This window comes from Jaculus jaculus, chromosome 1, assembly GCF_020740685.1.
Source record: "Jaculus jaculus isolate mJacJac1 chromosome 1, mJacJac1.mat.Y.cur, whole genome shotgun sequence".
NCBI lineage: Eukaryota > Metazoa > Chordata > Mammalia > Rodentia > Dipodidae > Jaculus > Jaculus jaculus.
This window is the reverse complement of record NC_059102.1, coordinates 331,072,340-331,199,396: the sequence shown is the minus strand read 5'-3', so window position 1 is coordinate 331,199,396 and position 127,057 is coordinate 331,072,340. Positions and strand designations below refer to the sequence as shown.

The 127,057-nt window shown below is 49.2% G+C and overlaps 3 protein-coding genes, 1 long non-coding RNA gene and 1 other non-coding gene across 12 annotated transcripts; 4 read left to right on the top strand and 1 right to left on the bottom strand.

Moving 5' to 3' along the window:
• Positions 1-14,153: 14,153 nt before the first annotated feature.
• On the top strand, positions 14,154-14,288 carry LOC123457968. Its single transcript, XR_006635311.1, has one exon. It is a non-coding gene; the product is annotated as a small nucleolar RNA U89 (small nucleolar RNA).
• Positions 14,289-25,554: 11,266 nt separating this feature from the next.
• Positions 25,555-67,929, top strand: Irf6 (interferon regulatory factor 6). Of its 2 annotated transcripts, none has more exons than XM_045142147.1 (8): positions 25,555-25,663; positions 32,308-32,484; positions 54,901-55,105; positions 56,262-56,390; positions 61,355-61,516; positions 63,249-63,641; positions 64,473-64,591; positions 65,393-67,929. In XM_045142147.1, the coding sequence occupies exons 2-8, from the start codon at positions 32,311-32,313 to the stop codon at positions 65,615-65,617; spliced, it is 1,407 nt and encodes a 468-aa protein (XP_044998082.1). In that variant the 5' UTR covers positions 25,555-25,663; positions 32,308-32,310; the 3' UTR covers positions 65,618-67,929. The 2 variants fall into 2 exon arrangements, with proteins under 2 accessions (XP_044998082.1, XP_044998083.1); XM_045142148.1 differs by lacking the exon at positions 25,555-25,663 and adding an exon at positions 25,980-26,032.
• Positions 67,930-70,086: 2,157 nt separating this feature from the next.
• On the top strand, positions 70,087-72,724 carry C1H1orf74 (chromosome 1 C1orf74 homolog). 4 transcript variants are annotated; one of them, XM_045138378.1, is made up of 2 exons: positions 70,087-70,106; positions 71,179-72,724. In XM_045138378.1, exon 2 carries the CDS (start codon positions 71,246-71,248, stop codon positions 72,053-72,055), a length of 810 nt encoding a protein of 269 aa, XP_044994313.1. In that variant the 5' UTR covers positions 70,087-70,106; positions 71,179-71,245; the 3' UTR covers positions 72,056-72,724. The 4 variants fall into 4 exon arrangements, with proteins under 4 accessions (XP_044994313.1, XP_044994300.1, XP_004653459.1 ...); XM_045138365.1 differs by lacking the exon at positions 70,087-70,106 and adding an exon at positions 70,263-70,349; XM_004653402.2 differs by lacking the exon at positions 70,087-70,106 and adding an exon at positions 70,282-70,555.
• Positions 72,725-72,899: 175 nt separating this feature from the next.
• Positions 72,900-98,066, bottom strand: Traf3ip3 (TRAF3 interacting protein 3). Of its 4 annotated transcripts, XR_006634278.1 has the most exons (16): positions 97,842-98,048; positions 92,425-92,843; positions 90,018-90,165; positions 89,835-89,898; positions 89,589-89,613; positions 89,345-89,374; positions 89,151-89,246; positions 82,921-82,992; positions 79,142-79,282; positions 78,876-79,013; positions 77,888-78,023; positions 77,353-77,415; positions 76,409-76,462; positions 74,768-74,904; positions 73,039-73,190; positions 72,900-72,949 (listed from the first exon to the last, which is right to left on the bottom strand). XR_006634278.1 is itself a non-coding variant. In XM_045138348.1 (15 exons), exons 2-15 carry the CDS (start codon positions 92,779-92,781, stop codon positions 73,098-73,100), a joined length of 1,554 nt encoding a protein of 517 aa, XP_044994283.1. In that variant the 5' UTR covers positions 92,782-92,840; positions 97,972-98,066; the 3' UTR covers positions 72,982-73,097. The 4 variants fall into 4 exon arrangements, 3 of the variants coding, with proteins under 3 accessions (XP_044994283.1, XP_044994264.1, XP_044994273.1); XM_045138348.1 differs by lacking the exon at positions 72,900-72,949 and having other exon boundaries at positions 72,982-73,190; positions 92,425-92,840; positions 97,972-98,066; XM_045138329.1 differs by lacking the exon at positions 72,900-72,949 and having other exon boundaries at positions 72,982-73,190.
• On the top strand, positions 83,081-98,456 carry LOC123456019. Its single transcript, XR_006634280.1, has 4 exons — positions 83,081-83,207; positions 83,286-83,452; positions 89,059-89,273; positions 98,006-98,456. It is a non-coding gene; the product is annotated as an uncharacterized LOC123456019 (long non-coding RNA).
• The last annotated feature ends 28,601 nt before the right edge of the window (positions 98,457-127,057 follow it).

The window sequence follows — 127,057 nt, the reverse complement described above, 5'->3', positions numbered from 1 at the left end:
TCAGCGCGCGCGCAAGTATCGTGCAGCAGCAGACGTGGCCGAAAGCTGCTCGGAACTACCTACCAGCGTGTCCGGATGCCATCCTCACAACTCTATGCAGACGGGTCGAGTGAGCCAGCCCTACGGAAAATGGGGAAACCTGCTTGGCAGGAAAGAGGGGAGCCTGGTGTGTGAGGCAGCTGCAGCACCCTGGGCTCTTCCCCCCGTGGTCTTGTTCAGGAGCAGAGTCCTGAACACTTCCTCCCGACCTTCCTCATTTGACAAGCACTCCCCCCACCCCAGGAGGGAGAGGTGTCTCTTGTACACGTTATCAAAATCAGCAGCAGCCGTGAAAAGCCAGACACACAAAGTGGCACATGTGTCTGAAGCATGTTTGCAGTGGCAAAAGGCCCTGGAGCTAGAGATGGAACCCCGTGGTAAAGTGTGTGTGTGTGCGCGTGCATGGAGGCCAGAGAACAACGTTGGGTGGTAGTAGAATGCCATTTATATTTGAGACAGGGTCTCTCGGTGACTTGGAGCTAACCCATTAGGCTAGACTGGCTGGCCAGTAAATCCCAGGAATCCTTCTGTCTCCATTCTCCATCACGGGTGCCCCCATGGCTGGCATCTTATGTGGGTTCTGGGAATTGAACTCAGGTTCTCATGTTTGCAGGATAAGCACTTTACCTACTGAGCTATCTCCCTGGTCCACATTTCCCTTCTAAAACTGACATCAGTACAGACAACCAAGGCTTCAAAAGCTGAGCACCCCCATCCCCCCAAACTGTTCTAACTACTTTGTGCCAATTTCCAAAAGTTAAAGGCCATCATAATTCTCCAAACCTCTCCTTTTCTTACCTTGGAACAGCTGACTTGGAAATACAGAGTGTAGCTATGAATAAGTAAGCAGAGCCTGATGGTCACGAAATTAAAACTATGATCTCTTACTTCACAGACAATATTACTTTATATGAAACTTCATTTTTAAAGCTATCATGATTTCCTAAGTCATCAAAATGTTCCGACCAAGATATGCCAAAATAGCGGATTATCTTCAGATAAAAACCTGTCTTCATCACCTATAATAAAGTTAAATTATAAACCCCCCAAAAAAATAAAATAAAATAAAAGTGACATCATGCCCATTAAAACAAAGCACTATGGGCTGGAGAGATGGCTCAGCATTTAAGGCACTTGCCTACAATGCCTAATGACCTGGGTTCAATTCCCCAGTACCCATGTAAAGCCAGATGCAAAGTGGTACATGCGTCTGGAGCTCATTTGCCTTGGCTGGAGGCCCTGGGGCACCCATCCTCTCACCCTCCCTCCTTCCCTCCATCTCCCTTTCTCCTTGCAAATAAATAAATAAGATTTTTTTAAAAGAAAAACATAACATTAAATCACCAACAATGAATTCACCCAAATGCTCAAGCACAGCCATCGCAGAGTGTCCACGTCTGTAGAAAACTCGACTTTTACCCAGTACCATGTCACCCATAGATATGACAATAGAATTACTAGGATGCTATCATGAGTTGCAAAAGCTGTCTTGCTCCTGGATAGACTCGGGGAGGCTCATATAGGGAATAAGGACAGAGCTTGAGAATAGTAAAAGCCATGCATACATGAGGTAGCGCCATGGGTGCCAAGGGACCCATAAATAGACATCTGTCTTCTGTCTAGTTTGAGATAAAAAGGTACAGTCACTTAGATCAACAAAAGGCTTTTTGCAAAATGTCCTCATATTTTATGGCATTGGCCACAGTATGACCTGGCTATGACAAAAAGAGCATACTTTTTTCCTTTTCACCATATCCCATGTGGCCTCAGCTTCCCTACCCAGAGACAACCAGTTTCTTGGTGTTCTTAAAGAGATCTCCATTACCATAGGATATTTTTTATAATCATGGAAAATGTTAATAAAAATTGTGAAAAGATAAAAAAATAAACTAAATTAAATTTTTTAAAATTGTGAAAAGAAAGAAAGAAACAAACAAAAGTTTAAAAAAAAAAGAATTCTTTATCCAGCTAAACTTTTCTTGGGAATGACAGTGAAATTAAGGCATACTCAGAAGAGATCATTTATCATCAATAGTATACAAACTTTGAAAGAAATTTTATAAATAAGAACAATGCAAGGTTACCTTAGAAGAGGCTTATGGTGTCTTATAAAATGTATGTAAAATAAGATTTTTAAAATCGTGAGTTTGAATTTAAATATAATATGATGTGTCCAAAAATACTAATCAGATAAAAAAAAATTTAATGGGCAAAAAAATTGAGAAAAAATAAAAAATAAAAAAAAATATCTCCGTGGAAAGTGACAGGTTCAAAACTTGAAGTAAACCTTACTGTCTTCCATATCCCACATCCTTATCATCCAGTGTACAAGGCTAAGCAGAAATTCACCCAAGTCCCACCCAAACAGTCCCCTTTCTTCTAAAAAATATTTATATTCGCCATCAACAGCACTGAAGGGGGTCCTATTTGAAAGCTTCACCTGATAGCCAAGAACTTAACCACTTCCTTTATGCAGCTAGTGAAAGCTGTCTTAATAAACCACAAATAAAAGCTCCTAAGTCACAGTCAACACAGATTTGCCTTCCTCCTTCCTCTCTACTTTTAGCCTCCCTTTTCTCTAGCTCATGGATTCTTTTTGTCTTACTCAAAGGCACTCAGGATCTAAAGGTAGTCCAAGCAATGATCTATATTGTTTACAAAAGATGTCAGTGGATTAATAAGTGATTTTTCAAGTGGGGGGGAGGGAGGGAATTAACACGAGATTTTTTTATAATCATGGAAAATGCTAATAAAAACTTTTTAAAAAAGTGATTTTTCCTGGACATTTTCAGTTTCTAGAAGACTCTCCAGGATAATAATATCAAGGAGTGGGGGAAAGACAAGAACATTACTTAGGACAAGAGCATCAGAATGTTGAGGAAACTATTAATAAGTTAAACGGGGGAAAAACCTGTGGGGAAGTCCATATACAGTATACACGAAACAAGATGACACATGAACTTCACATACCTGTCACTCCACAGTTACCCACACCAGGTTATCTTGCTCTATGTCTAGTATTAGCCACTGCCAACCTGACTCTGCATATTTTTTTATTGTTTAATTTTAAATTTTTACTTGAGAGAGAGAGAGAGAGAGAGAGAGAGAGAGAGAGAGAGAGAGAGAAGGAGAGAAAGAATTGGCATGCTAGGGCCTCAGCCTCTGAAATCAAACTCCAGACACCTAGTGAGCATGGGTAACCTTGCGCTTGCCTCACTTTTGTGGGTCTGGCTTACATGGGATCTGGAGAGTTGAACATGGGTCCTTAGGCTTTGCAGGCAAGCACCTAAGCCACTAAACTATCTCTTCAGCCCTCTGCATACTTTTGAAGCAAATTTCAGGACTCATACTTTTTAATTTGTAAATATTTTCCTGTGCATTTAGAAGCAATAGCAGTCATAACAGTGTTCTTTTGCCTGAAAATAACAGTAATGGTTTAATATCATCACATACCCACCCAACATTCAAATTCTTGATGTTCTCAGGCTGGAGAGATGGCTTAGTGGTTTAGGCGCTTGCCTGCAAAGCCTTAGGACCCATGTTCAACTCCCCAGATTCCACATAAGCCAGATGCACAAGGTGACATATGCACAAGGTTGCACATGCGTGCAAGGTGGCACACATGTCTGGAGTTCAATTACAGTGGGTGGAGGCCCTGGTGTGCCAATCTTTCTCTCCCACTTGCTCTTACTCTTTCTCTTGCTCTCACTCTCTCTCATAAAAAGGCTGGTCTGTTGGCTTGCCTCAAAAAATTCTTTATCTCATAAATATCATATCTTTATTTCTATATGTTGTTGGTTTAGCATGGCCCCAATTCTCTATGCATCTCATGAATTGGTTGGTTCAGATTAGCAAGGCTTGGCATGTTACACTTCTGTTGTAAGCCAGTCTGATTTCTATTTTTTTCCTGATGATACCAGACATAATAAATAATGTCTATATAGTTTTTACCTAATTATTTTTATTTTATTGTTGTGAAACAGGGCCTCAGTATCCCAGGCTGGTCTGTGACTCATGATGTGCAGGTGGCCTTGAACTCTTACTGCCATGCAAGGCTCGCAATGTCTACATTCATTAATACATTCTAACTGTATCTTAGGGGCCAGTATTCTCATGTGTGTTTTCCAGTGTTCAACGTACAGAGTTGTACACGAACCCTTGTGATGATGACTAGCCGGGCTGGGCTTTGGTTTGAAGCACCATTACGAGCTCAGTGGACTAAACAGAATGATGTGTTTGAATCCCTTTGAAACATGGTGTACGTGCTTTCAGTGAGCCTACTGCGTGGGTAGCCATAGGTTTAAAAATGCAGACCACTTTTGGGCCACCTTGTGCATCTGGCTTATGTGGGTACTGGGGAATCAAACCTGAGTCCTCAGGCTTTGCAGACAAGTGCCTTAACCACTAAGCCATCTCTCCAGCCCCACATATTTATTTTTTTTTAAGATTAGGTTTCATGTACTTCAGGCTGACCTTAAACTCACTATGTAGCTGAGTATGACCTTGAACTTCCTGATCCTCCTGTTTCTACCTCTCAAGTGCTGAGATTACAGGCACATACCACAGGCCTGGTTTATACAGTGCTGGGGACTGAATTCGGGGCTTCATGCATAAGAGGCAAGCACTCTCCTAACTGAGCCACATCCCCAGCCTACAAACCTCTTGTGATGCAAACTACTATAAGCAAGCAGGAGACCCTCTGTGGTTCTCAGCAGGGCCAGGGAAAGCACTGTCTGAGGGTACATGCCAAACACGGGGAATGTTTGAGATTTAAAATGCGATGACATGTGACAAGGACACATCAGAGAACAGGCTACAAGAATTAAAAGGTCTGACTCAAGTGATGAGAATTCAGACATCCCAGCCTCTGGGAGGCTTATCGGGAAAAGTGTGTGTGTGCATGCACATGTGCAGACATATGTTTATGTGTCCTCAGTGTGTGTGTGCATGCACACGTACATACATATGTTTATGTGTCCTCAGTGTGTGTGTGCATGCACATGTGCCGATGTATGTTTATGTGCCCTCCTAGTGGTCTTAGTTTCCTGCATCCGAGATAAGCTCTTCACACACGTCTCTCTCCACACCCAAACCAGTGGTCTGTCACCAAGAGTGCTGGCAGAGGTTCTTCTCACCCACTCTCGAAGTTATGAATGTCACTTAGTTACTCATTCAGAAATATTTACTGAACACTTGCCATACGCCAGGTGCTGTGTAGGCAACTCAGGCTGGGGGAGGCCAAGATCCCCGGCGACTCCCCCAGGCAGTGCACTGCGGCATCTCTGGGTCTAGGGAAGAGCACGGCAGTTCCTACGCCCTGCAGATACATGGAGCTGGTGGAGGAAGGGGCCAAGGAAGCAGTCAGAGCAGAGTCTGCCCTGACCTGAAGGAGAGCGCTCCCTTCCCATCAGGCATACCCACCAAGCACAGACTTGACCGAGGGCATGGGCTGTGGGATTCTGCCAGCAGCATGGTACAACAGGGAATTAGAAGGCACTGTCATCAGATTTCACTACAATTGTGCTTCAAAATAAGTGTGGGTTTCAGGGGTGTCTCTGAGTGTGTTTTGAAGGAGAGTGGGCCATGTACTCAGGTCCCAACAGTACACGCCTCAGAGCTCCAGGACATTCTTACGATTTCTTAAGAGAATCTAGGGCAGATATTAAAAATCTATTCTGGATGAAAGGGAGTTTTATAATCAATGGCTAATTTGTCATCATTAGTCTACAGTCTAAAATCCACTGTTGGAGCAAATGGGCCTAGGAAACAAGCAGGGGTCATTACACAGGATAGACTTCAAACCAATATTAGTGAGGAAAGATAAAGAAAGTCACTTTATACTGATTAAAGGCACACTCCAAGCCGGGCGTGGTGGCGCACGCCTTTAATCCCAGCACTTGGGAGGCACAGGTAGGAGGATCACCTTGAGTTCAAGGCCACCCTGAGGCTACATAGTGAATTCCAGGTCAATCTGGGCTAGAGTGAGACCCTACCTCGAAACAACAACAACAACAAAAAAAAAGGCACACTCCAACAGGAAGAAATTAAAATCTTTTTTTTTAAAAATTTTTATTAACATTTTCCATGATTATAAAATATATCCCATGGTAATTCCCTCCCTCCCCACCCCCACACTTTCCCATTTGAAATTCCATTCCCCATCATATTACCTCCCCATTACAATCATTGTAATTACATATATACAATATCAACCTATTAAGTATCCTCCTCCTTTCCTTTCTCTACTCTTTATGTCTCCTTTTTACCTTACTGGCCTCTGCTACAAAGTATTTTCATTCTCATGCAGAAGCCCAGTCATCTGTAGCTAGGATCCACATAAGAGAGAGAACATGTGGCGCTTGGCTTTCTGGGCCTGGGTTACCTCACTTAGTATAATACTTTCCAGGTCCCTCCATTTTTATGCAAATTTCATAACTTCATTTTTATTTACCGCTGAGTAGAACTCCATTGTATAAATGTGCCACATTTTCATTATCCACTCATCTGTCGAGGGACATCTAGGCTGGTTCCATTTCCCAGCTATTATAAATTGAGCAGCAATAAACATGGTTGAGCATGTACTTCTAATGAGATGAGTCCTTTGGATATATGCCTAGGAGTGCTATAGCTGGATCATATGGTAGATCAATCTTTAGCTGTTTTAGGAACCTCCACACTGTTTTCCACAATGGCTGGACCAGATTGCATTCCCACCAGCAGTGTAGAAGGGTTCCTTTTTTTCCACATCCTCGCCAACATTTATGATCATTTGTTTTCATGATGGTGGCCAATCTGACAGGAATGAGATGGAATCTCAATGTAGTTTTAATCTGCATTTCCCTGATGACTAGTGACATAGAACATTTTTTTAGATGCTTGTATACCATTAGTAAGAAATTAAAATCTTAAACATATATGTACCATGAGGGCTCCCAATTTCATCAAACAAATACTATTAGACTTAAGGGCACAGATAACACCAAACACAATTGTAGTTGGTGACTTCAATACCCCACTCTAATTAGTTGACAGGTCATCCTGGCAAAAAATAAACAGAGGCATCTGGATTAAATGATGTCATGGAACAAATGGACCTGACAGATATGTACAGAACATTCTATCCAAATGCTTCAGAATATACATTTTTTTCTCAGCAGCACATGGAACATGCTCTAAAATAGACCATATATGAGGACACCAAGCAAATCTTAACAAATACAAGAAAATTGAAATAATCCCTTGTATTCTATCTGACCACAATGGAATTAAACTACAAATCAGCAACAAGAAAAACTACAGAGCATACACAAATACATGAACGTGTCATTGAAGAAATCAAAAAGGAAATCAATAAATTCATAGAATCAAATGATGATGAGAATATAACATATCAAAACCTCTGGAACACAACGAAGGCAGTCCTAAGAGGGAAACTTATAGCTCTAAGTGCCTATATTAAAAAATTTGAGAGCTCACAAGGAAACAATTTAGTGCTTCACCTTAAGGCCTTGGAAAAAGAAGAACAAGTAAGACCAAAAATCAGTAGACAGGAAGAAATAATAAAGATTAGGGCAGAAATTAATGAAATAGAAACCAAAAGAAAAACAAAACCCAAAGAATCAGCAAAACAAAGAATTGTTTTTTTAAAAAAATTTTATTGTTTATTTATTTATTTATTTAACAGAGAAAGAGGGGAGAGAGAGAGAATGGGCATGCCAGGGCCTTCAGCCACTGCAAACGAACTCCAGACACATGCGCCCCCTTGTGCATCTGGCTAACGTGGGTCCTGGGGAATTGAACCTGGGTCCTTTGGCTTTGCAGGCAAATGCCTTAAAAACTAAGCCATCCCTCCAGCCCCCAGGAGTTGGTTCTTTGAAAGGATAAACAAGATTGATAAACCCTTAGCAAATTTGACTACAAGAGAGAAGAGACAAAAATTAATAAAGTTAGAGATAAAAGGCACCATGGCAACAGATACCAAAGAAATTCAGAACATCATAAAGACATACTTTAAGAATATATATGACTCATGGTTCTGGAAAGAAATGACAGGAGTGCTCAGCACTGCAATGTCTCCATCACACCTCAGGGTCTATTGCAGAAGAGGTGGCGGAAAGAATGTAAGAGCCAAAGGTAGGGTAGGACTCCTTACAATGTGCTCTCCAGACACAAAATGGCCAGATATCTATGACCTCACAGTGCCTGACACTACCTACTCAAGACCATCATAGTAGGAAGAAAAGATCATGACATCAAAACAAAAGAGACACTGATTGAGAAGGGGAGGGGATATGATGGAGAATGGAGTTTCAAAGGGGAAAGTTGGGGGAGGGAGGGCATTACCATGGGATATTGTTTATAGTCATGGAAGTTGTTAATAAGAGAAATTGGATAAAAAAGAATATATATGCCTCTAAGTTTGAAAATTTGAAAGAAATGGGTGATTTACTTGATTCATATGACCTACCAAAATTAAATCAAGATGTGATAAAGTATTTAAATAGACCTATAACAAGTATGGAGATCCAAGCAATTATAAAAAGTCTCCCAACTAAAAAAAGTCCAGACCTAGATGGATTCACTAGTGAATTTTACCAGACCTTCATGGAAGAACGAACTAACACCACTGCCTCTCAAACTTTTCTATAAATAGAAAAGGAAGGAATTCTACCGAACTCCTTCTATGAAGCCAGCATCACCCTGATAGCAAAACCAGGCAAAGACAGAACAAAAAAAGAAAATTACAGACCAATATCCCTCATGAACATAGATGCAAAAATTCTCAATAAACTATTGGCAAACAGAATAAAAGAATATATCAGAAAGATTATTCACCCCGACCAAGTAGTCTTTATCCCAGAGATGCAGGGATGGTTCAACATATGTAAATCGATAAATGTAATACACTATATAAATGGACTGAAGGACAAAAATCACATGATCATCTCAACAGATACAGAAGAGGCATTTGACAAAATCCAACATCCCTTCATGATAAAAGTCCTACAGAAATTGGGAATAGAAGGAACATATCTCAACATAATAAAGGCTATTTATGACAAACCCACAGCCAACATAATGCTAAACAGGAAAAACCTTGAAGCTTTTCCACTACAATCAGGAACAAGACAAAGGCATTCACTGTCCCCTTTTATTTAATATAGTACTGGAAGTCTTAGCTATAGCAATAAGGCAAAAGAAACTCATAAAAGGGATACAAATTGGAAAGGAAGAAATCAAATTATCACTATTTGCAGATGATATAATTCTATACATAAAGGACCCTAAAGATTCTACCAGCAAACTGTTAGAGCTGATAAACACTGATAGCCATATAACAGGATACAAAACACACACACACACACACACACACACACACACACACACACATAGAAATCAGTAGCCTTTCTATACACTAACAACAAACCTGCAGAGGATGAAATCAGGGAATCTCTCCCCTTCACAATTGCCTCAAAAAAAAAAAAAAAGTACCTTGGAATAAACCTAACCAAGAAAGTAAAGGATCTCTACAATGAGAAATTTAAAACACTCAAGCGAAAAATTGCAGAAGACACTAGGAAATGGAAAGACGTCTCATGTTCTTAGACTGGAAGAATCAATATTGTGAAAATATAAACCTTACCAAAAGCAATCTACATATTTAATGCAATCCCCCTTATAATTCCAATGGCATTCTTCACAGAAATAGACAAAACAATACTAAAATTCATTTGGAAGCACAAAAACCTTGAGTAGCCAAAACAATTTTGAGCAACAAAATGAAGGCTGATGGTATCACCATACCTAGTTTTAAGCTATATTACAAAGCCATAGTAACAAAAACAACATGGTACTAGCACAAAGACAAACACATAGATCAATGGAACAGAATAGAGGACCCAGCTGTTGATCCAGGCAGCCTACAGCCTTCTGATTTTTGACAAAAATGCCAAAAATATTAATTGGAGAAAAGACAGTCTCTTCAACAAGTGGTGCTGGGAAAACTGGATATCTATATATAGAAAGACGAAAATAGATCTTTGTCTTTTTCCATGCACAAGAATTAAGTCCAAATGGATCAGGGACCTGAATATCAGACCTGAAACTTTGAAATTGCTAGAGGAAAAGGTAGGGGAAACCCTTCAACAGATTGGCATAGGTAATGACTTTCTGAATATAAACCCAATTGCTTAGGAAATAAAACCACTAATCAACTACTGGGATCTCATGAAATTCCAAAGCTTTTGTACAGCAAAGGACACTGTGAATAGAGCAAAGAGACAACCTACAGAATGGGAGAAAATCTTTGCCAGCTATACATCTGACAGAAGATTAATATCCAGAATATACAAAGAACTCAAAAAACAAGACGATAAAACAACACAATTAAAAAATGGGCTATGGAACTAAATAGCAAGTTCTTATCAGAAAAAATACAGATGGCATATAAACATCTAAAAAAAAGTGTTCTAGCCAGTTGTGGTGGCACACGCCTTTAATCCCAGCACTCGAGAGGCAGAGGTAGGAGGATCACCATGAGTTCAAGGCCACCCTGAGACTCCATAGTGAATTCCAGGACAGCCTGAGCTACAGTGAAACCCTACCTCGAAACCACCACTCCCCCCCGCCAAAAAAAAAACTACTTTTCGATTCCATCTCACTCCTGTCAGAAAGGCTGCCATCAAGAAAACAAATGGCAATAAATGTGAGGTGCAGAAAAAGGGGAACCCTTCTACACTGTTAGTGGGAATGTAATCTGGTACAGCCATTGTGAAAATCAGTGTGGAGGTTCTTGAGACAGCTAAAAATAGATTTACCATACGATCCAGCTATAGCATTCCTAGGCATAAACCCTAATGACTCATCTCACTACCTTAGAGATACTTGCACAACCATGTTTATCACTGCTCTAGACCAGCCTAGATGTCTCTTAACAGGTAAATGGATAATAAAGATGTGGTACATTTGCACAATGGAGTTCTATTCATCAGTAAAGAAAAATGAAATTATGAAATTTGCTGGGAAATGGATGGATCTGGAAAGGATTATACTAAGTGAGGTAACCCAGGCCCAGAAAGCCAAATGTCACATGTTCTGTCTCATATGTGTATCCTACCTACAAATGTTTAGACTTGTATGTGAGCTGGAACCAAAAAATCGATAACACTTGGGAGGCAGAAGTAGGAGGAATGCCATGAGTTCTAGACCACCCTAGGACTACACAGTGAATTCCAGGTCAGCCTAAGCTAGAGAGAGACCCGACCTCGTCGAAAAACAAACAAACAAACCAAAAATCCACTATTGGCAGTACAGGCTTTGCAGTGCCAATAATGGCTACATAGAAACATGTCTTGAGTTTTCACACTCACATAACAGGCTGGGTACTGATCTCCCTCTAGAGATGCCAAGAAGCCACAGAGCTGTCTGCTGAGAGCCTTGGGAAGCCAGAGACAGACTACAAGTACATTAACCTGACATAACCTGGTCAGTAGCCTTGAGCCTTTCCACCATACTACACCATTGGGAATGAGACGCTTTTCTTGTGGATGGGTTGCTTCCCTGGAGACAGCAGAAGGATGCACATGCTAGAAACAATTAAGACATCACTCAGGGCTGAAGAGATGGCTCAACGGTTAAGGCACTTGCCTGCAAACCCCCTAAGGACTCAAGTTCAATTCCCTAGGACCCACGTAAAGCCAGATGCACAAGGTGGTGCATGTGTCTGGAATTCGTTTGCAGTGGCTGGAGGCCCTGGCATGCCCATTCCCTCTCTTTCTCTCTAACTCTTTCTCTCTATCACTCTCTCTCTCAAATAAATAAATAATATTTAGAAAACGATATGAGACCTCTCAGTCCAGAGCCACTGGGCTCATCCCTAGCTGCCTTGTCACCACTTGTGACCACCTCTGTAGGAGAGAAGTGCTTATGGTTTCTCCCACATGGACAGTACATTACAATAAATAGTAAGGAAGCTTGAGTACCAGGGCTGTCAGGCTGAGAGAGCCAGAGTCTCAGTCACTGGCATTCCAGCAAGGACTGGAATTGAAGGCAGCACCAGGATTTCCTGTTTACCAGGTGTTTCCAACAGGGGAAACAGACATAAACATGTCCCAGGAGAGGGTGGGTACCATGCCCAGAGGGCTAGATGCCGTCTGCCAAAGAATCACCTGAAAACAGTCTAACCAAACAACCGGGAGTGAGCAGTACAGGGTGGGAACGGGGATAGGAGCTGGGGTAGCCAGGTCCTGGGAAAGTCTAAGAAGTGAGGCTTCTTTGCAACTATGAGAAAAATCGCCCTTAATTATGTTAATTACAGAACAGCACTGTCTTCTTGGGAGAACTTTTCATCTTCAAAGGCCCCTGGAGGGAGCCTTAACAGTTGACGTAAAGGCCTTCAGTCTCTTGGAGCTGGTGTGGAGGGGCTGCTCCTGGCAGTGGCCAGCAAAGCCAGTGTCCAAGGAGTCGAGGAGCTGGCCACGCAGGGATCTGTGTCTGGCAGCTGGACAGCCAGAGGAGCAAGTGTCGGCCCCAGCTGTGCTCCTTCGGCCTCATGCCCTGTGTTGTGCAGGAGATTAGAGAGTGTTGGCAGTGTGAGGAGACCCTGCTCCTCTGGGGGCAGCAGCTGCAGGGTTGGCTGCAGGACTTTCCTTCCTTTGGACTTTGGGGATGAAGGAGCTTCTGGGATGACCCCAGGCAGCTTGCCTCCCCTCTCCTCCTCCCACATCCCCTCCAACCCTCCCCACCCCCCACTGCAGCTTAGAAGAGAAACCCATGGCCACCCACCCTCATCACCCCGAACTGCTGAGAGGAAAATTCCTCTGTGACAAAAGCCAGAGAGAAACGGTCACTGGGCTGAGATCAGCTTCCTGCCTAGGCCTGGAACTGGCTGCCAGGCGGGTCTGGGCCTGAACTAAAACTGCCGCAAGCCTTCCCTGGCCAGGCAGGGAGGGAGGACAAGCTGCTACTTGCTATCCACCAGTGATTGGGAGGCTGTGTGTCTGTTCTGAGCCAGAGCGAAACTTGGGGCCTCCAGACACTGAGGCTCTCAGGGAAGTTCCCAGGCTCCAAAAGCTCCAGGTGAGCCCCTGGGCCCAGTCAGGGTCAAGGACAGAGCCATGGCCTTCTTCACAGCCCCGCGGCCCCCCAGACGATGGCCAAACGTTCACATCCTGGGACATGACTTCAGGCCTCTGGGCTAGGTTAACATTCCAGTGTGGCAAGCCTCAGTTCCCTCATGACCTAATGGAAAGTCCAGAGTCACACAGAGCAGGTGGGGCGGCTTCCTACACACTACATGCCAGCTCTGGGCCTCAGATAAAGCTCTTTTCAAAGTTAAAGTTAACAAAAAAACCAACCCCTGTGTGCTCATAAACCAAAGCCATTTTAGGAAAATAAAAGTGTCCTAGATGAACATGGCCGGGCAGCAACACAATGAGGGACTCCTGTACAGAGACAAATGGCTCTCCCCTCAAAGGGTGGGATTTTGGAAGATTCTGGAAGAAGTACATGTTGGCAATTAATCTGTAGGGAACTGCGTTACATAGCTGGATGTGGAGATGCTGGCCTGTAATTCTAACTACTCCAGAGGCTGAGGCAGGGGGATTGAGAGTTCAAGGCCTGCCTGCCCTTCAAGTTCAGAGCCAGACTAGGCAGTTTTGTGAGCGCAAAATGCAAGCGAGAAATCAAGCAAGGAGGGTGCGGCATGGCTCAGTAATGGAGTGCCTCCCAGCCTATACATGAGCCTGGGTCAGTCCCTGGTATCGAGAGACAGAGAGCCAAGGACAGACAGTGAGAGAACATTGGAAAACACTGTGGCAACTTCCTCCCTGTAGGCATATATGACAATATTACAATAAAAACCACTGTTTTACACAATACGTTAGTAAAAAAAAAAAAAAAAGTCATGGCTCGGCAGTTGAGTGTGCTTCCTGAGCAAGCATGAGGGCCTGAGACTGCTGCCAAGCTTAAATCTCCAGATCCCACCAAAAGGGCTGGTCATGGCTGTGTGTGCCTGTAACTCCAGTCCTGCAGCGGAGCAGAGACCCCAGAATCTTCAGAGCCTGGCAAGCTCTGGAATCAGCAAAACCAGACTCCTGCTCAGAACAAGGTAAGAGGATGTGCAGTCTTGTTGGGGCTACCTGAGGCCTGGCTCCCCACTGCAAGGCTGGATCGAAGGCATGGCTGACCTGGCCTTCGGGTCTGCTGTCATCCCAGTTCCTGGCGGCGGCCTGTAGGGAGGTCCACATGGGCAGCCTAAACGGGGGGGGGGGGGGGAGGGCACAGGTCCCGGGAGCCCAACCTTGGATCTGACAGGAAAGCAGAACTGCACAAACAAGGCAGAATAGCGATGGAGTGGGACCCCCACTGCAGGCGAGCATAGGAGGCAGTCAAGGGCACATTACGTGCACATATACACATAGGCAAAAATGAAAATAAATAAGTCTCTGGAGACAGAGGTAGGAGGATTGCCCTGAGTTCTAGGGCACCCTAAGTCTACATAGTGAGTCCCAGGTCAGCCTGGCCTAGAGCGAGACCTGACCTCAAAAAACCACACACACACACACACACACACACACACACACGTCAATAGAATTGAAACAAAAACTATAATTGACTGAGTAAAAAAATGAAAAAAAAACCTGAAACATTCTCCTCTGAACTAGAGTGGTGGTCAAAGCCAGTGTTGCTACCTCCTGACCCTTTCTCGAGCACACGACATGTGAACACAAAAGACACACGCAGCGCTGGCCAGCTGCAAAGCAGGGCCACATGGTTGGTCTTCATGAATGCATACTGAGGAGAGGAGAGAAAGAACGGAAGGGGAAAGGAAGGAAGCGCTGCTGTGGTGGTGCAAACCTCGAATCCCAGCACTCAGGAGACAGAGGCAGGAGGATCACTGTGAGTTCAAGGCCAACCTGGGGCTACAGAGTGAGTTCCAGGTCAGCCTGGGCCTGAGTGAGACCCCACTCTGAAGAAACAACAAAAAATTAACAAAGAAAAAGAAAAAGAAGGAAGCATGGATTTACTTCCACCAGACCTGACTGGGAATCCTGACTCAGTTTTGAGGCCTGCAGCGGTGCCATTATGCCCTTCAGTAACACTCTGCTGCCCTCCTGCCACCTCCGGTCCCGGGTGTCCCGCCCAGATCTGCTATGGGTATTTAGTAAACAGTGATGAGGAGCAGACAGAGCTTTAAGGTTTCCGGACCCCCCCCCCCCCACCAGGGATTTAGCAGGGAAGGCACCTGGCCAGCGCAGGCCTGGTGGGCCCTTCTCTGGATGGGACAGGCCAGAAGCTGTGGGCAGGGCAGCTGGACGCTATGCAGATGCTCCTGTCTGAGGGACAGGCGGTGTGTGGGCTGCCTCATCTCTCATTCCTAAGTCTGAACAAAATAAGAGGGGTTAACAGGCTCAGACAGGGGGATCAGAAGTGTCCCTGGGGGTTGAGAAGTGGGTGGAGCCATGCACAAGACATTGGTCAGTGTGGAGAGGCTGGGATAGCTGTTCCAACTGACCCTCCACTGCACACCGGTTTCTCTATGTTGAAGTTCTAAACTCGTACTTGAGCCTGGCCATGGCCAGTTTCCTTGCCTTCACAGGGAGTGTTTCCTACAAGCCTGTTTGCTCAACCACAGCATGGGAATGCTGCTCACTGACCCAAACATGTGCAGTTAGCAAGCATGTGTCCCATACCTACTATGTGCCAGGCCCTGAGCACACAGTGGCAAGTGATGAACGTAGCTCCTGTTCTTGGGGAGTTCATCTGCATCCTGCCCAGGTGCTCCCGAAGAGCAGCTCCTAAGGGCATTTCATAGGCCTCACGCCATTAAAGATTTGCTGCAGGTGTATAAAAAATCAGTAGATTTTACATAAAAACCTGATTTCCCGGCAGCAAACTGGATCTGTATCCTGCACAATAGCCATCATCTCTCTTAAATTTTTTTTATTTATTTAATTTTATTTATTTAAGAAAGAGTCAGAGAGAGAATGAGAATGGGTACACTAGGGCCTTCAGCCACAGCAAACGAACTCCAGATGCATGTGACATCTTGTGCATCTGGTTTATGTGGGTCCTGGGTCCTTTGCCTTTTCAGGCAAGTGCCTTAACTGCTAAGCTATCTCTCCACCCCCATCCTCCTCTCTCTCTCTTTTAATATTTTACTGATTTACTTACTTAGAGAGAGGGAGAGAGAAGGAGGCAGAGAGAGAGATTGAGTGTGCCAGGACTTCCAGTCACTGCAAATGAACTTCAGTTGCATGTGCCACCTTGCGCATCTGGTTTATGTGCCTAAACTGCTAAGCCATCTCTCCAGCCCCCATCTCATTTATTAAAAAGTTTAATTATTTGACCCATGCTTTTAATCCCAGCACTAGGGAAGCAGTGGTAGGAGGATCGCCATGAGTTTGGGGCCACCCTGAGACTGCATAGTGAATTTCAAGTCAACCTGGGCTAGACGAAGACCCTACCTCAAAAAAATTAAAAAAATAAAAGAGAGAGAGAGAGAGAGAGAGAGAGAGAATGGGCATGCCAGGGTCTCTGGCCACTGCAAACAACTCCAGCTGCATGCGCAGCTTTGTGCATACAGGTTGACATGGGTACTGGGGAATCAAACCCAGATCATTAGGCTTTGTGGGCAAGTGGCTTAATTGTCCCCTGAAAAAAACAAAAACAGGGCTGGAGAGATGGCTTAGTGATTAAGGGACTTGCTCACAAAGCCAAAGGACCCAGGTGCAATTCCTCAGGACACACGTAAACCAGATGCACAAGGTGGCTCATGCATCTGGAGTTCGTTTGCAGTGGCTGGATGCTCTGGTGTGCCCATTCTCTCTCTCTCTCTCCCTCTCAGATGAATAAACAAAATATTTTTTAATTTCTTGCAAGCTGGAGGGATGGCTCAGCAGAGAGTGTGCTGGATAAGAGTGCAAACCTGAGCTCAGGTCACCAGAACCCTGGGAAAAGGCGGATACCATACTGCTAGTGTCAATAACCCTGTAATCCCAGTTTGCCTACAAGATGGGAGGCGGAAACAGGAGGGTCCTCTGGAAGTGTGCAGGCCAGCTAGCCTGGTGGATGCGGCAGTGGGCAAGAAGCCCTTCCCTGAGCACGATGGAAGTCCTCTAGCCTCCACCTAGGCACTGTGCCACATGCACAAAACTGTTATGAATGTTATGCATATCTGCTTTGCAAGTGTTGACCCTCCTCGCTTTATATTTTTGCTGGAATATTTTGCCTCCTAATATTTTTGTTGAAATATTTCCTCTATATTTATCTCCCTTCTAAGGCTTTTGCTTTGTGAATTAATCTATGCCCCTTTTCTCCTGTGTAACCCAGGCTGGCTCTGACCTCCCTCTGTAGCTGGGGACAGCACTGAACTCCTCTGGTCCTCCTCCTTCAGCCTCCTGGGTGCGGGGATGGTCACAGGTGTCTAACACTGTGCCGGTTTACACATGCTGGGGTCTAAACCCAGGGCTTCGTGGATGCTAGGCAGGCGTGCTACCAACGGAGTCACACCCCCAGCTCTGATAAATCTGTATTTATTTCTCATTGTCCTTGTACTGGGAAGGTCTGGGAGGGAGAGAAGATAAACAGGTTTGGCCCATTGGTCAGATTGAAGTCCTGCTTGTAGCAGCACTGTCACTTTAAGAGTTGGCGCCAGCCGGGCGTAGTGGCACATGCCTTTAATCCCAGCCCTCAGGAGGCAGAGGTAGGAGGACTGCAGTGAGTTCGAGGCCACCCTGAAACTGCATACATTCCAGGTCAGCCTGAGCTAGAGTGAGACCCTACCTCGAAAAGCCAAAGAGTTGGCACCCACACGTAGCTCATTTTTCTGAAGTCAAGGGACTCTTGGGAGTCATTCAGCCCATACCAGGCACAGCCTGTACCAGGAGCTCCTGGCAGCCAAGAGTTCACATACAGTGCCCTTAGAATGGAGCCTGGAGATAGTGGTTCACCCAGCTGAAACAAAGAGCAGCTGACAGCAGTGACCATTGCTCTCATCCACACCACCCACTGCTTCAGAGAGCTTTCGCAAGCCCCAGCTGATGACAGGGCAGCGGCCGATGACAGGGCTGGCCATGAACCCCAGGTCAAGCCGCTGCCCGTCCACACAGAACGCGGGTTGGAGTGAGAAGTGTGAGCGCTCACTTTCATGGTGGCAGTTTTCTGGTTCAGCTGTTTTGTCTGAGGAGCCAGTGGAAACTCCCCAAGCCAGATGGAAACCGGCTCACATCTGAAGAGAAGGGAGGAGGCACGGATGGAGGGCCCCAGCCCCAGGGTGAGTGCGGACTTGCAAGGGACACACACAGACTCCGTTTTCCTCCTGCTACTCCTGCATAGATCCAACTTTGGAATAAAGCAAGCTGCCTCTCTGAGGTCACTTATCTGTGCTCAGCTTGGCTCCCAGATAAGAAGAGGCAGACATGAGTAGCTGTGCCCTTCAGAGAGGAACTCTCCTACAGTACCAAGCCACAGTCTGCTTATAGTCTGGGTTAGAAAGTGAGATTTCTCCTTGTATTTATTTCTGCTGCCGACCTGCTGCAAGTCCCTGCCATCTGGGGGGTCCCAGGACTCCAGGATGCAGTGCACAGGGTCTGAGGGTTAGAGGAGGGCACGAGAGCAACAAACAACAGGCATCATGGTCAGGCTGTGGTGTAGGCTCATTTGTCGCCTTGGCACCTGAAATCCTTGGATGGAGGCAGAAGTAACCAGGACCAAGAAAAGATTGGGAGGGGACCTCATGAGCTGCAGAGCTCTGACTGGGTCGGAAAGCTGATTGAGGCCTGGTTCCTCTGTGAGAGAGCAGAACTGATTGCTTCGCTTCAGCAGCCACCCAGCGCAGTCCAGCCTGGGTGATGGGATAGCTGCTGCCGCCGAGCCCAGCAAGGCTCAGCGCTCCTCTGCATGGAGCCTTTGGATGGTTCCCAGTTACGAGTAGAATTGGATCTCACAGAGCTGATAATCTAGAGCCTGAAGTCTGACACTGAGAGAGCCCCTCCCAACAAAATAAGAGGTGATGGCGGCAGGAGAGGGGATTCCCCAGGCCTCTCACTGAGTCAGGGCCCTGGAGCTGCTGAGTACTTTCAGTGCCTGAAACCGGGACTCACAAGTGAGTCAGCACCACCGCACCTGAGCAGCAGTGGAGGGGAAGCGACGGGAACATTGCAGGTTTCACCCTGCTGGAGATATCTGAAGCTTGAAGGAAAGCTTTGGAGAGTCAAGAAGTAGTGACCCCTCCAGGGTCCTTAGAGGCCCTCACAGAAGACTTTCCTCTGGACCAAGCAGATGTAGTGTGTCTCAAGCACCAAAGACCCAGGGCAGCCCACTGCCAGAGTTCAGCATTGAAGGGCTGGGAAGCTCCTGTGGATGTCGAGCTTTCTTGCTCCTCCTTCCTCCCCTTTTATCAACTTTTCAGCAAAGTGACCCAAGAAAGGAGCTGAGTTTTGTTCACTGTGGTATCAAAACTGACTGGATCCAGGGCAAGCCATAGTCAGCCAGCATAGCACCAATTAGAAAAGGCTCCGGCTGCTGCTGATCAGGGTCTAACTGAAAGGAGCCTGGAGTCTAAATCCAGTCCTGGCTTTGCGGAGGTTTTGCTATGTGACTGTGAGCAAATCACCTGAGCTTTTGGGGATTTCAGTTTCTCATCTTTCGGACTCAGATGTAGATGTCTATAGCATCAGGCAACTAAACGAATGAGCCCAATAGAATAGGCCTGTCCTAAGTATATTGTCCAAACATCCACGAAAGCGGCTGCTGTGCTCAGGTGTCCAGAGCACATGGCTCTTCAAGAGATGCTGTGGAGCTGGGGAGATGGTTCATTGGGGAAGGCACTTTCCAAGCAAGCATGAGGACCTACATTCAGATCCCCAGAACCCACTTAAAGGCAGACATGGTAGTGAGTCAGTAATACCAGTGTTCTTACTGCAAGATGGGAGGCTGAGACAGGAGACTCCACCACAATTTTTGGTCCAGTTGCAGGAGAATCCTCAGAAGCTCAAAGTGAACAAGAGACTCCATCTCAAATAAGGTAGAAGATTAAGACTGACACCCAAGCTTGTCCTCTGACTTGCACATGCATGGCATGGCATGTGCACGTCTGCACTACATACACAAACCCAAAGCTGTAAAAAAGAGAGAATTTCCTGGGCAGGGTGGCGCACTCCTTTTAATCCCAACACTTGGGAGGAAGAGGCAGAAGGATTGCTGTAAGTTCGAGGCCACCCTGAGACTATTAGTGAATTCCAGGTCAGCCTGGACTACAGCGAGATCCTACCTCAAATAAATAAATAAATAGAGAGAAGAATTCAACTGATGAATTGATAATGAAGATGTAGTATATTTATACAATGGATTTTTAAAAAACTTTTAAATCTGTATTTCTTTTTATATTTATTTATTTGAGAGAGAGAGAGAGAGAGGGAGAGAAAGAGAAAGAAAGAGGCCGAGAGCTAGACAGAGAGAGAGAATAGGGCGCCAGGGCCTCTAGCTACTGTAAACGAACTACAGTTGCATGTGCCATCTTGTGCATCTGGCTTATGTGGGTCCTGGGGAATCTAGCCTGGGTCCTTTGCCTTTGCAGGCAAGTGCCTTAACCACTAAGAAATCTATCCACCCCTGCAATAGAGTTTTATTTGGCTGTAAAGAAAAATGAAATTTGCAGGGAAATGAGTGGATCTGGAAAAAAATTACACTAAGTGAGGTAACCCAGGCTCAGCCAAACACTGCATGTTCTCTCTCATATGGGGATCCTAGTTCAAATGCTTAGATTTGTATGTGAGTTGGAGTAAAATTCAGTAGTGAGGGCCAGGAAGCAAGAAAAGGCTATGATGGAGGAAGGAGAAATGAGGGATTAAGGGGAGAGTTTGGTAGGTATTTAAGTAGAGGGGCAGAATACTGGAGGTAAAACAGTCTTAAGTGGAGTCAGGGGAGGGGATGGAAAAGATGAGGGGTTGTGAAGAGGGTTAATCAAAATTTAAGATGTCATATATAAGTCATGTGGAAACCTACTTTACTAACTAATAGTGTATATGTTATAAAAGAGACAATTTGGACAGAAGTACGCTTTGGGGGTGGATAATGCTGTGCTCAAAAGCCATAGATTGTTATAAGAAAAAAATTCAGTGTCACAGATGGGATTACCTTCAGGTGAGTTATGGTCAGGGAGGTCCCTGATGCCCCCCAAACATTACAGACTATTGCCAAGGATCCTGGTTTCCCAAAAGAACGAGATGGTAAGTCCCTGTTGTAGAAGAGCCCAGTACTCGGACTGCCCTAGGTCACTATGAAACCAAGCTAAGTGAAAAGCCTCCCTGTTGGCCTGCTGTCCTGACGGTGGAAAGAGCTATGCAACCTGTTGGGGAAGAAAAGTCATCAATGGGCTTGTGGTGGTTTGATTCAGGTGTCTCCATAAACTTAGGTGTTCTGAATGTGGTCCCCTGCTGATGGCAATTTGGGAATAAAGCCTCCTGGAGGCAGAGTATTGTTGGGGGCGGGAGCATGATGTTACAGTTAGCTTCCTCTTGCCAGTGTTTGCCACTCTCCTTCTGCTGTTCATCTGCTGTTGCTCAGGAGGTGATGTACTCCCTCTTCTCATGTCATCGATTTCCCCTGACATCATGGAGCTTCTCCTCGAGTCTGTAAGCCAAAAGAAGTCTTCTTCCCACCCCCCACAAGTTGCTCTTGGACAGGTGTTTTCTGCCAACAGTGGACCCTGCAATCTTAATGGCTGGCCAGCCAGACAATATGTACCAACTGGTCCAGTGGTGGTATATCTGTTTTAGAGGAAACCAATTGCTCTCTGATTAGACTTGAAGTCCACTCCATGGGAGGGAATTCCTGTCTGGAACTGAAAACCTAATTAGAAGCTTACAGCAGGGAAAGTCATAAGCCCTAGGGGGAAACTAATACCGTTGTCTGGTTAAATGGATATATTATGCCCACCAAACTGTCCTCTAAATGCTTATGTTTATATCCATATATTAATGCTACTGTCACTTTCAGTTAGAGAGCTTTTTTTTTTTTCTTTTTTCGGATAGCAGTGACCAGTGGAGTGACTCAAAAGTCACCAAAGTGCTGAGAAAAAGTGACGGGGGAATGTTCAGCACTAAGTGAGACATCTCTATCACACACTTCAAGGCTCAGGGCCCATTGCAGAGAAAGAATATAAGAGCCAAAGGAAGCTTTGCAATATTATCTTCCAGACACAAAGTGGCATTCATAATCTCACAGTAGATGATACTACCTCCACAATGGGAGAGAAAAAAGTGATGACATCCAAACAGAAGAGAACTATTTGAAAGTAGAAGAGATTCAGTGGAGGGGGAATTCAGGAAAGAGAAAAGGGAGGGCGGTAGGAGGTATATTGTCTCTATTTATGGAAGTTGTCAACAAAACGTTTAAAAAATTTGGAGTGGAGCAGAGGGGGCAGGGGAGAGAAGCAGAGGGGAGAAAAAAAACAAAATGTTAAAAAATTTTTTTTGAGGCAGTGTCTTTCTATAGCCCAGGTTGATATGGAACTCACTCTGTAGTCCCAGGCTGGCCTTGAACTCACAGTGAGTGATTCTTCCACCTCTGCCTCCAGTGCTGGGATTAAAGGTGTGTACCACCCCATCTTGCTTTTTTGTTTTTGTCAAGGCAGGGTCTCACTCCAGCCTAGGCTGACCTGGAACTCACTTTGTAGTTCCAGGCTGGCCTCATTCCGACATCGATCCTCCTACCTCTGCCTCTGGTGCTAAGGTGTGTGCCACCACACCTGGCTAGTCACTGGTTTTATCCAGGGCAACAGTGCCTATGTGGGAGCTTATGGGTCATAGGAGTCCTGGCTCCCATCAGTTGACACTCTGTGGCTGGCCTTTCCCTGTCCCTGCCCGCACTCCCGAGGGTCTGTTCACTTGGTCTCAGGAAGCTACCCTTCCTCCAACCCTCCTTCCAGAGCTCATAAGCAGCAGAGAGCAGATGAGGGTGGTGAGCCAGCCCCCCACTCTTTGGGAGGAGCATGACCATAGGCAGTGGTTGGAAGGACTACTGGCCAAGTCAGGCCTCGGGGCCCTTGCTGCCTCTCCAGGCCTGTGCTGGGTTGGCAACCTTGGAAGCTAGAAGCAAGTCTTCCTGATCTCCAACCCGGGACTCCAACCCACTCGTATCAATTTACTAGGGTCGTCAGGACAGATACCACAGACAAGTACCTGTATTGGAGACTCATCTCATCATCCTGGAGGCTCTAATCCAATGTGGAGGTGTCATTTGGGTGAAGGATTGTATGGAGGTCCTGTCCAGGCCTCTGTCTTTGGCTTTATTTTTATTTGTTTTTTGAGGCAGGGTCTCACTCTAACCGAGGCTTACCTATAACTTATTTCATAGCCTAGGCTGGCTTTGAACTCCCAGACCTTCTACCTCAGCCTCCTGAGTGCCGTGATGATAGGCGTTGAGCCACTATGTCCTGCTGTCTTTGACTTTAGAAGACCAATCTTCCCCCGTGATGCTTATCATATTTGTTCTCTGCTCACCTGCCTGTTTCAGATCTCTTTTTATAATGACGGCAGTCATATCGGATTAGGACCCACCTAGATGACTCATTTCAGCTCCATCACTCTGTAAACACTATCACCCAATCGTCACAGACTCAGATCCTAGGGGCTAGGCTTCAACATATGGCTGTAGGCTGCCCCATCCTGCTTCTCACATCCCTCCTCCACAATTTCTCCCTTGGTAAACTTTTAAGATATTTTATTTATTGAGGGAGAAAAAGGGAGGGAAATCCAGGTCCTTAGGCCTAAGTGCCTTAATTGCTGAGGATCTCTCCAGCTCTTCCTCCTTAAATTTTTATCAGTTAAATTTTATTTTTTGAGACAGGAACTTCATATTTAGCCCAGGCTAGCCTCAAACTAATTATATCCTTTTTTGTTGTTATTGTTTTTCAAGGTAGGGTCTCACTCTAGCCCGGGCAGACCTGGAATTCGCTCTGTATTCCTCAGGGTGGCCTTGAACTCAGGGCGACCCTCCTACCTCTACCTTCTGAGTGCTGGGATTAAAGGCATGCGCCACCACGTCTGGTTAACTCATTCTTGAACCTCCTCCCTCAGCCTCTCAAGTGCTGGGGTATCTGTTTTTCTTCTTCTTTTTTATTTTTTTAAATTTTTAAATATTTATTAACATTTTCCAAGATTATAAAAAAATATCCTATGGTGATTCCCTCCCTCCCCCCTGACACTTTCCCCTTTGAAATTCCATTCTGTTTTTCTTCTTTTTTAAAAAATATTTTATTTATTTGAGAGAGAGAAAGAGAATGAACACATCAGGACTCCAGCCACTGCAAATGAACTCCAGACACATGCGCCACCTTTCCATCTGGTCTTGCATGAGTCAGTCCTGGGGAATCAAACCTGGGTCCTTAGGCTTTGCAGGCAAGTGCCTTAACCACTGGGTCATCTTTCCAGCCCTAGAATATCTTTTCTTTTGGCAGTGCTGAGGATAGAGTCCAGAGCCCTGCCCATGCTAGGCAAACACTATCCCAGCCCTCCATTCCTCATCTTCCTCATTTCTTTGACACCCAAACTCAAGTGCCCCACCCAGGTTCCATCTTACTGGAATTCGCCTCACTTGTGAGTACAGAGTCCACACCATGTGCTGTATGGATTAGGAAGGTGGAGGACACTCCTCAGGTATACAAGACTTGGATTTCAGAAATGCTGTTTATCCATATACCAATAACAGATTGAATCACGCTGGTTCAGGCTGAGCTGGAATTCACTATGTAGTCTTAGGGTGGCCTCCTACCTTTGCCTCCCAAGTGCTGGGATCAAAGGTGTGCATCACGCGCCCGGCCTGTTTTTAATTCTTGATTTTTCGAGATAGGGTCTCTAGCCCTTGCTGACCTGAAATTCACTATGTAGTCACTGGTTGGGCTCAAACTCACAGCTCCTCCTACCTCAGCCTCCCCAGTGCTGGGATTAAAGGCGTGCCACCACGCCTGGCTGCAAACACCTTTAATAATCCATTCTACAGATAAAAGGAAGCCAGGAAACTGAAGAGACTTTCCCAGGTCTGTATGTCTCATAAAGCCGGGGTTTGTATCCACCACCCTTGGGAGATTGAAAACGGAAAGTTTCATCGAGGAAAGTCGGTGGTAGCTTCGGGTCACATGGGTCCGGACAGAACTGCCGTCCTGGAAGCCACAAGGACAGGCCCAGCGTCCCTTCCAAATCCACCAAGCTCCAGGCCCTCCCTTGCGCTCCACGGTCCCTGCAGGGTCACTGTGGTGGGACGGACCTCCCCCCCCGCCCCCCCAGTCAATACACTCGGCGACGTGACCTCCTAGTGTCCCCGGGCCCCAGCACCCAGGGCCCGGCCAGGACAGGGCACCGCGGCCCCGGAACGCGGAGGGTCAGATTTCCCGCCGCGGGCCGATCCCGAGCGCGGGGGCGTGTCCACCGCGGGGCGTGGCCGCTCTGGGCGTGTCCACCGCGGGGCGTGGCCGGCGGCGCGGGCCCGGCGTCCTGGGCGCGGCGCTGCGCTCGGCGCACCTGGGCGGGCAGGTGAGGCTGGTGCGGGCCGCGCGGAGCCGTCGGGGGAGCGGCGACCACGGCCATCTCCGCTGTGCACCTGCTTCGAGAGCCACCGAGGCCAGGTGGGCACGCCAGCTTCCTTGGCCACCTTCGGAGAGGGCGACAGCTCGCGGGTGGGGCTGGGCCCGGAGAGGTGCTGTGGGGGGAGAGAGGCGCGGAGACCCGGCGGGGGCCGGTCGCCTGCTCAGGCCGCTGCGGGGCGATCCCTCCCGACCTCACCCCGAGTGCACCTCTGTCCCCCCCCCCCCGCCACCCCTGTGCCCATCTCCCCGACGGAGGGAGCCCGGGCGCCCGCTCCCCACCCCCACTCTCCTGGGTGGGCCAGCCTGCGCAGTCGCTGGGATCCAGCGAGGATTTCCCGAGCCCGCAGGCTGTTGGTCCTGGTGGGGCTTTTGGGAAATTGAGCAGAGGGCGACCCAGGGCGTTCGCAGGTTTGTTTTGCTTTCCTGTGTCTTTAGCGCAGCCAGGCCTCTCGCTCTGGGGCTGGGAGACACCCTCGGAGTCCCAGGTAGTCCAGCGAGGTGCGGAGGGAGGCGCCAGGCGTGGCTGCTCTGGGGCTGAGGCCCTCCTTGCCTGAAGGGGCTGTAGGCGGAGTGGATGCCCGCGAAAGTCTCCCAGGCCTGGCTGGGAAGGAGGCCTGGGGTGCCAAGCTTTTCAGGGAGCTTCCTCGGTGGTCAGGGGTCACTGGCCCTAGCCTATTCATTATCAAGAGTACAGCCAGGGGAGGAAGAGGCCCAGGTGCTTGGGTAGGGACTTGTGAAACCGGAGGTTAGACGTGCGTGTGTCATGCATGACAGCACTTTTGTCACCGCCAACTGCAGTCCCCCAACAAGGAAGGGTGCGTGAATATGGCCAGAGGCCCAGAAATTATCCCCCAAGTAGGACGAAATCTCATGAGCGGAAGGCGGGTCACTTAGGGTGATACTTGAGTTTCCTGGATGAAGAAAGGGAAAATGGGACTGGCAGCAAGAGCTACCTGCCGAAGACGGCTGGGAGCAAGGCATGAACAGTTCCTAGCTTCGAGGTCTAGTGGTCCTGGAAACTGGTCTAGCAGGGGCCGCAGAGGTGGCAGGGTGCTGGAAAGGGCCTGGTCCTGGAGCAGGTGAGAAAGAGGACAGTTCATGTCCTGAGCGCCTGCGAGCCCCCTCCACTCAGCTACCATGAGCAGGAGGGTGACATCTTCCTCAGAGACACTGGGCTTGGATTTTCCTGGAGTTGGGGGCAGCAGAGAGCCGGCTAGTTTGAGGGGCGATGGGGTTTGGAAAGACTGCTTTGGAGTGTTCCAGAAAGGGTACTGGGCAGCCTCCTATCAGCTCACGAGGCAGGTGCGCCCTGGCGTCCTTGTTTTTGGTTCTGGTGTGTAGACGAGGGAAGGGACTTAGTGCTGTGGCAGGATTTGGTCCAGCCCTCCTGACCCCAGAGGTAAGATACAGCATTTAGCTTTCCTGTGCCTCAGCGAATGAACCCGAGTGATGTCACTTCTAGGGTCCTGAGGGTGAAATTGACACACCAAGTAAAAGTACCCTTAAACCTGAAAAGCCTGTGCAGCTATGCTACTGTCTTTAATCAGAAATGTTATTGCCCTGTGGTTTAAAAAAAATGCTCTGAGGGCTGGAGAGATGGCTCAGCAGTTAAGGTACTTGCCTGCAAAGCCTTCTGACCTGGGTTCAATCCCCAGTACACATGTAAAGCCAGATGCACAAAGTGGCACATGCATCTGGAGTTCATTTGCAGTAACTGGTGGTCCTGGCATGTGTGTTCTCTTCCTTCCTTTCTCTCTTCCTCTCCTTCCTCCCTGTGCTTGCAGATAAATAATAAATAAACAAAATATATTTAAAAAGTGCACCTTTAATCCCAGCACTCAGATGCTGAGGTAGGAGTATTGCTGTGAGTTTGAGGCCAGCTTGAAACTACAGAGTGAGTTCCAGGTTAGCTGGGCTAGAGTGAGACCCTACCTTGATCAAACAACATCATCCAAAAAAAAAAAAGAAAGAAAGAAAGAAAGAAAGAAGACCAGACAGCTCTTACAGATGCAGTGCACTGAATACTTCATGCCTGTGTATCTGTGCCTATGTACAATATGTGCCGGGTCACAAAGCGGAGACACTGCTGAGCCATCCCTGTGGAAAGCAGTGACCCTCTAACTTCATATTGTCAATATCCCCCCAGTCCAGTAAAACCTTCCTGATGGTGTTTATTCATAACTGCTGTGCACTGAAGCCAGTGGATTCAATTTAGCCTAGCCTGCTCCCGTCTTGGTGGTCTTCAACAGTTCCCTCCTTGTCTTGTTTTTGTTTTTTTGAGATAGTGTCTCCCTCTAGCCCAGGCTGATCTAGAATTCAGTATGTAGTCTGAGGCTGGCCTCAAACTCACAGAGATCCTCTTACCTCTGCTTCCCAAGTCCTGGAATTACAGGCGTGGGCCACCATGCCCGGACCCTCCCTGGTGGTTCTCAGAGACTCAGTGAGCAGATGGCAGTGGGGTCCTTGGCTGCACTGGGAGTGAGGAGGGCTGAAGGGAGGGTTGGGGCCGAGGAGGGCAGGCGGGGCTCTTCCGTGTGGCTCCATCTTGAGCACAGAAAACCTGGGGAGCACATCTTCCTCACCATGTTTGTGGGTGACTATTCCTGTTCCCTTTGGAGGTGCAGATCCTTGTGGGCTGATGCCTTCATGTTTCTTTCTTTCTTTTTGGTTTTTCGAGGTAGGGTCTCCCTCTAGTTCCAGGCTGACCTAGAATTCACTCTGTAGTCTCAAGCTGGCCTCGAACTCACAGCAGTCCTCATACTTCTGCCTTCTGAGTGCTGGGATTAAAGGAGTCATCCCCACACCTAGCTCATGTGTGTGTATGTACGTATATGTGTGTGTGTGTGTGTGTGTGTGTGTGTGTGTGTATGTATGTATGTAAGTTTTTTGTTTGTTTATTGAGGTAGTGTCTTGCTGTAGCCCAAGCTGTCCTGGAAATCACTATGTGGTCTCAGGTGGCCTCTAACTCACGGTGATCCTCCTACCTCTGTCTCCCAAATGCTGAGATTAAAGGCATGTGCCACCATGCTGGGCAATTTTTTAAAATTTTTATTTATTTGTTTGAGAGCAACAGAGAGAGAGAGAAAGAGGCAGATAGATAGATAGAGAGAGAGATAGAGAGAGAGAGAGGGGGGGGGGAGGGAGGGAGGGAGAGGGGGGGAGAGAATGGGTGCCCCCTTGTGCATCGGGCTAGCATGGGTCCTGGGGAATTGAGCCTCGAACCGGTGTCTAAGGCTTCACAGGCAAGTGCTTAACTGCTAAGCCATTTCTCCAGCCCAAATATATTTTTTAAAATTTTATTTATTTTTTATTCATTTGTTAGCAGCAGAGAGAGAGAGAAAGAAAGAGAATGAGTGCACCAGGGCCTCCAGCCACTGCAAATGAACTCCAGATGCATGTGTCACCTTGTGCATGTTGCTTATTTGGGTCCTGGGGAATTGAACCTGGGTCCTTTGGCTTTAAAGGATAATACCTTAACTGTTGATCCATCCCTCCAGCCCTCATGTTTCTTTCTTGATGGATGTGGATAAGCTGGTAAGCCCTTCAAGTCCATGGTCAGTCAAGAGATGGATCTCAGCCCGGCGTGATGGCGCACGCCTTTAATTCCAGCCCTTGAGAGGCAGATGTAGGAGAATCGCCGTGAGTTTGAGGCCACTCTGAAACTACAGAGTGAATTCTAGGTCAGCCTTGGCTAGAGTGAGACCCTACCTCAAAGTACCAAAAAGAGAGAGTAAGAGAGAAAGAGAGAGAGAGAGAGATGGATTTCATGAGTCTGACAGGTCATCCCAGGACTTACCAGTGTTGTACTGAGAATGCTCCAAGCCCCTTACCAGGTCTACAGGCTTGCTGTCTGTTTCCTTGTTCTCTTTTTTCCTCCCCTGCCTCAAACCCTTTCCAATAGCCCTTGGGAGATATGCAGTCTCTTTCTTTATCTTTAACATATTTATTTATTTGAGAGAAAGAGGGAAAATGAGATTATAGGTGTACCAGGGCCTCTTGCTGCCACAAACTCCACGTGTGTGCACCATTTTGTGCATCTCGCTTTCCATAGGTGCTGCGGATTCAATCTTTTTCTTTTTCTTTTTTTTATTTGAGAGTATCAGAGAGAGAGGGAGAGAAAAAGACAGATAGAGAATGGGCGCGCCAGGGCTTCCAGCCACTGCAAACGAAGTCCAGACGCGTGCGCCCCCTTGCGCATCTGGCTAATGTGGGTCCTGGGGAACCGCACTTCGAACTGGGGTTCTTAGGCTTCACAGGCAAGTGCTTAACTGCTAAGTCGTCTCTCCAGCCCTGGGGATTCAATCTTGGCCTTCAGACTTTGCAAGCAAGTGCCTTTAACTACCAAGCCATCTCTCTTTTTATATTTATTTTTATTTTTAAAATATTTTATTTTTATTCATTTATTCTATTTTATTTTATTTTATTTTTTGGTTTTTCGAGGTAGGGTCTCACTCTAGCTCAGGCTGACCTGAATTCACTATATAGTCTTAGGGTAGCCTTGAACTCACAGTGATCCTCCTACCTCTGCCTCCCTAGTGCTGGGATTAAAGGCGTGTACCACCATGCCCTGTTAAATATTTTATTTTTATTTATTAATTTGAGAGAGAGAGAGAGATATACAGAAATAGGCAGAGAGAGAGAATGGGCATGCCAGAGCCTCCAGCCACTGCAAGTGAACTCCAGATGCATGCGCCCCCTTGTGCATCTGGCTAACGTGTCCTGGAGAGTTGAACTGAAGTCCTTTGACTTTGCAGGCAAGCACCTTAACTACTAAGCCATTTCTCCAGCCCTGTTTATTTATTTTTAAATATATTTATTTATTTATTTGTAAGCAGAGAGAGTAGATAGACAGAATGGGTGTGCCAGGTCCTCCAGACCCATGCAATACTTTGTGCAACTGGCTTTACATGGGTACTGGGGATTGAATCAGTGTTGTTAAGCGTGTTGCAGGCAAGTGCTTTAACCTCTGAGCCATATCTCCTGCCCTGTTTGTTTATTTATTTTTATTATATTTTTTTACTAACAACTTCCATGACCTGTTTATTTTTTGAGTCAGGTGGTGAACTTACTGTGTAATCAGGGTTGGCTCTGAACTCCGTATTCTTCTTGCGTTCCCTTTTCATAAGATGCCCATGTATTCCCTGCTTTTGTAGCTTTACTTGCTGCCCTACAAAACACTGCAAACCAAGACCAAGAACAGGAGCCACTAGAAACTTCATGCCAAGCTCAGCTGCCCTCCTGAGCTGTACTCCCAGGGGCAGCTTTCAGTTTCAGGACTTGGAAATTGGGTCAGAAGGCTCATTTGTGAGTGGGTCCTACCTTGTTCTTAAAGTGCCAGAGACTGAGTTGAGTTCGGGCTCTTTGCATTTGTTGGGAACCTGGTTGGGAGAGAAGTGGGGTGAGGGGTCACTTCTTAGCTAGGCTTCTCTGAGAGGGAGCCTTCAGGTGACTTCACTACTTTGGATTCAGAACGGTGATCCAAATGGGGAGCTTTCTGGGTGTGAAAATCAGCCACTGGTGGTGGTGGTGTTACATTTCCAGCGTGGATTTCCTCATGGATGGACCTGGGCTGAAAACATTGAGCATCTGTGTTTAGTCATGGACACAGCACATGGCACACAGTGCTGGTGAACAAACATCTGTTGAATGACTTACTTTCTCCAGATGTCCATTTCTATCTTAAGTAACAACGGAATAAGGCACCAAGCAACCTAAAGCCAACCACATCCCAGACAGCTTTCCCAATGAGTGACTTTCCTTTTGGTACCTGACCAGGGCAGCCCTTTGTTTTTGGCGGTGAGTGCTGGCTGCTGTCCTTATCTGCGGTGCCCGTGGGTTTCTATGGGAATCAATTGCAGACTTTACCCAGCCTGGCGCCTGGAACCAATCAGTTCCTTCCAGGCTCGGGAGATAAACAGACGCCGGCGAAGAGGCCTGCTCAGCAGCGCCATGCTCTGCTCATGACAACCGTGAGGTCTGGTCGTTGCGGTGCTTCCTAGAGCTTTACCTGGTGCGGCGGGAGAGATTCTCAAAGCTTTCGTCCCTGTTGTTCCTCAGCCTTTCCCCCATACTGGAGATCAGCTGGCATTCCCTTTTCTAGAAGCTTTCAGTGGCCAAGAGGAAAGGAAGACGACTGGGTGCTCATGGGTGAGAGAGGACTTTGGAGTTAGGGACTCACCCGTGTCTCTCATTCATGCTGCCTCTTTTTACTGACACTTTCTTACACGCTCTTGGTTGTCTTCTGTTTGAGAGGAGATCTTGCTCAGTTCCTGGCACATATGCTTGCTCTTTCTCTAACGTTTTTCTTCTTCCGAGGTGAGGTTAAAAAGAGCAGTTGCCTTTCTCTTGCAAAGCCCCTTGAGGAAGTGCTGCTCCAGCCGGGATGACATCACCTTTTTATTTCCCTGCTCCAGGACTTAAATGGAAGAAATGTGATCTGTTTGCATGATAAGTCTGATTTGGCCAGAGCATGAAGTATAAATGCCTTTGGAATAATGATCAAAAGAACCCTTTTTACCTTGCTCCTTTTCCTCCCCACCTGGCTCAGTTTATTCCCATATCCAGTTTCTTTGCTGTAATCTACTGAAACTGTAGCTCTAGTGCATGGGAACAGTGGCTGGGAGAAGTTCCCAGTAACTAGCCTAATTCTCCTGCTCTCCTGATTTCTCACTCCTTCCCACCAGGTCATGGCCCTCCACCCTCGCCGAGTCCGGTTGAAGCCCTGGCTGGTGGCCCAAGTGGACAGCGGCCTCTACCCTGGCCTCATCTGGCTGCACAGGGACTCGAAACGCTTCCAGATCCCCTGGAAGCACGCCACACGGCACAGCCCCCAGCAGGAGGAAGAGAACACCATCTTCAAGGTAAAGGACTTCGATCTGCTCGCTGAGCCGACCATTTTCCAGTTCTTGGGGACCTTTCTGTTTTGGCATTAAATCCAGAACTTTGATGAAGCAGAGTGTTCATGATGAGTGTCCAATCCAGCTTGGTGTTCATGGTAATTTCTTTTCTAAGGCCTGTCAATAATGGTAAAAGTCCTTCACATTTTACTTTTCGTGGAAGAGACTCAGTGCATGTCCAGTGGGCTAAAGGCAGGCCTTGTCATGCTCTCAGCACTTGTAGTGATTTGGCTCTTGCACTTGAGCCGCTGACTCGTTTCCCCCAGGGCTTTTGTCACAAAGAGAGAGGTGCCTGGGTCTGGGGCTGCTTTTAGGATGAGGGCAGACCTCTTGGGTGGTAGCAGGCTCATAGACATCCTGGAAGATGATATAGAGGTCCTCAGGATGTCATTCTTTTTGCCATTAAAAAGTTTTATTCAAGCCGGGCGTGGTGGCGCACGCCTTTAATCCCAGCACTTGGGAGGCAGAGGTAGGAGGATCGCCGTGAGTTCGAGGCCACCCTGAGACACCATAGTGAATTCCAGGTCAGCCTGGGCTAGAGTGAGACCCTACCTCGAAAAACCAAAAAAAAAAAAAAAAAAAAAAAAAAAGTTTTATTCAGCCGGGCGTGGTAGCACACGCCTTTAATCCCAGCACTCGGGAGGCAGAGGTAGGAGGATCGCTGTGAGTTTGAGGGCACCCTGAGAATACATAGTGAATTCCAGGTCAGCCTGAACTAGAGTGAGACCCTACCTCAAAAAACCAAAACAAAACCAAAAAAACAAACAAACAAAATTATTCTACTCATAACCTCTGTCTGCTTGAAATTAAAGTTTGTTTGTTTATTTATTTATTATTTTGAGGCAGTGCCTTGCTGTAGCCCAGGTTGGCCTGGAATTTACTATATAGTCTCAGGGTGGCCTTGAACTCATGGCAGTCCTCCTACCTCTCTGCCTTACAAGTGCTGGGATTAAAAGCATGTACTACCATGCCCAACAAATTTAAGGTTTTTGACTACAAGTTTTTTTTTTAATTTTTAAATTTTTATTAACATTTTCCACGATTATAAAAAAATATCCCATGGTAATTCCCTCCCTCCCTCCTGACACTTTCAAGTTTTTATTCTTTAAATATTTTCCTGCCTTTCTTCTTTCATTTCATCTCCCTTCTTCTCTCGTTCCTCTCTTCTCTCCACCCTTCTTTTCTCCCTTTGACCTTTTATTTTGTTGTTGTTGTTGTTTTCAGTGCTGGGGATCAACCCCAGGGCCTTGGACATGCAAAGCACTCGCATTGCTGCTGAGCTTCATCCCCAGCCCCATTCTTTTTTCTTTTAAAAAATATTTATTCACTTGAGACAGAGAGGGAGGAGAGAGAATGGGTGCACCAGGGTTTCCAGCCACTGCGCCACCTTGTGCATCTGGCTTACGTGGGTCCTGAGGAGTTGAACCTGGGTTCTTTGGCTTTGCAGGCAAGCACATTAATGGCTAAGTCATTCCTCCAGCCCCCAATTGTGTTTTCTTAAATAAAAATAGCTCTGCTATGATAATAATTGTACTTCATTGAAAATAAGATTTAATCACATTACATTTTACAAAAGTTAGTCAAAACAAAGCTTGACTTCAGTCAGAAGAAGGTGGGTAGTGATTGTGGGAAGGAGTTTCGTGTGGCTGTGATTCAGGGAGCCTTGTCTCCATTCCAGGCCAACTTCTTCTACCTCAGGACTAGCCTTAGTTCCTACACATCAGGACATATGTGAGTGTGTACACTCTTCTTTCCTGTTTATAAGCTAGAAGGCATCCTGTGATCCAGTCCTGTCTGTGGGTCTCTCTAGGTTGATGATGGGGCTGCATTTGGAAAGAACAGGAAAGGTGGGCCTGGGGGAGAATAGCGCCTCCTATGCCCAGGTTGGAGGGGAAAGGCAGGAAAAAAATTGCCTCTAGGTTCTTGGGAAGGATGTAAATGAGTACACTTGACCTAGACAGATAATAATATGAAAATGTTAAGGCAGACACCTACAGCACCGCCCGTATTACAGCTTGGTCTGGACCTGGGTTTGCTGTGGGAGCATCAGAAAGGTCACAGGGGAGGGGTGGTTCCTGCACGTCCCACTTGTGAGGGTGACTTGTGTGCTTGGGTTGGAGGAGAGCTCTGGGTTGGTGTAGCTGTCGCCACATGCTGGGGGAGGGCCTGAGTGGTCAGGGGAGGAGTAAGGGTGCTTTCATAGACTTTACCCTCTTCAAGCTTCGCCTCCCCTCCCCTCCCCTCCCCTCCCCTCCCCTCCCCTCCCCTCTCCTCTCCTCCCCTCCCCTGTCCTCCCCTCCCCTCCCCTCCCCTCCCCTCCCCTCCCCTCCCCTCCCCTCCCCTCCCCTCCCCTCTCCTCTCCTCTCCTCTCCTCTCCTTTCCTTCTTTTCCTCCCCTCCCCTTCCATTCTGTTTCTCTTTCCCCTCCCTCCCTTCCTTTCTCTCTCTCCCTACTTTTCTCCCCTCAGCCCCCATCTGACCTCAGTTTCTGCACTTCTATGTGTGGGCTTGAAGGAACCACACAACCTTTCTGGGCTCCTGCTTCCTGTTTAGTAAATTTGGGATGAAACCACTCTTGCCTGCCTCATAGGACTGTGGGATTCAAGGAAAATGAGAAGGGCTTTGTGAGGTACCATAAAAGCATAGAGACAATGGCTACATTAGAGACCAGTCTGGGGATGGATTTGAGCAGGTCATGCCTTTAAACCACAGTGCTTGCCACATGCTACCTCATATATCCGTCTGCGTGTCAGTCAGTCTGGGGTCCCCAGCATCAGCTGAACAGGCCAAGGAGCTGCTGTGTAGTGAGCAGGGCTGGGGTTGGGGCAGTCAGTTGGCTATGCTCCGTGGAAGGGCTGGACTTGAGGAAAAAACAGAAATTCACAGACTTCTCTTGTAGTTTTCCGGTCAGACTCAGCTGGGTAGGGCCAGAGTGAGCTGAGTAGAACACTGAGGGGCACGGGGGGGCAGAACAGGACACACTGAGGGACACGGGGGGGACAGAACAGAACACACTGAGGGACACGGGGGGGCAGAACAGGACACACTGAGGGACACGGGGGGGCAGAACAGGACACACTGAGGGACACGGGGGGGCAGAACAGGACACACTGAGGGACACGGGGGGGGCAGAACAGGACACACTGAGGGGCACGGGGGGGCAGAACAGAACACACTGAGGGACACGGGGGGGGCAGAACAGGACACACTGAGGGACACGGGGGGGCAGAACAGGACACACTGAGGGACACGGGGGGCAGAACAGGACACACTGAGGGACACGGGGGGGGCAGAACAGGACACACTGAGGGGCACGGGGGGGGGCAGAACAGGACACACTGAGGGACACGGGGGGGGGCAGAACAGGACACACTGAGGGACACGGGGGGGCAGAACAGGACACACTGAGGGACACGGGGGGGGCAGAACAGAACACACTGAGGGGCACGGGGGGGGGCAGAACAGGACACACTGAGGGACACGGGGGGGGGCAGAACAGGACACACTGAGGGACACGGGGGGGCAGAACAGGACACACTGAGGGACACGGGGGGGCAGAACAGAACACACTGAGGGGCACGGGGGGGCAGAACAGGACACACTGAGGGACACGGGGGGGGGACAGAACAGAACACACTGAGGGACACGGGGGGGGGGCAGAACAGGACACACTGAGGGACACGGGGGGGACAGAACAGAACACACTGAGGGACACGGGGGGGCAGAACAGGACACACTGAGGGACACGGGGGGACAGAACAGAACACACTGAGGGACACGGGGGGGCAGAACAGGACACACTGAGGGACACGGGGGGGCAGAACAGGACACACTGAGGGACACGGGGGGGGGGCAGAACAGGACACACTGAGGGACACGGGGGGGCAGAACAGGACACACTGAGGGACACGGGGGGCAGAACAGGACACACTGAGGGACACGGGGGGGCAGAACAGGACACACTGAGGGACACGGGGGGACAGAACAGAACACACTGAGGGACACGGGGGGGCAGAACAGGACACACTGAGGGACACGGGGGGGCAGAACAGGACACACTGAGGGACACGGGGGGGGCAGAACAGGACACACTGAGGGACACGGGGGGGCAGAACAGGACACACTGAGGGACACGGGGGGCAGAACAGGACACACTGAGGGACACGGGGGGGCAGAACAGGACACACTGAGGGACACGGGGGGGGCAGAACAGGACACACTGAGGGACACGGGGGGGGGCAGAACAGAACACACTGAGGGGCACGGGGGGGGGGCAGAACAGGACACACTGAGGGACACGGGGGGGGGCAGAACAGGACACACTGAGGGACACGGGGGGGGGCAGAACAGGACACACTGAGGGACACGGGGGGGCAGAACAGGACACACTGAGGGGCACGGGGGGCAGAACAGAACACACTGAGGGGCACGGGGGGGCAGAACAGGACACACTGAGGGGCACGGGGGGGCAGAACAGGACACACTGAGGGACACGGGGGGGCAGAACAGGACACACTGAGGGGCACGGGGGGGGCAGAACAGGACACACTGAGGGACACGGGGGGCAGAACAGAACACACTGAGGGGCACGGGGGGGGGCCAGAACAGGACACACTGAGGGACACGGGGGGGGCAGAACAGGACACACTGAGGGGCACGGGGGGGGGCAGAACAGGACACACTGAGGGGCACGGGGGGGCAGAACAGGACACACTGAGGGACACGGGGGGGCAGAACAGGACACACTGAGGGACACGGGGGGGGGCAGAACAGGACACACTGAGGGGCACGGGGGGGCAGAACAGGACACACTGAGGGACACGGGGGGGCAGAACAGGACACACTGAGGGACACGGGGGGGCAGAACAGGACACACTGAGGGACACGGGGGGGCAGAACAGAACACACTGAGGGACACGGGGGGGGGGCAGAACAGGACACACTGAGGGGCACGGGGGGGCAGAACAGGACACACTGAGGGACACGGGGGGGGGCCAGAACAGGACACACTGAGGGGCACGGGGGGGCAGAACAGGACACACTGAGGGGCACGGGGGGGGGCAGAACAGGACACACTGAGGGACACGGGGGGGCAGAACAGGACACACTGAGGGACACGGGGGGGGGCAGAACAGGACACACTGAGGGACACGGGGGGGCAGAACAGGACACACTGAGGGACACGGGGGGGCAGAACAGGACACACTGAGGGACACGGGGGGGCAGAACAGGACACACTGAGGGACACGGGGGGGCAGAACAGGACACACTGAGGGACACGGGGGGGGGCAGAACAAGACACACTGAGGGACACGGGGGGGGGCAGAACAGGACACACTGAGGGACACGGGGGGGCAGAACAGGACACACTGAGGGGCACGGGGGGGCAGAACAGGACACACTGAGGGACACGGGGGGGGCAGAACAGGACACACTGAGGGACACGGGGGGCAGAACAGGACACACTGAGGGACACGGGGGGGCAGAACAGGACACACTGAGGGACACGGGGGGCAGAACAGGACACACTGAGGGACACGGGGGGGGCAGAACAGGACACACTGAGGGACACGGGGGGGCAGAACAGGACACACTGAGGGGCACGGGGGGGGCAGAACAGGACACACTGAGGGACACGGGGGGGCAGAACAGGACACACTGAGGGACACGGGGGGGCAGAACAAGACACACTGAGGGACACGGGGGGGGGCAGAACAGGACACACTGAGGGACACGGGGGGGCAGAACAGGACACACTGAGGGACACGGGGGGGGGCAGAACAAGACACACTGAGGGACACGGGGGGGGCAGAACAGGACACACTGAGGGACACGGGGGGGCAGAACAGGACACACTGAGGGACACGGGGGGGCAGAACAGGACACACTGAGGGACACGGGGGGGGCAGAACAGGACACACTGAGGGACACGGGGGGGCAGAACAGGACACACTGAGGGGCACGGGGGGCAGAACAGGACACACTGAGGGGCACGGGGGGGCAGAACAGGACACACTGAGGGGCACGGGGGGCAGAACAGGACACACTGAGGGGCACGGGGGGGCAGAACAGAACACACTGAGGGGCACGGGGGGCAGAACAGGACACACTGAGGGGCACGGGGGGGCAGAACAGGACACACTGAGGGGCACGGGGGGCAGAACAGGACACACTGAGGGGCACGGGGGGCAGAACAGAACACACTGAGGGACACGGGGGGGCAGAACAGGACACACTGAGGGACACGGGGGGGCAGAACAGGACACACTGAGGGGCACGGGGGGCAGAACAGAACACACTGAGGGGCACGGGGGGCAGAACAGGACACACTGAGGGACACGGGGGGGCAGAACAGGACACACTGAGGGACACGGGGGGCAGAACAGGACACACTGAGGGACACGGGGGGGGCAGAACAGGACACACTGAGGGACACGGGGGGCAGAACAGGACACACTGAGGGGCACGGGGGGGCAGAACAGGACACACTGAGGGGCACGGGGGGGCAGAACAGGACACACTGAGGGACACGGGGGGCAGAACAGGACACACTGAGGGGCACGGGGGGGGCAGAACAGGACACACTGAGGGGCACGGGGGGGCAGAACAGGACACACTGAGGGGCACGGGGGGCAGAACAGAACACACTGAGGGACACGGGGGGGGCAGAACAGGACACACTGAGGGACACGGGGGGGCAGAACAGGACACACTGAGGGGCACGGGGGGCAGAACAGAACACACTGAGGGGCACGGGGGGCAGAACAGGACACACTGAGGGACACGGGGGGGGCAGAACAGGACACACTGAGGGACACGGGGGGCAGAACAGGACACACTGAGGGACACGGGGGGGGCCAGAACAGGACACACTGAGGGACACGGGGGGCAGAACAGGACACACTGAGGGACACGGGGGGCAGAAAAGGACACACTGAGGGACACGGGGGGGGCAGAACAGGACACACTGAGGGGCACGGGGGGGCAGAACAGGACACACTGAGGGACACGGGGGGGGGGCAGAACAGGACACACTGAGGGGCACGGGGGGGGCAGAACAGGACACACTGAGGGGCACGGGGGGGCAGAACAGGACACACTGAGGGACACGGGGGGGGCAGAACAGGACACACTGAGGGACACGGGGGGCAGAACAGGACACACTGAGGGACACGGGGGGGGGCAGAACAGGACACACTGAGGGGCACGGGGGGGCAGAACAGGACACACTGAGGGACACGGGGGGGGGCAGAACAAGACACACTGAGGGACACGGGGGGGGGCAGAACAGGACACACTGAGGGACACGGGGGGGGGCAGAACAGGACACACTGAGGGGCACGGGGGGGCAGAACAGGACACACTGAGGGGCACGGGGGGGCAGAACAGGACACACTGAGGGACACGGGGGGGCAGAACAGGACACACTGAGGGACACGGGGGGGGGCAGAACAGGACACACTGAGGGACACGGGGGGGGGCAGAACAGGACACACTGAGGGACACGGGGGGGGCAGAACAGGACACACTGAGGGGCACGGGGGGGGCAGAACAGGACACACTGAGGGACACGGGGGGGGCAGAACAGGACACACTGAGGGACACGGGGGGGGCAGAACAGGACACACTGAGGGACACGGGGGGGGCAGAACAGGACACACTGAGGGACACGGGGGGGGCAGAACAGGACACACTGAGGGACACGGGGGGGGCAGAACAGGACACACTGAGGGACACGGGGGGGGGCCAGAACAGGACACACTGAGGGACACGGGGGGGGCAGAACAGGACACACTGAGGGACACGGGGGGGCAGAACAGGACACACTGAGGGACACGGGGGGGCAGAACAGGACACACTGAGGGACACGGGGGGGGCAGAACAGGAACACACTGAGGGACACGGGGGGGGCAGAACAGGACACACTGAGGGACACGGGGGGGGGCAGAACAGGACACACTGAGGGACACGGGGGGGCAGAACAGGACACACTGAGGGACACGGGGGGGCAGAACAGGACACACTGAGGGACACGGGGGGGGCAGAACAGGACACACTGAGGGACACGGGGGGGGCAGAACAGGACACACTGAGGGACACGGGGGGGGGCAGAACAGGACACACTGAGGGACACGGGGGGGGGCAGAACAGGACACACTGAGGGACACGGGGGGGGGCAGAACAGGACACACTGAGGGACACGGGGGGGCAGAACAGGACACACTGAGGGACACGGGGGGGCAGAACAGGACACACTGAGGGACACGGGGGGGCAGAACAGGACACACTGAGGGACACGGGGGGGGCAGAACAGGACACACTGAGGGACACGGGGGGGCAGAACAGGACACACTGAGGGCACGGGGGGGCAGAACAGGACACACTGAGGGACACGGGGGGGCAGAACAGGACACACTGAGGGACACGGGGGGCAGAACAGAACACACTGAGGGGCACGGGTGGGCAGAACAGGACACACTGAGGGGCACGGGGGGGGCAGAACAGGACACACTGAGGGGCACGGGGGGGGCAGAACAGGACACACTGAGGGACACGGGGGGCAGAACAGGACACACTGAGGGACACGGGGGGGCAGAACAGGACACACTGAGGGACACGGGGGGGCAGAACAGGACACACTGAGGGACACGGGGGGGGGCAGAACAGGACACACTGAGGGACACGGGGGGGCAGAACAGGACACACTGAGGGGCACGGGGGGGCAGAACAGGACACACTGAGGGACACGGGGGGCAGAACAGAACACACTGAGGGACACGGGGGGGCAGAACAGGACACACTGAGGGGCACGGGGGGGCAGAACAGGACACACTGAGGGACACGGGGGGGCAGAACAGAACACACTGAGGGGCACGGGGGGGGCAGAACAGGACACACTGAGGGGCACGGGGGGCAGAACAGGACACACTGAGGGGCACGGGGGGGGCAGAACAGGACACACTGAGGGGCACGGGGGGGGCAGAACAGGACACACTGAGGGGCACGGGGGGCAGAACAGGACACACTGAGGGACACGGGGGGGCAGAACAGAACACACTGAGGGACACGGGGGGGGCAGAACAGGACACACTGAGGGGCACGGGGGGGCAGAACAGGACACACTGAGGGGCACGGGGGGGCAGAACAGGACACACTGAGGGGCACGGGGGGGCAGAACAGAACACACTGAGGGGCACGGGGGGGCAGAACAGGACACACTGAGGGGCACGGGGGGGGCAGAACAGGACACACTGAGGGGCACGGGGGGGCAGAACAGAACACACTGAGGGGCACGGGGGGCAGAACAGGACACACTGAGGGACACGGGGGGGCAGAACAGGACACACTGAGGGACACGGGGGGCAGAACAGGACACACTGAGGGACACGGGGGGGGCAGAACAGGACACACTGAGGGGCACGGGGGGGCAGAACAGGACACACTGAGGGGCACGGGGGGGCAGAACAGGACACACTGAGGGACACGGGGGGCAGAACAGGACACACTGAGGGACACGGGGGGGCAGAACAGAACACACTGAGGGACACGGGGGGGGCAGAACAGGACACACTGAGGGACACGGGGGGGGCAGAACAGAACACACTGAGGGACACGGGGGGGCAGAACAGGACACACTGAGGGACACGGGGGGGGGCAGAACAGGACACACTGAGGGACACGGGGGGGGCAGAACAGGACACACTGAGGGACACGGGGGGGGCAGAACAGGACACACTGAGGGACACGGGGGGGGCAGAACAGGACACACTGAGGGACACGGGGGGGGCAGAACAGGACACACTGAGGGGCACGGGGGGGCAGAACAGGACACACTGAGGGACACGGGGGGCAGAACAGGACACACTGAGGGACACGGGGGGGGCAGAACAGGACACACTGAGGGGCACGGGGGGGGCAGAACAGGACACACTGAGGGACACGGGGGGCAGAACAGGACACACTGAGGGACACGGGGGGGGCAGAACAGGACACACTGAGGGACACGGGGGGGGGCAGAACAGGACACACTGAGGGACACGGGGGGGGCAGAACAGGACACACTGAGGGACACGGGGGGGGCAGAACAGGACACACTGAGGGGCACGGGGGGGGCAGAACAGGACACACTGAGGGACACGGGGGGGCAGAACAGGACACACTGAGGGACACGGGGGGGGCAGAACAGGACACACTGAGGGGCACGGGGGGGGCAGAACAGGACACACTGAGGGACACGGGGGGCAGAACAGAACACACTGAGGGGCACGGGTGGGCAGAACAGGACACACTGAGGGACACGGGGGGGCAGAACAGGACACACTGAGGGGCACGGGTGGGGCAGAACAGGACACACTGAGGGGCACGGGGGGGGCAGAACAGGACACACTGAGGGACACGGGGGGGGCAGAACAGAACACACTGAGGGACACGGGGGGGCAGAACAGGACACACTGAGGGACACGGGGGGCAGAACAGGACACACTGAGGGACACGGGGGGCAGAACAGGACACACTGAGGGACACGGGGGGGCAGAACAGGACACACTGAGGGACACGGGGGGCAGAACAGAACACACTGAGGGACACGGGGGGGGCAGAACAGGACACACTGAGGGGCACGGGTGGGCAGAACAGGACACACTGAGGGACACGGGGGGGGCAGAACAGACACACTGAGGGACACGGGGGGCAGAACAGGACACACTGAGGGACACGGGGGGGCAGAACAGGACACACTGAGGGACACGGGGGGCAGAACAGGACACACTGAGGGGCACTGGGGGGCAGAACAGGACACACTGAGGGGCACGGGGGGGCAGAACAGGACACACTGAGGGGCACGGGGGGGCAGAACAGGACACACTGAGGGACACGGGGGGGCAGAACAGGACACACTGAGGGACACGGGGGGCAGAACAGAACACACTGAGGGACACGGGGGGCAGAACAGGACACACTGAGGGACACGGGGGGGCAGAACAGGACACACTGAGGGACACGGGGGGGGGCAGAACAGACACACTGAGGGACACGGGGGGGCAGAACAGGACACACTGAGGGACACGGGGGGGGGCAGAACAGGACACACTGAGGGACACGGGGGGGGCAGAACAGGACACACTGAGGGACACGGGGGGGCAGAACAGGACACACTGAGGGGCACGGGGGGGCAGAACAGGACACACTGAGGGGCACGGGGGGGGGCAGAACAGGACACACTGAGGGGCACGGGGGGGGCAGAACAGGACACACTGAGGGGCACGGGGGGGCAGAACAGGACACACTGAGGGGCACGGGGGGGGGGCAGAACAGGACACACTGAGGGACACGGGGGGGCAGAACAGGACACACTGAGGGACACGGGGGGGGCAGAACAGGACACACTGAGGGACACGGGGGGGGGGGGCAGAACAGAACACACTGAGGGACACGGGGGGCAGAACAGAACACACTGAGGGGCACGGGGGGCAGAACAGAACACACTGAGGGGCACGAGGGGGGGCAGAACAGGACACACTGAGGGACACGAGGGGGGGCAGAACAGGACACACTGAGGGACACGGGGGGGGCAGAACAGGACACACTGAGGGACACGGGGGGGCAGAACAGGACACACTGAGGGACACGGGGGGGGGCAGAACAGGACACACTGAGGGACACGGGGGGGCAGAACAGGACACACTGAGGGACACGGGGGGGCAGAACAGGAACACTGAGGGACACGGGGGGGCAGAACAGGACACACTGAGGGACACGGGGGGGCAGAACAGGACACACTGAGGGACACGGGGGGGGGCAGCAGAACAGGACACACTGAGGGACACGGGGGGGGGCAGAACAGGACACACTGAGGGACACGGGGGGGGCAGATCAGGACACACTGAGGGACACGGGGGGGCAGAACAGGACACACTGAGGGACACGGGGGGGGCAGAACAGGACACACTGAGGGACACGGGGGGGCAGAACAGGACACACTGAGGGGCACGGGGGGGGCAGAACAGGACACACTGAGGGGCACGGGGGGGGGCAGAACAGGACACACTGAGGGGCACGGGGGGGCAGAACAGGACACACTGAGGGACACGGGGGGGGGCAGAACAGGACACACTGAGGGACACGGGGGGGGCAGAACAGGACACACTGAGGGACACGGGGGGGGCAGAACAGGACACACTGAGGGACACGGGGGGGCAGAACAGGACACACTGAGGGACACGGGGGGGCAGAACAGGACACACTGAGGGACACGGGGGGGGGCAGAACAGGACACACTGAGGGACACGGGGGGGGCAGAACAGGACACACTGAGGGACACGGGGGGGGCAGAACAGGACACACTGAGGGACACGGGGGGGCAGAACAGGACACACTGAGGGACACGGGGGGGCAGAACAGGACACACTGAGGGGCACGGGGGGGGCAGAACAGGACACACTGAGGGGCACGGGGGGGGCAGAACAGGACACACTGAGGGGCACGGGGGGGGGCAGAACAGGACACACTGAGGGGCACGGGGGGGGCAGAACAGGACACACTGAGGGGCACGGGGGGGGCAGAACAGGACACACTGAGGGACACGGGGGGGGGCAGAACAGGACACACTGAGGGACACGGGGGGGGCAGAACAGAACACACTGAGGGACACGGGGGGGGGGCAGAACAGAACACACTGAGGGACACGGGGGGGGGCAGAACAGAACACACTGAGGGGCACGGGGGGGGGCAGAACAGGACACACTGAGGGACACGGGGGGGGCAGATCAGGACACACTGAGGGACACGGGGGGGCAGAACAGGACACACTGAGGGACACGGGGGGGCAGAACAGGACACACTGAGGGACACGGGGGGGCAGAACAGGACACACTGAGGGGCACGGGGGGGGCAGAACAGGACACACTGAGGGGCACGGGGGGGGGCAGAACAGGACACACTGAGGGACACGGGGGGGCAGAACAGGACACACTGAGGGACACGGGGGGGGCAGAACAGGACACACTGAGGGGCACGGGGGGGGCAGAACAGGACACACTGAGGGACACGGGGGGCAGAACAGGACACACTGAGGGACACGGGGGGGCAGAACAGGACACACTGAGGGGCACGGGGGGGGCAGAACAGGACACACTGAGGGACACGGGGGGCAGAACAGAACACACTGAGGGGCACGGGTGGGCAGAACAGGACACACTGAGGGACACGGGGGGGCAGAACAGGACACACTGAGGGGCACGGGTGGGCAGAACAGGACACACTGAGGGGCACGGGTGGGCAGAACAGGACACACTGAGGGACACGGGGGGGGCAGAACAGAACACACTGAGGGACACGGGGGGCAGAACAGGACACACTGAGGGACACGGGGGGGCAGAACAGGACACACTGAGGGACACGGGGGGCAGAACAGGACACACTGAGGGACACGGGGGGCAGAACAGGACACACTGAGGGACACGGGGGGCAGAACAGAACACACTGAGGGACACGGGGGGGCAGAACAGGACACACTGAGGGGCACGGGTGGGCAGAACAGGACACACTGAGGGACACGGGGGGGGCAGAACAGAACACACTGAGGGACACGGGGGGCAGAACAGGACACACTGAGGGACACGGGGGGGGCAGAACAGGACACACTGAGGGACACGGGGGGGCAGAACAGGACACACTGAGGGGCACTGGGGGGCAGAACAGGACACACTGAGGGGCACGGGGGGGCAGAACAGGACACACTGAGGGGCACGGGGGGGCAGAACAGGACACACTGAGGGACACGGGGGGGCAGAACAGGACACACTGAGGGACACGGGGGGGCAGAACAGAACACACTGAGGGACACGGGGGGCAGAACAGGACACACTGAGGGACACGGGGGGGGGCAGAACAGAACACACTGAGGGACACGGGGGGGCAGAACAGGACACACTGAGGGACACGGGGGGGGGCAGAACAGGACACACTGAGGGACACGGGGGGGGCAGAACAGGACACACTGAGGGACACGGGGGGGCAGAACAGGACACACTGAGGGGCACGGGGGGGCAGAACAGGACACACTGAGGGGCACGGGGGGGCAGAACAGGACACACTGAGGGGCACGGGGGGGGGCAGAACAGGACACACTGAGGGACACGGGGGGGGCAGAACAGGACACACTGAGGGACACGGGGGGGGCAGAACAGGACACACTGAGGGACACGGGGGGGGCAGAACAGAACACACTGAGGGACACGGGGGGCAGAACAGAACACACTGAGGGGCACGGGGGGGCAGAACAGGACACACTGAGGGACACGGGGGGCAGAACAGAACACACTGAGGGACACGGGGGGGGCAGAACAGAACACACTGAGGGACACGGGGGGGGCAGAACAGAACACACTGAGGGACACGGGGGGCAGAACAGAACACACTGAGGGGCACGGGGGGGCAGAACAGGACACACTGAGGGACACGGGGGGGGGCAGAACAGGACACACTGAGGGACACGGGGGGGGCAGAACAGGACACACTGAGGGACACGGGGGGGCAGAACAGGACACACTGAGGGGCACGGGGGGGCAGAACAGGACACACTGAGGGGCACGGGGGGGCAGAACAGGACACACTGAGGGGCACGGGGGGGGGCAGAACAGGACACACTGAGGGACACGGGGGGGGCAGAACAGGACACACTGAGGGACACGGGGGGGGCAGAACAGGACACACTGAGGGACACGGGGGGGGCAGAACAGAACACACTGAGGGACACGGGGGGCAGAACAGAACACACTGAGGGGCACGGGGGGCAGAACAGAACACACTGAGGGGCACGAGGGGGGGCAGAACAGGACACACTGAGGGACACGAGGGGGGGCAGAACAGGACACACTGAGGGACACGGGGGGGCAGAACAGGACACACTGAGGGACACGGGGGGGGCAGAACAGGACACACTGAGGGACACGGGGGGGCAGAACAGGACACACTGAGGGACACGGGGGGGCAGAACAGGACACACTGAGGGACACGGGGGGGCAGAACAGGACACACTGAGGGACACGGGGGGGCAGAACAGGACACACTGAGGGACACGGGGGGGCAGAACAGGACACACTGAGGGACACGGGGGGGGGGCAGAACAGGACACACTGAGGGACACGGGGGGGGGGCAGAACAGGACACACTGAGGGACACGGGGGGGGCAGAACAGGACACACTGAGGGACACGGGGGGGCAGAACAGGACACACTGAGGGACACGGGGGGGCAGAACAGGACACACTGAGGGACACGGGGGGGCAGAACAGGACACACTGAGGGGCACGGGGGGGGCAGAACAGGACACACTGAGGGGCACGGGGGGGGCAGAACAGGACACACTGAGGGGCACGGGGGGGCAGAACAGGACACACTGAGGGACACGGGGGGGGGCAGAACAGGACACACTGAGGGACACGGGGGGGCAGAACAGGACACACTGAGGGACACGGGGGGGCAGAACAGGACACACTGAGGGACACGGGGGGGCAGAACAGGACACACTGAGGGACACGGGGGGGCAGAACAGGACACACTGAGGGACACGGGGGGGGGCAGAACAGGACACACTGAGGGACACGGGGGGGCAGAACAGGACACACTGAGGGACACGGGGGGGCAGAACAGGACACACTGAGGGACACGGGGGGGCAGAACAGGACACACTGAGGGACACGGGGGGGCAGAACAGGACACACTGAGGGGCACGGGGGGGGGCAGAACAGGACACACTGAGGGGCACGGGGGGGGCAGAACAGGACACACTGAGGGGCACGGGGGGGGGGCAGAACAGGACACACTGAGGGGCACGGGGGGGGGCAGAACAGGACACACTGAGGGGCACGGGGGGGGGCAGAACAGGACACACTGAGGGACACGGGGGGGGGCAGAACAGGACACACTGAGGGACACGGGGGGGGGCAGAACAGAACACACTGAGGGACACGGGGGGGGGCAGAACAGAACACACTGAGGGACACGGGGGGGGGCAGAACAGAACACACTGAGGGGCACGGGGGGGGGCAGAACAGGACACACTGAGGGGCACGGGGGGGGCAGATCAGGACACACTGAGGGACACGGGGGGGGCAGATCAGGACACACTGAGGGACACGGGGGGGGCAGAACAGGACACACTGAGGGACACGGGGGGGCAGAACAGGACACACTGAGGGGCACGGGGGGGGCAGAACAGGACACACTGAGGGGCACGGGGGGGGCAGAACAGGACACACTGAGGGACACGGGGGGGGGCAGAACAGGACACACTGAGGGACACGGGGGGGGGCAGAACAGAACACACTGAGGGACACGGGGGGCAGAACAGGACACACTGAGGGGCACGGGGGGGCAGAACAGGACACACTGAGGGACACGGGGGGGGGGCAGAACAGGACACACTGAGGGACACGGGGGGGCAGAACAGGACACACTGAGGGACACGGGGGGGCAGAACAGGACACACTGAGGGACACGGGGGGGCAGAACAGAACACACTGAGGGGCACGGGGGGGGCAGAACAGAACACACTGAGGGACACGGGGGGGGGCAGAACAGGACACACTGAGGGACACGGGGGGGGCAGAACAGAACACACTGAGGGACACGGGGGGGGGGCAGAACAGGACACACTGAGGGACACGGGGGGGCAGAACAGGACACACTGAGGGGCACGGGGGGGGCAGAACAGAACACACTGAGGGACACGGGGGGCAGAACAGGACACACTGAGGGACACGGGGGGGGGCAGAACAGGACACACTGAGGGACACGGGGGGGGGCAGAACAGGACACACTGAGGGACACGGGGGGGCAGAACAGGACACACTGAGGGACACGGGGGGGGCAGAACAGAACACACTGAGGGACACGGGGGGGCAGAACAGGACACACTGAGGGGCACGGGGGGCAGAACAGGACACACTGAGGGACACGGGGGGGCAGAACAGGACACACTGAGGGACACGGGGGGGGGCAGAACAGGACACACTGAGGGACACGGGGGGGCAGAACAGAACACACTGAGGGACACGGGGGGGCAGAACAGGACACACTGAGGGGCACGGGGGGGCAGAACAGGACACACTGAGGGACACGGGGGGGGCAGAACAGGACACACTGAGGGACACGGGGGGGCAGAACAGGACACACTGAGGGACACGGGGGGGCAGAACAGGACACACTGAGGGGCACGGGGGGGGGGGCAGAACAGGACACACTGAGGGGCACGGGGGGGGGGCAGAACAGGACACACTGAGGGACACGGGGGGGCAGAACAGGACACACTGAGGGGCACGGGGGGCAGAACAGGACACACTGAGGGACACGGGGGGGCAGAACAGGACACACTGAGGGGCACGGGGGGGCAGAACAGGACACACTGAGGGACACGGGGGGGCAGAACAGGACACACTGAGGGACACGGGGGGGCAGAACAGGACACACTGAGGGACACGGGGGGGCAGAACAGGACACACTGAGGGGCACGGGGGGGCAGAACAGGACACACTGAGGGACACGGGGGGGCAGAACAGGACACACTGAGGGACACGGGGGGGCAGAACAGGACACACTGAGGGACACGGGGGGGCAGAACAGAACACACTGAGGGGCACGGGGGGGCAGAACAGAACACACTGAGGGACACGGGGGGGCAGAACAGGACACACTGAGGGACACGGGGGGGCAGAACAGGACACACTGAGGGACACGGGGGGCAGAACAGGACACACTGAGGGGCACGGGGGGGCAGAACAGGACACACTGAGGGACACGGGGGGGCAGAACAGGACACACTGAGGGACACGGGGGGGCAGAACAGGACACACTGAGGGACACGGGGGGGCAGAACAGAACACACTGAGGGACACGGGGGGGGGCAGAACAGAACACACTGAGGGGCACGGGGGGCAGAACAGGACACACTGAGGGACACGGGGGCGCCGAATAGGACACACTGAGGGACACGGGGGGGGGGGCAGAACAGGACACACTGAGGGGCACGGGGGGCAGAACAGAACACACTGAGGGACACGGGGGGCCAGAACAGAACACACTGAGGGGCACGGGTTGGGGGGCAGCAGACAGGCACTGCAGCTAATGGCCGACACTAGGAGTAGTGAATCTGACCTCCCTCGTGGGGCTGGGCGGGATGGAGCCACTGCCAGGCACCCTGGTGTCTCATAAGCCACCCAGGCAGCTCAGCTGTCAGTGTTCCTCATTGAGAAGCCCAGAACACTTGGTGGAGCCCAGCCCGGAGAAGATGCTCAGAGGAAATGACTTTGAGTAGAGTAAGAGGAGGTCTTGGATTAGCCTCATCTCTGTGGCACTGCAGGGCATGACTGGGGAGATCAGAGGTCTACAAGGATGGGGCAGGGCTGGAGAGATGGATTAGCCCTTAAGGCTTGCCTGCAAAGCCTAATGACCTGGGTTCAATTCCCCAGAACCCACGCAAAGCCAGATGCACAAAATGGCAAATTCATGTGGAGTTTGTTTGCAGTGGCTAAAGGCCCTGGCACCCTCATTCTCATTCTCTCTCTCGTCTCCCTCTGCTTGCAAATAAATAAACAAATAAATAAAATATTTAAAAAATTCCATTTCAGGGCTAGAGAGATGGCTTGGCAGTAAGAATGCTTTCTGGGGCCAGGCGTAGTGGTGCATGCCTTTAATCCCAGCACTCGGGAGGCAGAGGTAGGATCACCATGAATTTGAGGCCACCCTGAGACTACAGAGTGAATTCCCGGTCAGCCTCAGCTAGAGTGAAACCCTTTTTTGTTGAAAAACAAAAGAATGCTTTCTGTAAGCATGAGGGTCTGAGCCTGCCTGTGCTCAATTCCCCAGGACCCATATGCACAGCTGGGTTTGATCATGTACATCTGTAACTCTGGTCCCGTGGGTTGCAGGGGCTGGACAGTCACTGAGGCTCTCAAAAAGCTACAGTCTGTGGTCAGGGAGTCATGCCATCTCGAGAAATGTGCTGGTTAAGTGGTGGAGGGAGGACACCCGACATGCTCCTCCAGCTTCCCTGCCCATGTGAAGGCATGCCCATCTACACATACATGGGCATATCACACACACACACCATCGCCACAATACTTTACATGTAAAACATTTCAATTGCATTTTATTTTAAAATTATTTATTTATTGAGAGAGAGGCTAGAGAGGGAAAAAAAAGTCAATTTTAGTTTAAGTAAGCAGTCTGTGGCCAGGTGAGGTGGTCATGTCTGTAATCTTAGTAGTTTGGAGGCTGAAGCAGGAGGACTGTTGTGAGTTTGAGATCCTGTCTCAAAAAGCCAGAGGCTGGAGAGATGACTTAGTGGTTAAGATGCTTGACTGAACAGCCTAAGGACTCAGGTTTGATTCCCCAGTACCTATGTAAGCCAGATGTACAAGGTGGCACTTGTGTCTGGACTTTGTTTGCAGTGGTTAGAGGCCCAGGCGTGCCCATTTCTCCCTGACTGTTTCTGTCTCCATCTACCTCTCTTAAATAAGTAAATAAATAAATGGAAGAAAAAAATGCCCTCTGTGGCAGGGGTTTGAACTAATGCCATTTCCTGTTGCCTTGGGAAGGCTGATGTGCTCTGCTTGAGTTCTCACTAATGATATCTCCTTTTTTGTATAAGCAAGTGGAGAAAGCCGGGTGGGCGTGGAGCACATGCCCTTAATCCCAGCACTCAGGAGGCAGAGGGAGGAGGATCCCCTTGAGTTCAAGGCCACTTGAGACTCCATAGTGAATTCCAGGTCAGCATGGGCTAGTGTGAGACCCTGCCAAGGCTGAGAGTCCAGACCCATGTTAGCCAGCAGAGAGAGTGGGTTTCCTGTGAACAGACGCTGAGAAGCAGGGTCACCTTCCTACTTCCCATGTTGTTCGTGGGGAGCACTGGCTGTTCCTGAGCAGGCTAGGTGTTGCAGATGAGCTTGTTCCCCTTGTCTAGGGTAGCGCTGTGATTCCCACAGGCGGAGTGGAGGAGGAGAGTGGCTTTTGGCCACACCTCAAACTGCTGGTGTGGCCAAGCCCAGGGTCTCCAGTGAAGTAGGACCTGGAGGGACAGGGAGAGGCAGCGTGTGGGCTTGGCAGAGCTTGAGGCCCTCAGCCTCAGCATGGGTAAGCTAAAGCCCTGGGTGTGCCCCCTGAAAGTTCTGTTTGGGTTTTTGAAATTATTTTTTATTTTTTTATATTTTGTTTTGTTATTTTTGAGGTAGTGTCTCTGTCTAGCCCAGGTTGACCAGGAACTTATTCTGTACTCCCATGCTGGCCTTGAACTCATGGCTATCCTCCTACTTCTGCCTCCCAAGTGCTGGGATTAAAGGCATGTGCCACCATGCCTGGCAATAATATTTATAAGGAGACAGAGAAAGAAAGTAAAATATATGGGCATCAGGCAAACTCCAGACATATGTGACACCTTATGCATCTGGTTTACGTGTGTACTAGGGAATCAAACCCAGGCTGGAAGGGTTTTCAAGCAAGCACTTTTAATCACTGAGCCACTGTCCCGTCCTCTAGTTTTGTTTTTAGAGGCAGGGTCTCAGTATGTAGTCCAGACTGACCTTAAGCTCATGGTCCCCTTGAGTGATGGTGTGCACCACTGTAATTAGCTCCTGAAACTTTATCTCACGCGCCATTCCCTGTGTCGTATGTATTGTTGTATGCGCAACTCTTGCTTAAAGAAGAGCCAAACAGCCTTTAATCCCAGCATTCAGGAGGCAGAGATAGGAGGATTGCCATGAGCTTGAGGCCGTCCTGAGACTACATAGTGAATTCCAGATCAGCCTGAGCTAGAGTGAGACCCTACCTCAAAAAAAAAACAAAAACAAAAACAAAAAACAAAAAACAGCCAAGCTTGGGAGATAAAAGTACTTCCCTTGCAAGTGTGAGGATCTAATTTCGACCCCTGGAATTCACATGAAAATGTCAGGTGTAGCTGGGTGTGGTGGTGCATACCTTTAATCCCAGCACTTGGGAGGCAGAGGTAGGTGGATCACCATGAGTTTGAGGCTACCTTGAGACTGCATGCTGAATTCCAGGTCAGCCTGGGCTAGAATGACTCCCAACCTCAGGAAAAAAAGAAAAGAAAAAAAAACAAAATAAGGTGTGTTAGTGTGTGCCTGTAATACCGGCACTGGGGCGTTGGGGAAGGGAGTGGGGTGGGGAGGGGGTCTTGGAGCTCACTGGCCATCAGTGCAGCCTAATTGGTGAGCTCTAGGCCATTCTTGAAGAATGGCACCAGGGTTGTCCTCTGGCCTCCATATGCACATATACACATATGCACATGTACATATATGCACACAAACATGGTGGCACACTCTTCTCAGCCCCATTGCTGGGGAGGCTAGGGAAGGAAGATCTTGAGTTTGAGTTCAGCATGGGCCACATAGTGAGACCCTGCTCAAAAAAAGAAGGAAAAGAAAAAGGAGAAAGGACAAAGGAAAGGAGGAAGAAAAGAAGAAAGGTAGGCTGGAGAAATGGCTTAGTGGTTAAGGAACTTGCCTGCAAAGCCAGAGGACCCAGGTTCTATTCCTTAGTATCCACGTAAAGCCAGATGCACAAGATGGCATATGTACCTGGAGTTCATTTACAGTGGCTGGGGGTCCTGGCACACACATTCTCTCTTCCTCCCTCCCTTCCTCTTTCTGTCTCTCTCTTTCATATAAATAAATAAAATATAGAAAGAAGAAGGGTGCTTTCTGCTCCTACAGTGTTCTGGTGCATTGTTTCCAGCCCTGTGTTCCGGCCCATGGGGGTGCCGGTGCTGAGGCCTGAGATGAGGTTCCTTTCAAAGCTGTGTCTACAGTCTGGGAGGCAGAGGTAGGAGGATCACTGTGAGTTTGAGGCCCACCTGAGACTATATAGTGAATTCCAGGTCAGTCTGGGATAGAGCGAGATCCTACCTCAAAAAAAATAAAAACAAGGGCTGGGGAGATGGCTTAGTGGTTTAGGTGTTTGCCTGCAAAGCCAAAGGATCCATGTTTGATTCCCTAGGACCCACATAAGCCAGATGCACAAGGGGGTGTACACATGTGAAGTTTGTTTGCAGTGGCTAGCAGCCCTAGTGTGCCCATTCTCTCTTTCTCTCAGTCAAATAAATAAATAAAAATAAGATATTTAAAAACAAAACAAAAAAATCAAAGCTGCCTATATTTAAGTTTCCCTGTGACCCTGCTTTGGTTGGACAAGGGCAGTGTTGTTTGCGCTAATCTCTGTCAATTGGGACTGAAATTTTGGCACACTGTGTGTGTGTGTGTGTGTGTGTGTGTGTGTGTGTGTGTATGTGTGTGTGTGTGTGTACGTACACATTCTTGGAAGTGGTTCTGGGCAATAGTTGGCACTACTTACAGTGGTGTCCTGTTCCTCAGGCCTGGGCTGTGGAGACTGGGAAGTACCAGGAAGGAGTAGATGATCCTGACCCAGCTAAGTGGAAGGCCCAGCTCCGCTGTGCTCTCAACAAGAGCAGGGAATTCAACTTGATGTATGATGGTACCAAGGAAGTGCCCATGAACCCAGTGAAGATATATCAAGTGTGTGATATTCCCCAGCCCCAAGGCTCCATCATTAACCCAGGTGAGGCCCTGTTACCTCGATAATGCTGGTAGTACGCTAGATTCTGGGCTGGGCTCCAGATAGTCAAGTTGAGAACAGCTTAGTTTCCAAAACTGAAAAAATTGGTAAAATGAGCAAGTCTTCCCTAGGAAGAGCTCAGAGAACAGATGGTGTGGACTCACAAAAATCTAACCTGCACTGCTGGAAGCTTGAGAAGATAGAACAGAGTGCTAATGGAAAGATAGCCTCTCTTGAGACTTGAGAGGCCAGGGCATTTTGAAGGAGTAGGAGTTACCTCTTGGAACATTTCAGTTCTAATCCTGGATCTTATCAGTCAATTTCTTGTGCAGTTTGAATGGAGTGACTGGACCTCTTGAGCCTCCATTGCCTCAACTCAAAAATGTGAAATTAAATATTTCTTTCTGTTTCAAAGGCCATTGCAAAAATCAGTTGACCTGGCTTATAAAAGCTGTAAGTTCTTTTTATGTGTTAAGGGAATGATCATTTAATTTGTAGAGTTTTTTTTCTTTCTAAAGAGAGAGAGAGAATTGCATGCCAGGGCCTCAACCACTGAAATTGAACTCCAGACATGTGTGCCACCTAGTGGGCATGTGCGACCTTGCATTTGCCTCATCTTTGTGGGTCTGGCTTGTGTGGGATCTGGAGAGTTGAACATGCGTCCTTAGGCTTCACAGGCAAGCACCTTAACAGCTAAGCTATGTCTCCAGCCCAATCTATAGATATTTTTGCTGACAGCATGCTGTCCAGTCCTATTTGCGCAGTGCATGAGTATCATGAGCCAGATGACCTAGCCTTGTAGATTGGCAAGACTTTGCCATGAAGAGAGAGGTGTTGCCTCACAGGATATTTACAAGGTGAAAAGTGAGTACTTTGAGTCTTTAAAAAGAGATGTCTGCATGCAGAAAGTTAATATATAGTCATACTAATGGGTAAAAATTTCTAAGAGAAGAAAATGTGCTCTGTAGCTTTTAAAGAAGTGTGCTGGTGTGAAGACCCTGCAGAGAGTTGGAACTAGGGGCTCATATACTCTGGGTTCCTGGTTTTTTGAAGTCAGGTAATGTGGGTGCTTTTGGAGCTGAAGCATCTCTAGCTTGGGTAGCTGCCAAGGTGACACTGCCACTTGAACCGCTCACCTGTGGGCTTGTGTCTTGGGTAGGATCCACGGGGTCTGCCCCCTGGGATGAGAAAGATAATGATGTGGATGAAGAAGATGAGGAAGATGAGCTTGATCAGTCGCAGCACCATGTTCCTATCCAGGACACCTTTCCCTTCCTGAACATCAATGGTGAGTGCAGTGGTGGTGGGTGGTGCTGAGGCATGAGGGGATGCAGGGGTTTGGCCTTGGAATTTCTGACCTCTTGACCACCATCACCCTGACAGCAGTGATCGGTCCCATGGCCAGATGTTAGAGTCACGGGCAAAGAGCTGTGGCGGCTCAGGTATTCGAGTATAGCAGATAAGTTAGAAAACATCCAGCTCAAAGAAAATAAAAAGGTAAATTTTATGCCTAATCCTACGCACATCAGTGCTTAAAAATTTCACCAGTTTCTTACATCAGGGCAAGAGTTGATGTTATTTTTATGAATTGTGGGATAAGTTTTCCAGTATTTTCACTGGCAGAAACTCTGTGTCACTTCTTTAATAGAGACCATTCTACCGAGTCTATACTGACAGGACATTTGTGGTCTCGCCAGCTGCTGATTTAGGCGCTCATAGGATTAATCTGCAAGACACTGTGTGTGCTGTGCTTTTGTGTATACAGGTGCATATATGTAAATGAGTGGAGGTCAGAGGAAAACCTTGGGTCACCCTTCCTTAGAAACACCATCTGTCTCCTTTAACACAGGGTCCCTCATTTGCTTGGAGCTTGCAGAGCAGTCGAGCCTGACTGGCTGGTGAGCCTCAGGGTTCTGCCTATCTCCAGCACTGGGACTGTGGGTGTGCACTGCCTTACCTGGCTTTTTCTTCATGGTCTTGGGGTTGAATTAAAGTGCTTAAGCTTACAAGGCGCCTCCTCCACTGACTGAGCTACCTTCCCAGCCCGAGAAACTTCTGCTCTGTGGAGTTTGAATTCAGCTTTCTAGGAGAGATGAGAGAGAGAGGTTGGGGGTCCTCTGAACCCGGGGACTCGGAGGGACTGAATTTTCAGCTGAGCTTCGAGGACACTCGGCATTCATTGAGTTGCTCTTCTGTGGCATCCTCACTGCACCTGTCCACTACAGAGCGCCTGGTCACCGACTGGCATCCAGGTCATGGGCTTTCCTTGATCATTTTGTACCATCTGCATACTCTGCATCAGGGGTGGTAGCCTGTGCTCCCTAGAAAACTTATATCAAGATGGTTTCTTGGCCTGGGGATGTAGCTCAGTTGGTAGAGTCTTTCTGGTGTGTCTGGAACCCTGGGTTTAATCTCTAAAGCTGCACAGACTAGGTGTGGTGGCATACATCTTCAGTCCCAGCACTGGGGAGGTAGAGGCAGGAGGACTGGGAGTTTAAAGTTATCCTCATCAGTATAGCCAATTTCAGGCCTGTCTGGGATACCTGAGATCCTGTTGAAAGCAAAACCAGGTACTGTGAGGTCATGGATATCCAGACCATTTTATGTCTGGAAGATTATATTGTAAGTAGTCCTATCCTTCCTTTGGTTCTTATGTTCATTCTCCCACCTCTTCCCCAGTGGATCCTGAGCCTTGGAGGGTGTGATAGAGATGTTTCAGTGATGAGAACTCCTCTGTCACTTCTTTTCAGCACCATGGTGCCTTCTGAGTCATCCCAGTGGTCTTTGCCACCTGAAAAAGAAGCTTCTCTAACAAAAACTGAGAGTAGCATTAATATATGTATTTAAACATTTTTTAAAAAGTGCTTACAGGGCAGTTTGGTGAGCATAATATATGCATTTAGCCAGACAACAGTGAGTGTTACTCCCCTAAGGCTCATGACCTCACCAGCCAGAGGCTACAGACTTGGTTTTCAGTACCACACATGTAATCTCACCCATGGAGCTGGCCTCTAGTCCAGTTAGAGGGTGGTTGGTTTCCCCCATAACAGACATATGCCACTATTGTACCCATTGGCACATTTGGCCTGGCTGGCCAGTCTTAAAGCTTGCAAGGTCCACTACTGTTTACCACCATTGCTGACTTCTTTCTTCCACAGGGCTGCATGCAGTGTAGCTTTTTCCAGCTTTCTATTAGCTGGTCAGCAGGGAGGAGGTTTTCAGCTCAGCTCCAGCTTGATTTTTCAGTGACCTGAAGCCCAAGCATGTGGAGACTTCAGCAATAGGGTCTTACCATCTAGTTCTGGTGGGAAACCAACAGATTTGGCAATGGCTTGTAATGTTTTGGGGGCATCAGGGTCCTCCCTGGCCAGACTTAAAGGTACTCTATGTGTTGCAGTCAGGTTTGTGTTGCTGGCAGAAAACACCCGACCCAGAGCAGCTTGTGGGAGGGAAAAAAAAAGGTTTATTTTAGCTTACAGACTCGAGGGGAAGCTCCATGATGGCAGGGGAAAATAATGGCATGAGCAGAGGATGGACATCACCTTCAGGCCAACATCAGATGGACTACAGCAACAGGAGAGTATACCAAACACTGGCAGGAGAGAGCTGGCTATAATAACCCATGAGCTCCCCTGCCCCACATTACACTGCCTCCAGGAGGCTTTAATTCTCAAGTTGCCATCAGATGGGGACCTAACATAAAGAAGACCTAAGTTTATGAGGACCATCTGAATCAAACCACCACATTCTATCCCTGGCCCCCATAAACTGAACAACTCATGATGTAAAATACAATGCATTAAGCCCAATTTTAAAACTTCCCGTAGTTTTTATCAATCCCAATGATGCTCAAACATCCCCATAGTCCAAGGTTTTTTAACTGAACCATAATACCAAAAACAAAACAAAACAAAAAAACCCTCCACACAACCAAAAACCTGTAATGACACAGAATAAAAATTCATACTGCAAAAGATGGCATTGGGCATAGCAAAAAAAAAATATTCAACCAATACAAGATTTAAACAAAGCAAAGCAAACGCTGTAGCTCGAAGTTCAACAATTCTAACCAGTGACATGTCTCTGGAGTTCCAGTTCCACCCCCACCTCCACCAGCTAGGCTACTCACAGGTGCCAGAAAACTTCATCTGGTACCAGCAGCTCTCCTTGGCAGCTATCCCATAATGCATCCTCGTGGCTCCCTCAGGTCTCCATGCAGGTAATCCAACAAGTCTGATTCGTACTGTGCACAGCCATTTCCAAAATACAAAACCATGTTGTAAATTCAGTGACTCTTTCCTGCACATGTTATACTCCCTAACAGCAAGTGGGCTACCAACTTGTTAATCCGAGGGGAGGGGCCAGACTTTGAAGAACAGGACACTCCTTCAGCATTCAGACCCCTTCAAAAGAGTCAGCATCATTCTTCCTATTGTCTCAGTGCAGGCCAGCTGGCCCAGTCTCAGTGCTTGTAATCTCATATAATTGCAGCTGATCAGGCAGCAGTTTTGGCCCAAAGATTTCATTTTTTCTGTGCCACATCCCTTTGCTCACACCAGTCCATTTCTGTGCAACCCTGCACAAATTCTCAGGATATGAGCATAACAGCAAGCCTCTCACACAAACCTCTTCTAGCCCAGTCCAAGAAAAGTGCTTTCTCATCCTCATAAGCCAAACCTTACTGTCCATTTAGATCTTTCAACTCTGACCAGAACAGTCCATCAAGCTGTACTTAGAGCACTGCAAGGCGTCTCTTAGGCCAAGGTTTCAAATCCTTCCACATTTCTCCCACAAAGCAGTTCCAATAGGTCAAAGCCAGAGTCAGGTGTCCAGCACCAATGACACCACTCTTAGTACCAATTTTACTGTTGCAGTCAGGTTTGCATTGCTGGCAGAAAATACCCAACCAAGAGCAGCTTGGGTGGGGGGGAACAACAAACTTTATTTTGTCTTACAAACTCAAGGGGAAACTCCAGATGGTAGGGGAAAATGATGACATGAGAAGAGGGTGGACATCACCTCCTGGCCAACATCAGATGGACAGTGGCAACAGGAGAGTATGCCAAACACTGGCAAGAGGATGCTGGCTATAACATCCATAAGCTTGTTCCCAACAATATACTACCTTCAGGAGGCTTTAATTCCCATATTGCCATCAGCCGGGGACCTAGAATTCAGAACACCTAAGTTTATGGGGAACGCCTGAATCAAACCATCACACCATTCCTGTCATTGAAATTTTTCTACTAACAATCTATGGCTTCTGGCTACACCATTATCCAAAGAAGTAGGTTTCCATGTGACATACTCATACCATCTTAAACTTAATTTTTTTAAAATTTATTCTTATTCAGGACAGAGAGGAGGGAGGGAAAGAGAGAGAGAGAGGGAGGGAAGGAGGGAGGGAGGGAAGGAGGGAAGGAGGGAAGGAGGGAGAAAGAGAGAGAGAGAGAATGTACCAGGGCCTCTAGCCACTGCAAATGAACTCTAGACACATGTGCCTGCCCCCTTGTGCCTCTGGCTTAGGTGGGACCTGAGGAGTTGAACCTGGGTCTTTAAGCTTCACAGGCAAACTCCTTAATCGCTAAGCCATCTTTCCAGACCTATCTTAACTTTTGATTAACCCTCCTCCTATCCTTCCTTTACTCAATCCTGTCCCCTGGCCCCACTTAGGTCATTGCATCCTCAGTAATCTGTTTATCTATAAAGTAGATTTTTTTTTTTAAAGCTGAGTTTCACTATAGCCCAGGCTACAAATTCATGGCAATCCTACCTTAACCTCCCAAGTGCTGAGATTAAAAGTGTGTATCACCATACCCCACTTACTTGTTTTAGTACAATATCTGTACATTAATACTGAAAGTCAGTTGGCTAATTCAGTTGAGTTCTCTTTAGGAAGACACCTGGATTAGAGTTAATCTCTGAGGTCACATCATGCAGCAGAATCTCTTAGACATGCTTGCTCATGTCACCCTCTATGCTGATCCTTAGCGTAAGGGACCTCAGAGCTGTTCTGTGCCAGAAAGAATATGGTTATGAGGCAGTAACAAGGGAGCTTACTGTCTGGAGTCCTGGGAATGCTGGCCTGGGAGACCACACCAGGTCCTCGCTGGTTCTTAGAACTTCAGACGAGGTGATGTCTTGAGTCCTGGGAACGCTGGGCTGGGAGACCACACCAGGTCCTCGCTGGTTCTTAGAACTTCAGACGGGGTGATGTTCATATGTGTTCTCACCCATATCCTTCTCTTCTAGGCTCTCCTATGGCGCCAGCCAGTGTTGGCAACTGCAGTGTGGGTAACTGCAGCCCTGAAGCGGTATGGCCCAAAACGGAGCCTCTGGAGATGGAAGTGCCCCAGGCCCCAGGGATCCAGCCCTTCTATAGCTCTCCAGAGCTGTGGATCAGCTCCCTCCCAAGTAAGCGAGCCTGCTCTGTATTGCTGGGTCTTCATACCACCCCTTTCCTGTTGGCCTTGTTACAAGGATCACACCCAGGGCCTCTTGCAGACTAGGCAGGCACTATAGCGACGAGCCATGTCTCCAGTCCCATTCTGTCACCATTTCTTTGCTATGTGTGCAATGGCTTACTGCTCCCTACTCTGTTTTTGTCTATGGATGGGCTGTCAAAAGGATGAGTCCCCAGGGTGGTAAAGAAACTTTGGTCAGTGCTGGGCATGGTGGTGCATGGCTTAATCCCAGCACTCAGGAGGCAGAGGTAGGAGGATCGCCATGAGTTCGAGGCCACCCTGAGACTGCATAGTAAATTCCAGGTCAGCCTGAGTTAAGAGTGAGACCCTACCTCAAAAAAGAAAAACAAACAAACAGACAGAAAAACCAAGAAACCTTGGTCCATGCCTCCTTGCTGGTGGAGATTCTCTGGGTTACTGACCATTAGTCTGGCTGGGCATTAAGTGGCAGAGCCCGCTGTGAGAATAGGACATTAATGGCTATAGATTGCTTGCCACTTTCTTTATTTTAATCTTTTTCAAGATGGAGTCTCGCTGTAGCCCAGGCAGACCTGAAAGTCACTCTGTAGTCCCAGGCTGATCTCCAGCTTACAGTAATCCTCCTACCTGTGCCTCCCTGGGATTAAAAGCCATCACACCTGGCTTTGCCTCTTCATCTTGAGGGGCTTTAGGGCCCTTTTCTAAATTTGATACAAATTTTGATTTTTTTAAATTTATTTTTATATTTATTTATTTATTTATTTATTTATTTATTGATTGATTGATTGATTGATTGCAAAAGAGACGGGGGAGAGAGAAAGGGCACATCAGAGCCTCTTAGCACTGCAAACAAACTTCAGATGCAATCACCACTTTGTGTATCTGACTTTATGTGGGTACTGGAGAATCAAACCCAAACTGATAGGCTAGCCTTTAACTGAGCCACCTCCCCAGTCCCTATAAATTTTTCTTAAAGAATTCATGTCATTGTCTTGTTCTTTTTTCACACTATACATAGTGGGGGCATGAGTGGTAAGTCTTGTCCAAGAGGCTAACTAATCTAACTAATAAGGCCTAGTAGTTCAATGGAGGCATGCAGAGTGGAAGCTTACCTTGCAGTGAATTGTCACGAGGTCACAGTGTGCTCACATGTGTGATTTTCAGACAGATGGCATGGTGTTTCCTGTTCTTCTAGTCTCTTTCAAAAATGAGGCACAGCCGGGTGGGGTGGCGCATGCCTTTAATCCCAGCACTCGGGAGGCAGTGGTAGGAGGATCACCTGAGATCGAGGCCACCCTGAGACTACATGGTGAATTCCAGGAGAGCCTGAGCTAAATTGAAACCCTACCTCGAAAAACCAAAAAGAGAAAAAAAAAGCACAAACCAGACACTTAACTTTCTAGCTCCTTCCAATGCCTGTTATGTGAAGGCTCAGTTAGTGTGCCCTGAGGACTATGCCCAGCATGGTGCTTGGTTAAATTTGAGTGGTGTTGAGTAGGGACAGCATAGAACGGCCCTAAGCTTTTTCTGTGGACATCCAGGGATATGGTGATATCTCCCTGTATTTCAGGAAGTGTACCTATGGCAGTGGCCTTCCTGAGAGCTGGGTAAAAGATGGCTTGGTTGTGGTGGACTTGCAGGAGTCTTAGGGATGGCCAGGCAGAGCAGTGGAACAGGACTTACTGTCATCTCTCACCTTGTAGTGACCGACCTGGACATCAAGTTTCAGTACCGTGGGAAGGAGTATGGGCAGACCCTGACTGTGAGTAACCCCCAGGGCTGCCGGCTCTTCTATGGGGACCTGGGGCCCATGCCAGACCAGGAGGAGCTCTTTGGTCCTGTCAGTCTGGAACAGGTCAAGTTCCCAGGGCCAGAGCACATCACCAGTGAGAAGCAGAAGCTCTTCACCAGCAAGCTGCTGGATGTCATGGACAGAGGACTGATCCTGGAGGTCAGCGGTCACGCCATTTATGCCATCAGGCTGTGCCAGTGCAAGGTGTACTGGTCAGGTCCGTGTGCCCCGTCACTTGCTGCTCCCAACCTGATTGAGAGACAAAAGAAGGTCAAGCTGTTTTGTCTGGAAACATTCCTGAGTGGTGAGTCTCTGCAGAAGGTTCAACCATGAAGGAGAACTAGGCAGCGACATGGGTGTTCCACTCTCAGGTTGTCGTTTTTCCTCAGAGGCTGACTTGAGGTCACTTGTGGCTTTTTCATGGGGGGGGGGGGGGTGGAGGAGGCAGTCTTGCCAGTTACTCCCCCATGGGCTGTCAGCTCATCTGTCATTTTGGAAGTGACCCTGCATATCATATGCAGCAAATCTTTGCTTGTGGGAAATACTGGAGTGGTCAATTTAAGCAGATGGGTTTTGGCAGCACTTTAGAATGTGAATTTAATAATGTAGCTGGAGCCCCAAATCTAGATTAACACTGTCCACTAGATCTCTCTAGGATGTTGTCTGTTACTGTTGATTGGTATGGTAGACACTGGCCACATGTGTTTTTTCAGCATGTAAGTGTGACTTATGTGGCCAAGGAGCTATTTCATTTACTTAATAAAAACTAAAATTAGAGCTGGAGAGATGGCTTAGCAATTAAGGCACATGCCTGTGAAGCCTAAGGACCCCGGCTTGATTCTCCAGGTCCAATGTAAGCCAGATGCACATGGTGGCACATGTGTCCTGAGTTCGTTTACAGTGGCTAGAGGCCCTGGAGTGCCCATTTGTCCCCCCACCCCCAGTCTCTAATAAATCAATAAATAAAAATAAAATCTTGGAAAAAAAAGAAAAGAACTCGGTGTCATGGCTAGCCTTTAAAAAAAAAACCTAAAAATAGCCACATGTGACTAGTGTCTACCATATGAGGCCACATGGAAGATGGGAAACTGAATGAATATGGAAAGATCCCGATATTGTTTCTCCACTTTTGCAGATCTCATTGCCCACCAGAAAGGGCAGATAGAGAAGCAGCCACCATTTGAGATCTATTTATGCTTTGGTGAAGAATGGCCAGATGGGAAACCTCTGGAAAGAAAACTCATCTTGGTTCAGGTGAGGGGATGTGGGTATGTCGACACGTTTTTCTTTCTGTCAGTGCTTCAGTTGGTCTGGGACGAGTCCTGATCGAGTACCCATCAGTGTGTTTCTGATGGGGCAGCAGACTCAAACTTTACAGTAAGACCATGCTGACGAGTGCCAGGTTCTTTTTTGAGGCAAATTCTCACGTAAACCATGCTGGCCTGGAGACCTGAGTATGATCTTAAACCTGCTGCCTCCACCTTCCAGGTTTTGGTATTGGAGGTGTGTGCCACTATGCCTGGGTCATGTGGTACTGGAGATGGAACCCAGGGTCTTGTGCGTGCTGGGCAAGTGCTCTACCCACTGAACCACAGCCCCAGCCCCAATGACAGGCTTTTGACATGAGTCAGTGATTTAATGGAGACTTGCTAACCAACATTAGGTTAAAACCTTACAAGACTGGACTTTTTGCATTGTTTTAAAGAATGCACCCTTATTTTAGGAGTGGCAGTAAGTACACTTGGGGCTGCACCCCAGAGTTGTGCAATGAAGCAGACAGTAGATGTCACTTGGTTCGGAGTTTTACTCAGTGAACAATCATTTATTTAGGAAGTGGCATGATGCTGCACCTAGACTCCCCACCTTGAATTGAACCCACTTCTAGAGTGAACCTTGATGAGGTGGTCAGCCGAGGTGAAGATGGGTCCCTCATGTAGATGTTAGAGTGGGCAGGGGGATCCTGAGGGCCTCAGTTGTTCTTTGTCATGTTAGAGCCCTCCTGCTATGGAAAAATGCCTGCTTCTTAGTGGATACTCCTGTGCTGTGTCTGAACAGGTCATTCCAGTGGTGGCTCGCATGATCTATGAGATGTTTTCTGGTGATTTCACACGATCCTTTGACAGTGGCAGTGTCCGCCTGCAGATCTCAACTCCAGACATCAAAGATAACATCGTTGCTCAGCTCAAGCAGCTGTACCGCATCCTGCAGACCCAAGAGGGCTGGCAGTCCGTGCAGCCCAACCCCAGCATGCAGCTGCCCTCAGCCCTGCCTGCCCAGTAACCATGGCCACTGTTCTTTGTACATACTGATATTTCTATTAGTCAGATTAACCAGCCTTTAAATCTCTCTTTGCCCTAACATTAGAAGTTGTGACTCTCCAAGTATGTCTAACTTTTAAAGTTGATTTAATTTATGGAGAAATCAACCTTCAGGGAACTTCCTTTTCCTATTAAACCTTCAATGGTAGTATGGTATAGGAGAGATTGGGTTTGGGAGTTTGGACACCTGGGCTCTAGCTGTTGCTGTTTCCAGTGTGACCTTGAGCAGGTCATTGTATCACTTGTAAATAAATCAGTTTGGGATGGTGTGTGAAATGGCTTTCAGCTTTAAAATCTTGACTTCAGTACTGTACTTATATAAGACAGAACTGCCTGGGCCAGAACCCTTCTGCATTTTCTTATACCAGTCTTTTTCTTGCTTTCATCAAAGTTCCTTCAAGCACCAATTTGTCCAGGATTGAGCTCTGTTTGACCTGTTCTGCTACTGTAGTAAGCTGGCTCGCTCATGGGGGAAGTGAGAGGGAGAGGAGCTGACTGGTTGCTTAGGAACCAAGGTTGATATCTAAATAGAAATGGTGCCAAAGTCTGAAAGTCACCCAACCTGTGGAGTAAAAGCTCATAAATTGAGAGTCTAAAGGGAAGCCCGTGACAAGAAAGCCTGTGGATTCTGTGAAAGAATGGCTGTCGGGTGTTGGCCTTGTCACCACTCAGCTACCACCTGATGTGTGGTAGATGAGCGCGGCATGAGTGAAGAACTCTTTTTCTTTTTCTTTTCCTCTGAAGGAGACTTCGAGGGAGTTGGGCAACCTATTACAAAAGGGACAGTTCTTTTTGCTGGGGAATTTTAAGAATCTTCTTGTCATGTGGATTTTCATAGTTGGGGGAAAAGAGATGTTGGGAGTGGTAGGCTTGTGTGAAGGGTCAGACTGCTTTTCTGGAAAACACTAGCATTGATCTCTCCTGTGCTGGGGAGGTGTCTGGGTATCAACAATGAAGGGGAACGTGGTATGTGTGTGTGTCACAGAGCTCTGATGGAGCAAATTGTGCTCCATTCCTGACAACATCTTGCTTTCTTTGTAAATTGAAGTAATACATAATTTTAACTCCAAGACCTAAATGGAAAACAAGATACTAATCTCTGGTTGCATGCTTCAGTCCTTTTGAATACTGATGTCTGCCTGGGTCATGTCTTGCAAGAAAGCCTGTGTGTATGACCTACTCTTGAGCCAAACTGCTATCTACTTTTCAAATCACAGAGAAGCTCGGTTAGATTTAGTTAGAAACCTGAAATTGCAACTTAATCAAAGGTGACAGGACCTTAAGTGTAGGTGGGCTAGGAAGGGTGGAGTGGTGATAGTGGTGTGAACAAAGTATGCCATATGTATGTGGTCTTGCTCTCTTTCTCTCTCTATAAATACATGTTTATGAAAATGTCACAGTGAGATCCTTTTGTTTATATTCTGATTTATAAAGAGAGATCTGAGTGTCCAGCTTTAAGGAGAAATTGGGATTTTTTAAAACCAGGAGTCATGCAAAACATAGGAACTGTATTTTTCTGGTTGTGTTTGTGTGTGTGTGTGTGTGTGTGTGTGTGTGTGTGTGTGATTTTGTAGGTGAGGTGAGGGTCTTGACATGTCCCTTCTGTGTCTTGCAGCTCAAAGTTAAAAATAATCCATTACAGCAAAGGTGGGAGGGCAGCTGTTGCATACATGCTTGTTCCTTTCCCTTCCATGAACGAGAATAGCCAGGCTGTCCATCTGGATGAGAGGCTGGGTAACATGAGCTGGTAAAGATGTTGAAAGTAGACTCAGAAGTGTCAAGGACTGAGCTTTTAGTAAGGGACTATAATAAAGTCTACAAACGCATCAGACAGATGAACGAATGGTTTTATGTAGTCTCAATAGTCCAATTTCTTCCCTTGTTTTCAATCTTTCCCAAACTCTTTGGTTTTGGTAGGTTATCGGGTACCCTTGTTTTCTTGGGCTTGGTCTGGTCTCCTTTGCTTGACTGCATTACTCACTCCCCAGCTGTCTTCTCCCTGCCTTCACCCAACTTAAGACCCAGAAGGGAGTCGGATTTCCACCAGCTCTTCCTCCTCCACTGTGCACCAACAGCATTAGATTAACTCAAGCTTAACGGAGCCCACTTTAGGTTAACTGGGAAGGCAAGTGTTGAAAATAACTGTCTTTTAAAAATTGCTCAGCATCTGTGTTGCTTGGTGAAAGTTTTCTTGGAATTTGCTGCCAGTCCTAAGAGTGTCTGACAGAGCACATTCTCAAATAGTAATTGCTGTAATAAATGAACTAAATACTTCTTCCATCTTGGTGATTTGTTGTTAACTACCATGGAGAAGTAAAATAAATACAGAAAAAAAACCCACAAAAACTAGAAGACTTGTATCAGTTTCTAGTCTCTGACTCTTTCAAAGATCCTACAAGCTGATCCTCCTTCTATGTGGGTTCCATCTTCACTCCACAGTGAAACCTCCAAATTGGGGCAATTTCTTCAGCTACTGGAGTTTTCTCAAACTTTCCTTTCATGGTACCGGTCAAATTCTTGATAGCTAAAGACTATTCATGGCCAGGTGTGGTGGCACAGCTGGTAATATTAGCTCTCCAGAGTTTGAGGGCAACCTCTGTTACAGCGTATGCCACGGCAGTCAGCTACATAGCAAAATCTTCCTTAAAAAAAAAAAAAAAAAAAAAAAAAAGCCAGGCGTGGTGGTGCACGCCTTTAATCCCAGTACTCGGGAAGCAGTGGTAGGAGGAGTTCGAGGCCACCTGAGACTACATTGTAAATTCCAGGTCAGCCTGGCCTACAATGAAACCCTACCTAAAAAAAGCGGGGGTGAGTGGGGGGTGGGTGGGCTGGAGGGATGGCTTAGCGGTTAAGGCACATGTTTATGAAGCCTAAGGACCCAAGTTTGATTCTCCAGGTCCAACATAAGCCATATGCACAAGGTGGTTGGTGCATGTGTCTGGAGTTCGTTTGCAGTGGCAAGAGGCCCTGGCACACCAATTCTCCCTCCCTCCCTCCCTCTCTCTTGCTTAAAAAAAAAAGCCAGATGTGGTGGTGCATGCTTTCAATCCAGTCACTTGGGAGGCAGTGTTAGGAGGACTGCTGTGAGTTCAAGGCCACTCTGAGACTGCACAGTAAATTCCAGGTCAGCCTGGGCTACAGCAAGAACCCTACCCTACAAAACAAACAAAAAAACCCAAAATCCAAAAAATAAAAAAGTTAAAGAGGGCTGGAGAGATGGCTTAGCGATTAAGGCACTTGCCTGCAAAGCCAAAGGACACAGGTTCATTTCCCCAGCACCCATGTAAAGCCAGATGCACGAGGTGGCACAAGCATCTAGTTTGTTTGTGGTATCTGGAGGCCTTGGCACACTCATTCTCTCTGTCTGCCTCTCTTTCTCAAGTAAATAAATAAAAAACAAAAAATATGTTTTTAAAAATGTTAATAGAAACTGTCTCTGACTTTGCCCAGATTTCAAATGAACAATAACAAGTATGTTAAAAATCCCTTTTCAAGCCGGGCGTGGTGGCACACGACTTTTTCCAGCACTTGGGAGGCAGAGGTAGGAGGATCGCAGTGAGTTTGAGGCCACCCTGAGAATACAGAGTAAATTCCAGGTCAGCCTGGGCTAGAGTGAGACCCTACCTTGAAAAGCCAAAACAAACAAACAAACACACACACACAAAAAACACCCTTTTCAGAGATGCTAAAGAGCTAAGGAAAACAATGTGACAGCAGTCAGTCAAGGGGGGAGCCAACGAGGAAATGGAAGCTGTCAAAAGAAAACTGCGCCCCGCGTGGTGGCACATGTCTTTAATCCCAGCATTTGGGAGGCAGGTAGGAGGATCGCCGTTAAATTTGAGGCCACCCTGAGACAACATAGTGAATTCCAGGTCACCCTAGACTTGAGTGAAACCCTACCCTGAAAATAAATAAAGTGTATGTTTCGATGGGTTTTAGTTTGGTTTTGTGCAGTAATCACTGTTAAGAATTTGTATTTATGGTTGGCTTGTTATAAATTCTCAGCCGGGTGTGGTGGCGCACGCCCTTCATCCCAGCACTCGGGAGGCATTGGGAGGAGGATCGCCGTGAGTTCAAGGCCACCCTGAGACTATGTAGTGAATTCAGGTCAGCCTGGGCTAGAGGGAGACCTTACCTGGAAAAAACAAGACCAAAACACCCTCAGCAGACTGGACTGCGACCCGGAGGCCTGTGAGCACAGAACCATGCCTGTGGGTAACAAACCTCCTGCGCCTGGCAGCGTGCCCAGCACACGAACCGTGACCGTCCTTCTGGGAACGCCACCGTCACTCTTAGGATTTGGGGTTTTGAAAGGAAGGACGCAATGCAGGAAGGGAGGAAGCCAGGAGGACACGAGAAGGCGCCGCCTTCAGGTGGCGTTCTGCGTCGCCAGTCGTCCCCGGAAACCTGCGCGTCTCCTCAGGTCAACCCCAGAGCCTCCCGCCCGCTAAGTAGGTCGGCCCGCAGAGCCCGGGTCCCCCGCCGGAAGGGGCGGGGCGTGGGCGCCAGTACTTCCGGCGTGCCGGCGACCCCGCCCAAGGTCCTGCGCGCGTGGCGTGACGTCACGGAGGGCTGGGGCGGGGCTCTGGCGCGCGCATGCGCAGCAGCCGCGGCTAGGGCCGTGCGCAGGCGTCGCGGTCCGGACGTCTTTCGGAACAGCCACTGCCCCGAGCCGGAAGTTGAGCCGCATTTCGGTGGGGAAACGGGGCTGCGGGAGCGCTTCTTCCTACGGGGAGAGGCGGGCTCAGCAGGTGCCAACTGCGAGACGGTCCAGTTCTGTTAAGAACATTTATTTACGCCGGGCGTGGTGGCGCACGCCTTTGATCCCAGCACTCGGGAGGCAGAGATAGGAGACTTCCGTGAGTTCGAGGCCAGCCTGGCACTACAGAGTGAATTCCAGGTCAGCCTGGGCTAGAGCGAGACCCTACCTCGAAAAAAAAACCAAAAACTAAAATTTATTTGTGAGGAGAGGTAGTATGGGCACTCCAGGGCTTGTGCTGCAAAGTCCAGATGCAGGCGTCACTTTGTGCAGCTTTCATTACAGAGGTACTGGGGAATCGAACCCGAGACGGCAGGATTTGCAAGCAAATGCTTTTAGCCTCCGAACAATTTCCAGCCCGAGACTGATCCAATTGTAGCTGCTTGTCAACCCCATCCTTTTATCTTGTTTTAGTTTAATAAGATTGATATTAGGACACTCTTTAACGAGAGAAGGGGAAGCTGGTAGTGGAACGCATTCATTCCAAACCTTAGAACTCTGTCCCAGAAGGACAGTTTTGGTGACATGGCAGTGAAGCTTGCCAGATTTTAGCTTCTCTATTTCAAACTCCTTAAGGTTTGAGTCAGAATAAATTGCAACAGGGAAAATTTAAGAAGTGAAGTCATGGATAAAATACTTCAGGATAGTAGGCCAGAGAGACATGGTTTGGGGACTAAGGGAGACTTTGGCTTGCGGGGGAAATCTGGTGCATTGGTGACCCTATTCTGACTGCTAACAGTTCCCCCTATCGCTTTTGTTTTTAGGCTCAAGGGTCAAAAACCGAGACTTGATTGGGAAGGGAACCGTGGCTGGCTAAGGAGGCAGTGTGAGATGTGGCTTCCAGATCGTATGTCAAAACCAAACCCTCACCTGCTGATGGCAGCTGCTCAGCACAGCCTGAGCCTGGGAAAAAGAAGGGGCCCTTCTCGAGCCATCTGCCTTCACCTAGCAGGGGAGGTGCTGGCTGTGGCCCGAGGGCTGAAGCCAGCTGTACTTCCCGAATGCAGCTCTGCAGGAGCACCCGCCCTGCAGCGCTACCTGAAGGAGCTGCAGCGGCTGGGCTTCCCCGTTCTGGGACTTCACATTCTGGAGATTGGAGGGAATAACCTCATCATCAGTCCTCAGCATGTATGCCAGCGTTTGGAGCAGGTACTGCTTGGTACTGTAGCCTTGGTGGATGTTTCCAGCTCCCAACCTCATCCTTCTGTTTGTTCCTTGGATCAGCTTCAGGACTTGAAGTCTCTGGTTGCTGAGGTGGTCACACATTTGCAAGGGCTGCAGAGGGACCTGTCTCTTGGAGTCTCCTACAGCAAGCTGCATTCCTCCGACGGGAATCTCTGTACTGTGTTTGGGGTCCTCCTAGGCTATCCTGTTTCTTACACCTTTCACCTGAACCACAGAGATGACAACTGCCTAGCCTTCACTCCTCTGCGAGTGTTCACTGCCAGGATCTCATGGCTGCCGGAACAAGCTCCCATCCTGCTGTACTCCTTTAGTGTCCCAGAGAGCTTGTTCCCAGGACTGAGAGACATTCTGAGTGCCTGGGAGAAGGACCTCAGAACCCGGTTTAGGACTCAGAATGACTTTGCTGACCTCACCCTGTCCTCTGAGGTAGTCACACTACCTGCTGTAACCCTCTGACTAAACACTGCTGGTGGAGAAGGCGTTCATTTTGATCATCTCCGGGTGGAGGATGCCAAGCAGCATCATTCCAAGTGTCTTGGGAAGGTTCTGAGATCATTTGGCTACATGTGTGAATGGATAGGTGGTAGTGGGAATGATACTAGTACGTATGTTCCATTCCTGTTAGGAAGTCCTCCGTACTTGGCTGAGGTGTCTTGTTTGTTTTCATTACATAAGAGACAAGGAAATAAACTGGGCAAAAACGTGTTGTGGAAGATAAGCAATAGAAACTTGTATGGCACTTGCCCTAAGTGTCTTGTAGGAAAGGAGATGGACAGCTTTCTTTTTTTTTTTAGCTTTCTTTTTTTAAAGACTACCTGTGTGTGTATGTGTGTGTGTGTGTGTGTGTGCGCGCACGCGCGCATGCATGCACACATGTGTACACAGGCATACCAGGGTCTCTTGCTGCAAACAAATGCCCATCTGGCTTTATGTAGGTGGATGGGGAGTTGAACTCTGGTCCAGCAGCATTTAAGCAGGCACCTTTAACCACTGAACCATCTTCCCAGTACTGGAACTGAGCATCTCTGCATGTTTATATACCTCCAACTGAATTAGAAGATTGTGACGTATATACACACACACACACACACATACATGATTAGTATTAAACAGAGTTCCAAGGAACAGTCTGATGAGTGTATTTATAGTATTAGGGTAAACAAAACAAAAGGAAACAAAATCAGGGCCAGAGGGATGGCTTAGCGGTTAAGGTGTTTGCCTGTTAAGCCAAAAGATCCAGGTTTGATTCCCCAGGACCCATGTTAGCTTGATGCCAAGGAGTCGCATGTGTTTGGAGTTCGTTTTCAGTGACTGGAGGCCCTGGTGCACTCATTTTCTTTGCCTCTTTCTCTGTCAAATAAATAAACTATACAAACAAAACATAAAATCAGGAATTTTAATTCAGTTGTAGGGAAAATCCATACAGTAAAGACCCAAACCTGTTTTTCATGGAGCCACTTGCTTCTGAATTTTGCCCCAGGCAGTTGTCCAGTGTTCTTCAGACCATCAGGTTGTCTTTGTTGGCCAAGAGCATTGCCAGGGCTGTAGCCATCACCAGTACCAGTGCCAGGATCCATTGGCCACACTGCCACTGTGGAGGAGATGAAGACAGGAGAAAGTAACTAGGAGTGAATGGAGGAAACGCGGGTCAAACAGTCCGTATTCCAGTGGAAAGCCTGTTTCAGTGGCAGAGAAGCCATTTTGCTTCACTGTCTCCCATTTTCTGTCACCTCCCGTGGGATAAAACTACTTCACTGTGCCTTCTGGTCTATGGACCCAAATCCAGTAGGAGACAGGCCTTCAAATGCTGGTAGGAGTTCAGCAATGTACTACCCTGCATGTGCCTCCATACCTTTGCTCTCTCCCTTCTATCCTTGTCATTCTGTTCACATACGCCGAAGAGTGGCCTTTCATCTACAGTGAGATCCAGGGCAGCCTAAGCTAGAGAGACCCTACCTCCAAAGAAAAGAATGTCCTTTCATACCTGAGGTAAGGTTAAGTATCTATAGTGCTTGGGACCAGGGGTGTGGCAAATTTTGGAGGTTTTCCATATTTTGTAATATTTGTATAGACTTTACTGATTGAGCTGACCAATTTAAAGAATATTAAATCCCATATTCTCCCATATCTGAAATCAACATCATGTCAGTGCTCACTACGTTCTGTATCCAGAACATTTTGGATTTCAGATTAGGGATGGTTATGCAGAGTACGTTGCAAGCCTAAGAACTCCATGAAAATTGGGCTTGGTGCATGGAACAGTTTTCTTTCATCATTGCTGTATGGTCAGCCTAGTGTAAACCAAGGGTGACAGATGTTGGTGTGGGTGATGAATTTTACACCAAGACTATTTAGAACCATCGCACCCCATCCGGGGCTGTAGAAGGGGGTGTATCCCCTTACTCTGGGAGGTGGCTGCTGGCTGTGGCTCATCTCTTCTCCATGGTGCTATAGCTTGTGCAGGCAGGAAAGGTCTTTATCACCAAAGTTGTCTTAACTCTGAATGCAGTTCCTTGTGCTGGGGGAACGTCAGTAAAGTCTGCACCAACTTTAACCGCCCTGAGTGGGACAGTCCTCGCTTGTCCTGAGTCAGCCTTTTTCGAGGATTTCAGCTTGTCTTCCTACCTCTCGTCTAGTTTACCGGGCACATGTTGAGTCAAATGATTGGCCACATCACATGTATTACGTTATTCTGTGACTGCTTCTAGGTGACAGTGTATGTGCACGTGCTTTGTAAGTGAGCACGAAAGGCCTGGAAGCACTTTGAGGACAAGTCTTCTCAGTTGCTTTTGAACACTTCCAGGGGTATATATGTTTGGGAGTATGTACCTAAGAAAGTATTTGCTGCTTAAAAGACTGTGTGAAACTTTATGATACTCAGTACATGACAAAATTTGAGAGGTTAATGCATTTATCAACTATATCTGTGCTTGGGTTCACGGTCTAAAAGGTAACTAAGACAATCTGGAATAGGAGTTGATGGGATGGAAGAGATGGACAAGCTAACCTGAAGGAAAGGCTCTTTACAGAAGCAGATAAATGCTCCTGAGCATCCAGGTGCAGTTTAACCCTTGAAGCCCCTGCTCTGTGGCTGCCTCCCAGCAGCTCTCCCTACGCTAGTGACCCTCCCAGTCTGCATGACCTCCTCTGCCTAGGTGAACCCCTCACCTCCTTTTCCTTGCTCTGCAGCTGTGAAGTCTTCTTTTGCAGCTGGTCTCTGAGCTCCTGGTCTTTGTCCTTCCCTGTACCCCCAGGCTCCGCTTCATTGTGAGAGAGTTTTGGATTCCACACAAGCAAAGCCTGATCTAAAAAAGCAGCCAAATTCTCAGTGATAAGGAGGCCCACATTTGTGGGGAGGACATTGCCACTGAATGAAAAGTAGGAATGGGACAGAAGAAGGGGCAGGACAGGCTTGCATTTGGGTCCACTAATGGCCACTGGTAACCTACTGCCTGGACAGATAAGTGGAATTTGAACTTTGTTGTTGTTGTTTTTTGAGGTAGGGTCTCACTAGCTCAGGCTGACCTGGAATTCACTGTGGAGTCTCAGGGTGTCCTCGAACTCACAGCAATCCTCCTACCTCTGCCTCCCAAGTGCTGGGGAATTTGAACTTTTTGATAGTAAGATCTGAGTTTTCTTTGAACTCCCATTCTTAATACCTTCAGTGAATATGTATTAATTGAAATTCTTTGGTCTCAGTCACATAAGTTCTACTTTGTCAAGTAAATTTGCTGCATGCTTCTGCACAATTGTTTACCTTGCATCCTCATTTCAAAGTGTGGTGCTTTAAATATAAAAGGTCCCCATAACTTCAAGTGTTGTGACTGACCCTCATACTTAGTGCTCTGCTGGTGGAACCTTTGGGAGGTGGAGCCTTGCTGGAGGAGGTGTGTTGCTGGGGTGGGCCTTGAGGTTTACAAGTCCATCCCCACTGGGGGTTTATAGCGAGCTCACTCTCCTTGTCTTTTGTGGAGATGTGATACCAGCTGTCCCTGCCATACTTTCTCCTCTATGATGGAACTTCCCTGCAAAACTGTAAGATGGAAATAAACCCTGTCCTGCCATGAGCTGCATTTGGTTGGGTACTTGGTCCCAGCAGTGAGAGGGTAACTGTTACACAAAGCCCTGACATTGGCGGTTATGCCCTATAATATGTTTTGTGGTTAAAGATAGGTTTTCAGCACTTGTAGTCTGAGTGTGGAGAAGACAGTGCTGGATGAGAAGTTGTTTTCCAGACTGTTGTTTTAGCTCTCCTTAATTTGTATGGCCAGAGACCTTTATTTTCTTATCTACATAATGGGGGCATGATGGTGTCTACCTTTTTTTATTTTACGGTGATTGTGAGGAGAAAACAAGAGGCTTGTGTTGTGACTCACTGAGGAGCTATTGCCGCTTCATGGATCTGATGAATTTTCAGGAAGGCTTGGGCAGCGAACTGGGTCGGGCTAGGATGAGATGACCTGTGCATGCTTTATGTTCTGGAGCTGGGAAGTTGGGTGTGATTGGTAGAAGTCAGGTGTGTAAAAACTGACATGAAACCCTGAGTTTAAAGCCAATTTATTGAAATGTTCAACATAGACATGTTTTCAGAGAAAATAAAGATCCTTTTCACAGTTTGTATGTCCTCAGAACAGAAGGCTGAGTAAAGTACCCTCAGGCAGATTACTCCTCACTCAGCCCCCACATCCCTGACTTAAGAGACTCCCAGAACAGGGTGGGACTCCAGGTAGTCATGTGGTCCATTCCCCAGCTTCAAGGCAGGCAAAGAAAGAGTAGTGGCTTAGAATTTGTGGTAGTAAATTTGCTGACCTTTGAGGAGTTCCTCCTGCTTTTGAAGCTGTACGGACTGATTCTGCAGCAGACCTGTTAGGAGACACAAGGAACTCATCCATGCTAGCAGATACACTGCCCAGATACCTTGGTTTCAATGATGAATTCCCATCTGTTATTGATTTAATTTTGTTCCTCAAGAGTTTTGTGTTGAAGTTCTAAACCCTGATACCTCAGACTGTGATCTTCCATGGAGACAGAGGGGCTTTTAGAGGTAGGCAAGTAAAAATAAGGTCATTAAGGTGGACCCAGATCCAGATAACTGGCATTCTTTTGTTGTTGTTGTTTGTTTTCAAGGCAGGGTCTCACTCTAGCCCAGGCTGATCTGAATCTCACTCTCTTAATTCACTGTGTTCCTATCTCAGTCTCCCAGTGTAGGGATTCAAGGGGTATACCATCATGCCTAGATTTTAAGGAGGAACTTGGGGCTGGAAAGATGGTTCAGTGCTTGCCTTCATAGCCTAAGGACTGGGTTTGACTCCCCAGAACCCACATAAAGTCAGATGCACAGTATGGCACATGCATTTGGAGTTCATTTGCAGTGGCTAGAGGCCATGGTGCACTCATTCTCTCTGCCTTGTTCTCTTTTTCTCAAATAATTTTTTTTTTAAAGAAGGGGTGGCTTAGCAGTTAAGGCACTTGCCTGCGAAGCCTAAGGACCCAGGTTCAATTCCCCAGTACCTATGTAAGCCAGATGTACAAGGTGGCACATGTATCTGGAGTTCGTTTGCAGTGGCTGGAGAACCTGGTGTGCCCATTCTTTTCTGTCTTTCTCTCCCTCCCTCCTTCTGCAAATAATCTCACACACACAACAGTCTGGGCTCCAAGTCCTCTGAATGACTTTGTGGGGCAGGACACTCAAAAACACCAGAAAGCCACCTGTGCTACCTGTGCTATTTTGAAACGCAGAAAGGGAAACTCACGCTGAAACTGCTGTACTCTGCCCACCAGGGCAAGTCTCTCCTCCTCTGACCTCTTCAGTTGATCTGCAAAAGAAATAGTGAAACCCAACTAGCAGAGCCCAGCTCACGAGCTCAGCAGCACAAGATAGAAATGAGAAGCGAGTGATGCCTTGCGTGTGGCCTCCCTTCGGACTGGGGCTGCTCCATCTGCTCCGAGGCAGGAGACCCGCCTCATGCGCCATCAGCAGTGAGTTGTGCATGGCAGGCCAGATGAGTTCAGGGTTGTGGTTACACATGGCCTTTGGCCTTTCAGATGCTGCAGGCGGGGAGTGGTAGGCCTTCTTTCTGCCTGTGTTTGCACTGACCTTTCCCTTTCAAATTAGGAATGTGTCCTTGACTTGTGACTAATTTGGGAGCCACTGGTTTGGCTCAAAGGGATGGGCTGGAGGAGAGCTCACACAACAAGATCTTGGATGAGTAAGACAGCAAAAATGAGGAAGCCCTTCTCCGCCCAGCCAGCGTGCCTGCGCTCCCCAGGCCTCCCAGGAGTGGGTACCTTGTAGATCCTGGGTATAGAGGCTGCTCTGGCGTCTGTCCCCTTGCAGGCATCCTATCTTGGCCTGAAGCTCTTGGTGCTCATTTTGCAGGAGCCTTAGGGCCTGTCTCATCTGTGAGTCTCTGCTGTCGGCTCCCTGCAAGGAGGAGGGCCCGGCAGAAGCAGGTCAGTGCTGGTGGAGGTAGGGAGCAGGTCCCATGGAAGAAAAAGTATAGTAAACTGTAGGATTTTAGAGAAAGGAGAGTTAGGAAGTGGAAAAAGATCTTTTTTCCCATTTCTTTGTTCTCTAGTCCTCACACTTCGTACAGTGCTTTGGACATCTGAGGGATGTCCAGAGGGAGTCTCACACCTGTGAGTTTGCTCTTTTTGGAGGGGGAGAGATCATGTGATTTTGTTCTTTCTGGGCTTACTCTTTTAAAATGCTTCACTTAGCCGGGCGTGGTGGCACACACCTCTTAATGCCAGCACTCAGGAGGCAGAGGTAGGAGGATCACCATGAGTTTGAGGCCACCCTGAGACTACATAGTGAATTCCAGGTCAGCCTGGGCTAGAGTGAGACCCTACCTCAAAAAACAAAAACAAAAGCAAAACAAACATAAAAACCCAGCCAAACAAACAAACAAACAGAACCACATGGGCAGGATGTGTCAGTACCTGTAACTAGTAGGGTTTGTTCCGTGTGAAATAGCTGGCAGTTGTGCACTGGGCGCTGTGCTGGGATGGGTTTTGGATAGTGGACAGGCAAAGGTCATTAGTGGGCTGATGGATGATCTGAATGTATCCTAGCCCAGATCTTTGCATTTGGGTATTGCCATTCCAATGGGTGCTTAGTTAATTTGTGTGAGCAGTGCAGGCCTCGTTGCTAAATGCAAAACAGCGAGTCTGGTATGAGGTGTGCCTGAAAGCTTCATGCACACTAACCCAGCTGTCAGGGCCCCAATCCCGAAGCACACGGCCCCAGCCTTCCTCTTCCCGTATCTGCTGGTACCTGCAGTTTGGACTGGAGCACGTGGAGTTGGCTCTCCAGCTCTCTGTACTGGGTCTCTAAGGTTTTCCAGTCCTCCTTCAGAGCCTCATACTGGCTCTTCCATGCTTCACACTTCTGCTCTGCCAGAGCCAGGGAGCGCTAAGGGTGATGGGGAGAAGCTTCCAGTGGGAGCTTAGGGAAGGCAGCACAGCACACTGCACTCGCTCATTCACAGCTCGGGGAGTTGTGCAGCTGGCTCCTTCCCATGGCCCCGGTCCTGGCCCTACCTGCGTGCTGTGCAGCTGCTGCTCAGCGCTCATTTTCTCCCCCAGCACTTTCTGCAGCGACTCCTTGGCCTTCTGCTCGTAGCTGTTCTTCTGCTCTTCCATCTCTAGTAGTGCCTTCTTCACTCCCCAAGGGGAGCATTTCTATATATTTAATGCAATTCAACAAATATGATGGACTTCTGCCTACCAGTCAGCTGGGATATAGACATGAAAGGAATTTAGTTCTTTCCCCCAGGGCAGAGAAGCCAGTGAATAATTTGGTGAGCCTTTTCTTCCTGGCCAGCCCTGAGCAGGGAGAGTCCCTCCCTCAGGCAGTGAGAGAGGAGACTGGCATGTTTTGCTGGGCATGGGACCTCAGGCCTTCTACCACATTCAAAGAGAACTCAGTTTTTATCAATCTACCCCTTTCTCCTGGTCTTCCCAGGTCAATGATTAGGATTATCACCCCTCTTCTCCCAGTCTTTTACTAGGGAGTCATCTTTTCCTTTCCCTGTCTCAGCATTCAGTTGGTTCCTGAGCCTTGGTCAGCTTCCTGAATCACTCGCATCTGTCTCCTCACTCAGCTAAATGCTAACCAGGCCGACCCTGCTCAGCTTCCCAGATCAGACACTGGGCCTGTGCAGAGTGGTGTGTCCACAGGCACCCTGTCTCCTCTATCTGTACTGCAGGAACAATGCTGTTAACTGGGCTAAGCCTTGCCTCCTTTCAGAAGCCTCTCAGAGGGCTCCTTCTGAAATGCAAATCTGAGGGGCTTGTGCAGGCCACTCCTGTCCTGAAGATGAGGTCCAAACTCTTTGACATGATTTACAACCCACCCTTTCCTTTCGTGCTGCCCCTGCCCCAGCGAACTGCTCGCAGACCCTCCCTCCAGCCCAAGTGCTGTGCTTTTTGATTGCCAGGATAGCTTCTGCGCAGCGCCTCCTCCCCCACCTTCTCACCTGGTTAGCCTCTGCTCCTGCTCAAGATGCAGCTACCTTTCAGTTCTTTTTTCTTAGCTTTTTGAGGTAGGGTCTCACTGTAGCCCAGGACTCCATAGTCTCAGGGTAGCCTCAAATTCATAGCGATCCTCCTACCCATGCCTCCCAAGTGCTGAGATTAAAGGCATGTGCCACTATGTCCCCAGATATCCCTTAGTTTTTAAATAAACATATTTTTATTTTAGGTTCCTTCTAGCTTCCAGATCAAGAAAAGGACACAGAAACGAATAAATGAGATTTGAAAACCCATGTGCGTCTTGTTGGCCCTTGCCTTTCATCTTCTTGCCGTGTGGTTTGGGGAGGCAGGCAGGCAACTCTTATTGCCATTTATAGATTACTCATCTGGGTAAGTCCAGACAAGAGCTAGGAATCAATATGAATAGTTTCCATTTAGCTTTGGGATTGTCTGAAAACTTACATCTCTGTAAGTGGGTTCTGTGTTTTTGGAATTTTCACAAACAACTAACCCTAAGAGTGACTGGTAGAGGTCAGGCATGGCAGATGCCCCAATTACTGGACTTAACAGTGCTGGACACTAACCAGCTGCATTTCTGATTAAAAAAAAAAAGAATAGACTAGCTGGGCATAATGTACATGCCTGTGACTCCAGTGCTTGAGAGGTTGAGATATGGGGATCACAAGTTGGAGGTTAGCCCAGGGTACATAGTGAGACCCTGACCCTGTATCACAAATAAAATACAAGCTGGGCATGGTGGCACATGCCTCTAATCCCAGCACTTGGGAGGCAGAGGTAAAAGGATCGCCATGAGTTCAAGGCCACCCTGAGTCTACATAGTGAATTCCAGGTCAGCCTGGGCTACAGTGAGACTGTACCTAAAAAACAAAACAAAGCAAAACAAAACAAAGGGCTGGGGAGATTGCTCAGTGGTTAAAGGCATTACTTACAAAGCCTGATGGCCTGGGTTTGATTCCTCAGTACCTATGTAAAGCCAGGTACACCAAGTGGTGCAGGCATCTGGAGTTCATATGCAGTGGCAAGAGGCCCTGGCACACCCATGCTCACTTTCTTTGCCAACCTCTTTCTGACTGTCTCACTCTCAAATAATATTGAAAGAAAAAAAAAAAAAAACAGGGCTGGAGAGTTGGCTTAGCAGTTGAGGTGCTTGCCTGTGAAGCCTAAGGACTCATGTTTAACTCTCCAGGTCCCACATAAGCCAGATATACAAAGTGATGCAAACACACAATGTTGCACATGTGCACAAGAGGGCACGTGACCCTGGAGTTCGATTGCAGTGGCTGGAGGCCCTAGCACAATTCTCTCTCTTGTTCTCTTGCATTTTTAAAAAAAGGGAAAAAAAACCAAAAACCATTTGCTAGGTGTGGTGGTGCATGCCTTTAATCCCAGCACTTGTGAGGCTGAGGCAGGAGGATCACTGTGAGTTCGAGGCCAGCCTGAGACTACATAATGAATTACACAGTGAATTACAGGTTAGTATAGGAGAGATGGTTCATCAGTTAAGGTACTTGACTGCAAAGCCTAAGACCCCAGGTTTGATTCCCCAGCACCCACATACAGCCAGGTCAGCCTGGGCTAGAATAAGACCCTACCTTGAAAAACAAAAAAGCTGGTGTGGTGGTACACCCCTCTAATCCCAGTACTTGGGAGGCAGAGGTAGGAGGATCACCCTGAGTTCAAGGCCAGCCTGAGACTACATAGTGAATTCCAGGTCAGCCTGTGCTAGAGTGAAACCCTACCTCGAAATAAAAAAGACCCAAGAAACATAAACAGAGCTGGATAGATGGCTTAGCAGTTAAGGTGCTTGCCTGCAAAGCCTAAGGACCCATGTTCGATCGCTTTCCAGATCCCACGTAAGCCAGATGCACAAAGGTGCTGCAAGTGCAAGACCACACATGCACTCTGTGGCACAAGGGTCTGGAGTTCGATTGCCGTGGCTGAGGTTTTACTCTCTCACTAAAAAAAAGAAAGAAAAAACAACCTGGCACTTTTGTTTGCCTGCGGGTCTTTTATAAGCTTGACTAGCATATTTTAGTTAATAAGAACCTAACAAAGCAGCTCATATTGAAAACAGGAAACCTTGCAGACCAGGAAAACTGCAGAGCAGATAAACTGTTCTGCAAGTCTCTAGCTGTGTAGCAGAGACGACCTCACACCTTCCCTGTGACTACAAACCAAAGAAAGCTGCCTGCTCCCTCTTTCTTACTTGATCTCTTCTTGCCTGTTAGATGTTCATCACTTAAGTGTGAAAACGGATTTCTTTCTTTTTCTTTTTTTTTTGTATCCCAAGATTAGGCCAATTAGATTCCTGAAGCTGACTCACGATGCTACAGAAAAGCCAAGAATTGGGCTGTTTTCTGACTTGTTTCTGGCTTTATTAAGAAGAAAGAAAGAAAAAAGAAAAAGTTGTGTTCTGATTTTCTTTCAGAGCTTTCTGCTTGACAACTTTGCCCCTGGGATGAAAAACATTTTCTAAAACTTCCTTTCAAACCCAACCTGTGTCTTTGCAGACCGGGGCCTGTGAGGGTTAGCTGGGAGGGGCGGGTCTTTACTAAGGATCCTCTACAGTTTTGGGTATTCCCAAGCTTTCCCTGGAGCCATCAACCTGTTTAGTACTGGAATTTTATCCCAGGGTGTAAAACAGCAGATGTGTGGCAATAGAGGAGATATTGGCATGGCAAATTAGAGACCAAAGTGAGAATGGCCCGGGAGAATGAAGAATGAATAAGTGTACCAGTCCTTGCTAGCATTTCCAGAAGGTAGGACTGAGAGCCAGCTGTTCTCATTTTAGAGATTAATGAACCAGAAGAGTCTAGAATGCTTACCTGGGTGCAGGTGTACAGCTGGCTTTCTAAGATCCGCAGTTTGCCTTTCAGCTTGTCTTCATTGAGCTGTCCCTGGAGCAAATAGGACAAGTTAGTTAACTAGAGTTCTGCATTCCCAGGCCACTGCCCTTCAAGGCCAGTGCTCAGTGTGTGTGGAACTGAATGCTGTGCCGGTGCAGAGAAGGCAAAGACTGAGTGGAGACGTTCTCCTCTCTCCTGACCTCCAGGACAAGGACGGCGTAGATGTCCCTGGACCCTCTTCACTTGGTTTTCCTCAAATGGCTCAGGTATCCGAGAAGCAACAGGAAGGAGCGTTTCTGAGCTGTCCTTTCTGTCTCAATGTTTCTCTCTTCACCTCCCCTCAGGATTGCATGTGGACCTTGGTCTATAGAGTACAGGCCAGCAAGGCTGAAGGCATCCCTTCCCTGCGGGAATAAGCACTCTCTCCCCAATTCCTTGTTGAACTGCGCACCTTCTCCAAATAGATGTTGACGTGCCAACCTTCAGTACTTCAGCACTTGATTGTTTGGAGGTAGGTTTTTCTTGTGTGTGTGTATGCATGTACGTATACGTGTAGGTATACATGTGTGGGTGTATGTGCACATATATGCGTGTGTGCCAGAAGTTGATATCACGTGTCTTCCTTGGTCATTGCTCTCTACTTTATTTACTGAGACAGGCTGTCACTTGAACCTGGAGCTCACTGATTCAGCCAGTCTAGCCAGCCAGCTTGCCCTCCTAGAGCTGGGATTGCAGGTAGACCACCATGCCACCAGGCATTTACATTGGTGCTAGGGATCCAAACTGCAGTCCTCATGCTTGCATGGTAAGATTTTTGTCACCTGAGCCTTCTCTTCAGCCCCTTTAATGAAGCAGGTTAAAGTGGGGTCATTAGGGCAAGCCCCAGTCTCCCATGACATGACGAGGACTTTTTTTTGCTCTGGCCCATGCTGACCTGGAATTCACATGTAGTCCCACGGTGGCCTTGAACTCACCGAATCTTCCTTCCTCTGCCTCCCGAGTGCCACCACGCCTGACTAGTATTTTTATAAAAAAGAGATCAGAACACCAGGATAAGCCAAGGGAAGGCAGCGTAAAGACACAGATGGACTTCTGTAGCCCAGGAGGGGCTGCAGAGATGCTGCGGCTGTTGACACCTGCCTCAGCCTCAGCCCCTAGAGCAGTGAGTCGCGTTTCTGTGAAGGCACAGGCCTACCGCTGTGTAAGGGCAGCGGCTCTAGCTGTGCTCACCCTTGGGAATGTACCGAGGATTGGTAACTGGACTTCCCCCTCCCAAGAACGACCAAGCCCGCCGATGCTCAGCCTCCTTGCAGCAGCTGGTGTAGTGTTAGCACGTGACCGTTTACCCTCTGTGTGGCGATCACCTCTAGATCATGCACAGCGCAGCCGGCCGTGCTGCTGTACCGTGTGGCGCAGGGATGAGACAAACTGGATTTTTAAAATTACTTTTGATCTGGGGCTGTTAAATTTGAGGCTGAGGAACCTATGGATTTGGAGGGTCAACTGTGCCAGTGTACTTCCTTTCCTATTCCCATGACTCGAGGAATTCTTTTTTTGTTTTTTGAGGTAGGGTCTCACGCTAGCCCAGGCTGACCTTGAATTCACTATGTACTCTCTGGGTGGCCTTAAACTCCTACCTCTGTCTCCCGATGCTGGGATTAAAGGCATGTGCCACCATGCCTGGCACTCAAGGAATTCTTTAAGAAAGCAAGAAGGGCATGGGGAGACGGCTCAGTAGATAAAGCACTCTAACCCGGAGTCCCCAGCCCATCCCCAGACCCATGTGAACAGCCTGAAGCATGGTGGGTTTCTGTAATCCTACCATGTGGGGAGGGGAGGGGAGGGAAGGGGCGGGGGGGGGGTTCAGAGACAGGAGAGTTTCCCGGAAGCTCATGGTGAGTGCAGCAAAAAGAGCAATAGCTGGCTGCGGATGCACACAGAACTCCTGCCTCATGTGAAGTGGGAAGGTGAGGCTGACCCAAAAGTTGTCCTCTGATCTCACACACACTGTGGCTTGCATGTTTGCCCTCTCCCTCCACACACACACACCCCAGAATAAAAATACAAGGGCAGAAGATGGAGAGACATTAAAGCAGGGTAGGAACAGAGGCAGGTTAAGAGGGCTTCCAAGAAAGTCGTATTTACATATTCATAAGACAGGTGAATCTGTTTTTTTCCCCTCCCTCCCTTCTTTCTTCTTTCCTTTTTCTTTGTCCTTGTTGGGGGTTGAACCCAGGCCTTGAGGATTCCTTGACCCTGAGTAGAGGAAGGAGTCAGAGGTGCCACATTCCAGCCGGTCCTGAGCGGCTTTGCATTCCCTCCACTTCTCCCTCTTCCAGCTTTGCATTTTACCCTGGGTGTGCCTGTCTGCGGGTGCCGTTAGGGAGAGCAAGTTTCCCAGAGAAAGGGCTCTAGGGCTTTTCAGTAACTGGTTTTCATTCTCCTTTGACCTTTTCTACCTGGGTCCCCTGGGAAGCCTGCACAGTCCAGACCCACACTCTTCTTCAGGCCTCGGTGCCCCTTTCCAGCCCCCATGCCAGGTTGGTCTTGACAGGCTTTGACATCTGCCCCCTTTAAGTGTTGGGGTGCCTCCGTGAGTGTTAAGATGCCTGGGGGAGGCAGGCAGGGGCATCTCACTGCCCCTGTTTTGATCTTGTTTGTCTAATTCTTCCAACTGTGGGGCTAGGGTGCCTGCCCTTTCTGCTTCCTGTGTTACTCAGCTGGGCCTTGCAACAGCAGAACCCTTTGCCAAAAACAATTTTTTTAAAGTGCCTCCTGCTATTAATGTTTTTCCCCAACTCTTCTGTGGGAACGAACTGCAGTTAGGGATTTGGGCAGCTACAGTAACCACAGGGCTTTGGTACAGACGAAAAGACAAAGGCCTCCACTGTTTGGGCCTGTTCACTGTCAGCCTCCACCCTGACCTCTTCCTTCCCATCTTCCTACTCCATGCGTTCTCCTTTGCCCAAACCCTTCCTCTGCAAAAGACAGTCAAGCCCACCAGATTTAAAGATAGTCTTGTTGTAACTTGGGAAGAAGCGAGGTCCAAGGCAGATTCTCAAAGTCCCCCAGGCTCCTTCCTCCCAGTTTGGTAGTGTGGCTTTAATTCAATCTTCCAACTGTTTCTGTATTTGAGCCCAACCCCAGATTACTTTTCCACTCATGTTGCAATCCAAGACCATCATGGTAATCCCTTCGAGTGGGGAAGAGGGCCACCCAAGGCTAAGGTTTGAACATAATCTCTCGTCCACAGCTCTGCCTTCCCAGACTCCCTAGGGCGTGCAGGAAAGCTACAGCCAAGTTGCTGCAAATGGAGCGTGCAGTTTCCTGACCTGAGCTGCTCAGCGCTGAAAGCGTGTGGGAAGAAGCCCTTCTCACAGGCCTAAGGCTGACCTCACCCTAGGAGCTGGGAACGCAGAGGACAGTCCTTTCCAGGGGAGAAGGGAGCAGGTGGGTGCCACACACACCTGGCGCCATGCTGAGGGCTTCGGCTCATGCTGCTGCCTGGTTAAGCCAGCCTTTGAAGGGTTTCCAGAAACACCATCTCGGGGCAGAAGCCCCAGGGCTCAGCTCATCTCTGTGCTACAATATTGCTGGCGCAGGGTGTGAAGCAGCCCTTACACCTTGAGCTCTTCATCCCACTTTGTAAGCTCAAACCCTGAGGGTCCCCTGGTTCTTATGTTGCCCATGCTGAGCTGTCTCTACTGGCCAAGCCGCTGCAGGGTGGACCCAACTCAAGGTTCTCAGTAGCACCCCTGGGCAATGGTTATCCAAAGGCCCAGAAACAGCTTGGAGGTGGAGACCACAAGGTGCTATTTCCTGGGGCTGTACTAGAGAGCTGTGAACTTGGAGGCGCAAATCATGGAGGCCACATGGTAAAAAGAAAACAGGACTAGGCGGGAGGTGGGAGTGCCAGTTCTGGTTATCTCCCCAATGTTACAGACTGGGGTTGACCTTTCATAGATGTTGAGATGTAGAAATGAAGGGCTGGGGGGAAGCAAGGACTCTTTGAGATGACTTCATAAAAACAGGAAGCTGGGAGCTCAGGGTGGGGGAGGAAGGAGGGAGGAAACCACAGCCTGAGGCACTTCTGCTCCTGGGCAGTGGCTTGGGGTAAAGCACCCCACCTGCCCCAGGTTATGATAGAAATAGCTTGTTTTTTCTTTTTTCTTTTTTTTTTTCCGAGGTAGGGTTTCACTCTAGCCCAGGCTGACCTGGAATTCACTATGTAGTCTTAGGCTGGCCTTGAACTCATGGTGATCCTTCCACCTCTGCCTTCTGGGATTAAAGGCGTGCATCACCACACCCAGCAGAAATACCTGTTAATGTATCTGTCTGATTCCCACCAAACCTGCTCTCACTGACGCTCTGAGAGTGGCCAGTCTGCACTGTTGCAGGATTCCCTGTGCCCCACCCTCAGGTCAGGGTCTTCATGGAACCAGAGCCCCTGGAACACTTTTCTGATGGTCCCCTTTCTGTTCAGGTCCTTCCAGGGATGGGAAGACCCTGTCTTGTGTAGGACTTTCAACCCCAGTAACGGGCACCTTCATTACCTTCCTGCTTCCTCCTGTCCCAGTTCCTTACACTGGGGGTGGCATGCATTCACCAGTCCTCTGGTCCCAAAAGTCTGCTGTAACGTACTTGATGCACACAAACTGTGCGTGTGTGAGATTTTCCTTAAAAGAAAAGTCCATACGCTATTTAAGTTTGAAATACCTGGTTCAGGGGCTTGGGAGGTGGCTCAGTGGCTAGAGTACCACTGCTCCAGTCTGGGGACTTGAGTTTGAGCCCTGGATCCCACGTCACAATGCTGCACGATGTGGTGGAGGAAAGTGAGTGGTGGTATGGGGGGGGAAACCCTGCCTTGAGTGAGGTGGAAATGGTGAGGAATGACCGGAGAAGTTGTCCTGTAACCTCCACAAGTACGCTGTAAGACGTGCGTGTCTGCACTCTCATGTACACACACACACACCACACAAAAACAACAACGAAATTCTGTTAAAAAAAAAAAAAAAAGAGAGAGAGAGAGAGAGAGAGAGAAAGAAAGAAATACACTGTTTAACAGAAAAGGCTCAACTCTCCCAGTTCTAAAGGCCTGGCCGAGCTCCTTTCTTTGGCATATTCTGATGTGGTCTCTCCTTTCTGTCACACTGCTACAACTGATGCCTTGTCACACCCCAACTGCACATATTTTGATTCCTGGGCCTTGGCGCCGTTTCTACTTTGCTTCTGCACTGGCAAGCTCCCACCTGGCCCTTTTCCTTCTCTACCTCAGGTAGAGAGTATAGATCCTGCTTGTAGCCTTGTCTCATAGAGTTTCTAGTATGTCTCTTTCTGGCTGGACCATGAGCTCCTCCAGAGCTAGCTCTGTGCTCCTTCTCATGAGAACACCAGCTGTGGACACTGTAGATAAACACTGAAATCAGAGAGCTGACTTTTGTTCCATTCTGTTACTGAGTAGCTGTGTGACTGTGGACAAGTCACTTGGCCCCTCTGAGCAAACTGAGATGATCAGACCCGATCATCTGGAAGCTGCTGCTTGGACACACGTGTGGGCTGGGTAGTGGTGCAGGCTGTCTTGGGTGAGTCTTGGCATGAATTCCATTCGAAAGCCACCAACACTGAGATATCATAAACTAGATTGGCACCTCCCTTCTTTTCTTTCCACAAAACAACAACAAACAACAACAACAACAACACCAAACAGGCTTCTTAGCACTAAGTTTAGCACTAAATGAGACAACCCTATCACACCCTCTAAGGCTCAGCCACCATTGTAGAGGAGGGCATAAGGAATGTAAGAGCCAAAGGAAGGGGAGGAGTGCTTACAGTGCTGCCTTCCAGACACAAAGTGGCCTTGACACTCATGACCTCCACAAGACCTGCATCATAGGAGGGAAAATGACACCAAAATAGAAGAGACTCGTTGGAAAGAAGGATTCAGTAGAGAGGAAATTTTGGAAGGGAAAAGGGACGGTGGTGGGAGGGTATTATATGATCATAGTATATTGTTTATGTTTATGGAAGTTGTCAGTAAAAAGTTAAATGAAACAGTCTTCTGGCTGCTGGTTTGGGGTCTTGCTGGATACATAGCAGCCCTCTCCTGCCTCTTTCCAGCTCCCTCTTCAAGCAGTGACACTTGGCGTGCAGAGGAAGTGAGATGGCTAAGAGAAGCCTGTGGACTTGGCTCAACGATCCAACCCCCTTACCTTCCAAGAGCTGTCAGAGGCCCGGACCAGGGTGGACAGCAGGTCCTGGAGAATCACCATTTTCTGTTTTAGGACCAGCTCTCTGTGCAGGGCCTCCTGGGAGGAAGAACAAAATGCAGGAGGGTAAGATTAGCCTGGGGGAGGAGGGCTGGGTGGATGGAGAAGCTGAGTACAGGGGTAGCCAGGCCACTTACCTTGAGGTACTCAGAAAGCTGGATGATTTCCTACAGAGAGAGACACGGAGTTGAGAACTGGTGCCCTGAAGTCCCAGGACACAGAATCAGAGCCTGGCCACTCTCTCTCTCTCTTTTGCCCTGGGTCTCACAGGGTACCCCCAGGCCCCACATCGATGCTCAACAACCTCTAGCCATCCAGGAAGCAGGAGTCCCTCCAACCCAGCCATCTGACCCAGACCCTTCTGAGTGCAGCTTTCCTTACCTTATCCAGGACTGTAACTCCACAGCTGGGAAGAGAAGGGAAACATGACAGTGGGCTAAAGAACCAAGATCATGAGCAGGCAGTGGGCAGGTGGCTTGTAGGACCCTCTTGAAGAGCCAGGAGGGTGGGGAGGCCAGGGGTCCCCGTTCTCTCTCTCCATTCTGGGTGGAAGCATCAGCCACCCAGAAGGGAGTACTGGCTGAGATGTGGAGATGGGGTAGGGCTCAGGAGCACTTGGGAACTCACTCAGTTTGCTGGCTGGCATCATTCTTGCTTGTCGGCCATAGCTTCTCTGTCCTTGTCTGAGTACCTGAGAGGTGAGTGTGAGTCAGACTCACTGAGGGAGGGAGGGAAACGAGGAGGGACAGGGACTTTCCACTGCTGGGTTCCCGCAGGCCTTGCTGAGTGAGCGAGGGGCTAGGCACGCACCCTGGTGGTATTTCTGGAGCTCCTGGATGGGGTCGTCTCGTGGTGGAAGGCTTCCCATCTGTGAGGAGTCATGGCAGTCAGGCAGGTCCCTCTGGATGCTTGTGGAAAGATGCAGGGTGGAACAAACCTCAGAGTTGGTCCCTGTTACCTGGAAAGCAAATGAGGGTTGCTGAGAAAACACTCCTCCAGGCCTCTGAGAATGGTTTCCAGCTGATGGCAGCAAGAGGAGCGGGGGCTGGGCATGTAGCTCAGTGGGAGAGCTACAGGTACAAGGCCTTGGGTTTGATCCACAGCACTGGAAAGACAAAGACAAAACAAAATGGCCGTCATGTCTGTGGACCGAAACTTGTAGGTTGAAATTCTAACTATATGTTGGCATTAGCGATGGCACCCTGATGAATGGGGTTAGTGTCTTTTTAAGAAGAGATTTGGGAGGGTGTGCCACTCGGCCTGCCTCCTCTTGTGGGAGGGTACAGGGAGATGGCTGTGTGCACACAGCAGGCGTGCCCTCACCAGACAGCAGATCTGTGGCAGCCTCGGCCTTGGCTCCAGAACTGTGAACAATGCATTTCTCTTGTGTAAGCCACCTCACGTACGGTGGTTCATCATAGCACCTCAAATAGGCCCGGAAAACCACAGCCATCACTGAGGTCTTCAAAGCCACAGGGCTACCCCCGGGCTTTCTCGTCCCACCCTGGATGGCGGACATGGCTCCTTCCCAGGCCAGGTGAAGGGTGGCGAGGGGTGGTCTCTGGCCCCTCTCCTGGACCCCTTGTTTGGTCTCAGCCACTTACACAGCCAGCGTGGTGATGTGGAGGACTAAGCAGTCTGAGTGGGGAATGAGTGAGAGGGTTCAGGCCCTTCCTAGGCCTCAGATCCCCTGTCTGTGCAGCGCACATCTGGAGACGCTGCCTTCAAGCGCTAGAAACCATTGAGGGTTTGTGTGGCTAGAAGACAGAGTGGGAGGCGTGGGGTAGTGGTCACCTTTTAGTCTGCCCTTTTTCCGTTTTCTTCTCACAAACTCAAAAAGTGTGTGTTGGTAACTAGAAGCCAAGAAATGTCTGTGGTAAATACATGTGATGTCCATAGAACCTTAAATCATTGGCAAACAGCTGAAATTCTTTACTTGTATTTTCTGACCATGTTCTCTCTCCTTTTTTCTCCCACAAAGGCCATCATTTAGAAACCTTCTTGCCTTAGAAAGTAGAAAGGTGGTTCTCTGTTGCACTTAGACTCTAGGACAGTTTCTCTGCACAGCACCTTCTGTTGTGTTTAGCAGTGTCACTGTTGAGAAACCTGTGGCCAGGACATAGTGTCCAGCATCACATGGACCCATGTCTCCCATTGCCATTCTCACACACAGTAGGACCACAGAGGGTCTGCTGCTGGCCAACACTGACCCTGCATGGGTCACACTAATGGGCACACAATCTTAACAGGCATACAGAAAGCAGAGGTGTTCTCAACAGCCAGGGGAGTCTCCTGGATCGGAGGAAAGTGAGTAGCACTGAAATGATGTGAGAGGAAGAGAGAGGAAGAGAGAGCTTGAAGCTTTCCCTCCTCGTGGGAGCAGAGATGTGCATGAATATGCATGTGCATTTGTGTGTGTGCTATGTGCACACATGCATGTATGTGTATCTATTTCTCCCTCTCTCTGTGTGTGGTGGCATATGGGACATCAGGTAGGCTGACAAGTATTCCTGGTAGATAAGCATTCGGTATTTGATGGACGATGGCTGGATGAATGCTGATGGCAGGAGATGTGTTTAGAGTTTAAAAGTGGCTCAGTAGTAGAGCACTTGCCTAGCATGAGTAAGGCTTTGGTTTTGATCCTCATCATCAACAGGAAAAAAAAAAAAAAAAAGGAGAACCTACGCGGCCGGCAGACGGGCCTGGTGGTGCACACTTACGACCCCAGCACTCAGCCAGTGGAGTCAGGAGGGCAGGAGTGCAAGACCAGCGTGGGCTACCGAGCATGACCCTATCTTAAAAACACGTGTAAACTGGGCGTGGTGGCGCACACCTGTAATCCCAGCACTTGGGAGGCAGAGGTAGGAGGATTGCCAAGAGTTCGAGGCCACCCTGAAACTACATAATGAATTCCAGGTCAGCCTAGGCTAGAGTGAGACCCTACCTCAAAAAAAAAAAAAAAAAAGTACATTACCAAAGCTTCAACTGATCCTTGCTTAACTTAATTGTTCACAGTTATTCCCTTCTAGGAGAGGAATAACTAAAAAAGAGCTAAGCAAGCTAAGCAGCAGAATCTTGGAAAGATCGAGTGGCAGTCACAGAGACATGTCCGTGTCAAGGGAAGAAGGGACTTGACTGAAGTCACTTGTCAGTGGCCCTGGGCCCACACACCCCTGGGCTCCCCACCCCTGGTACTGCTTCCCTGGGCATGACCCACCTGCTGTCTGGAGTAGGTGATCCTGTTGGCACCAAACGAGGACTCGATGAGGGCAGGTGCCTGCTCTGTTCCTCTGCTTGGCCCCTTGGAGGACCTTAGCTCTCTGGCCTGCAGATGTGGGGCCCGGATCTCCTTGTCCACCTCCAAGTTCCTCCTCCTGCAGAACTGCGTTTGTCGGGCTCTCTGGAGCTGCTCTCGGTGCTCTGCTCTTGGTGCCCTCCCCAGCTGGCGGCAGGTGGTCTTGTTGGGGCGGCAGCGCCGGCTTTCTCGGACCTCCTGCCGGCGCTCACACTTGGCCTCATAGCTTTCAGCCCACCGGGCCAAGCCAGGGGAGGGCCTGGGCGCTGCGCTGATCATCGTGACCGCGAGAGCACCTGTTGCACTTGGCTTCCAGTTCCTTGAATAGCTGCGGGGATCTGCTGGATGCCAAGAGGGAGGAGTCAGGAGATGGACAGAAGAACGACCATCTCCCTGGATCAGAGGCAGACATAGCACAGTACCCCATCCATGTGTGTTGGATGCCGTCAGTGGAAATTTCTGCTTTTCCTCTAGCTCCCACCCCCGTAAGGAGAAATGGTCTCTCCAGTGGCCCCGTGTTTGACTAAACGTCACACCATGCCTCTGAGAAATAATTGATCACAGTGAGCTAATAGCCATTGGATAACTTGTATTTGCTTGTTTTCCAGACTTTTAGAGGAATACTCAACACCCCAACCCCTTTTATCCCCCACATGGAATTGAAAGATGTCGTCTGTACTGTTTCCTTGGTTAAGTTGTTACTGTAATAGTGGACTGACACGCGGAGAGACAGCCACAACCCTTCAGGAAGTGACCAGGCCTGGGATCAACCCCTTTGCCCTCTTCCTGGTGCTTAGCAGTCAGCCTATGGCTTCAGACTAGCAAGGCTTAGGTGGGAAACTGCTCCAGTTCCTGCCTCCCTCCTCCACTCCCAGGACCCGACTTGGACTCTCAGTGCTGATCTGGTCAGTCTGTCACCTGCCACATGACCCATGCTGGTCCAGACCCGCTTCAGAGACTGCAGGTTAATTCTTGTCAGAGGATAGCCTCCCTGTCAGGCAAAATCTGTTAACAAATCCGTTTTCTGTAGTCCAAACACAGTGTGCCATCTAAACCAGCCAGCATGGGGTTTTATTTAGTAAGGCTCCTACAAAGCCAGTGGAACAAGGTGGATAAGAAAGCCTGTCACCAAAAGTCCCAGGAACAAGTTTCAGGGACAGACCACCCTTGACTCCCCTCTATTTGGCCTTACCTTCTGTTCTCATGGCCCTAAACCTTCTCCATCTTCTTTCTGTTACCACTCTCCCCACCTACCTGCCGGGGATTTGTGTTTGGTTTTGGGCTCTGGCGCCTCGGCTGAGCTCGGGCTGGGCTTGGATGCCCAGGCCCTGGCTGCTCAGCTGCTAGAGTCAGACGGGATGGCGGAGGAGGAGGTTCTCCCCTCGCAGCTGCTGCCTTTTCCCTCTGACCCACCGCTCATCCCACTGTCAGGAGAACTTAGTTCCTGGGTAGGCAGGAGGAGGTAGCTTGACCTTACAGAGCAGCAGGCATTGCCAGCTCTGACCCTTGGTTTGTTCACAGAGCTAACAGACTCAGCGGGCAGCAGCCCCTCTGCCCCTTGGCTGGGACTTTGATGTGTGTGGCTCAGGCTCTGGCTCTGATCACACCACTCATTCCCATGGTTGGGAGGGCGGGGCAGTCTCCCCCTTGGGACGGGTCTTGTGTGCTGAGCCCCGAACATTCAAATTCCGGACTTTTGAGGGCTAGAGGGGCACACTGTTGCCTCAGGCAGAGCTTGTCCCAAGAATTGTGAGGTTCCTTGTCCTCTCTGTGCTGTCTCCAAATGCTTTTCTTCAGTAGGAAATCCCTACACGTCACACCTGTCACTTTCTTTCTCTCCCCTCCCTCCCTCCCTCCTTCCCTCCCTCCCTCCCTCCCTCTCTCCCTCCCTCCCTCTCTCCCTCCCTCCCTCCCTCCCTCCCTCCCTCCCTTCCTCCCTTCCTTTCTTCCCTTCCTTTGTTAGTTTTTCACGGTAGAGTCTTGTTCTAGCCCAGGCTGACCTGGAATTCACTATGTAGTTTCAGGGTGGTCTCGAACTCCATAACCTGCGCTGTCAGTGTCTCTAAGCCATGGTACTATTTGGCCATGGATGGAGAAGAGCCCTGCTTCTGGGGCTGGACTGTGCCTGACATCTGGGCTGTCACTGCCTGCTGGGGTGTATTTTGGACAAACTATTGAGCCACTTTTAAACTCCAGGATCCTCATTTGTGAAATAGGGCTGAAACCTCTCTTAACACTTATAAGAATTAAATGACAGAATGTATATACCATGCACCTAGCATATGACACAAATATGACAGCTTTTTTTTTTTTTTTTGAAGTAGTTTCTCACTGTAGCTCAGCCTGACCTGGAATTCACTCTGTAGTCTCAGGCTGGCTCAAACTCACAATCCTCCTACCTCTGGCCCCTGAGTGCTAGGATTAAAGGCATGTGCCACCATGCCTGGCTCATCTTGGTGCCTTTTTTTTTTTTTTTTTTTTTTTATGAGAAAGGGAGAGAGAGAGAGAGAGTGAGTTGTTGCACATGTGTGACTGTGCATTTGTGTCGCCTTATGCACCTGGCTTACATGGGATCTGCAGATTGAACATGGGTCCTCCAGCTTTGCACACAAATGACTTAACCGCTAAGCCATCTCTCCAGCCCTCAGCTTGGGTTTTGGTTGTTGTTTTCTGTTTGTTTTTTGTTTTGTTGAGGTAGGATCTCACTCTAGCCCAGGCCGACCTGGAATTCACTATGTAGTCTCAGGGTGGTTTTGGACTCATGGCACTCCTGCCTCTGCCTCTCGAGAGCTGGGATTAAAGGCATGTATCACCATGCCTGGCTCAGCTTGGGTTTTTAATACATGTGCGTAGTATGTGTGGTATGGTGTGTGCATGGTGTGTGGTATATGCATATGTGTGTGCAGATACACATGCCTCGTATGTATGCATGCAGAGCCAGAGGAAAATGTTGGATGTACCTCCATCATTGCTGATCTGTCCATTTCCTTGTGACAGAGTAAATTAAATCACTCATTCCAGAGCTTGCCATTTTTTTGTGGGAGCCCCAGAGATTCTCCAGTGTTGGCTCCCACCAGGACTGGGGTGACAGAAACACATGGCTATGCCCCACTGATCATGTGATTTTGAGAGTGGAAATCAGGTCTCAGACCCTCTAAGGTCCTCATGCTTCCATGGGAAGCACTTTTAACCACCAAGCCATATCTCTAGCCCCCAAATAATGACTTGTTTTTGTTTTTAATTTTTATTAGCATTTTCCATGATTATAAAAAAATCCCATGTTAATTCCCCCCTCCCCCCAAATAATGACTTTTTTTTTTTAAAGTTTTATTTTTTAAATATATTTTATTTATTTAATGCCAGGGCCTCCAGCCACTGCTAACAAACTCCAGATGCATGCGCCCCCCTTGTGCATCTGGGTTACATGGGTCCTGGAGAGTTGAACTGGGATCCTTTGGCTTTGCAGGCAAACGCCTTAACCACCAAGCCATCTCTCCAGCCCAATAATGACTTTTTATAATGATAAATAGGAAACTTCCTTGCTGGTATTGGATGTGTTGGATACTAAAGACTGGGTACTAGATGACAAAAGCCCTGAGCAAACCAGCGCCCTCGAACCAAGAGTGCCAACTTCTTCCTGTTACTGCCCTGACGCCATCTCTGATTCCAGTGGGGTTGGTGTTCTGCCTTCCAATCACACATACTAGTCTGACCTCTGGGCTTGAAGTCCAAGGACACAGACCCTCTCCATGTTCTAGAGACAATTTCCATCCCAACCAGATAGGCAGAAAGACAAAGACTGGGTGGGGAAAGAGTTGGTGTCTCACATTAACAAGTGGGGTGTGAGGCCCCTACCTGTTTAGCCCCAGTTGTATGTAGACTCTGTAGGAGGCAGGACCCCCATATTGATAACACTTCTACCTTCTTTTAAATATATTTTTAAATTTTTATTTTATTTATTTGAGAGTGACAGGCAGAGAAAGAGGCAGATAGAGAGAGAGAGAGAGAGAGAGAGAGAGAGAGAGAGAGAGAGAGCGAGCGAGCGCGCGCATGCCAGGGCTTCCAGCCACTGCAAACGAACTCCAGATGTGTGCGCTAATGTGGTCCTGGGAAATGGAGCCTTGAACCGGGGTCCTTAGGCTTCACAGGCAAATGCTTAACTGCTAAACCATCTCTCCAGCCCAACACTTCTACCTTCTAAGAGTGAAGAAGACAGGGCTATGAGCAGAGTATGGGCCCATGACCAGGTCTCTACAAACTTTCTACCGACCTTTTCTCCAGGTTTCTGAAACCTGGCTGCTCTGCTCTCTGAAACTTGAGGACCAGTGATCAGGACGTTACCCAAGAAGACAGTTGCATTAGGAATGGTCCCTTGGAGAGGGGACTGGCCCAGGCTCATAGCCCCGCTCCTGGTGGGATTTGGTGTGTGAAGCTGTTGCAGGGAACCACACCCAGCCTCGGGGGTCTCTAGACCATACCCACTTGCCTAAAAACTTGCCTGAGGTAGGCATGGTGGCACATGCCTTTAATGTCAGCACTCAGGAGGCAGAGGTAGGAGATCTCTGCGTTTGAGGCTAGCCTGGGACCACAGAGTGAATTTCAGGTCAGCCTGAGCTAGAGTGAGACCCTATCTTGAAAAAACTGAAACAAACAAACACCGCCCCCCCCAAAACAGCTTGCATTGTGGAATACAGGGACATGCTGTAGAAGAAAAAGGAACTGGTCTTTATAGGATCAGAGAAAGGTCATAAGGCCACTGCCCAGGCTTGCTGGCGTCTCTGACGTGCCCCGGAGCACATCAGAGGGCTCATGAAGCTCAGGAAGACCTGGCTGGGAGAAGCTGCCCTTCCACCACAGTGCTGCCCTTCATCTGACAGTGGCTTGTGGCTGCCATTCCAAGTCTCTGCTCCTACTTCCTGGCTGTGTGTAGCAGAGACAGAGACAGTGGCTAGCTTCCCTAGTGAGTCTGGCCCTCCTAATCTACAGATCTCTGTGCGAGCTGAGGGACAGGGCCTGATGATAGTGTCCCTGCTTTGAAGGGAACTGTGAAAGGTCATTTAATCCATCCTCCAAGTCGCCTGAACCCCAAAGTAATATGACTCACTCCTAATCCAGTGAATGGAGCAGAGGAGAGATGGGAGCTGTATCCTTGTGGATCCCTAGGGTCCCAGGAATTCAACCCCAGATGCTTCCTTGGCTAACCAAACCCCAGTGCTCTGAAATTCCACCACCAGCTCCCATGTCTCTCTTCACCCAGGAAGCTTGTATGGTGGAGCACCTTCTGCCTCACCTGAAGTCACAGTCCAAACTGGACCCCAAAGTAACCCCTCCACAGTTACCTTTGTGTCTCAGGTCCAGCTCAAGTGGCTCATCAAAGCACTCTGGCCCTTGGTGGATCAGGGCCTGGTCTCAGGTGGAGCACAGCGTTGGCTGGTCGGAGCTCTAAAGCTGAGGACTGGGCCTCCTTACCATTTCTGCTCTTGTTACTCTTCTTTTCTCACAGCAGTCTTGCCGAAACAGGAAGCAGACAAGCCGCAGTGTTCGCAAACCCAAGTTCCTCTCCCTTGCTCTCTGAACCATCTGAGAGGCCCCTGCACCCTGGGCCCCCAGGGCTGCTGAAGAGCTCCACCCAGCCGCCCGTGTCTCCTGCTGCCCCATTGGCCTGTTTCAGCAGTTTCAGGTCAAGACCCACTTCCAGGATTAGTAAAGGATGGACCACTGGGTGGGATTCAACCTGCCATTTCTGCGAAGGAGAAGAAATGCATTGTGGTGGTAAGACCTAAAAGAGATTCCCTGTGTAGATGCCACGTGTCCCAGCTAGTGATCTGCATGGGGACACCCCCTTTTGTCACCTCTTTCCAATCCTGATATTGGGTAGTTTCTGCTTATCTGTAGTACCCGGTGTCTTGTCTGTACCTAGGTTACTTACTCTATATTTGCTGTTTTATGAAGCAGTGTGTATGGAGTGCAGATGTGGATGCTAGAAGATGGAGGGAGAAATAGCAAGCAGAATCTTATTAAAAAACAATGCTCATCAATTGAACTAGTAAATTTTGGGAAGAGTGAAAGAGAGCTGACCTTTGTGCATTAGAAAGAACCTGTCACAGTAGTTGGGAAATCCCCAAGAAGCTCAGGATAAATGTGTGGAGGGGCAGCTGGACTGGGTCCAGTTCATGGAGCAGTTCTGGCACTTCGGGTGAGTCATTCAGGATGGTGGTTGGACAGTCTGTGTGGTTCTTCTGAATTCCGAAGCCTGACATGTGAGGCAGGTAATGAGACTCAAGCAGCTTTGGTAACCTTTGTTAACACGTGGGGTGGTTGTCACAGTGCTCCTTACTGCTGTTACCTCCTCTCTTCTGAGGAGAAAAGGACAAGTGACAGGCAGGGAAAACACCTAGGCTGGACCAAGGCCAGCCCCTCAGGGTGAGAGATGGGGTCAAGGCATGTGTTCAGTCTGACCATGGGGTAGGACCGCATCCATGCCAGAGGGTAGCTGAACAGGCACAGAAGAATGAGGGGTGTGGGCACTAGAGCATGGGGCAGCTGGGAGATAGTAAGAAGGATTTCCACAACCAACTGTTCAGGCTTCTTTAAAAGTCAGAAAGAGGGCTGGAGAGATGGCTTAGCGGTTAAGCGCTTGCCTGTGAAGCCTAAGGACCCCGGTTCGAGGCTCGGTTCCCCAGGTCCCACGTTAGCCAGATGCACAAGGGGCGCACGCGTCTGGAGTTCGTTTGCAGAGGCTGGAAGCCCTGGCGCGCCCATTCTCTCTCTCTCCCTCTATCTGTCTTTCTCTCTGTGTCTGTCACTCTCAGATAAATAAATTAAAAAAATGAACAAAAAAAAAAAAAAAAAAAAAAAGTCAGAAAGAAATGTGCACCAGAAGAAAACCCCTCTTGGGGATGGGTATGTACTGAGGTGCTATACTCCTATTACCTGGAATGATGGGTTGATAATATACTCAGGGCTGTGCAGCAAGAGCTGGGCCAAGGTTTGCTCCATATTAGAGTTTTTGCTGTCTTGAATATGTCATAGCTTACAGTGGCATTCAGTCCTATTGCAGTGGCCTTCTGGTCACTACAGTCTATTTGTTATTTACTTTGGCAGCAATCAAAGTCTGAAAGGCCCCACCCTTTGTCACAGATAGCAGGATCTATTCTTGTGGCTCCAGCATTGCAAAGTATAAGTTACTTTCAGGATCCAGCCTCAGGCCTGAGGCGTGGGGTGTGGGGGGGGGGATGAAGGTAAGTACATAGAACATATGGATAGGTACACACACATATGTAATATTGTCACAGTTATCCTCTCAATCGTGGGACCACACACCTGACTAGAAACAGCTTATGGAAGCAAAGAGTTTATTTCAAGATTACAGTGTCAAGGAGACGTGTCATCGTGACAGAGCAGAGAGCTGGGTGTCACATCTTGACTCAGCAGTTGGGAGGAAGCCACAAGAGTGGTTAATTGTGAACACCCAATGGGCTGGATTAATAAACCTGCTACAGAAATTTGGATTTCAGGGACATCTGGTTAAAAAGGCAGTGTAGGAACCATGCCAAAGTGGCTTAGGGGAAAAAAAAGAAAAAAAAAAACCCAGCAAAATACACTCATCTACTAAAAAGTGAGGTGTATAAGAAATTATCAGCTGCAGCAGAGATCCAGAGCATCTACAGTACACAGAAGCAGGCAGAAGCAGCTCCAGCAGTGGTGGCACCAGGTCTGTGTGGCCACAGCTATAAGGCTCAACTGGAGCCACAGGAAAAGCCAGGTGAGGGGATTCTCCACTCACACCAGAGCTCATCACAAACTCAAGAAATGTGAAGGGGGCACCACAGAGACCAGTGGAGGAGCAGATCATGAGGTAGAGGACCATGTGGACTAGTGGGAGAACTTCAGCCACCATCCACAGCCGCCCTTCCCCCACCACCAGCACAAGTGCCAGCAAGCACCAGAGACCGAGGGACGGGAGCTCACCTACACAACACCCTGCACAGGCGATCAGACCAGTGATCTAGCCACCCAGCCAGCCTACCTTAGCCACAGCGCAGCAAAGAGGGACCCAAGTGGGTGCACAGCATGGCTGAGACCAAAACCATCTCAAAAGGTACCTGGGATCACACCAGGTCAGTACCTGCCAAATAAGCCTGGTATATAGGTTTGATTCTGAAGTGCTAATTGCACCTTCCATGTAAGGATAAGTTATATGTTAAATCTGATGGATGGTCGGATTTGCCATTCTTAAATAAGCTATATTTTGCGGTTGTCATTTGTTGCTTCCTGATTTATAGTACCTTTGTTTCCTCTTCTGTTGTCTATTGGGAAGGGTCTTATTTGGTCACAAGCTGACTTGGAACCCTCAGCAGACCAGAAATCTTAGCCTACTAGTTGACAGGATTAAGGGTGTGGGGCACCACACATCCTAAGGGACTGTGACTTTTTTAGAGGATCTGGTTGTCATAATGCCTAGTTTTGCATAAAGACTCTGTGCTGTTTTTCATTGAATGTGTACATTGTTTAGTTAAATTTTAGAATCTGCCGATATTTTGTTCCACTCAGCCTACTTGAATATTCTCATACCAGGCAAATGCAACAGCTAGGGTCACTTTTGTAGATACTCTGAGAGTCTTAAGAGCCATACCTAATACCTTAAGCTTCTACCCTGAATATATATAACATCAGATTGATTGATACATCTAATAATACTGCAGCTAATTAGAAAATCCAAGCATTAAATTAATCCAAGATGCAAAAATATGTACATTATAACACACGAAACACCAAAAATCCAGAAAATATAAATCCACCAGAAAGTATGAATGCATCAGAAATGACCTTCAGTGAGAATGATTTAAAGAAAATGCTTGCAAAAGATTTCAAAAGAATGATTATAAATTTGTTCAAAGAAATCAAAGGAATCACAGAAGACACCAACTTAATGAAATAAGGAGGTCAATATAAGACATAAATAAGGAAATAAAAATAATAAAGAAAAATCATTCAGAATTACTAGCAATGAAGAACACAGTCAATTAAATACAAAACTCTGTAGAAAATCTCACCAGTAGAATGGATGAAGGAGAGGACATAATATCTAAAGTAGAAGACCAGATCTAATATAGTCCAACAAAGAGAAAGACAAACTAATAGGAAAGTATGAATGGGAATTTCAAGGAACACTATGAAAAGATCAAACATAAGAATTCAGAGTATAGTAAGAGAAGAAGAATTTCACTCCAAAGGCATAGTAGGTGTCTTCAACAAAATCATAGAAGAAAACTTCCTCCAAATGGGAAAGAGATGCCAGTGCAGATAAAGGAAGCCTTTAGAACATCAAACAGACAAAACCTGGAAGGAACCTCTCCTTGCTATATAATAACTAAACTACCAAACATAGAAACCAAACAAAATATATTGAAAGCAGTTAGAGAGAAAAATCAAGTCATATACAAAGGCAAGCCAATCAGGATCACAGCAGATTACTCAACACAAACTTTAAAAGCCAGAAGGGCTTGGAGTGATGTATTCCAAGCTCTGAAAGATAACTATCAACTGAGGTTACTTTATCCTGCAAAGCTATCCACTCAAATAGATGGAAAAATAAGGACATTCCACAACAAAAGCAGGCTAAAGGATTATTTGAAGACAAAACCAGCTCTACAGAAAATACTTGAAAGGATCCTCCATGCTGAAAAAGAAAAGCACACATATAAGGAACCTAGAAAAAAAACAAATCATACTCAAATACTAGTTAATACAAGGGAACAAAGGTAAAATCGGAAGAACTACAAAACAAGAAAAATGGGAAAAATAAATATACACTTTTCAATAATAACTTTTAATATCAATAGCCTCAATGCCCCAACCAAAAGACATAGGTTTGTAGACTGGGTTAAAAATCAGGATCCTTCAATTTGTTGCCATCAAGAAACTCACCTTACTATAAATGATAGACACTATCTTAGGGTGAAAGGTTGGAAAATTTGTTTCAAGCACTGGGCCTAGAAAACAAGCAGGGGTTGCTATCCTAATATCTGACAAGGTAGACTTCAGTCCAACATTAGTTAGGAAAGCTAAGGAAGGCCACTTAATATTGATTAAAGGGACCCTCCAACAGGAGAACATTACAATCCTAAACATATATGCACCTAACATGGAGGCTCCCAACTTCATCAAACAAATGCTATTAGAACCAACATTACAGATAACGCCAAACACAGTTGTAGTGGGTGACTTCCACACCCCACTCTCATCAATTGACAGGTCATCCGGGCAAAAAATAAACAAAAATGCTTCTTGGATTAAATGAGATCATAGAACAAATGGACCTAACCAATCTACAGGATATTTCATCCAAAATGCTGCAGAATACACATTCTTTCCAGCAGCACATGGAACATTCTCTAAAATAAGCTAAACTTTAGGTCACAAAGCAAATCCTAACAAATACAGGAAAATTGAAATAACTTTAGGTCAGAAAGCAAATCTTTTTTTTTTTCAACCTTGTTATAGAAAGTCTTTCTAGAAGTTTTGTTTATTTACTTATTTATTTGAGAGTGACAGACAGAGAGAGAAAGAGGCAGAGAGAGAGAGAAAGAGAGAGAGAGGGAGAGAGGGAGAGGGAGGGAGGGAGGGAGGGAGGGAGGGAGGGAGAGAATGGGCACACCAGGGCCTCCAGCCACTGCCAACGAACTCCAGATGCGTGCTCCACCTTGTGCATCTGGCTAACATGGGTCCTGGGGAATCGAGCCTCAAACCGGGGTCCTTAGGCTTCACAGGCAAGTGACAAAGCAAATCTTAACAAATACAGGAAAATTGAAATAATTCCTTTCATTCTGTCTGATCACAATGGGATCAAACTACAAATCAATAGCAAAGAAGCTATAGAGCATACACAAAATTATGGAAACTAAACAATACACTACTACATGATGAATGGGTCAGTGAAGAAATCAAGAAGGAAATCAAAAAATTCATAGAGTCAAATGATAATGAGAACACATCATACCAAAACCTTTGGGACACAATGAAGGTAGTTCTAAGAGGGAAATATATCACTTTAAGTGCCTATATTCAGAAATTAGAAAGGGTGCAAGTAAACAACTTAATACTTCACCTTAAAGCCTTAGAAAAAGAAGAACAAGGCAAACCGAAACTCAGTAGACAGGAAGAAATAATAAGGATTAGGGCAGAAATTAATGACATAGAAACAAACAAAAATCCAAAGAATCAATGACACAGGGTTGGTTGTTTGAAAGGATAAACAAGATCTATAAACCCTTAGCAAATCTGACCAAAAGAAAGAGGGAAGAGACACAAATTAATAAAATTAGAGATGAAAAAAGCACTATCACAACAGATGCCAGAGAAATTAAAAATCCATGGAGACATACTATAATAACATATACTCCACTAAGTTTGAAAATCTGAAATAAATGGATGATTCCCTTGATTTATATGACCTACTTAAATTAAATCAAAATGAGATTAACCACTTAAATACACCAATAGCAAATATGGAGATCCAAGCAGTTATAAAAAAAATCTCCTAACTAAAAAAAACCCAGGCCCAGATGGTGTCATTGGTGAATTTTACCAGACCTTCATGGAAGACCTAACACCAATGCTTCTTAAACTTTTCCATAAAATTGAAAAAGAAGGAGTCCTACCAAACTCCTTCTATGAAGCCAGCATCACCCTGATACCAAAATAAGGCAGAGATAGAACAAAAAAAGAAAATTACAGACCAGTCTCCTTCATGAATAGATGCAAAGATGCAACAATTCTAAACAAAATATTGGGAAACAGAATAAAAGAATATATGAGAAAGAGTATTCACTCCAACTAAGTAGGATTTTTCCCAGAGATGCAGGGATGGTTCAACATATGCAAATTGATAAATGTAATACATTATATAAATGGACTGAAGGATAAATATCACATGATCACCTAGATGCAGAAAAATCATTTGACAAAATCATCCTTTTATGATAAAAGTCCTACAGAGACTGGGAATAAAAGGAACATATCTCAACATAATAAAGGCTATTTATGACAAGCCTGCAGCCAACATAATACTAAATGAAGAAATACTTGAAGCTTTTCCACTAAAATCAGGAACAAGACAAGGGTGTCCACTGTCCCCACTTTTATTTCATATAGTTTTGGAAGTCTTAGCCATAGCAATAAGGCAAGAGACACACATAAAAGGGATAAAATTTGGAAAGGAAGAGATCAAGTTATCATTATTTGCAGATGACATGATTCTATACATAAAGGACCCTAAAGACTCTACTAGGAAACTGTTAGAGCTGATCAAAACCTACAGCCATGTAGCAGGATACAAAATAAATACACAGAAATTAGTAGCCTTCATATATGCTAACAATAAACACACAGAGGATAAAATCAGAGAATCACTCCCATTCACAATTGCATCCAAAAAAATAAAGTACCTTTGAATAAAACTAACCAAGGCAGTAAAAGATCTCTGCAATGCAAACTTTAAAACACTCAAGTGAGAAATTGCAGAAGACACTAGGAAATGGAAAGACAGCCCTTGTTCTTGGGTTGGAAGAATAAATATTGTGATAATGGCAATCTTACTGAAAACAATATACACATCTAGTACAATCCCTATCAAAACTCCAATGGCATTCTTCATGAAAATAGAAAAAAATAAAAAAAATCATTTGGAAGCACATAAAACCTTGAATATATAAAACAATTTTGAGCAACAAAAATAAGTCTGGTGGTATCACCATACCTGATTTTAACCTATACTACAGAGCTATAGTAACAGAAGCCAGCATGGTACTGGCATAAAAACAGACATGTAGATCAATGGAACAGAATAGAGGCCCCAGATGTAAGTCCAGGTAGCTATAGTCACCTGATATTTGACAAAAATACTCATTGGAGAAAAGACAGCCTCTTTAGCAAATAGTGCTGGGAAAACTGGATATGTATCTGTAGAAGAATGAAAATAGATCCTTATCTTTCTCCATACACAAGAATTAAGTCCAAATGTATCAAAGACCTTAATATCAGACCTGAAACTCTGAAACTGGTAAAGGAAAAAGTAGGGGAAGCTGGCCTTGGTGAGGACACCTTTAATCCCAGCACTTGGGAGGCAGAGGTAGGAGGATCGCTATGCATTCGAGGCCACCCTGAGACTACATAGTGAATTCCAGGTCAGCCTGGGCCAGAGTGAGACCCTACCTCGAAAAAAAGAAAAGAAAAAAGGAAAAAAAAGTAGGGGAAACACTTCAACATATTGGCAAAGACTTTCTGAATATAATCCCAATTGCTCAGGCAATAAAACCACAGATCAACCCCTGGGACCTCATAAAATTACAAAGTTTTTATATGGCAAAAGATACTGAATACAGCAAATAGGCAACCTACAGAATGGGAGAAAATCTTTGCCAGCTATACATCTGATAGAGGATTAATATCTAGGATATACAAAGAACTCAAAAAATTAAATAAATCAAACAAGCCAATTAAAAGTGGGCTATGGAACTAAATAGAGAGTTCTCAAGAGAAGAAATATAGCTGGCATGGTGGCGCGTGTAGGAGGCAGAGGTAGGAGGATCACTGTGAGTTCAAGGCCACCCTGAAACTTTGTAGTGAATGCCAGGTCAGCCTGGGCTACAGCAAGACCCTACCTCAAAAAAATCTATAAAAAGTGGGGGGTGCTGGAGGGACAGCTTAGCAGTTAAGGTGTTTGCCTGCAAAGCCAAAGGACCCAGGTTTGATTCCCCAAGACCCACATTAGCCAGATGCACAAGGGGCACATACATCTGGAGTTTGTTTGCAGTGGCTGGAGGCCCTGACATGCCCATTCTCCCTCTCTCTCCCTCTTTCTCTGTCAAATGAATAAATAAATAAATAAATAAATAAAATAAAAAGAAGAAGAGGAGGAGGAGGAAGAGGAATACAGATGGCATATAAACATCTAAAATATGTTCTACATCCCTAGTCATCAGGGAAATGCAGATTAAAACTACATTGAGATTCCATCTCACTTTTGTCAGATTAACTACCATCATGAAAACAAATGACCATAGGTGCTGGCAAAGATAAAGAAAAAGAGGAACTCTTCTATAATGTTGGTGGGAATGCAATCTGGTCCAGCCACTGTGGAAATCAGTGTGGAGGTTCCTGAGACAGCTAAAAATAGATCTACCATATGACCCAGCTGTACCACTCCTAGGTATATAGCCTAAGGACTCCTCTCACTACCTTAGAAATACTTGCTTAACCATGTTTATTGCTGCTCTATTCACAATAGCTAGGAAACAGAACCAGCCTAGATGTCCCTCAACAGATGAGTGGATAATGAAGATGTGGCCCATTTACACAATGGAGTTCTACTCAGTGGTAAAGAAAGATAAAGTTATGAAATATGCTGGAAAATGAATGGATCTGGAAAGGATTATACTAAGTGAGGTAACCCAGGCCCAGAAAGCCAAACATTGCATGCTCTCTGTCATATGTGGATCCTAGCTACAAATGATTGGACTTCTGTGTGAGTAGGAAGAAAACTCAGTAGCAGAGGCCAGTAAGCTAGAAAGGAGATATAAAGGGAATAGAAAGAGAGGGAGGAGGGACTTAATATGATGGTATTGTATATATGTAAGTAGAAGAATAGATTAATGGGGGTGAAAAGGCCTAAGTGAGGTCAAGGGAAGAGATTGAGTAAAGGCAAAGGGGAGGGAGGGCTAATCAAAATCTAAGAGGATATAAATAAGTCATATGGAAACCTACTTCTTTTGGACAATGGGACACCCAGGAGTCATAGATAGTTACTAGAAAATTTTCAGTGCCAGGGATGGGATACCTTCCAGTGAGTTGGTGGCCAGGGAGGTCCCTGATGCTCACAAAACATTATAGGCCATTGCCAAGGCCCTTGGTTCCCTACCAGGAATAGATGGTAAGACTCTATTGCTGAAGACTACACATACTTGGGCTGCAAGGTCACTGAGAAATTCTGCTGGAGCTGAGCTGAAAACCTCCTCCATGTAGACCAGCTGACAGAAAGCTGGAAGAAGCCACACTGCATGCAGTTCAATGGGAGAGAGAAAAATCACCAGTGAAGATACTCAACAGTGGACACAAGCCTTGTATTTGGCCAATCAGGCCAAATGAGCCAATGGGTGCAATATTGGCATGTCTATTATGGGGGAAATCACCTGTCCTCTAATTTGACTGGAGGCCCACTCCAAGGGAGGGAATACATCTCTGACACTGAAAACTTAAACAGGGGTAGTCATGAGCCCTAGGGATGTAATGTCTGTTGCTGTCTGGCTAAATGTATATATTATTTTCACCAAACTGCCCAGTAAGTACTTCTCTTAATGTTCATACCCTTATATTAATGCTACTCTATCTTCCTCATGCATAATAAGCTAGTACGTAATTCTATATATCTTACATAATACATTGTATGCTTAATCCACATTATACCCTCCCACCCATGTCTATTCTTTTTTTTTTTTTAAATATTTTATTTATTTATTTGAGAGTGACAGAGACAGAGAGAAAGACAGATAGAGGGAGAAAGAGAGAATGGGCGCGCCAGGGCTTCCAGCCTCTGCAAACGAACTCCAGACACGTGCGCCCCCTTGTGCATCTGGCTAATGTGGGACCTGGGGAACCGAGCCTCGAACCGGGGTCCTTAGGCTTCACAGGCGAGCGCTTAACCGCTAAGCCATCTCTCCAGCCCCCATGTCTATTCTTAACCTTAATTACTGCATGAATTAAGGAAATCCAGTTCAAAAGGAGATTGCATGCACCATTCTGTCAGGCTGCCTAGACTTTCTTTCTAGTCAGAATGACTATCCCTATCTGATTGTTGGTCTCTTATTCCACCATCCTCTGTGAAATCATCAACCTGCTAGAGTTGTGTCCCTCTTCTCACTCAGCGCCCATATTAATGTGGAGGTAGCTAATTATGATCTTTACAATTCATCTGGTTCTTACTTCAGGGCCATTTAACCTAAGATGCTCACTCAATGATCTCAAATAAGACATCTCGATGGTACTGTGTCTGTCTCTCTTACACCAACAACTAGATGAGCTGTCAGGTAGATGGTACCTTTTTAAATTTTAGGATGCAGCAACTCAGCTAAGCCTACGATGGCTTGGAACCAGAGCTTCTCACTTTTGGTTAGAGAAGTTTCTATTTCCAGATGGCAGTGACTTTGGGATGACTCAGAAGGCACCATGGTGCTGAGAAGAAGTGACAGAGGCGTGCTCAACACTGAAATATCTCTATCACATCTTCCATTCAGGATCCATTGTGGAAGAGGTGGCGGAAAGAATGCAAGAGCCAAAGGAGGGGTAGGACTCCTTACAACGTGCTCCTCTAGACACAAAATGGCCTGGATATTCATGACCTCACAGTGCCTGACCATATCCACACAAGACCATTATAATAGGATGAAATATCATGACATCAAAATAAAAGAGAGACTGATTGAGATGGGAAGGGAATATGATGGAGAGTGGAGTTTCAAAGAGGAAGTGGGGGGAGAGAGGGAATTACTATGAGATATTGTTTACAATTTTGGAAGTTGTCAATAAAAATAATAATAAAAAAAACGATTTTGGATTCTACCCTGGATTCAAGCACCAGCTAGTGGGACAGCATTGTGACCCACCTTTTCCATCAAGGCTCCACCTCCCCGAGGCTCCACCAGCTGGGGACCAAGTGTAGGCTTAATTACAAAAACTTGAGGCTATGGGGGCACTTCACATTCAAACCACCACATTCTTCCCATGGATCCTATAGACTTACAGTTGTCCCATAATGCAAAATGTGTTGTCAAAGTTTAAAAATCCTGTGGTGGTTTGATTCAGGTGTCCCCCATAAACTTAGGTGTTCTGAATGCTAGGTTCCCAGCTGATGGATATTTGGGAATTAATGCCTCCTGGAGGGAGTGTATTGTTGGGGGTGGGCTTATGGGATTTATAGCCAGTTTCCCCTTGCCAGTGTTTGGCACACCCTCCTGTTGCTGTGGTCCACCTTATGTTGGCCAGGGGGTGATGTCCACCCTCTGCTCATGCCATCGTTTCCCCCTGCCATCGTGGAGCTTCCCCTCGAGCCTGTAAGCCAAAATAAATCTCTTTTTCCCAGAAGCTGCCCTTGGTTGGGTGATTTCTACCAGCAATGTGAACCAGACTGCAACAAATCCTCATAGCCCTTTCTAGTCCCAACACTGTCCCAAGGATCAAAGACTTGTCAGAGATTCAAGACAGTCTCTTAACCACAAGCTACCTATAAAATCAAAAGACAAATTGCATACTATTGACACACAGTGGCACAGAGTAAACATCCTCATTGCAAAAAAGGAGGAATAGGGCATAGTATGGAAAACTGGACCAATGCATGACAGAAAACCAGCCTGGTAAACATCAAACCCTGGAGCTCCATGTCTTGCATCTAGAACTTGTCATGAAATCCTCTAGGCTCCAAAAAGCTGTGACAACTCTACCTCCCTAGCCTGTGCCACTTGAATCCCAGGCAGAATCCAAATTTCTGTAGCAGTTACTTTCTTGTTGCAAGGACAAAACACCAGAATAAAAGCAGCTTGAGAGAGTGTTGCAGTCCGGTTCGCATTGCTGGTAGAAATCACCCAACCAAGAGTAGCTTCTGGGAAAAAGAGGCTTATTTTGGCTTACAGGCTTGAGGGGAAGCTTCACGATGGCAGGGGGAAACGATGGCATGAGCAGAGGGTGGACATCACCCCCTGGCCAACATAAGATGGAACATAGCAACAGGAGGGTGTGCCAAACACTGGCATGGGGAAACTGGCTATAAAGCCCATAAGCCCGCCACCAACAATACACTCCCTCCAGAGGCATTAATTCCCAAATATCCATCAGCTGGGAACCTAGCATTCAGAACACCTAAGTTTATGGGGGACACCTGAATCAAACCACCACAGAGAGAGAACAGTTCATTTTGGGCTTGCAGGTTTGAAAAGAAGTTCCATCATGGTGGGAGAAGCAAGGCAGCACAGACTCTCAGTCCTCATATCTTGTTACATCAGCTGGGAAGACACTGCAAGAATGAGCTAGATCTGAACATCCAGTGGGCTGGATTAATAAACCTTAATGTTTGCCCCCGGGAACACACTTCTGTCAAGGCTCCACCTTCCAAGGGCTAAACCCCTGGGGATCAAGTATGAGGTTTAATCACAAACACTTGAGGCTCTGGGTGGCATTTTACACTGAAACCACCACAAATACATGTATGGTGGCGCACCTGTAATCCAAGCCCACGGGAGGTGCAGTCAGGCTGGGGCTCACTGGCCAGTCTAGGTGGATATTGGTCTTGAATAATGAGTTCATGGTTGTTCTTTGAACTCTACATGTGTGTGCACCAGGACTCACATAAGCATCCACATGCACACACATGAACATGCACACATACACACAAAGAAAGGAAAAAGAAGAAGCCTTCTAGCAACCAACTGGAGACCAACAGGAAAAACCCCATGTGAGTGTTCAGAGTACCTTTGATTTCTGTCCTTCATCTTGCATCTTGGGTTATGTCCCCTGTGGTCTGGCAGAACTCAGGCCTATTCCTGAATTAAATGTTATAATAACTCTCTCCTCACCAGACAATGCAGCTTCTAGAGCCACTCTGCTCACCATGCAACACAACTTCTAGAACTTCTGTCCTTGCCATGCAACACAGCTTCTAGAGCCTCTCTCCTCACCTTGCACTGCAGCTTCTAGAACCTCTCTCCTCATCATGCAGCTTCTAGAGCCTCTCTCCTCACCTTGCAACACAGATTCTGGAACCTCTGTTCTCACCAAGCAATGCAGCTTCTAGAGCCTCTCTCCTCACCATGCCATGCAGCTTCTAGAGCCTCTCTCCTCACCTTGCAACACAGATTCTAGAACCTCTGTTCTCACCAAGCAATGCAGCTTCTAGAGCCTTTCTCCTCACCATGCAATGCAGCTTCTAGAGCCTCTCTCCTCACCATGCAATGCAGCTTCTAGAGCCTCTCTCCTCATCATGCAACACAACTTTTAGAATCTCTCTCCTCACCATGCAGTGCAGTTTTTCAGGCCCAGCTGAAGCAGCATCCTCTTCTTCCCAGCGTATGTGAGCTGTTTGACAAGTAGGATTCTGAGAACCCCTAGTTTATGACAAGTGTGACATTGTTTAAAAGACATATTTGTGTAAATTCCTGAGTTAGAAAAATACCTATTTCATCAAAATTTAAGGTAGGACATTCTCACTTGATCCCCTTGTAGCATTGTTTTCTCATATATCCTTAGAGCTCTTGTCAGAATCTTGGCTCAGAATCTCAAGAGCTCATCTGTGGTGCTCACTATCCTGGCTGACTCTGGAGATGCTGGCGTGGCTATTTGGTAGTGTGGTCTTTTTCTGATTCCTGACTTCCTGGCTTAAATGTAGTCTCTTGGCACAGTCTTGGTCAAACCATCCTGCTTACTTCAGGAATGGTCTCACAGCCCAAACAGAGGCACCCTCCACTGCCTTGCTTATACACTGCCCACATTTGCACACATACCTTTCTCATCTGTTTTTATTTTTAGGTTTTTGGTTTTTCAAGGCTCACTCTAGCCCAGGCTTACCTGGAATTCACTGTGTAGTCTCAGGCTGGCCTTTCACTGACAGTGATCCTCCTACCTCTCTAGACACACGTGCCACTTTGTGCATCGGTTCTTTAGGTGGCTACTGGGGAATCAAACCCAGATCACTAGGCTTTATGAACAACACCTTAACCTCTGAGCCCTCTCTCCAGCCCCTCTTATCTGTTTTTATTCATCATGATCTGTTATTTGTAGCAAATAGTATTTAAGTTGGCATGTCAGCGTTGCACCTGCATTGGCCCGGCAGAGCTTGGCATGTTGGAGTGCTGTCAGCCTGTGCAGCAGATGGTGGATACATGGGGAAATGGATTGGAAAGAATTTGACTTTCTTCTATTTTCTTTTGAAGGGTTTTTTTTTTTTTTTTTTTTTGTTTTTGTTTTTTCAAGGTAGGCTCTTGCTGTAGCCCAGGCTGACCTGGAATTCACTCTGTAGTCTCAGGATGGTCTTGAACTCATGGTGATCCTCCTACCTCTGCCTCCCAAGTGCTAGGACTAAAGGTGTGCACCACCATGCCCGGCTTTCCTTGTATGTTTTGTAAAAGTATAATATAGTACCTGTCATACTGTAGTCAGCTTCATGTTGCTGGGATGAACATCCAAACCAGATGCCATTTAGGGGAGGAGGGACTTAGTTCAAGCTCATGAGCCAGGCAAGTTCTGTCGGTGGTAGAAGAAGCTGCTCCCTACAAGGCAAGCAGAGAGACCACCACCAGCCAGCCATACACACAAGCAGAGAGACCGCCACCAGCCAGCCACACACACAAGCAGAGAGACCACCACCAGCCAGCCATACATGCAGGCAGAGAGACTGCCACCAGCCAGCCATACACACAAGCAGAGAGAACACCACCAGCCAGCAATACGTGCGAGCAGAGAGAACGCCACCAGCCAGCCATACATGTGAGCAGAGAGAATGCCACCAGCCAGCCATACATGCGGGCAGAGAGACTGCCACCAGCCAGCCATACATGCGGGCAGAGAGAACGCCACCAGCCAGCCATACATGCGGGCAGAGAGAACGCCACCAGCCAGCCATACATGCGGGCAGAGAGAACGCCACCAGCCAGCCATACATGCGGGCAGAGAGAATGCCACCAGCCAGCCATACATGCGGGCAGAGAGAATGCCACCAGCCAGCCATACACACAAGCAGAGAGAATGCCACCGGCCGGCCATACACACAAGCAGAGAGACCTCCACCGGCCAGGCAACTCCAAAAGCAACAAGCACCAGCGGAGGGCAAACAGCAGGGACCCAGGCAGGTCTCAAAGCTCTCTACACACCTTTGGGCTGGAAATTAGATCCACCCCAAACACATCTTTGGGCTGGACCCCAGGATCCATGCCCAGTGATACCTCCTCCAGCCAGGCAGCTGGAGATCCAAGTTACAAGTTGAATTAAATATCTGAGTCTATGGGGGACGTACATTCAAACTACTACAATATCACTAAAAGTACTTTTTTTTGGTGTGTGTAGATGCGTGTTTTATTTTATGTTTGTAAATGCATGTATATGTAGAGGTCAGAGGTTGACCATCAGATTTTTGTTTTCCTTAATCCCTCTCTACCTTGTTTTTTCTACCTTGTTTTTTGAGACAGTCTCTCAAAACCCAGTGCTCACCTATTTTGCTAGACAAGGTAGCTAGAAAGCCCCGGGCTTCTCCTGTCTCTTCCTCTCCAGTGCTGGGGCTCCAGTCGTGTGCAGCCATCCCTGGCGTTGCATGTGGTGCTGGGGATCTGAACTCAGGTCCTCACACTTGCATAGCAAGCACCTTACCCACCGAGCATGTCTCCATTCTCTCACTAAAAGGTTTATAATTTTGTTTTTAGACAAGGTCTCATGTAACCCAGACTGACTGAACTCTCGATCCACTTGCCTCCACCTCCTAAGTGCTGGGATTATAGGCATGTGTCATTATGCCTGGCCTTAAAAGAATGTTTCTTTTGTTTTTTTCAAGGTAGGGTCTTTCTGTAGCTCAGGCTGACCTGACATTCATTATGTAGTCTTGGGGTGTCCTCAAACTCACAGTGATCCTCTTAGCTCAGCCTCCTGAGTGCTGGGATTAAAGACATATGCCATCATATCTGGCAAAAGATTTTTTTTTAAATAGAAAAATAAGTGCCTTCATCCTACCACCAAATACAAATGAGTCCCCCCCCCCCCCAACTCTCTAGCCCATACTGATCTGGAACTCACTCTGTAGTTCCAGGCTGTCTGCAAACTCACAGTGATCCTCCTACCTCAGCCTCCTGAGTGCTGGGATTAAAGATGGGTGACACCATGCCCTGCTTATTTATACATAATTTTAAGTATATACTACACTGATTTTTGTTTAAACTCAGTACTAAATTGTAAATACTTTTCATGTATTCATACTTTCACCTTTGAGTGCTGAATTGGTCTTCTGTGGTGCTGGTAAACACAATCTGTTTAATAATTTCCTGACTTTGGATGACCACCATGCCCCCAGCATCGCTCACAGGAATTATTAACCATCGCTAAACACATGCAAACGCAGCATAACCCACACAATAAAGAAGACGATGAGCTATACTTTCTGTAACTGTGACAAGTAATTCAGATCTGTGATAACTTAATACTCTAACAAGATGTGCTTACATATTTCCTGTCACTTGCACCCCAAGGTTCTGGCTTCCCTGAAGGGTACAGCCCCAAGTTGCAGCCTGTACAGAGAATTAGCAGGTGCACTGGGACATTGGGCGGGCTTTACTGCTTACATCCTGCTCAAGCTTGGTAAACCATCCAGCCTTTTTGAAGCCCAGTTCCCTCTGGTGCAAAGTGACTGTAACAGTGGTAGTGATGGGCTGGAGAGCCACACTGTGGTTGAACACGGGCTAGGTGTCCACTGAACTGTGCGTCTATTCCTAGAACCAGGAGTGAGGAAATCCCTTTTGTACATTAGTATTTTAGACACCACATATAAACCATTCAAGAAACACAGCTACTTCCATTGTTGTGGTGACACCCTTAGGTGTGAGCATTGGCCTGTGACATGAACGGTTTTGGGAGGATGAATCCCCTTCAGATCCACAGCTGAACACAGTGGGGGAAGGAGATTTCAGATAATTTTGTCGAATACATTTTTAATATTTTTTTAAAATTTATTTTTATCTGAGACAGAGAAAGAGGGAGAGAGAATGGGCACAACAGGGCCTCCAGCCACTGCAAATGAACTCCAGATGCATGTGCCTTACGTAGGTCCTAGAGAATCAACTAGGTCCTTTGGCTTCACAGACAAGTGTCTTAACCACTAAGCCATCTCTTCAGCCCCGGATACATTTTTTGACGTGTATGTAATGTATGCATGTGTTCATTTTGTGTGCTTGTGGAGGCCACAGGAGACTGTCAGGTGTCTCCTATGTGGCTCTTCTGCTTTGTTTCTTTGAGATGGAGTCTCTCACTGAACCCAGAGCTGTCATTTTTGGTCAGACTGTTGGTGAGCCCCAAGTATTCTCTTGCCTCTGACTTCCCCTTCAGCTTTGGGGTTACAGGCATGTGTGAGGCCATGCCCAGCTTTTTACATGGCTTCATCAAGCACGTTCATGCCAAGAGCTACACTGGCACCAGGGAGGCAACAGTAAGTAAATGTCAGTGCTTCAGACACAGAGACTCAGAAAAAGTTCAAGTGTGACAAACTCAAGTTACAGATATGGAAAATCACAGAGGGAAGGAGTGGAAGTGGGGATCATTCAGTCTCAGCCTTAAGAGGCCATGGGGCCCTCAGAGATGGAAGTGTTCCTGGAGAAGGTGACTCCATCGAACCTTAAAGATTGAGTGGGAGTCAGCTATGGTGGTACATGCTTGTCATACCAGTGTTCAGGAGGCTGAGGAAGGAGGATAACCCGCCCTTTGGAGGCCCCCTGGGCAGTAGCGCAGGTTCCGGCCCATCCCAGTCTGCAGAATGAGACCCTGTCTCAGTAAGTGAATAAATAAAAATCAACACATAAGTAAATAATGATTGAGTAGGTAATGGGAGTGAAGAATGACGAGATCAAGGACGTGGCAAGGGGCAGGGGTACCTTCAGAGGACCACAATTTGGGGTTCTTGGGGAATCAGAAGCAGAGAAGATGGCCTGACATGTCCCTGCAGAGATAAATACATGGTCCTTGTACATTATTTTAAAGGACTTGGGGTTTCCTAGGGCTGTTTTGCTCAACGATGGTTTTGTGTATGAGCCAGCCTCCTCTCCAAGCCTAGAATTCCTTCCGACTTCCGCTAGGCCCAGTGCACCTTGTTTCTGAAGGTGCCACCAGAGGTCGCTAGTGAACAGGCCTAGCGGCCTGGGTCGAGGCTGGCGGTCCCAAGTTAGTCACGCCTACGCTGAGTTCTGGTCTTGGTCTCCAAGCAGTAGTTTCTTTGTGGGCTCAGCTGCAGAGTGATGACAGTTCCCGGGGAGAACCTTGGCAGAATGGGGAGACTAGGCCTGACTTGGTATGCTACAGCGTGCAGCCACCGGGTGGCGCTGCAGCTTCTGCCAGCAAGCCAGAAGCAGGAGATAGGCTTAGGTTAGGGTTTTGCTCTTTGGACATGATGGGCAGCTTTGGAGTCCATTCTGTTATCTGGAGTTCAAGGATCTGCAGGTCTGTTCAGGAAGAGAGGGAGGAAGCCCTGAAATAAGCCAACAGTCCAGGGTCAGCCAGTTGCTGGACACAAAGACGTGATAATACTGTTTCTTGTGTTCTTCAGGGCTGAGTGGTTTGGGGGGCTTCTTGGCCTGTTCCTAGGTTCCAACCTCTGGTTCCAGGTTATGCACAGTACCTCCAAGTCTTAAGTGACCTCTGCCACCTTGCCCCCCTTTCCAGAAAGACTTCTTTTTAAAATAATATTTATTTTAATTTATTTATTTGGGAGAGAAATAGAAAGAGGGAGGAAGGAAGATAGAGAGAGAGGGAGAGATAGATAGAGAGAGAGAGAGAGAGAGAGAGAGAGAGAGAGAGAGAGAGAGAGAGAGGGAGGGAGGGAGGGAGGGAGAGAATGGGCACACCAAAGCCTTCAGCCACTGTAAATGAACTCCAGATACATGTGCTGCCTTGTACGGGAAATCGAACCTGGGTCCTTTGGCTTCACAGGCAAATGCCTTAACTGCTAAGCCATCTCTCCAGCCCATAGAAATCTTTCTCTTAACAGCTTTCCCAGCTCAGTTCATGCCCTTTGGTTTTAAAGAATTCACTGGCTGGGGTTGTAGCTCAGTGGGCAGAGTGCTTGCTCAGCATGCATAACGTCCTGGGTTTGACCCCCAGTGCCACGCAGACCAGGTGGTTGCACACTGCCTGTAACCCTAGCAGTTGGGAAGCAGTAGAGGCAGGAGAATTAGAAATTACAAGATCATCTTCAGCTACATGGCGAATTCCAGGCAAATCTGGACTGTGTGTGACTCTGTCTCAAAACAAAAAAAGGAAGCGGTGGCACATGCCTTTAATCCCAGCACTCGGGAGACAGAGGTAGGAGGATCGCCATGATTCGAGGCCACCCTGAGACTACATAGTGAATTCCAGGTGAGCCTGGCCTAGAGTGTAGGTTTTTTTAAGTCTAAATTCCAATTCTTGTGTGAAAAACATCCTTCTTTTACTAAGTATTTTTTTGTAAATGACATCAGGAGAGTTTGTCTTTCTGTCCTGTCTATAAGACATCTCACATAGTACAATATCCTCCAGGGTTAGCCAGGTGGTTATAAATGGCAGAATCTCCTTTTAAAGAATAAGCAAGGTTCCACGGTGTGTGCATGGGCAGCACGGATAATAGGGCAATGATCCCAGGATGCAGAAAACCTTACTTAGCACTTTACCAAGTCGTGCACGTCAACCTAAAGAGCAACACGCACACACACGCACACACACACACACACACACACACACACACACACACACACACGCACTCATCCCAACTCAATCAGAGAGATTCTCCAAAGAACAGTGGACATTTGGGCAAAGCAGAGGAGCAAGGTTCAGAGAAGTAGCTCGATTCCATTCAGTTCTATAGGCACTGAGTCAGTGGTATTTTGTTAAGAAGTGGACTTGGGCAGGACTTTGACAGATCACAGGTGCGAAAGTTCAAAAGAACATGCAAAACCAAAACCATTTTGAACCAAAAAAGCTACCTGTCCTCTACAGTCTGACCAGCAGTGATGGTCAAAGGAAAGCCAATGTGTGCAAAATGGCGCTAGCTTTCCCAGAAGCCTTGCACAGCTCTGACTGCAAAGCTGAGGCAGAGAACAGAAGGTGGGTGGGTCCTTTGTCTTTGCAGCAAACGCCTTAATGGCTAAGCCATCTTTCCAGCCCTGCCAATTTCATATAACCTTTATATCACTAACATATGTCATACCCCACTGTGAAGGAACACTCAGACTCTTATTAAGAGTTGACCAATCTTTTTATTTTTTTTTTAGGTAGGGTTTCAATCTAGCTCAGGCTGACCTAGAATTCACTATGTAGTCTTAGGGTGGCCTTGAACTCACTGCGATCCTCCTACCTTTGCCTCCTGAGTGCTGGGATTAAAGGCATGCGCCACCACGCCCAGCTCAAGAGTTGACCAATCTTTTAAAATTTTTTTTCAAATTTTTATTATTAACAACTTCCCTGATTATAAAAACTACCCCATGGCAATACCCTTCCTCCCCCCACTTTCCCCTTTGAAACTCCATTCTCCATCATATCCCCTCCCCATCTCAATCAGTCTCTCTTTTATTTTGATGTCATGATCTTTTCCTCTTCTTATGATGGTCTTGAATAGGTAGTTTCAGGCACTGTGATGTCATGGATATCCAAGCCATTTTGTGTCTGGGGGAGCACGATGAAAGGAGTCCTACCCTTCCTTTGGCTCTTACATTCTTTCTGCCACCTCTTCTGCAATGGACCCTGAGCCTTGGAAGGTATAATAAAGATATTACAGTACTGAGCACTCCTCTGTCACTTCTTCTTAGCATCATGGTGCCTTCTGAGTCATCCCAAGGTCACTGCCATCTGACAAGAGAAGATTCTCTACCAAAAGTGAGAGTAGCATTAATATAAGGGTATGAACATTAAGAGAAGTGCTTACTGGGCAGTTTGATTAGCATAGTATATACATTTAGCCAGACAGCAGCAGATGTTATACCCCTAGGGCTCATGACCACCCCTGTTTTTAAGTTTTCAGTATCATGGATGTATTCCCTCCCATGGAGTGGGCCTCCAGTCCAATTAGAGGGCAGTTGGTTTCCACCATGACAGACGTGCCACTATTGCACCCGTTAAGAGTTGACCAATCTATTAAGGGAGCTAATTTTTAAAAATCATTTATTTATTTGAGGGGGGGGGAGAGGGAGAGAGAGAGGGGCACATGGAGAGAAAGAATGGACACACCAAAGTCTCTAACCACTAAAAACAAAGTCCAGACTCATGGTGCAACCTTGTGCATCTGGCTTATGTGGGCACTAGAGAATTGAATGTGGGTCCTTAGGCTTCACAGCAATGGCCTTAACTACTAAGCCATCTGTCCAGCCTCCTGAGGGAACTGATTTTAAACATAGATGATTAGATTTGGGTTCTGTAGCATTACCATATTAATATCCAGTTTTTAGAAAAACATTACAAATAATTTGTTCTAACTATAGATAACTTGATTAATGAAGACAAGAGCTTTTTTTTTGTGTGTGCCAATGTATATGTGTGCATGTGTGTGTGCACGTGTACGTGTGCATGTATGCATGAGTGCACATGTGTATATTTGTAGAAGCCAGTGATTGATGTAAGGAATCTTCCTCTATTGTATTCTACCTTGTTAATTACTTATTTACTTTAATTAATTAATTAATTAATTAATTTGTTCCACCTTGTTTTTGAGACTGCCTCTCACTGAACCAGAGACTCATGAATTTGGCTGGACTAGCTAACCAGCAAGTTCTAGGACCCTCCTGTTTCATCCTTCCCAGAGGGTTACAGGAATAGACCACCACACCTGGCTTTTACTTAGATGCAAGGGATCTGATATCTGGTTCCCAGGCTTGTACAACAAACACTTTACCCATTGAGGCATCTCTTCAGCCCCATGAAAATAAGAGATGCACTGGCTGAGGATTCTGCAGTCCGGGAGGATCCTTGTATGCCCCGCCCTACCATCGAGTGAGGGCCTTCCTCCCCCTCATTCATCAGTGGTGGAGGCCCTCACATGGCAACACAGCAAACAAGCCAGAGGAAGTTTGTCTTTGTAACAAAGCCACCTGGAGAAATAACAGAAGGAAGGAAAGGTTTATTTTGGCTCATGGTGGGGACAGTATGGTGGCAGGAGTGGAGGCAGCTGGTCCCTTTGCCTCCACAACCAGGAAGCAGAGAGAGATGACTTGTGGTGCTTAGCTTTCTTTCTCCTTTTTATTCAGACTGGGGTCCCAGCCCATGGAATTGTGCCGCCACATTTAGAATAGGTTTTCCCTCCACAATTGCAGTTCATCCTTTTTGGAAACACTCTCATAGACACCCAGAGGTGTGTTTATGTGTTGATTCTCAATCTAGTTAAGCTGGAAATAATAAAGATGAACCATCAGTCACACCAGCAAGGCCCATTACTCTATAACCTGATTTACTCATTCACCAGGGCACACTCCTCAAGTCTTTCCCATGTCTGAAAGTTTCCCCACTAGATACTGCTGCTTTGAGACAAAAAAACAAAATGAGACAGAATCTCATGTATTGACCTTGAACTCATGAGCTTCCTTCCTCCACCTTCAAGCACTGAGATTACAGGAATGCACTGCCCAGGCTGGGACAACATCTTATTACATGGATAGTTTTGAAGAGCACATTCAAATTATAGCATTTATGATTTGGGGGTAGGACTGGGATTCTGGCCCAGAAAAATCAGGTCAAGAAGACAGATATAGTCTGCAAGGAGAGAGTGATACAGGAGCTCTGGTCAAAGGATTGAGGTGGGGACAGCCTTCATGGTGCTATCTATGGCAGCAGGTGGGAAGTATGAGTCACCTCCTCAGGATCCCCTTCCACCATGTATAAGGTCTTCATTACACTCTTCACTGAGGATGGAGAATAACAGCTTCCCAAAGGTAATCTGAAAAGAGGGGCAGCTTACCAAAGTCTCCAGCACGTGTGAATGGTCTGTGGCTGAGTGCTGACAGGTGACATGTGCCCCACATGTATGTTATGATTTCAGCAATTGTGTCCTGGTGTGTGCCCCACGTGTATGTTAGGATTTCAGCAATGATGTCCTGGTGTGTGCCCCATATGCATGTTAGAATTTTAGCAAATGTGTCCTGGTGTGTACCCCACATGTGTGTTAGGATTTCAGCAATTATGTTCTGGTGTGTGCCTCACATGTGTGTTAGGATTTCAGCAATTATGTTCTGGTGTGTGCCTCACGTGTATTTTAGGATTTCAGCAATTATGTTCTGGTGTGTGCCTCACATGTGTGTTAGGATTTCAGCAATTATGTTCTGGTGTGTGCCTCACGTGTATTTTAGGATTTCAGCAATTATGTTCTGGTGTGTGCCTCACGTGTATTTTAGGATTTCAGCAATGATGTCCTGGTGTGTGTGCCTCACATGTTAGGTCTTAGGAAATGTGTTTTGGTGTGCCACTGATGTGTTACTGCCTTAGGAAATGTGCATTGGTGTGGTCCTACATGACAGAATCATAAGGGCTGTGTCCCGGTATACTCCCGTGTTAGGGCCGTAGGAATTGTGTCCTGGTGTGTGCCTGACGTGTCAGGGTCTTAGCAGTTGTATCCCACCATGGCAGGGCAGGCATGGTGGCAGGATCACGAAACAACTGGTCGCATTGCATTCATAGTCAGGAAGCAGAGACTAATGAACACTGTTTCTCAGCTTGCTCTCTCCTTTTTTTATTCAGTTTGTGACCCAGCCCATGGCATGGTACCACCAATTTCTGGGGTAGGTCCTCCCACCTCAGTTAACCTAATCTAAATCTTCCACATGGACCAGAGGTTTGTTTCCATGATGATTCTAAATCCGGTCAGGTTGACAGCTGAGATTAACCATCACATCATGTATTTTGTTATAATAATAATAAAAAAATCTAACACAGGAATTCCTTTGGCTGGCCAGCTGTTATGCAGGAGATGAGAGTTGGTCAGTAGGAGTCAAGTTTATTCTAGCTGGTATCCAGATGAGAGCTGGCAGGAGGGAAGGCTATGTCCTGAGGTGATGACCTGCCAACCTCAAGGCTTCATCTCCTCAAACTCATGGGTATGAGTTGAAGTATTTTTAAAAAATATTTATTTATTTATTTGAGAGAGACAGAGACAGACAGACAGAGAGAGAGAGAGTGAGAGAGAGAGAGAGAGAGAGAGAAAGAGAGAAAGAAAGAGTGTGTGTATGGGCATGCCAGGATTTCAGGCACATGTGCCACTTTGTGCATCTGGCTTTACAAGGGTTCTGGAACCTGGGTTATCACACTTTGTCAGCAAGCACCTTTAAGTGCTGCACCATGTCTCCACCCAAACTGAAGGTCTTTTATTGGGAGCAGAGGAGGGACGGTGAGACAGAGGTTCAGGAAGGCAGGAAGGGAAGGTGCAGTGCAGCTTGTTACCCACGAGTGTCTCCTTTTGTCCCCTTGCCATCACATGGGACCTAGGACCTTGGTTTCTTGAAGTCAGTTTCTACATTTTCTTGAAAGAGATTTGTTAATTTTCTGGAAGTTTAACCCCATGAAATGGCTTAGTTGTACAGAACTAAAGACATAGCAGGCTCTTTACAAAGGTCACCAGATGTTCTAGGTTCTGTGCATTTATAAGGAAAGATTATTTGGGAGTAACTGGAGAGTCGGTTTCTGGTAGACAAATGTCTTTTGTCTTCTTTCATTGTGCTCCTAGACTTTCTGTAGACACATAGATGATTTGTGTATGTGTGACATGAAAGTAGAAACAGAACTGCCCAGGGGAGCAAGGGGAGGGGAGGAGCCTGGGGTAAATGCTCAACATACAATGGACTCGTAACTTTGGTTTTTCTTTGAAGGTAGAGTCTCACTCTAGTCCAGGCTGACCCGGAATTCACTATGTAGTCTCAGGGTGGCCTCAAACTCATGGCAATCCTCCTTCCTCTGCTCACATGTCTGGCCTGGAAGTTAACATCTTAACCATGTATGTGGGACTTCTCTTTAGAATCTAGAATGTCAGGCACAAGGGAGGGGGCATCATACTTGCAAAAGGATCTGTGAGTGGCAACACCTTGTGGGAGAACAAAGAAGGGGAGCCAGAGGAGCCCACCAAGGATGCCCTCCACAGGTCGCCCAGCCCTGGCCATTTGCTGCTGGTTGCCCAACAGCACCCCGTGTTGTCTGGAGTGGCAGAGTGCTCAGCTCTAAATTCTGTGTGTCAAGTGCACTGGAGGGCAGGCCAGCCCACCGTGCTGCTCTGGACTGGGGGAGGTAAGCTGCAGGCCCCATGAAGCCTCCCCTTCCTTCCTGCCTGGGCCACACTGCTGGTGGGCACTTGGTCCTGTGCTGTTCTTCTCCTCTTGCCTGATGCACAGAGTGATGGTGAAGCTGGAGCAGCTCTTTTGCAACCACATGGTCCCTAGGAGGAGGGTGGATAGCTGAGTGGAAAGGCCGAGGGAGCCTGCTCTCGGAAGCTGTGCTGTGCCCCACCCAGACTTGTGGGAGGAAAATAAGTCTGTCAGACAGTTGGATTTTCTGCTACTCCCAGGGGAAGGAAGGGCTAACAGACATGAGCTTCAGGACTGAAGGACACTCTAACATTTTGGTTGAGGCTCTTGGCTCCTTGCAAGGGGTTCACAGCCTTCAAGCTGACAAAGTGGAATAGACCAGATCTTGGTCCCCTGTCCTACCCTGACACTGGGAAAAAGATTTCTTGTCACTCTGCTAGTGAGCTTGGCAATGCTTACTGACGGATAAACAGCCAGTTTGACTCATGTTATCAGAATGTCCCTTCAAGTCCTAGAGGAGAGAGGCAGGGGCTAGATTTTATGAGGAAAGACTTTTTCTAGAAGTGTGGGAAGAGGGAGTCACCATACATAGTCTGGAGAGACCCACAGTGCTCACTTAGTCCTCACTGTAAAGCAGACGTATCACATGGTAGTTAAGGAGTATTTATGTGGTGGTTAACCAGCCACACACCTCTTTCCTAGAGAGATAGCTATTAACTGTTGGCCAGCTCATTCCCGGAAGAGGAGACTGTTTTCATATACTGTTAATGATGTGGGTTCCGATCCTCAGCTGCCACTTGCCACAGTGGGCAGAACCCAGAGGCTGACTTATTAGTCCAAGCACAGTCTTTTTTAAAAAAAATATTTTATGTATTTATTTATTTATTTATTTGAAAGAGAGAGAAAGAGGCAGAGACTAGGGCCTCTAGCCACTGCAAATGAGCTCCAGATGCATGTGTCACCTTGTGCATCTGGCTTATGTGGGTCCTGGGGAGTTGAACCTAGGTCCTTAGGCTTTGCAGGCAAATGCCTTAACCACTAAGCAATCTCTCCAGCCCCCAAGCACAGTCTTTTTTTTTTTTAAATTTTTATTAGCATTTTCCATGATTATAAAAAAATATCCCATGGTAATTCCCTCCCTCCCCCACACACTTTCCCCTTTGAAATTCCATTCTCCATCATATTACCTCCCCATCTCAATCATTGTACTTACATATCTACAATATCAACCTATTAAGTACCTTCCTCCCTTCCTTTCTCTTCCCTTTATGTCTCCTTTTTAACTTACTGGCCTCTGCTACTAAGTATTTTCATTCTCATGCAGAAGCCCAGTCATCTGTAGCTAGGATCCACATATGAGAGAGAACATGTGGCGCTTGGCTTTCTGGGCCTGGGTTACCTCACTTAGTATAATCCTTTCCAGGTCCATCCATTTTTATGCAAATTTCATAACTTCATTTTTCTTTATCACTGAGTAGAACTCCATTGTATAAATGTGCCACATCTTCATTTTCCACTCATCAGTTGAGGGACATTTAGGCTGGTTCCATTTCCCAGCTATTATAAAGTGAGCAGCAATAAACATGGCTGAGCACGTACTTCTAAGGAAATGAGATGATTCCTTTGGATATATGCCTAGGAGTGCTATAGCTGGATCATATGGTAGATCAATCTCTAGCTGTTTTAGGAACCTCCGCACTGTTTTCCACAATGGCTGGACCAGATAGCATTCCCACCAGCAGTGTGGAAGGGTTCCTCTTTTTCCACATCCCTGCCAACATTTATGATCATTTGTTTTCATGATGGTGGCCAATCTGACAGGAGTGAGATGGAATCTCAATATAGTTTTAATCTGCATTTCCCTGATGACTAGTGATGTAGAACATTTTTTTAGATGCTTATATGCCATTCATATTTCTTCCTTTGAGAATGCTCTATTTAGCTCCATAGCCCATTTTTTGATTGGCTTGTTTGATTCCTTATTATTTAACTTTTTGAGTTCTTTGTATATCCTAGATATTAATCCTCTATCAGATATAGAGCTGGCGAAGATTTTTTCCCATTCTGTGGGTTGCCTCTTTGCTTTTTTCACTGTGTCCTTTGCAGTGCAAAATCTTTGTAATTTCATGAGGTCCCAGTGATTAATCTGTGGTTTTATTGCCTGAGCAATTGGGGTTGTAGTCAGAAAGTCTTTGCCAAGACCAATATGTTGAAGGGTTTCCCCTACTTTTTCCTCTAGCAGCTTCAGAGTTTCAGGTCTGATGTTAAGGTCTTTAATCCATTTGAACTTAATTCTTGTGCATGGAGAGAGAGAAGAATCTATTTTCATCCTTCTGCAGATACATATCCAGTTTTCCCAACACCATTTGCTGAAGAGGCTGTCTTTTCTCCAATGAGTATTTTGGGCATTTTTATCAAATATCAGGTGGCTATAGCTACTTAGGCTTACATCTGGGTCCTCTATTCTGTTCCACTGATCTATATGTCTATTTTTGCCAAGCACAGTCTTAATTGGAGTTCCAAGTGACCCTCAGGCCTGTGATTCCCAATGCTGCTGTTACCTTGATGTTGCTGGAACAAAGCACCTGATCAAAAGCAACTGGATGAAGGAAAGGATTTATTTTGGTTTATAGTCTTGAGGGGAAGCTCCATGGTGGCAGGAGAAAGCATGGCATGAGCAGAGGCTGGACATCCCCTCTGCCACAGCAGGGGAAAACAGCAGTAAGAGAGTGAGCCATGTTCTGGCAAGGGGGACTGGCTATAACACTCCTAAGCCAGCCCCCAGCAACACACTACCTCCAGCAAGGTTCCACCTCCAAAACTGCCACCAGCTGAGGACCAAGCATATAAAACACATGAGTTTATGGGGGACATCTGATCCAAACCACCATGCCAAATGTTGAGTCCTTATCCAAGTTTCCAAGGAATTAACAATGCGATCTCAGAGAAGGGTAAATTATGAGATCTATCTCAGGGACAGTTAAGAGGGAAAGCACCTTACTCAAAAGGAGACCTGGAGAATCTCTCTCACATGGTTCTAGAAGGGAAGGGAAGAAGAGACGAATGGCAGAAGGGGAGAAGGGCTTGTAAATGTCTCCCAGGCCCACCCGTTTATATGAACCAGACATGTAATTAGAATGAGCCTCACCACTGGACTCAAGTGGTCGTGGGGAGAAGTCTGACTGCTTGATGGGCTCAAGAAAAGCACTGACTCAGGAAGGGCTCACCCACAGGGCTGAGGGGGAAACAGGAAGGTGCTGCTGTTGCTGAGGGAGAATTGCTGCTGCGGTGGTTATTTTCCAGCCATTTTGGGTAAGACTGGATCAGATACAAGTTTTACTTCTGCAAGGCAGGCAAGGTAGAGTCCACGTTTCTGTGGGCCAGTCTCTAACTACCTGCCCATCAGGAATACAGGATTGCTCCTAATCCACATGAACTGTTAGCATGTCTAAGGGACATGGAGAATGTGGAAGAGATCAGACTGAAGGCAAAAACTAATTTAAACTTGATGCTGGGTG

Bases quoted from the DNA above. Each gene is read 5' to 3' on its own strand.
- Irf6 (XM_045142147.1), top strand. From the start codon at position 32,311: ATGGCCCTCCACCCTCGCCGAGTCCGGTTGAAGCCCTGGCTGGTGGCC. The intron at 55,106-56,261 runs GTGAGGCCCTGT...TGTCTTGGGTAG, and splicing joins AGGCTCCATCATTAACCCAG to GATCCACGGGGTCTGCCCCC. The intron at 63,642-64,472 runs GTGAGTCTCTGC...CCACTTTTGCAG, and splicing joins TCTGGAAACATTCCTGAGTG to ATCTCATTGCCCACCAGAAA.
- C1H1orf74 (XM_045138378.1), top strand. From the start codon at position 71,246: ATGTGGCTTCCAGATCGTATGTCAAAACCAAACCCTCACCTGCTGATG.
- Traf3ip3 (XM_045138348.1), bottom strand. From the start codon at position 92,781: ATGATCAGCGCAGCGCCCAGGCCCTCCCCTGGCTTGGCCCGGTGGGCT. The intron at 79,283-82,920 runs GTAAGCATTCTA...TTAAATATATAG, and splicing joins AGCTGTACACCTGCACCCAG to AAATGCTCCCCTTGGGGAGT. The intron at 79,014-79,141 runs GTAGGGCCAGGA...CATCACCCTTAG, and splicing joins AGCAGCTGCACAGCACGCAG to CGCTCCCTGGCTCTGGCAGA.